At 37.0% G+C, this 107,815-nt stretch overlaps 1 protein-coding gene across 3 annotated transcripts; it reads left to right on the top strand.

The window, feature by feature from the left end:
• Nucleotides 1–7,335: 7,335 nt before the first annotated feature.
• On the top strand, nt 7,336–89,916 carry cpeb3 (cytoplasmic polyadenylation element binding protein 3). 3 transcript variants are annotated; one of them, XM_079560582.1, is made up of 11 exons: nt 7,336–7,516; nt 9,836–10,728; nt 27,730–27,814; nt 50,953–51,006; nt 60,733–60,756; nt 64,828–64,992; nt 68,275–68,364; nt 82,607–82,725; nt 84,111–84,225; nt 85,106–85,287; nt 89,601–89,916. In XM_079560582.1, the coding sequence occupies exons 2-11, from the start codon at nt 9,847–9,849 to the stop codon at nt 89,826–89,828; spliced, it is 1,944 nt and encodes a 647-aa protein (XP_079416708.1). In that variant the 5' UTR covers nt 7,336–7,516; nt 9,836–9,846; the 3' UTR covers nt 89,829–89,916. The 3 variants fall into 3 exon arrangements, with proteins under 3 accessions (XP_079416708.1, XP_079416706.1, XP_079416707.1); XM_079560580.1 differs by lacking the exon at nt 7,336–7,516 and having other exon boundaries at nt 9,661–10,728; XM_079560581.1 differs by lacking the exons at nt 7,336–7,516; nt 60,733–60,756 and having other exon boundaries at nt 9,661–10,728.
• The last annotated feature ends 17,899 nt before the right edge of the window (nt 89,917–107,815 follow it).

Raw genomic sequence — 107,815 nt, 5'->3', positions numbered from 1 at the left:
CCTGACCGCCTGGACAGAGTACTTGCCCTGCTCGAACGTGTACTTGCTCAACAATCACAGCAGCCCAGATATGTCAGTAAGTACAATGCACGCGGCCAGCCCTCCAAAGTCAAGCCCCTAGCACCCTGTGCCGTGTGCAGTGATAATGGCCACACTACTCAGTATCACTGCAGGTCCGAACGTCTGTGCTTCACCTGTTTTGCACCTGACCACACGCGCGCGGAGTGCCCAAATGCTGTCAGTAAGCCCAGTGTTGTTAAGTCCACAGCGCAGCAGCAGGAAAACTAGCTGGCCTGCATGTGGGAGGGGCAAGTGTTAGGCCTAAAAATGATTCCCCTAATGTTAATGTGAGTGATGAAGAGGAGTTTATCTATCAAAGTATTTGCAAAGAAAGAGAAATGGGACGCACACCCGTAGTTCAAAATGTTCAGAGACTTCAGCAGCATGATCAGCTATTCTATGAGAATGTAACACTGAGCGGGAAAGTAAAAGTCTCTGCTTTACTAGACAGCGGTTCGATGGCCTGTACTCTAAGTGCTAGTCTAGTCCCCCAGTTGCTGCAGCAAGGTGTCATAGACCCCACCCTTGGTGAAACGGACGCTGTATTAATTGGATGTGGCGGGTCCAGAACTCTACCTGTGGGTGTGTGTGATCTCACAATGGAAATGTATGGCTGCAGTGTAATTGTCCCGACTCTTGTTGTCAATGGCCAGAGCGAAGATCTGATTGTTGGCAGTAACCTGTTACGGTACGTGATCAGTAGACTAAAAAGGGATTTCCAGAGCCAATGCCCTTCAGTGCTCACCTGCGGGAGTGATGCAGAACGGAGACTGTTGAGTTTAATGGCAGGAGTGGAAACTGAGGATGTCTCGGATGTGATCGGAACTCTCAAACTCAGGAAAGCTGTTACTCTGGAGCCTATGACAGAGCACCTAGTGTGGGCAAAGCTGCAGTACGTGGACAAACAGTTGGCTGGTAGTGAAGTTATTGTTGAACCAACAAGTGCTAAATCCAGTCCGAGAACAGTCATAGTCGGTAGAGCTGTTGCACTTTTAAGAGCTGATGGCTGGCTGCCTCTCAAAGTAATAAACCCGTCCCACAAATATGTCACTCTCAAACGTAATGCTAAGATAGCTGACGTCTCTTTGTGTGAATCAGTGGAGAAGTTTGGTGCTCAGTCTGTTCAGCAACAGGTACAGATTCAAAGTGCTAGATCAAATGTGCCCAGTCTTGTTTCAGATACCTCCACTTTACCGGACTGTCCCCAATTTAAGTCGGCGTGTCCTGACTCTAGTTCTCTCCAGTCTAAGTTAAGTGAGCTGGGTCTGTCAGACATTGATGTTGAGTCATGTCAAGTTTCCCCTGAGTACAAAGCTAAGCTTGCTGAGCTCATTGTGGAGTACGAGTCAATTTTCTCCAGAGACAAACTAGACTGTGGCAAGGCTACTGGTTATCTGCACCGTATCAGAGTCCTAGATGAAAAGCCTTTTCGGCTCCCATGCAGGCGCATACCACCAACGCAGTATGAAAAACTAAGACAGGCCTTGGATGAAATGGAGGAGCGTGAGATTATAAGAAAGTCCAGCAGTGAATTCGCGTCACCCCTCGTGCTAGTCTCAAAGAGATCAGGAGACTTGAGAATATGCAATGATTTCCGCTGGCTCAATGCGCGCACAGTAAAGGATGCGCATCCGCTCCCTCACCCCGCCGACGCCCTAGCTGCTCTAGGTGGTAATGCCTTCTTCTCAACTATGGACTTGACCTCAGGATACTACAATGTGGAAGTGCATGAGGAGGACAAGAAATATACAGCTTTTTCATCACCATTCGGATTGTACGAGTACAATAGGATGCCGCAGGGCCTTTGCAATAGTCCGGCAACGTTCATGAGGATGATGTTGAGCATCTTTGGCGACCAGAACTTTATGAGTCTTTTATGCTATCTGGATGATGTTTTAGTGTTCGCCCCAAATGAAGATCTGGCCCTCGAACGTTTGCAAATGGTGTTTGATAGGCTCCAGTCCCACAACCTCAAACTCGCACCAAAGAAATGCAACTTCCTGCAACGCTCAGTTAAGTTCCTTGGTCATATCATTAGTGCCAATGGTATCCAGTCTGACCATGATAAAGTTGCTGCCATAACCTCCTTAAAAGAGTCAGACCTTATGGAGGATGGCACTTCAGTCCCCTCACAGCGTAAAGTCCGCTCCTTTCTCGGTATGGTTGTATATTACCAGCAGTTTATTGAGAATTGTTCAGCCATAGCCAAGCCGCTGTTCCGACTCACGTCAGGGTCCAAAGGTCCACGTGGAGCTGGTAGAAAACGCCACCAGACTCGTAAAAAGTTAAAAACTGACGACTGGACTGATGAATGTAAGCTGGCTTTTCACAAACTGAAACAGGCCTTATTAGACCAAGTCGTTCTGGCACATCCAAACTTTAACGACCACTTTTTGCTCTCAGTTGACGCCTCCACAGATGGTTTAGGTGCTGTCTTGTCGCAAGTTCCTCCTGGTGGCACAACAGCAAGGCCAATCGCATTCGCAAGTAAATCCCTCACTTACGCCCAGTCAAAGTATCCTGCGCACAGATTAGAGTGGGCAGTGTGCGATAAATTCCACCACTGGCTGAGAGGTCATAAGTTTACCGTGTGGACGGACAATAATCCATTGACATACATTTTGTCCAAAGCTCGTCTAGATGCGTGTGAGCAGCGGTGGATTGCTAAACTTGCGCCTTTCCAGTTCGATATAAAATACATCCCTGGTCCCCGAAATGTAGTAGCTGACGCCTTAAGCAGAGAGCCGTTCGTACAGTCCAGTGCATCCCACCGTTTAACAAGGGTACCGTATAATGAGTTACTTGCTGAGGCTGCTGCTGTCGGTGCTAATGGCGTTCAAGATGCTTTTCGGTGGTCTGCTAACCCACCTGACATGACATCCGAGTGTGGCCAACCTGTTGTTCAAGGTGTGGCAGTTGCTAGGTCTGGCTCGTTATCATCGCTAGAGGTCGCTGCTGTGCTTAATGAACTTAAAAGCCGCGATTCAGACTTGTGCCCACACGCGTTGCTCCTGCCCCAGTTCACGCAGTCAGTCCTGTTGCCCCCACAAATTGACTCTGAGGTTCTCTCCCACAATGAATTAAAGGACAAACAGAGAAATGATACAGATCTGAGCAAAGTCATTTTCTATGTGGAAAGAGGAAGGAGACCATCAAGGAGGGAACGTGCAAAGGAATCTGCTGGTGCAAACAAAATATTGCGGGACTGGGAGAAACTAACTATGAGAGATGGAGTACTCTACCGTGTGACAAAGGATCCAGTCAATAAAAGAAAAACATACCTGTTTGTTGTCCCCCTCTCATTACGCCACAAAGTGCTAAAAGGTGTTCATGATGAGGCTGGCCACCAGGGGCAGCAAAGGACTTTGTACTTAACAAGACAGAGGTTTCACTGGCTAGGGCTCTCTCGGGATGTTATGGACTATGTTAAACACTGCAGGCGCTGTGTAGTAAGCAAAACCCCTGAGCCTGAAGCCAGAGCGCCTTTAGAAAATATTAGAACCTCTGAGCCTCTTGAACTTGTCAGTATTGATTTCTGGACAGCTGAAGATTCTGCTAATAGGTCCCTTGATGTGCTTGTTGCAACAGACCATTTCACTAAAATGGCGCACGCCTTCTTGTGTCCTAACCAGTCAGCCAAAGCAGTCGCCCATCAGCTGTGGAACAACTACTTCAGTGTCTATGGATTTCCAAAACGTTTGCATTCTGATCAGGGAGCCAATTTCGAGAGTGCTCTGATAGCGGAATTACTACATGTTGCAGGCGTGCAAAAATCGCACACTACTCCCTATCACCCAATGGGTAACGGCTCGTGTGAAAGGATGAACCGTACTATTGGCAACATGATTCGAGCACTTCCACCAAGAGCAAAACATCGTTGGCCCCAAGCTCTAAAATCACTGACGTTTGCATACAACTGTACTATACACGAGACAACAGGCTATGCCCCATTCCTGCTCATGTTTGGGAGAGTTCCGCGCCTTCCAGTGGACGTTATGTTTGGCTCTGTGCTCAATGATCCGGAGGTTGTGGACTATGACCGCTATGTTGAATCCTTGCGTCAAAACATGAGAGAGGCTATGGCAGTAGCACAGTCGACAGCAACAAAACAACTTCAGCGCCACACTGAACTGTACAATAAGAAAGTGCGCGGTGCTCCTGTTGAGGTGGATGATCGTGTGTTATTGGCCAACAAAGGTGAACGTGGCAAAAGAAAGCTTGCTGATCGCTGGGAGAATAAAATCTATGTGGTGGTGGAGAAAAATGATGAGAGCCACACATTTAAGATTCAAAACCCGACAAATGGACAGATTAAAGTCGTACATCGCAATCTGATAATGCCAGTGAACTTTTTGCCCTTACCTGAAACCGAACTAAATAGCCAAGAGGAACAAATATTGTCCCCCGTATCGAGTTCAGTGGACCTCAGTAGGTCTACAGTCACTGATGCATCCTCAGAATCGGCAGAGTTTAGAACCAGAGCATGGGTGTCGGAGTTGCCATCAAATACGGGCAGTGTGACAAATGTGGAGGATGCTGTCCCGGACAATGTCCCTTTGAATGAGCCAGAGAGTGGTTCTGTGGACTCTAGCCTCGCACAAACCCCTGTCCCACACCCTGACCCAGAGACTACTGTGACCCCTGACTCTGACATGCCTATCGTCCCCACTGTGACTTCAGCTAACGCAGTAACTGACCATAGATCTAGAGCTGGACGTTTACTGAGACCAGTGACTCGACTTATTCAGATGATGCACCAAAAATCTGTTTCAGTCCTGTAATTTTTTTCGGGACTTTAGTAGTTTTCAGTACCCATTTTTTTGGGGAGAGTTTTGCAACATTTTGGTGATGTTGCCATTTTGAGTTTGTACTGTTTGTTGTACAAGCGTGATTTTTGTTTTATGTACTTTGAGGTGTACCTGCAGTTACATTTTACAGAATATGTAAGTGGGCATATTCTATTTACCCTATGTGTGTAGATGGGTTTTGGCCATTCCGGTCTCACACTGATCCCTCGGGGATAGTTATTTTGCTGGGTTTTGTAGCTGTGTCAGGTGCTCGACATAACCTCGCTAGTACGGTTGGGAACTAGAGTGCTTTATATGTTCCCTGTACACATAAGTATGGATTTTACACGCTGTATTTTTTTTTGTACCCTGTGCAGTGCTGGTCTATTTTGTTTTTTTTTGTTATGGGTCAAGTGGAATTCAGCAGAGGGGAATGTAACAGTAAAATTATTGTATTCCACTTGATACTGGTGTTAATCGTGGGGCAGCGCCCTCTAGTGGCGGCAAACTCTATAAATAGTGGGGGCGACGTGAGCTCGGCACCATTCTGTCAATGCGCAGCCGAGGTAAGGTCACGGTTGTTGGGGTGTCTGTTTAAGTTTTATTTCTACATTTAATTATCATTTGTATGAATGTCATATGATAGTAGAATTATTAAGGACATGTTTTAGTTATATAATTTCTACATTTTTATTTGATTATTTGTTAAACCACCACTAACGGTTTATAACGTGTACCCCCCCACTAGCTGCTATGAGTGTTCGTGTTCCAGGTTCAAGGCTGACCAGCCGTTTTTGTCTGTTGCACAGGTACATTTATTTATTTTTACATTTATTGTATTTATTTTAACCATTCTGTCAATGCGCAGCCGAGCTGCTATGAGTGTTCGTGTTCCAGGTTCAAGGCTGACCAGCCGTTTTTGTCTGTTGCACAGATAAAGAACCCTTGTGAAACAACCCCGTCTCCTGACCGTTACTAAATAACACAACGCAGAGTCATCCACGTTACAGTAGCAGTAGCAGCAGTAGCAGTAGTAGCAGTAGCAGTAGCAATAGTAGCAGTAGCAGTAGTAGCAGTAGCAGTAGTAGTAGCAGTAGTAGCAGTAGTAGTAGTAGTAGTAGCAGTAGCAGTAGTAGCAGTAGCAGTAGTAGCAGTAGTAGTAGCAGTAGTAGCAGTAGCAGTAGTAGCAGTAGCAGTAGTAGTAGTAGCAGTAGCAGCAGTAGCAGTAGCAGCAGTAGCAGTAGCAGTAGCAGTAGTAGTAGCAGTAGTAGCAGTAGTAGTAGTAGTAGTAGCAGTAGCAGTAGTAGCAGTAGCAGTAGTAGTAGTAGCAGTAGCAGCAGTAGCAGTAGCAGCAGTAGCAGTAGCAGTAGTAGCAGTAGCAGTAGTAGTAGTAGCAGTAGCAGCAGTAGCAGTAGCAGCAGTAGCAGTAGCAGTAGGCAGTGGCATCAGTGGGGAGGGGGTTCTGCTGAGGAGCAGTGGTTGGTTACTCGGCTGGTGACGAAAGCTCGGAGGCGTCTCCAGGAGGTGGGGGCGTTCCTAGGAGGACTCAGGCAAACCTATCCCTAAAATGGCCGCCATCAGAGTTTTTACAGATTACTCAGAAATACGTGAATGTGCCAAGGCAACACTTCAGCCATGTTTTTAATGAGGGAATGACATAATAGCTCCTCTATAGTCCCGTGCAGTTGGTGGGAGGTGTCTTATATGTTATGCATCATTACTATTTTTGAATTATGACATAGGCTACATAAACCCACAATTTTTGAAAAGTCATAAACCTCTGGGCAAGACCTGCACCACGAGACCTCCACCCACGGGTCTTAAATGTAATCTCTTATTACAGAAACGATTTAACCTCTTAACTCCCGCCTGAACCGAGAGGATCTTTTTCCTTACGTTATCAGATTTTTTTCCCACCATTTTTTTGTTGGGTATTCAACTCATTTTTGTAACTTTTTTGTCCTTTTTTTGGTCATTTTTTGTCCATTTTTTTATCACATTTTTGTCATTTTTTTGTCTTTTTTCTTCTTCATGTTTTTTGTCAAATTTTTTGTCATTTTTTTGTCATATTTTTGTCCTTTTTTGTCACATTTTTGTCATATTTTTTGTTATTTTTTTGTCACATTTTTGTAATTTTTTTGTAAATTTTTGGTCACATTTTTGTCTTTTTTTGTAATTTTTTGTCACATTTTTGTAATTTTTTTGGTCACATTTTTATCAAATATTTGTCATTTTTGTCACATTTTTGTCCTTTTTGGTCACATTTTTGTCACATTTTGTCACATTTCTGTCATTTTTTTGTCACAATTTTGTAATTTTTTCGTCACATTTTTGTAATTTTTTTGGTCAAATTTTTATCAATTTTTTGTCATTTTTTGTCACATTTTTGTCATTTTTGTCGCTGCATTTTTACACCACGAGCCGCTTAACATCTGCACATAAAACACATTGCAGCAAAAACGCTTCAGTTCTATCTCTCTCTGAGCAAACTACATCTCCCAGCATCCTCCTCGGCATCATCCATGCGCCGCAATCAGCTGTTGAGGCAACTGCTGACTCTCGGCACAGGGGCAGCTCGTTTGTCATATCAGCCCAGTCGTGGCAAACTGACTGTCTTTTTTTTTTATTCTTCTCCTTTACAGACTCCCCTAAAACGGTGAAGGATAAAGGTAATGTCCTCAACTTAAAGGAGGGGCGGCCACTGCGCGGTGCATGCGTGTGTCGTCTGTTTGAAAGGGGGGGGGGGGGGGGCATATGGATTATTATAACGGGGGGGCAAAGACAGCTCCGTGACATGTATCGGATGCCTCGGATCTGAGCGGGTGAAAAGGCGAGAGGGCAGCCGGGCTGGGGGGCGCGCGGTGCCGGCTTCGGTGCGCCGGTTTTGGTGACCTTGGAAGAAGCGCTTTGGAGGAGAAAACACGGGATTAAAGAGGCGGTTGGGGTGCGCGGTGTGCAATGCAGCTACAGTCATGTACGAGCGAGAGCTGTGAAGTTGTGCCAGTGCCATTAGTTCAGATTATAGGAGTGTGTGCAGGAGTATTTACTGAGTCAGTTCTGGTCCAAACGCTCATTAATCTACAGAATTACAGCCCATTTCACCGGCTATATTTGGAGATGGTAGTGATGACAGCGTGCCAAGATGTATTGTGGACGTTGCAATAAAAAGCCAGGCCATGAACTGAACGTACACGCTGCACGCAATATCATTTTAGAATTATTTTTTAGCCTTTTCCTGATAACAACGTGAAGGTGAGCGGCGTTTTTTTTTTTTTTTTTTTAGTCCAGGAACAGTTTGTTTCGTTTCCAGCGGTGTGACTCAATGCGGATCTAGGGCATTGTCTGCCAGTGTGCGCAACCGGGCTGTTAACCTCTTAACTTCCACCTGAACCGAGAGGATCTTTTTCCTCACGTCATCTGATTTTTTTTTCCATCATTTTTTTGTTGGGTATTCAACTCATTTTTTGTCACGTTTTTGTCATTTTTTCGTCAATTTTTTTTATCCAATTTTTGTCAAATTTTTTTTCAGTTTTTTGTCAAATTTTTATCAATTTTTTGTCACATTTTTGTCACATTTTATCCATTTTTTTGTCACATTTTTGTCATTTTTTTCTTCATTTTTTTTGTCATTTTTTGGTCACATTTTTATCACATTTTTGTCACATTTTTGTCATTTTTTCGTCAAATTTTTGTCACATTTTTGTCATTTTTTCGTCCATTTTTTGTCACATTTTTAAAAAAAATTTGTCACATTTTTGTCATTTTTTCTTCAATTTTTTGTCATTTTTTGTCACATTTTTTGTCACATTTTTGTCACATTTTTGTCATTATTTTTGTCAAATTTTAATCAAATTTTTTATCACATTTTTGTCATTTTTCGTCAATTTTTTGTCATTTTTTATCACATTTTTTATCACATTTGATAAACATTTGATTAAAAAAATTGTCAATTTGTTATCAAATTTTTTATCACATTTTTGTCATTTTTCGTCAATTTTTTGTCATTTTTTATCACATTTTTTATCACATTTGATAAACATTTGATTAAAAAAATTGTCAATTTGTTATCAAATTTTTGTCACATTTTTGTCATTTTTTCGTCCATTTTTTGTCATTTTTTTTGTCATTTTTGGTGAAATTTTTATCACATTTTTGTAATTTTTTCGTCATTTTTTCTTCCATTTTTTCGTCCATTTTTTCGTCCATTTCTTGTGACATCATTGTTTTCGTCTCAGTTTTGTCGCTATTTTCACCGCTTTTTCCCAGAAGCTTTTGGACTAGTAGTCGTAAAGCCAAACTCGTGCGCTCGGTTCAGGCGGGAGTCAAGGGGTTAAACCTTCACAAAACACCGCAGGCTCGTTCGACACAACACACACGTGAACCAGCCTCGGGATCTTCACAGAACTTGGCACGACTTCCCGCTTGTGCCATTACACCTTTACGCGTGCGCAAAAAACCGAAAAAAAAAGCCCGTGCGTAATCGCGATGTCGCCGCGTATATAGGAGTCCTGTCGTGAAGATAAATGTACCTTTAACCTTGTTTTGAAGGACAGCTGTATTTACTGACGTATGCAAATGAACTTACGGGGGGGGGGGGGGGAGGTCCTTGGTCCAGGAAAACGCACACAGTGGAATCAGTTTGCTGCTCGGCTCCTGCGTGGAAGGGAAGGGAAAAGCGAGACGTGGCGAAGTCCGCCGGAGAGCGCGCTTCCCTTTCGCGGATCATTTCGTATCGTGTCTATGCCTGGTTCATTCTGAAAGTTTGTAGCCTTTTTTTTTTTGCTCCGTCATAGATTTTTTTTTTCCTCCCTTAACTTCTGTCTTCTTCTAAATGGATGATCACGCGCTCGCTTTGCACTCGCCCGGTCCGTCCAACGTCATATCGCTGTCGGACTTGTCCCAGCTGATCAGATACTACAGCGGCCATAGGCACCCGGGGTACGACCTCGCGCACAACAACATTAACTCCTCGTGTCTTTCTCATTCAGCTCGACAAACCATGCAGGATGATTTATTGATGGACAGACATCATCATCAGCCGCAGCAAGACCAAGCGGACCCTCCTCCTCTTCTCCTTCTCCCCTCTGCCTCCACACCTTCCCTGGAGCCCACCTCGTCCTCCTCGTCCTCGTCCGACGCGGAGTCCAGCGGAGGAGGCAGCCGGGATAAAGCGCCCATGGAGTCGCCTCTGCTCCCCGGCTTGAGCTTCCCGCACCAGCCGCTCCAAACGCACGACACCGGCGGCTCCCTGCCCTCCCCGAACTCCTCATTCGGGAGCGCTTGGTCCACGGGGAGCGCGGCGGAGGACAGCGGCTACTTCCCGCCGATGCCCTCCGTGAACGGGACGATGCTGTTCCAGAATTTCCCCCACGTGAATCCCGTGTTCGGTGGGAATTTTACGCAGATAGGCTTAGCGCCACAGTCCCAGCAGTCCCAGCAGCAGCAGCAGCAGCAGCAGCAGCAGCAGCAGCAGCAGCAGCAGCAGAGGAGGTCCCCAGTCAGCCCCAATCAGATGAGTTTCCCACAGAGAAGCGCGTACCACGGCATGTCGAAGGGCTCGTGTCCCGCCACATCCTCGTCGGGTTCACACTGGAATAACCAAACCCAAAACTGGAGCTCCTCCGCGCCGTCCAACCCCTGGAGCGGAGGGATGCAGCAGCACGGCAGGGACCCGAGGAGGGCGGTGGGGGTCGGGGTGGGGGTCGGGGTGGGAGTGGGCGTCGGGGGGATGCCCTCTCAGCTGAACCCCATCTCCCCCATGAAGAAGCCCTACGGGAACGGGAGCGTCATCGCGCCCCCGAAGTTCCCCAGACCGCTCGGGCCCAAGACGTGCTGGATGGACGAGTTCAGGGCGGACGGGAGCGGCATGCTGCCCTTTCAGGTGAGTCCATGCTGAGGGTCTTCCTCATCATTGTGGATTTGGCACAAAACTGTCATTAAACAGTCACAAAACAGTCGCAATGTTTTTTACAAATTGAGGTAAACGTATCAATTATCCAACTATTTTTATTGATGGCAATGAAATAAAAAATGTTGATGAATTCACCTACTTAGGCGTAACCCTGGACCCAACTCTGACTTCAAATTTAACTTCTCCAACTTTAGATGCGGGGGTCCTTTGCCACAGAAGCGTCCCGTTTGTACCTGAACTCCATGATCTTGTCACACTTTATGTGTTGTATATTGAGTTGGTCACAAGGCTTTTAACCCCTTAGAATACCTGAGCCCGTATAGGACCTGCTGTCATGTTCCGGGCATTTGGATGCAAGGTGACACAAGGGGGCGCCCTTCCAACCTTCTCAGTGTAAATGTGAACTGACTCTTCAGAGTGAGACTTTAGGTCAGACACCATGAGTGACAGTAACATGACGCTAAATACAGTGAGCTCTTTGTTTCCAGTAAAAAGGCTGAGGCCTCATTGCTCTTCAGTCACAGACTGAGAAGTGAAGAAGGAAGTCACGGAGCTTCTGCTTTAGACAGAACTTCAGACTTCTGCTGGATATAAGAGTTATATCATATTCTGAAACTCAAATATGGTAAAAGCAACAAATATAGGAGAAATTATTACAAAAAACAAACATGTGATTGATGCTTCTAAAGGTTGAAGAAATATCCAAATCTATGATCTGCTGTAGGTCATGTGTGTCCCAGTTCCTCTGAGTCGTGGTGGGTCATGGTGGACCGTGACAGATGTGGACAGGACTGTGGTAGATCTACTTTTACTTTGGAGAAAATAGTTACTATAGTAACTGTTGAAGAAATGAACCTCATGAGCTTCTTCTGTAACATCTGTCCACATCAGTCCTGCTGCACCACGACTCAGAGGAACTGGGACAAACATGACCTACAGCAGATACAAACGATAAAGGTTTGTTTTTGTTCTAACGCAGAATCTCCATGACTTCTTTCTTCACTTCTCAGTTTGTGCCTGAAGAGCAATGAGGCCTCAGCCTTTCTACAGAAAATAAAGAGCTCACTATTTAGCGTCATGTTACTGTGACTCACGGTGTCTGACCTACAGTGTAACTCTGAAGCCAATCAGATCACAGAGACTCAGAGTGGGCGGAGCTCAAATGTGACCAAACGCCAAGATCTGAGACAAAAATAATATTTCAGCGCTTTAAGAGGTTAAACGGTTCTGGGGCCTCTTGAATCATTATATAAATATGACTTCAAGATCCATGATAAGAAACCCAGGCGCTCTCACCGCTGTCAGATACTAAATAAGTCTGGAATTCTGAATTTTAATAGTTAATATTCTACTCTAATGTTTGCAGACTTTTTAAAATGATCCATGGAGTCACGGCACCTCCTCTGAGAAAATGTGTAACTTTATGTACTGATAAAATGAACGACTCGATCCACTTCTAGAGGAGAATGCAGCGTCACAAAATGTAAATCTGCTTCTCTGTGATCGGGTCAGTGGAACTCTCGCCAACAGAGATTATTGCAAGTACGACAATCAAAAGATTTGCGCAGTTGTCCGGACCTTTGGAAAAAAATCTGTGTTGAATTTGGCTACAATTGGATGATCTTTTTTAGGCTCTCAGATACTTTACCAATTGAGATCTGGACACTTAACCTCGTAACTCCCACCTGAACCGAGCACATTTTCTCCAGCTTTACCCCAATCCAAAAGCTTCTGGCAACAAGGTGTGAAAATAGCGACGAAACTGAGACGAAAACAAGGATGAAAATGTGGAAAAAAGTGAGGAAAAATTGAGGAAAAAGTGACAAAAAATGTACAAAAATTGACAAAAATTAACACAATTTTGACAAAAAGTGAGAAAAATTTGGCGAAAAATTGAGAAAAAAATGACGTAAAAGTGACAAAAAATGACAAAAATTGACAAAATTTCGACGAAAACTTGAGAAAAATTGGACAAAAAAATGACGAAAAAGTGACAAAAAATTGACAAAAAAATCACAAAAATTGACGAAAAAGTGACAAAAAAATTACAAAAATTGACAAAAATGGACACAATTTTGACAAAAAAGTGAGAAAAATTTGACGAAAAATTGAGAAAAAATTAGGGCTGTCAACATTAATTGCGATTAATCAAATTAATCGCAAAAATAATTAAATTAATCGCGATTAACTTAATCATCCTATTTCAACACAAAAAAAAACATTTTGTCCTTATATTCTATTTCATGAACCTAAAAGTTTGCAGTTTCTGTCCTAAAGGTTCAGCACAAAAGAAAATGTCTAAAAAGTGAGTTATCAATCCCCGGATCTTCAGAAATGGCTGAAGATCCCGGTTATCAGCTGTTGGGCTTCTCACATAAATATGAAACTGTGGATTTGGTCAATGAAATGTGCAATCAGTAATCACATGCTTTAAATGTAAGTGTTTTATGTTGGATAAAACATAAAAAACATAAAAAATGAATATAATTATCAGAAAAAAAATAACTGCGATTAATCATGATTAATCGCATTTCACAAGTGCGATTAATCGCGATTAAAAAAATTAATCTATTGACAGCCTTAGAAAAAATGGACGTAAAAGTGACAAAATATGTACAAAAAAATTACAAAAAAATGACAAAAATTGACAAAATTTGGAAAAAAAAGTGAGAAAAATTTGACAAAAAATGGAGAAAAATTGACGAAAAAGTGACAAAAAATTGACAAAAAAGACAAAAAAAATAAAAAAAAATGACGAAAAAGTGACAAAATAATATACAAAAATTAACAAAAATAGACACAATTTTGACAAAAAAGTGAGAAAAATTTGACAAAAAATTGAGAGAAAATGGACGAAAAAGTGACAAAAAAATGGACAAAAAAAGACTAAAAAAATCTAAAAAATGGACGAAAAAGTGACAAAAATGAGATGACTGCCCAACAAAAAAAGTGATGAAAAAAAATCTGATGACGTGAGGAAAAAGATCAATTTAGTTTTGTAGATCTTAGCTTTCAAATGAGGCGTTACACTGGCCTACAGGATTTGGGTTAAGCTGAACTGGAGAAAATGCTCTCGGTTCAGGCGGGAGTTAAGAGGTTAAGGTTTCTGCTGCTCCCACTAACATTAGACAATAGAATAGAATAATATCCTAACCCGTGTTATTCTCCAGTGGTTCTCAAACTCCATATCGACTCCATTTAGGCCCAGTTTAGCTCTTCAGTTCTAGAGTTTACCCTGATTTCTGCCAGACGGTGCTTGGAAGGTCAAATATTGTCTGAATGTGGGGTGAAAAGTCGGCTCACAAATCCTACAAAACCAAAGCCAATGTTGATTTTGTGAGATGGGTTTCGTAAAACAGAAACAAGACACTTCACAACTTGTAATGAAAATAACGAAACCGCAAAGTGGCAACAAATCAAACCAGTAATCAACACGAGTCAAAGCCAAGCCTGTCGTGATAATATAATAGATACGCTCTGATCCGGGAGGTTTAGTTCCTGCTTTGAGTTTGTTATGTCGTCAGTCTTGTTTTTATTGTTATGTCATTTTCTGTCGTCCTACAAAGTTTAGTCATAATCTCCACAGTTGTGCCATTTTCCTGTGGTGTGCTTACTTACTTTTGTATTACTTATATCTGCTGTTGAAATGCTGTGGGTGTGATCTGTAGAATGTGTTATTAATAGGAAATGTAGGGCTGTGCAATGTATAATCATGGGGTTATTTAATAGTCAGGTGGCAGAAGCAGCACCTGAAGATGGAGGAGGGCAGTGGAAGATTACCTGAGAGTTCGATGATACTGGAAGGTTTTTTGTGTGTGTGCAAAACTAGAGCTTTTTACCATGTCATTCTTTCATCTAGAAGAGACCGTCAATCAACGTCATCCCATATGAGTTTTTTTTTTTTGCCGTACAACTTTTTATTTGTGCCTATTGAACTTACAGTGACCCAGAAGCTGCATGATCGTCCAGTGTGGTGCCTTTACTTTGCATCACTGTGGCCTTTGATGCTCCGGGGTCAGTTGGTTTTAGAGTTTCCGGCAGGTTTTCACTGCTGACGAAGCCTCTCGCCAGAAAACCTACAAAACAGTTGATCCTGGAGCGTTATGATGGACAGTAAAGGTGCCGTGCTTAACCACCCATACAGCCATGGTGCCACAAAATGTCAAGGCACCTTTAACCTCTTAACTCCCGCCTGAACCGAGAGGATCTTTGTCCTCACGTCATCAGATTTTGTTTTCCATAATTTTTTTGTTGGGTATTCAACTCATTTTTGTAACTCATTTTTTGTCACATTTTTGTCATTTTTTTGTCATTTTTTTGTCATTTTTTTGTCCAATTTTTGTCATTTTTTTGTCATTTTTTTGATCAAATTTTTGTCATTTTTTGTCATTTTTTGTCACATTTTTGTCATTTTTTTGTCACATTTTTGTCATTTTTTCGTCAATTTTTGATCAATTTTTTGTCATTTTTTGTCACATTTTTGTAATTTTTTGTCAATTTTTAATCAAATTTTTGTCATGTTTTGTCACATTTTTGACATTTTTTTGTCACATTTTTGTCACATTTTTGTCATTTTTTTGTCACATTTTTGTCATTTTTTTTGTCATTTTTTCGTCAATTTTTGATCAAATTTTTGTCATTTTTTGTCACATTTTTGTCATTTTTTTTGTCATTTTTTTGTCATTTTTTCGTCAATTTTTGATCAAATTTTTGTCATTTTTTGTCACATTTTTGTCACATTTTTGTCACATTTTTGTCATTTTTTTGTCCATTTTTAATCCAATTTTTGTCATTTTTTGTCACATTTTTGTCATTTTTTGTCACATTTTTGTCACATTTTTGACATTTTTTGTCACATTTTTGTCACATTTTTGACATTTTTTTGTCACATTTTTTTGTCACACTTTTGACATTTTTTTCGTCAATTTTTGATCAAATTTTTGTCATTTTTTGTCACATTTTTGTCATTTTTTTGTCTACCTTTAATCACATTTTTGTCACATTTCCGTCATTGTTTTCGTCTCAGTTTTGTTGCTATTTTCACTGCGTTTTTCCAGAAGCTTTTGGACTGGGGTAAAGCCAAACTGGAGAAAACGTGCTCGGTTCATGTGGGAGTTAAGAGGTTAATGGATTGCGTGACTGCTGCTGGAAAGTGCCACAGAGCTGCCATACATCATCATTTGTGACGAAATAGAAGATCGAGAGGCTTCAGACTAAAGTGCTTTTTTATTATGAACAGCCGACTCCACTGAACCTCCAGGGGGGGGGGGGGGGGTTAGTGACGCGCCCTTGAAATGTATCGATCGAAGCTATTTTTATTCATTCAAACAGTTCATGAGTCGGCAGCGTCTGAAAATAGACGTGTATAACAGGGACGTGACATGGGTGCATTACAGAGGCAGCTCGGTCAATACGCTGATTAACCTCTTAACTCCCGCCTGAACGGATCCTGTTTTCTCCAGTTCAGGTTTACCCTAATCAAAAAGCTTCTTGGAAAAAAAGCACCAAAATAGCCATAAAAATGAGAAGAAAACAAGGATGTAAACGCAACAAAAATGTGACAAAAATTCCACAAAAATGTGACAAAAATTCTACCAAAAAGTGACAAAAATAAAACAAAAATGTGAAAAAAATTAAACAAAAATGTGAAAGAAATTAAACAAAAATGTGACAAAAACTCCACAAAAATGTGAAAAAAATTCCACAAAAATGTGACAAAAATTCAACCAAAAAGTGACAAAAACTCAACCAAAAAGTGACAAAAATTAAACAAAAATGTGAAAATAATTAAAGAAAAATGTGACAAAAACTCAACAAAAATGTGACAAAAACTCAACCAAAAAGTGACAAAGATTAAACAAAAATGTGAAAAAAATAAAACAAAAATGTGACAAAAACTCCACAAAAATGTGACAAAAATTCTACAAAAATGTGACAAAAATTCAACCAAAAAGTGACAAAAATTAAAGAAAAATGTGAAAAAAATTAAAGAAAAATGTGAAAAAAATTAAACAAAAATGTGAAAGAAATTAAAGAAAAATGTGAAAAAAATTAAACAAAAATGTGACAAAAATTCAACCAAAAAGTGACAAAAACTCAACCAAAAAGTGACAAAGATTAAACAAAAATGTGAAAAAAATTAAACAAAAAAATGACAAAAATTCAACCAAAAAGTGACAAAAATTCAACAAAAATGTGAAAAAAATTCAACAAAAATGTGACAAAAATTCAACCAAAAAGTGACAAAAGCTCAACCAAAAAGTGACAAAGATTAAACAAAAATGTGAAAAAAATTAAACAAAAAAATGACAAAAATTCAACCAAAAAGTGACAAAGATTAAACAAAAATGTGAAAAAAAATTAAACAAAAATGTGACAAAAACTCCACAAAAATGTGACAAAAATTCTACAAAAATGTGACAAAAATTCAACAAAAATGTGACAAAAATTCAACAAAAATGCGACAAAAATTCAACAAAAATGTGACAAAAATTAAACAAAAAAGTGACAAAAATTAAACAAAAATGTGACAAAATTAAACAAAAATGTGAAAAAATTAAACAAAAAAATGACAAAAATTAAACAAAAAAATGACAAAAATTAAACAAAAATGTGAAAAAGATCAGTTTTGTGGGTCTTAGCTTTCAAATGAGGTGTTCCACAGGCCTATATAACAGCCAAAGAGGACAGAATGCATTTGGTTCAGGCGGGTGGTAAGAGGTTAAAACTACGCATCAAGGTAACGCACGATGACTTTATTTCCGTTCTTTTATTCGTTCTAAGTGAGAGCGTCATGGAAAGGAGTCATTCACTTATTTGGTGAAATCAAAGCCATACTGTGTGACTTTCACCCTGCAGTAAATTGTTTTTATTCTATTATTTTGGTTCCTCTGATGCTTTGTTTGATAAAAAAATAACCTTGTCTGTGTCCGGATGAGCTTCTGTTTGTTTATATTATTATGTTAAAGCGTCCTGTGACCCGGTTTGTTCCGCAGTGCGACTTTTATAAACAGAGAGAGAAGAAGATGCTCCTTTCAATGCTTTCGAGTTGTTTGCTGAGGATTTTCAGCTTATTTAACGCTCATCCAACAATAATTTGAGGGGCGATGCTGCAGTATGATGCATAATGAACTGTGTATTCGATCTCTATGGTAACACGGAACAGTCAGTGCTTTAGAAATAAAAAAAGGAGAAGCGTTGTTCAATCCTAATGTGTGACTTTTCAGAGTCTGTTCGCCTGCTCAAAGTATTTTCCGCTGTTATCGACAGTATTTAGGTGAGGTCAAAGGATAGTTAGAAATCATTAGAAATCCTAAATGTTTTAATGCATGTACAGGCCTTTTAACCCCTTAACTCCTGCCTGAACCGAGAGGATCTTTTTCCTCACGTCATCACATTTTTTTCCCATCATTTTTTTGTTGGGAATTCAACTCATTTTTGTAACTTTTTGTCATTTTTTTCGTCAATTTTTATCAAATTTTTGTCATTTTTTGGTCACATTTTTGTCATTTTTTTGTCAATATTTTGCAATTTTTTTTGTCAATTTTTTGTCATTTTTTTGTCATTTTTTTGTCACATTTTTGTTAATTTTTTGTCACATTTTTGTCCATTTTTTTGTCATTTTTTTGTCATTTTTTTGTCATTTTTTTGTCATTTTTTTGTCATTTTTTTGTCATTTTTTTGTCATTTTGTCAATTTCTCGTGACATTTTTGCCACTTTTTGGTGGGTGTCACTTTTGTCACGTGACTCACAAACTGCTCATCCTCACACTGTCACGGTGAGAGCAATAATGTACCTTTTATATCAGGGGTAGGCAACGTCAGGCCCGGTTGCCAAATCTGGCCCTCCAGCACTGAACCTCTGGCCCTCAAGATGATTTTAAGAAACATTATTACAATCAGATTTAATACCTCTTGATTGGTCTTGGTTAATACCTGTATACAATCGAATTATTTTACCTTTACATGTTTCAGCCGTGATCTGAAAGTCGCCCTCAGAAGTTTGCAAAGGTCACCTCTGAGGGCGACCTGCAGATTGCGGCTGAAACTAGAAGGTAAACGACTCGTAAAATAATTCAACATCTCTAATCCCAGTGTCTGACTCTGAACCTTCAAAGTCATACTAGTAACACAAGTCGACACAAAACATACTTGGTTATTACCTGTTTCAAAATGTCTGACTGATTAATAGACTAGATGCAAGTTGGTCATGTTATACTCACTACTGCCACCTCAGGTCTTACGTGTAACTGCAGCTCCTATATTAAGCTCGTGCACGACGGCAATTTGGACCAGAATTATCAACTTTCAGGGCCAGATCTTGTGGTTCATATAGCGCAGGCTGTAGAGCAGACGACTGCGCAGACGGGTGGCGCTCCTTGCAATCTTCAGTGTCATACCTGGCACAAAAAGTGGGCAGGACAGGAGGGTGGACAGACTCGCATTGTGATGTTGTGGTGCCGCCCCCTCCCCATGCTTTCCCCAGACCTGCGGAAGGCGGTGGGTTGCCGGGGGGGGGGGGGGGGGGGGGGGTTGTCCTGTAAACGCGTAACATGCTGATGCAACTTGCAATGTTTAGCAAAGATTAAAGAAATAAAAGTGTCCCTCCGCTACTGCAGATCCAAGCTGAGCGGGCGGGACAGAGAGGCAGCAGTTGGACGCTGTTCGAATGCGCAAAGTTACGAAATGTACAGGATTTAACTGATCAGAAACTGTCATATCGTCTGCGGAGGAGTTACAGAGTTATGCAGCAGTTGCAAGAAAACTGTAGCGTGTTGGAACATTTACGCTACAGCTGCAGGATTCCTCGAGCGGCTGAATTGAAAAGAAAAAAAAAGTTGCTCTGCGCCCTGTGAAATGCGCTTCTTTCTTTTGGACGGAGCTGTGGCTGCACAAGGAGCATCATCAGGAGGTAAAGACTGACACACGATGGAAAAGTCTCCTTAAAATTCAGATCAGACCTGGTGTTGTGGCAGTTGAGGCACGTGTGGTTTATTTATGGAAAACTGTTGTTGTTTTGGTGTTAGGCGTGTGTTTGGTGTTCGGGGTGAGCGCGTTGATCTACTGTATCAAAGTAAACCCGTGCGTAACCGACGCTCAAACAGACTTTTCAAGGCAATTTCGCTTTTGTTTTCAATTTGACGTCGATTCTAAGGAAGAAGACGAGGCAGCGCGATGTAAAGAGGAACATAATGTGAAGGTTGCCATAGAAGAGCGAGTGCTGAACCACGCCTCAGTCGCCTCTTTTTCTTAAATAACGCCCTCTCCTCAGCGGCGCAGCCTTTAGCTCAAAACCTGCGCCACATGCAAGATCGCGCGTGAACCACGTTGCCTTTAGAGTTGCGCACGGACTGCGCCAGTCACAAGATCTGGCCCTCTGAGTGACAGTGCAGGATTTTAGAGACAGTTGTGGTGAACAGGAGCTCATTCTACACATTAGGACCTTACTGGAACATGTAGCTGAGGGAAAATACACAATCTTAACATTTTTAAACTCCGTATAGTCCCTTTAAGGAGAGTTCTTTTTGAGTGACAAAGTAAATTCCGAAGGCATCCCATGTTTCCATATTTCTGATGGTTTATTGAGATAATATTACGCAGTATCACTTCCTCCTCGCTCCGTCTTCCTCCGAGGTTCTCCCCAGGACGCAGAGTTTGTTTATGCAGTCGGTCTGAGAGGCGTCTGGACGGGGCTGAGTGAGTCTGAAGTGGCTCTCAGAGAAAACCCGCTGCACCTCTTCTCTCGTGTTTACGTCAATAACCTCTTCGCAGTCGGTCCGAGGGGCTCCAGCGCCGGCAGACTGACGCACGGAGTCTGGAGCGGCTCAGAGCGCGACGTACTGGCTATTTTCCAGCTCGTCATGATAAATATTGTGGGACAGGAAAAGAAACATCAGCCATGTTTTTTGATTTTATTGTATTTTTGTTAAGCACTTGCGCTGATATCTGACAAAATCAATGACGTTTTCTGACTTACTTTTGTGGAGATTGTAGTAAATCCCTTAACTGTGATAATTGTACAGATTTGTAAATATCGCATGACCCTTAACGGGACTATACGGACTTTAAAAATGTTAAAATGATGTATTTTACTCCCTCTACATGTTCCAGTAAGGTCCTAATGTGTAGAATGAGCCATATTCATCACAACTGCCTCTAAAATCCTGCACTGTCACTCAGAAAGGTGTTTATTCGGGTCTGAAGTGCCGTCATGCACAAGCTTAATATAGAAGCTGCAGTTACACGTAAGACCTGATGGTGGCAGTAGTGAGTACAAAATGACCCCAACTTTTGGCGTCTAGTGGCTTTAAGAAACCAATTTGGCCCAAAGAATTGCCTGTAGTGCCTCCCCTTGAAACTGTTTAGTTTCCTTGTGATTTTTTTGCACAGAAGGGACTGAAAACATCGAAACCTCAGTGTTTGAAAGAGCCTCACATCATTTCACTTACAGATCCTTTAACCTCTTACTCCCGCCTGGACCGAGAGGATCTTTTTCCTCACGTCATCAGATTTTATTTACATCATTTTTTTTGTTGGGTATTCAACTCATTTTTCTTTAACTTTTTTGTCATTTTATTGTCCAATTTTTATCACATTTTTGTCATTTTTTGGTGATGTTTTTGACAAATTTTTGATTTTTTGGGGTCAAATTTTTATCACTTTTTTGTCATTTTATTGTCATTTTTTGTCACATTTTTGTAATATTTTCGTCAATTTTTTATCAATTTTTTGTAATTTTTTTGTCACATTTTTGTCATTTTTTTTGTCAATTTTTTTATCAATTTTTTGTCTTTTTTTTTAAATTTTGTCACATTTTTGTCATTTTTTCATCCATTGTTTGTCAATTTCTTGTGACATTTTTGCCACTCTTTCATAAATTTTTCATCACTTTTTTGTCTCAGTTTTCTCACTTTTTTGTCACATTTCCATCATTGTTTTCGTCTCAGTTTTTGTTGCTTTTTCACACCTTTTTTCCAGAAGCTTTTGGACTGGGGTAAAGCCAAACTGGAGAAAATGTGCTCGGTTCAGGTGGGAGTTAAGGCGTTAATGGCTTCAAAAAAAAAAAAAAAAAGGGGTGAAAGCTTTACCCAGGGGATTCTGAAGTCGGTGGGTTTGTATGTGGCACCAGTGGCGAACATGCTAATAATCATCAAAGAAAAAGAACACGGCGCAAAGTGAGCGATTACTTTGTGCTTGAAAAGACGTTTGTAAAATGTTCAAAAGCGGCTTCTTTTTTCTTAACAAATTCAGCATAAAGGAAGAAAAGCTGGTGGCAGTTTTACAGCAGAGAAACACCAGGGGAAGAAGATGGAAAAAGCTCCTAATGTTGGAATAAGATCCAAGTCATCCAAGTCAATCTAAAAGCTTCTGGAAAAAATGTGTGAAAATAGCAACAAAACTGAGACGAAAACAAGGAGAAAATGGAAAAAAGTGAGAAAAAAACAGCAGAAAAAGTGACAAAAAATTGACAAAAATTTGACAAAAAAGTGATAAGAATTTGACGAAAAAATGCGAATAATTTGACGAAAAAGTGACAAAAAATGGACAAAAAATGGACAAAAAAATGAGAAAAAATTGACAAAAAAGTGAGAAAAAATTGACGAAAAACTGAGACAAAATGGACAAAAAAGTGATAAGAATTTGACAAAAAAAGACAAAAATTTGACAAAAAATCTAGAAAAAATGGACAAAAAGTGATAACAATTTGACGAAAAAGTGACCAAAAAATGGACAAAAGAAAATCGAAAAATTGGACGAAAAAGTGACAAAAAATGGACAAAAATTTGACAAAAAAGTAACAATAATTTCACGAAAAAATGCTAAAAAATTGACGAAAAAGTGACAAAAAAGTCACGAAAATTTGACAAAAATGAGATGACTGCCCGACAAAAAAAGCGATGAAAAAAAATCTAATAATGTGAGGAAAAAGATCCATTTAGTTTTATAAATCTTAGCTTTCAAATGAGGCGTTACACTGGCCTACAGGATTTGGGTAAAGCCAAACTGGAGAAAATGCTCTTGGTTCAGGCGGGAGTTAAGGGGTTAAAGTGTAATAACAACTATAAATGTTTGAATACACTGTTAGAAATGTAAAGCTGACTGAGTGTTCTTGTTTTGTGGCATCAGTTTAGTCTAAAACCACTGAACCTCTCGCTTATTCTCGCTGCTAATGATCCGGTTGGAGATCGTCCCCCGGTCTTCGCAGATGCCGCTCCCGGTCAGCGGTCGCGGTGGTATAATTGTCACCCGCGTGTGGGGCAGTTAGCGGGCCGACGGCAGGGACGTTATCGCCGGGCCGAGAGGTCAGGCTGCCACATGTCACACCGCTGTTTACTCAGTGAGACCAGAGATTGCTGAGCTGTGCAGGACGTCCCGCACGCCGGAGCTCTGCTGAGGGGGCGGGGCACGGCACAAACGCTCTGATGTGGGGGTGGTGTGTGGGTTTGGACTTGAGCAGCCTTTTCTTTCTAGTGTTAATACAGTTAATACTTCCTGGGCGAATGAGAGCCTGCACAAACACAAAGACTGGGCCTCTCCAGTCTCTAAAGCAGGGGTGGGCAACGTCAGGCCCGGGTGCCAAATCGGGCCCTCCTGCAACAGAACCTCTGGCTATGATTTTGAGAAATATTATTATGCAAATAAGGGATCAAATACCTGTTAACCTCTTAACTCCAGCCTGAACCGAGAGCATTTTCTCCAGTTTGGCTTTACCCCAATCCAAAAGCTTCTGGAAAAAAGCTGTGAAAATAGCGACAAAACTGATGATGGAAATGTGACAAAGAAGTGAGAAAACATTGATAAAAAATTGACAAAAAAATGACAAAAAATTGACAAAAAAATGACAAAAATGTGACAAAAACGTGACCAAAAAATGACAAAAAATTGATAAAAATTTGACAAAAAAATGATACAAATGTGACGAAAATGTGACAAAAAAAATGACAAAAAAATGATAAAAAATTTATAAAAAAAGACAAAAATGTGACAATTTTTTTTTACAAAAATGTGATCAAAATGTGACAAAAAAGTACAAAAAAGTACAAAAAATGACCAAAAAAAAGACAAAAATTGACGAAAAAATGACAAAAAATTGACAAAAAAATGACAAAAAATCGATAAAAATTGGACCAAAAAAAAAGACAAAAACGTAGCAAAAAAAAATACAAAAAAATGACAAAAATTTGATAAAAAATTGACAAAAGAATGACAAAAATGTGACAATTTTTTTTACAAAAATGTGATCAAAATGTGACCAAAAAAAGTACAAAAAAATGACCAAAAAAAGGTCAAAAATTAGACACATTTCCATCATTGTTTTCGTCTTAGTTTTGTCTCTATTTTCACAGCTTTTTCCCAGAAGCTTTTGAACTGTGGTAAAGCCAAACTGGAGAAAATGTGCTTGGTTTAGGCGGGAGTTAAGGGGTTAAAGCAAAAATAATGAGTTTCCCTTCCCCTCCCCCCAACTTCATGTGCTAAAACTGACCATAAAGCTGACTTGGACATTTCCTTATAAGACATGGTTATAGACTTAAAGCTTGTTCGGATTCATCTGACCCACTGACACAGAAGCACTAATGACCCAGTGACCCCGACTGACCCTAAAGCAGTAAATGAAGAGGTGTGTTATTTGACAGAACGGCCTTGAACGCAGAGCGGGAATGTGAGGAATTCAGAATGACAGGTCGGGCGCGTAAACAAATCTATTTTCTAAGCTCGTCCTTGCTGAGCTTTTCCGTATATCAAATGTGGTAGCACTTTCCCCCGCAGACTGGATTCATCAGCGGCAGGTATTTGGCTCTTTTAAAAAAAATCCTCTGTCTGTTTCCAATCAAAGCGCTGACTTTTAAATGCACTCGTTTTTTTTATTGTTCTTTCACGGACGCGCAGAGATGAGCAGAAAGAAACTGTCGACTGTTCACTGTGGATGTTTTAAAGAGCAGCTTCCTCCAGGCTTCCAGAATAACTTCCAATGGAGACTAGTTTCACAGTTAAGTTACTCATGGGGTTTCCGACCTCCCACTTCAGGGGCTGGACTGGGACTGAAAACCAGCCCTGGACTCTGGTCAGCCCGGCCCAAATGAGCGTAAATGTGACACCTCCACAAATACATATGTGAACCTCTAGCCTTAACCCAGAGCATTTTCTCCAGTTCGGCTTTGCCCAAATCTAAAAGCTTCTTGACTGGAGAGCAACACTGTAACGTCTCATGCTTTTGTTGCTTTTTCATTACTTTTTTGTGGCTTTTTGGCGTGTTTTCGTCACTTTTTTGGCACTTTTTCGTTGTGTTTTCGTCTCTTGTTTTTCGGGGGTTTTTTCATGTTATTGTTTTTTCGTCGCTTTTTTCATCGCTTTGTCGTCACGTTTTCGTCACATTTTGTTGTGTTTTTGTCACTTTGTCGTCACGTTTTCGTCACATTTTGATGCTTTTCCAGCGCATTTTTGTTTTTGGATGCTTTTCTTTTAACCCCTTAACTCCCACCTGAACCGAGCACATTTTCTCCAGTTTGGCTTTACCCCAATTCAAAAGCTTCTGGAATAAAGCGAAAAATGTATGAAAAAGTGGCAAAAATGTCACAAAAATGTCACAAAAATGACAAAAAAAGACAAAAAAGTGACAAAAAATTGACCAAAAAATGACAAAAAATTGACGAAAAAATGACGAAAATATGACAAAAATGTAACAAAAATGTGATAAAAATTTGACAAAAAAATTCAAAAAATTGACAAAAAAACGACAGAAAAATGTGACAAAAAAAATGTGACGAAAAAAATACAAAAATGTGATAAAAATGACAAAAAAAAAATCAAAAAAATTACAAAAAAAATGTGACAAAAAAATGTGACGGAAAAAAAATACAAAAATGTGATAAAAATGACCAAAAAAAATAAAACAAAATCAAAAAAATGACAAAAAAATGACAAAAAATGTGATAAAAAAATTGACCAAAAAATGACAAAAAAATGACTAGAAAGTAACAAAAATGAGTTGAATACCCAACAAAAAAATGATGGGAAAAAAATCTGATGACGTGAGGAAAAAGATCCTCTCGGTTCAGGCGGGAGTTAAGAGGTTAAGCTTTTAGATTTGGGTAAAGCTCGGGGGTAAGGGTAAGGTAAAGTGAGAGGCCAGACCGGTGGCCCTGGAGCCGGTGGCCCTTCTGTGCTCTTCCAGAATGGACTTATGGCCAGTCCGCCCCTGTCCCACTTGGAGAAATGCCTTGAAGCGCTTGTGGAGGTGGATAAACACAGGACTCAGAGATGACCAGAGCGCTCCGAGTTCAGGTGCGAGATGAAGACTCCCCCAGTGGAGAAGTGAGCGTTACCTTCAGTTTGTTTTGAATTATATCTAAGGTGGAGAAACATTCTAAATTCCATCTCTGACATGTTAGAGCCTTATGAAACATCTCGGGTCTCCTGGTGGTTCCCAGAAACAAAACAAGACTTAAAAATAGTCAAAACATACCCGATGCTGGTGTAGGTATCGGTGCATCCCTACAAGAAGACTTTCTCTATGGGAGAGGCAGGCGCTAAAGAAGCTAAATGTATGTTGGGTCGGCCTCATGCTCTGTGTCTATTGTTGAGCCTTTACTAAAGTAACTGTACTGTGTGCCATCTTTGGTATAGTAAATGGGGTTAGGCACTATAAGCCCAAACCCCTTTGGTTCAGGCACCATTTAGCCCTTCCAGACTGAAAGTACATGTTTTCTTAATGTAATGTATAACATCTTCTACTACTACTACTACTACTCTTGTCTGCATCGTTGGGACTGACACACAGTGACACGCACGTTCTGAATTACCCTTGGGGATCAATAAAGTTTTCTGAATCTGAGTTTATTCAGCTGGAACGCTCAAAGGTCGTACGTGGGGATTTTGCCTTGAACGCACCATAAACTGTCAACTGATACGAGTCAATACAGGCCAGGCCATCTTGGGTATGGTCGTATTCAGCTTGTTCCAGAGGTTCCCATGGCTATTATGGGGTATTATGCAAAATCTGCCAAACTGGAGAAAATGTGCTCGGTTCAGGTGGGACTCAAGGGGTTAAAGGATCTATATCATGCTATTTTAGCCATTCCAAAGTTAAGTATAGGCATTTATATGATATATTGTACCTCTACCATTATGGAGCACTCATTTTTGTGATAAATATAAGTGTTTTCTGGAGGTATTTTTCAAACCCGGAAGACACAACGCTTCGATTCAGTTAATAGATAAATGGCTAACACACAAGCTAACCCGCGTTTGGACTGACTCACCGCTCTGGTCCATCGCTTATTACATTATGGGACTTGCGTTGGTTATAAAAGTTAATCCACTTTGATTCAGATGAAGGTTCCCCAAACATCCATCAGAGACAGTCACAGAAAAACAATATTTTGGTGAAAGTCGCTGAATCCCGGAGAAAAAAAACAGTTAGACGAGTGGCCTCTTCCTGAAAAGGGTTGAATAAACTCCTCGTCCTCGTAGCCAAACGCGCTTCTTTTTCTCCGTGACATGATCGTTAGGTAAGAATAAAGAACAGGTGTGTCCAGTTATAACGAGCTCCATCTTCAGCTGCAGCGCAAACACGACTGATCTGTTCAGACGCTCTTTGTTTCTCTTTTACAACAGAAATAATGAAAAAGCAGTTTTTCAAATTTAAAACACGCTGTAAGGCATTACATTACAGACGTCGAGCACTTCCGTTCCGCTGTTACGACACAACTGAACACTCAGTCGTTCACGAGGAGAGGGCGGAGCCTCAGAGAGCAGGATTCAGGAGGATTACTGAGAGCTGCGGGAATGAAGCCACAAACCACTCTGGGGGTGTTTTTGATAAGGAAATAGCAAAACAACATGGCTAAAAGCTCTAAAAAGTCGATTTTGCATGATATAGGACCTTTAAAGGAAACTGAGCAGGACATGACTGTGGTTGGATTTGTACAGGCTCAGGGTCGACAGCTTCCTTAATCCATGTTTGTTTTCCAGGATCGTAACCGGCCCCTGGATGCCTTCAGTTTGCACTCTCTGGGGAACTCTCTGATGGACATGATCAGGACAGACCATGAGAAAGGTAAAACTCATCCTGTAACATGTTTAACTACAGTAAAAGTTTCAAAAAGTCCTCCTCCATTCGCCTGCAGTGTCTCACCTTTAGCCAATTTAGTAAAATGCACATTTGCAACGATGAGATGACCTAATAATATTAATGATAAATGATGCAATGACTGACAAAGGGATCCTGAGGTTAAACCTCTTAACTCCCACCTGAACCGAGCACATTTTCTCCAGTTTGGCTTTACCCCAATACAAAAGCTTCTGGAAAAAAGCTGTGAAAATAGCAACAAAACTGAGATGGAATTAATGATGAAAATGTGACAAAAAAGTCAGAAAACATTGACAAAAAAGTGACGAAAAATTGATGAAAAAGTGGCAAAAATGTCACAAAAATGTCACAAGAACTTGACAAAAAATGGACGAAAAAATGACAAAAAAGTGACGAAAAATTGATGAAAAAGTGGCAAAAATGTCACAAAAATGTCACAAGAACTTGACAAAAAATGGACGAAAAAATGACAAAAAATGACAAAAAATGACAAAAATTTGACAAAAAAATGACCAAAAAAATGACAAATTGATAAAAAAAATGTACGAAAAAATTGACGAAAAAAATAACGAAAAAATTGACGAAAAAATTACAAAAAAATTACAAAATGTGACAAAAAATGACCAAAATTTGACAAAATTTGACAAAAAAACATTGACGAAAAAATGACAAAAAAGACAAAGAATGACCAAAAAAAGTGACAAAAATTTGACAAAAAAGACAAAAAAAATGACAAAAATGTGAGAAAAAAATAAATAAAAAAATGACAAAAATGTGACAAAAAATGACAAAACATTGACGAAAAAAAGACAAAAAAAAGACAAAAAAAGGACAAAAAACATGACAAAAAATTGCTAAAACATTGCCAAAAAATGACAAAAATTTGACACAAAAAAAATGACAAAAAAGTTACAAAAATGAGTTGAACACCCAACAAAAAAATGATGGAAAAAAATCTGATGACGTGAGGAAAAAGATCCTCTCGGTTCAGGCGGGAGTTAAGAGGTTCAGAACAGCAGATTATCACCATAAGAAACGCGTCTTTCTAATGAATGAGGGCAGTTTGTTGTGTCTTGCTCGTGTGCTCGTCGCTCTGCAGATCCTTATAAGGCATTGGATGTATGTTTAGGTCCCATGTGTGCTGTAAACCTGCCCCGGATCTGCTCCTTTAGCCCTGGTTTATGTCCAGGATCAGTCCGGGATCGTTCAGTCCAGCTCAGGGCTCCTCCTGTTTAACAATGGAAACACATGAGTGGGAGTGTGCGACGAGCCAGGCCTGCCGTCTTCTGTCGTCCATAAAAATCTGTTTTCTTAATCCTCGGCAGACACTTGCTCAACTCTGTCTCCGTTACTGTATGTTCAAGCATCAAGTGAGATATAACACAGACAGAAGCGTTTGGAGACGACTACACTCATCGCAATAGAGGGTTTTTTCTCCAGGCTCGATCGATGGGAAACTGTGGCACGTATTTCACTAAACACAGCTCACTTTTTGCTTCATTAAAACCAAATTCACGAGCCACTGCACCCGTAGATCTAAATCGCAGAACACTAAACTTTGTTCTTCTGAAACAGTGTGTGCTGTGAATGATAAACGCGCCCACAAGAATAAATCGGTCCCTAAAGGCTCTGGAAAAGAGAGAGTGGAGAATTTTGTGCAAACCATGAGTTGAGAGTTGCAGTGGGAGGATTAATGAGCACATTTCTGCCTAAAATGCTCGTTAAATGTGGTCTGATCTTTATTAAAATTGCAAGAAGGAATAAACAGTGTCTGTTTAACCTCTTAACTCCCGCCTGAACCAAGAGGATCTTTTTCCTCACGTCATCAGATTTTGTTTCCAGCATTTTTTTGTTGGGTGTTCAACTCATTTTTGTAACTTTATTTGTCACATTTCTGTCATTTTTTCGTCCATTTTTTATCACATTTTAGTCACATTTTTGTTCAATTTTTTTTGTTATTTTTTTTGACAATTTTTTATCAAATTTTGGTCATTTTTTGTCATTTTTTTCGGCAATTTTTATCACATTTCGTCACATTTTTGTCATTTTTTTCGGCAATTTTTATCACATTTTGTCAAATTTTTGTCATTTTTTTGTTACATTTTTATCACATTTTGGTCAATTTTTTGTTATTTTTTGACAAAATTTTATCACATTTTTGTTGCATTTTTGTCATTTTTTTGTCACATTTTTATCATTTTTTTGTCACATTTTTGTCATTTTTTCGTCAATTTTTTATCATTTTTTTGTCACATTTTTGTCATTTTTTCGTCAATTTTTTGTCAATTTCTTGTGACATTTTTGTGACATTTTTTCCACTTTTTTGCCAATGTTTTCTCACTTTTTTGTCACATTTCCATCATTGTTTTCGTCTCTTTCCAGAAGCTTTTGGACTGGGGTAAAGCCAAACTGGGGAAAATGTGCTCGGTTCAGGTGGGAGTTAAGGGGTTAAAGCCTTAATTCTTTTTGTTACATTTTTATCACATTTTGGTCAATTTTTTGTTATTTTTTGACAAAATTTTATCACATTTTTGTCACATTTTTCGGCAATTTTTCATCAAATTTTTGTCATTTCTTTGTTACATTTTTGTCATATTTTTGTCATTTTTTTGTCACATTTTTGTAATTTTTTTGTCACATTTTTGTAATTTTTTTGGTCATTTTTTGGCAATTTCTTGTGACATTTCTGTGACATTTTTGCCACTTTTTCATCCATTTTTCGTCACTTTTTTGTCAATGTTTTCTCACTTTTTTGTCACATTTCCATCATTGTTTTCGTCTCAGTTTTGTTGCTATTTTCACAGCTTTTTTCCAGAAGCTTTTGAACTGGGGTAAAGCCAAACTGGAGAAAATGTGCTCGGTTCAGGTGGGAGTTAAGGGGTTAAACTAACACCACCCAGACAATTGCATGTTATATTTTTTTATTGGCCATAACATGTAAACATTCACAGGACAGCGAGGAATAAGTGAGTGCACCGCCCGGCTAAGGATCCTCCAAGAGCGAGTTTTATGCAGACATTTAGAGTGAGGTGTGAGAACGACACGGAGGAAGCCATTGCTGCATGTTTGAAGTTTGCTCCACAGCACTAGTGGAAACATGTTCTGTGGACTGATGAATCCAAAGTTGAATTGTTTGGGAGGAACACACAAGACAAGGGGCAGATCTTGTGGTTCATGGCGCAGGCTGTAGAGCAGACGACTGCGCAGACGTGACAAAATGTGACAAAAAATGTCAAAAATGTGACAAAATGTGACAAAAAAAATGTGACTAAAATGTGACAAAAAAGACAAAAATGTGATAAAAATTTGACAAAAAAAAGGCAAAATGTGACAAAATGTGACAAAAAAAATGTGACTAAAATGTGACAAAAAAGACAAAAATGTGATAAAAATTTGACAAAAAAAAGGCAAAATGTGACAAAAAAAATGACAAAAATTTGATACAAAATTGACGAAGAAATGAAAAAAAAAATGTGACAAAATGTGACAAAAATGTGATAAAAATTTGACCAAAAATGACAAAAAAAACGACAAAAAATTGACAAAAATGTGATAAAAATTTGACAACAATTTTACAAAAATGTGACAAAAAAATTACAAAAAATTGATAAAAAATTGACAAAGAAATAAAAAAAAATGTGACAAAAATGTGATAAAAATTTGACCAACAAATTACACTAATTTGGCAAAAAATGACCAAAAAAATGACAAAAAATGTGACAAAAATGTGACAAAAAATTACAAAAAAATTACAAAAAAGTTACAACAATGAGTTGAACACCCAACAAAAAAATGATGAAAAAAAATCTGATGACGTGAGGAAAAAGATCCTCTCGGTTCAGGCGGGAGTTTAAGAGGTTAACAAAGATCAGACCACATTTTATACCCAATTCAGACAGAAATGTAAGACATTCCGAAGGGTGTCCTCACTTTTTCCTCCCACTGAACGTATTCGAAATGTGTTCAACAAGTTCATAACCTGGCAGATGCAACATGAGCTCTGTCTGTCACATCCATCTTTCTTTAGAAACTTGTGGAATATTTATAAGCCTTACTATTCACCTTCCTTTAGTGTCTTCTGTGTGTTTGGGTTCACCTCCTCCCTGTTGTCTGCAGACAGTAGTCAGAATGGACCACACTCTGCCCACCCACCCACTGTCTGTCTGAGCCCCTCTGACTCACACAGGGACCGGGGTCATTAAATGAAGACTGGTGTTGCAATGGACTTTTGTAGGAGGTGTTTTTTTCGGATCCCAGGCTGCTGTGTTGTTTCCCCTACCACTAAAAAAACATGTACATGCACTAGGGCTGGGTACCGTTTATCTTTTTTCCCCGATACCACTACTTTAACGGCATCAATGGTTCGGCCCTTGGTGATTTGGCGAGGATGAATATCGGCCTCCACGACACTTGGTTTACCTTAATCTCAACCTTACACGAATCCCAAGCATTTCATGGCATGTTGCAGATAAAAGTCCTTGTTTGGGGCAGATTGACTGAAGCGAGGCTGCCAATCCGCACCATTGGCACCTCCGATCACCACCAACCTCACACACACAATACCCAAACAGTCTCCTCTCCAAGAACCGACCAGGCCCTTCCCTGCTCATCGGGCAGTGCGGCAAATTGGGTCATGTCATTGTTTTAACTTTTGTATTTTTTAAATGATTTTTAACCTCTTAACTCCCGCCTGAACCGAGAGGATCTTTTTCCTCACGTCATCAGATTTTTTTTCCATCATTTTTTTGTTGGGTATTCAATTTATTATTGTAACTTTTTTGTCATTTTTTGTATGATTTTTTTCATTTTTTGGTCAAATTTTTTTTTTTCATTTTTTCGTTAATTTTTTATCAAAGTTTTGTAATTTTTTTGTTACATTTGTGTCATTTTTTGTCCATTTTTTGTAATTTTTTTGTCAAATTTTTATCCAATTTTTGTAACTTTTTTGTTTTTTTTTCCATTTTTCCGTCAATTTTTTATCAATTTTTTGTCATTTTTTTGTTAAAATTTTGTCATTTTCTTGTGACATTTTTTCCACTTTTTCATAATTTTTTCGTCACTTTTTTGTCATTTTTTCATCATTTTTTTGTCAATTTTTTGTAATTTTTTTGTCACATTTTTTTTTCATTTTTCTGTCAATTTTTTATCACATTTTTGTCATTTTTTTGTTACAGTTTTGTCATTTTTTCATCAATATTTTGTCAATTTCTTGTGACATTTTTGTGACATTTTTTCCACTTTTTTTGTCAATTTTTCGTCACTTTTTTGTCACTTTTTTGTCAATGTTTTCGTCTCAGTTTTGTTGCTATTTTCTCACCTTTTTTCCAGAAGCTTTAGGACTGGGGTAAAGCCAAACTGGAGAAAATGTGCCCGGTTCAGGTGGGAGTTAAGGGCTTAAGGCCTTAATTCTGACGCAATTCTCTCAATGGCTTTTACTGAAACCTGTACAAATACCTGGGTGTGATTCATCCATCCTGAACATTCGAAATGCAACAAGGCGAGTCGAACACTTCCCAGAAACTTAAAACTCATTCTCTTCCTTTAACCTAATTTCCGTCCTGTTCAGTGACAGCTCCATTGACACAAACCCAGAGGCAGCCGGCCCCGCCCACATTCACTCCATGGCTCGAATTTCTCACATACTTCTCGTTGTGCTTCTTTTTTCCGCGTTTGTCTTTGTGCCTTTGCCGTGGGGTTTGTGTGCGGCACGTGCAGGACGCCGCCCGGTGAGGCTCAGCGCTTTAGGAGGAGGGCGGGGCTTTTACTGCCAGAGCTGCAGACTCTGAGAGGAGAGGGGCAGGCATATCGGGGACAGTTAGAAGACAGTGATTAATATGTTGGAGTCGAATAAAAAAAATAGCTTGACACAGACATAATGCTTCGTATAACATCATTTTAATAAAAATCAAAAGTACTGTTTTGAAAGAAGTTTGTTTTAACTCAGCACAATATATTTAGTACTTCTGCGCATGCGTGTCTTACAGCCGCGAAGTTCGACCGGCTTTAAAATGTATTAATATTTTTATGATTGGTACAATTTATGTGTTTAAACCATATCTACTTATAATTTTAATTGTTTTTCCGCTTATTCCAGTCATATAGAGCGCAAACTACCCACGAGGATGTTTTCTTTTGCGTTTTTTCGCTGAAAAGAATGGCTTTATGAGGACCTAACCTATTTAAATCTTATATTTGGCTGCCTTGTGTGTATATATATATAGGCCTATAAATATTATCATAGATTGTACATTTTGTAAATAGCCAATTGTTGTGTTTTTGTTTAGTCAAATCTGATCGTTTATAATTATTATAATTTATATCATCATCAACATCATCATTATTTTGTTTATTTGTATTTTCTATAAATATACACAATTTACAACTTGTTGTTCTGTTGCTTTGTCAAGTCTTTCATAATCGTTATTATCATTTCTATCATCATCATTACAATTATTTATTTCAATGTATTTTACATAAATATGGCCGACATAATTTACACATTGCCTAATTAACACTTTCTCCATCTGTGAGATCAGTAAAGTATCAAAGAGCTGCCGTAAACATGCGAGGCGGCGCATGCGCTAAACACCGTAGCCCCGATTCTCCAGCGTTCGCTAACTCCGATTCTCTTCCTGTCCCCGATATGCCTGCCACAGGGACCAGGGGGGAAGTCAGAGCTCACGCCTGGTCTGCCTGATCTCGACCGTCATTCGAGCGACCTGCCTGGGCCGACTGTAGCTAATTTAGAGCTGTCACCACTGCACTGTTTTAGAGAATAGATATGGTTGCCTTGTATATAAAGTATTGCATGGACTTGCTCCACCTCCATTCAGGGCCGGACTGGGACTGAAAAACAGCCCTGGACTCTGGTCAGCCTGGCCCGAATTAGCGTAAATGTGACACTTCCACAAATACATATTTCAACCTCTTACCCCCCGCCTTAACCGAGTGCATTTTCCCCAGGTTTTTATTTTTATCATCAGCAAAAAGAGCGGGAAAGGCGGTCATAGAAACAGAAGCAAAATCGTTAATATAAATAATAATGGTCCCAAAATGGAACCTTGTGGTGCACCATACTCCACGGAATTCCATTTAGATTCATGTTTTTTTTATACTGGGCTTTACCCAAATCTAAAAGCTTCTCGACTGGAGATCAACAATGTAACGCCTCATTTCAAAGCTAAGACCTACAAAAGTGACGGTAACTTTTTGTCACGTCATTTTTGTCATATTTTTGTTGTTTTTTTTCATTATTATGTTTTGTTTTTCTCATGTTTTCGTTGCCTTTTCATCACATTTTTTGTCACTTTTTTGTCGCTTTTCCGGCACATTTTTGTTTTGTTTTCATCCTCTTTTTTTTCTCCGCTATTTTGATGCTTTTTTTTTTTTAGCTTTTAGATTTGGGTAAAGCTCGGTTGAGGCGGGACTGGTGGTCTCCCTTTATCAGTCAGAGAGACTCCAACTCTGGCCACTTTGAAAGCACGTTTTAAACTGTGGCTAAAGGAAAGCCAGGCCTGTGAACACTTTTAGTTGTTACTGCATTTATTGTCACATTTTTTGTCACATTTTTTGTCTTTTTTAATCATTTTTGTCACATTTTTGTGTCCCTTTTTGGTCTTTTTTAATCAATTTTTGTCATTTTTTGTCACATTTTTTGTCTTTTTTAATCTTTTTTTGTCACATTTTTTGTCCCTTTTTTAATCAATTTTTGTCATTTTTTGTCACATTTTTTGTCTTTTTTAATCATTTTTTGTCATTTTTTGTCACATTTTTTGTCTTTTTTAATCAATTTTTGTCACATTTTTTGTCACATTTTTTGTCACATTTTTTGTCCCTTTTTTGTCTTTTTTAATAATTTTTTGTCACATTTTTTGTCACATTTTTTGTCCCTTTTTGGTCTTTTTTAATCAATTTTTGTCATTTTTTCACATTTTTTGTCTTTTTTAATCATTTTTTGTCATTTTTTGTCACATTTTTTGTCTTTTTTAATCATTTTTTGTCACATTTTTTGTCCCTTTTTTAATCAATTTTTGTCACATTTTTTGTCACATTTTTTGTCTTTTTGTCACATTTTTTGTCACATTTTTTGTCCCTTTTTTGTCTTTTTTAATAAATTTTTGTCACATTTTTTGTCCTTTTTTTGTCTTTTTTAATAAATTTTTGCCACATTTTTTGTCACATTTTTTTGTCTTTTTTAATCATTTTTTGTCATTTTTTGTCACATTTTTTGTCTTTTTTAATCATTTTTTGTCCCTTTTTTAATCAATTTTTGTCACATTTTTTGTCACATTTTTTGTCTTTTTGTCACATTTTTTGTCACATTTTTTGTCTTTTTGTCACATTTTTTGTCACATTTTTTGTCCCTTTTTTGTCTTTTTTAATAAATTTTTGTCACATTTTTTGTCACATTTTTTTGTCTTTTTTAATAAATTTTTGTCATTTTTTGTCACATTTTTTGTGTTTTTTTGTCATTTTTTGTCCCTTTTTTGTCTTTTTTAATCAATTTTTCTCACTTTTTTGTCACATTTCCATCATTGTTTTCGTCTCAGTTCTGTCGCTATTTTCTCACCTTTTTTCCAGAAGCTTTTGGACTGGGGTAAAGCCAAACTGGGGAAAATGTGCTCGGTTCAGGTGGGAGTTAAGGGGTTAAAGGCACTATGTTCAACTTTTTTAGTATATTGTAAACTCAGACATTTGTGTCAAAAACACTGTGCATGTCATTATAAAGCCTCTGTTTACATTTCATGAACTTGCAGACTAGATTTCCAGCATTTGTGCTTATGAGCTCAGCCCTGCTCCAAATATGTGAAGGAAAGTTAGGAATGAGTTTGAACCACAACTAACTTAAGTCCAGGTAATAATCCCTCACCCACAATCTCCTTTGCCAGTTTTCATTTCTCTCCTATCCGTGTCCAAAGTTTATCCGACAACAGCTCGTTGGTTAATGTGTGTCAGAAGATCTAACCTCCCGAGGGGATGCCCTGCGGTTTTAAAGCCTATAATTACTTTGCGGGTCAGATGAGATACACGTGTGTTTTTAAAGGCCCAGAGTCACATAAACAACACGTCAGGGCGAGGGGAGCGACTGGGCCAGTCCCAAACAGGAGCAAAACAAGCCCAGGCAAGTTCCTCTATATGGAAACAATCGTCTGCCCACATGAGGTCATGAGGCACAATAGTGTTATGTTACATGAAGAGAATAACAGCCCTTCACAAAGATCAACAATACCAAATCATTCATTAACCTCTTAACTCCCGCCTGAACCGAGAGGATCTTTTTCCTCACGTCATCAGATTTTTTTTTCCATCATTTTTTTGTTGGGTATTCAACTCATTTTTGTCAATTTTTTCCGTCAATTTTTTAAACACATTTTTGTCAATTTTTTTTGTCATTTTTTGGTCCATTTTTTGTCAATTTTTTATCACATTTTTGTTATTTTTTAGTCCATTTTTAATCAAATTTTTGTCATTTTTTGTCATTTTTTGTCAATTTTTTGTCATTTTTTCGTCAATTTTTTGTCATTTTTTCGTCAAATTTTTATCACATTTTTGTCATTTTTTCGTCAATTTTGTATCAAATTTTTGTCACATTTTTGTCATTTTTTTTGTCACATTTTTGTCATTTTTTTGTTAAATTTTATCACAGTTTTGTCACATTTTTGTAATTTTTTTAAATCATATTTTTGTCAATTTTTTGTCAAATTTTTATCACATTTTTGTCACATTTTTGTTATTTTTTATTCAATTTTTTATCAAATTTTTGTCATTTTTTGTCACATTTCTGTCATTTTTTCGTCAATTTTTTGTCAAATTTTTATCACATTTTTGTCATTTTTTCGTCAATTTTGTATCAAATTTTTGTCATTTTTTTGTCAAATTTTATCACAGTTTTGTTGCATTTTTGTAATATTTTTAAATCATATTTTTGTCCATTTTTTGTCAAATTTTTATCACATTTTTGTCACATTTTGGTCATTTTTTTGTCATTTTTTTGTCAATGTTTTCTCACTTTTTTGTCACATTTCCATCATTGTTTTCGTCTCAGTTCTGTTGCTATTTTCACAGCTTTTTTCCAGAAGCTTTTGGATTAGGGTAAAGCCAAACTGGAGAAAATGTGCTCGGTTCAGGTGGGAGTTAAGGGGTTAAAAGTACTGGCAGCATTTATACTTGTTTGTGCTTTTCTACACTGCAAAAACAAATAAACAGGATCAATTTAAATTTCTCAATTTGAGCATAATAATACGAAATGTAGTTGTTTTGATTTGACCTTAGATTATTTCCCTCTGAATACATTTCGTGTTTATTTCAGGTACGTTTCTTTGGGGTAAGAAAACTGCTCTCATCCCATTGGCAGTTTTAGTTTCTTATTTCAAGTGAGATTTACCTTAAACCAGTCTGGAATGTCATCTAACTATTAAACTTGGTCAGAAAAAAAGTCTAAATGAGTGAAAACCGCTCAAAACATGATAAACGTCCTCAATTCAAGTCATTTCATCATCATCACTTTATTTTGCAGTTCGTTGATAAATTGTACCAAACTACATTTAGTACAATTATAATGTGCTCTGTAGCAATCTGTAGTTATACCTGTGGGTTAGATACACAATGGAATCACTTGTATTTGTATTAGTACTTTGTAGGTACATAATGTAAAAGGACACAAGACTCTTAGGGTTAGGGGTTAAAGGGGCTAGATGCAAGTTAGCCATTTTATACTCACTACTGCCACCTCAGGTCATACGTGTAACTGCAGCTTATATATTAAGCTCGTGCATGACGGCAATTCGGACCCGAAGTAACACCTTTCTGAGTGACAGTGAAGGATTTTAGAGGCAGTTGTGGTGAACAGGTCTGAGCTCATTCTACACCTTAGGACATGGCTGGAACATGTATCAGGAAAATACTTCATTTTAACACTTTTAAACTCCGCATAGTCCCTTTAAGGTTAGCGTTGTGTCTTATTACATTATGTACCTACACTTATCCACTCGTCATTTCGTAACAATCTATCAAGGCCTGATATTAACGTTTTGTCGTGTAGCCCGTGCAAACGTGGACAAAGCCTTTTCTGAAATTTCTCGACCCAAATGTCGTACTTATTTTCATAGTCTTTATGTTTTGCTACATTTTGGAAAAAAATGTTAAATTTGATCATGATTATGATCATTATAATTATAAGTAAGTGTTTATTGTCATGGCACAAGTGTACAACAAAAGAGTGTTCAGGTGTCGGTCCTGAGCTGCTCTGCCACTGTGTGTCCACCTGTGTAGCATCTCAGAACAGGCCGGCTCTGTCTCCTCTGATCCTCTGAAACGGTGCAGCACCTCCTGGGTTTGTCTCTGTTTCAGAGCGTGGTGTCCTGCACTGGTCAGCTCCTCCTTCCTCCTTCTCCTCCAGTGTTAATTTTGACAACATATTTTAATTTAGTTTTAGTCTTAGTCTTTTGACGAAAATGTAATTCAATTTTAGTCTAGTTTTAGTCGACTAAAATTGCAAGTAAATTTAGTCGACTAAATTTAAGACGAATTTAGTCGACTTTGCATTGATAATATTCATTATAATCATATTTAATCTTGTTCCTCTGCTTCATGGAGCTGCTCCACATGAACAAAGCTCAGAGCTGATCCTTTAGCAGAGGATTTACATGATCTGAGGCTCTTTCAGACGCTCAATAGAAGTTTGGATGATTTTAGTCTCTCCTTTTCACTTTTATTTAGTCTCATTTTAGTCGACTAAAATATCTGGACATTTTAGTCATAGTTTTAGTCTCATGAGAAACTTTTAATTTAGTTTAAGTCCAATTTTAGTCGTCAAAAATATCACTGACTAAAATTAAGACTAAATATTTTAGTCGATGAAATTAACACTGTCCTCCTGCAGCTCCCTCCGCTCCACAACAGTCAATCACCATCTCCTCATTTGTCCCTTTTTTGCTTCCCGTAGCTCCTCCTGTACCTGATTATTTTTTAATTATAATCGGAGCAGTCATGAATTGAGCGCACCACAGTTTTATTAGTGGAGCCTCCAGTTCTGATGTAAATCTACACATTTTCCCTGCAATGTCACACAGCTCTCCGGAAGATGTGGAAGGACCAGGGAGGACTTGCTAGAAAGCTCTAGTTTCCAACACAAAAGACACAATAATGACAGAAAAAGTCAAACGTACATGTTGTTGTGATACTTCCATCATTTGTCAACTCTAGCACATTCAAGTTCATACATAGTGAAAGAAACCATTTTTATTTCACTGTTCAGTTGTTTGTTTCACCTGTGCGAATCATTCATTAACCTCTTAACTCCCGCCTGAACCGAGAGGATCTTTTTCCTCACGTCATCAGATTTTTCTTCCATCATTTTTGTTGTTGTTGGGTATTCAACTCATTTTTGTAACTTTTTTGTCATTTTTTTGTCATTGTTTTGTCAAATTTTAGTAATTTTTTTTTTACAATTTTTTGTCACATTTTTGTCCTTTTTTTTTTACAATTTTTTGTCACATTTTTGTCATTTTTTGTCACATTTTGTCACATTTTTGTCATTTTTTTGTCATTGTTTTGTCAAATTTTAGTCATTTTTTTTACAATTTTTTGTCACATTTTTGTCACATTTTTGTCACATTTTTGTCATTTTTTTATCAAATTTTTGTCATTTTTTTTTTACAATTTTTTGTCACATTTTTGTCACATTTTAGTCATCTTTTTGTCAAATTTTTGTCATTTTTTAAAACTATTTTTTGTCACATTTTTGTCACATTTTTGTCACATTTTCTCACATTTTTGTCATTTTATGGTCATTTTTTTGTCAATTTCTTGTGACATTTTTGCCTCTTTTTCATCAATTTTTCGTCACTTTTCTGTCAATGTTTTCTCACTTTTTTGTCACATTTCCATCATTGTTTTCGCCTCAGTTTTGTCACTATTTTCACAGCTTTTTTCCAGAAGCTTTTGGATTGGGGTAAAGCCAAACTGGAGAAAATGTGCTCGGTTCAGGTGGGAGTTAAGGGGTAAAAACCGGTAAAAACCACCCGTGCGAACGTGAGGCGGTGAGAGGAAGAGTCAGTGAGTTTGTTAAAGACGTAATTACCTCAAATGGGTTTATTATGTGGATAATTGCTTCATAGCTTTGGGAACTTTGCTCCGGTGGTGATTGCGTTGGCCAGAGGTGTCCAGAGCTCTGAGGGGAAAGTGTTGGGGCAGGTGTTTTCATCATGGTCACAAGTTCTGTATCTTAAAACAATAAGACCTCCGGCAATTCAGGCCTAAGAGAGGGTGTTATGTTTGTATTTGGTGATAATGTAACCACATCTTTATCCCTATCTCACACTTTGTTGGTTGCTGGAGTGAGAAGGTCCTGGGTTTAATCTCCAGACGGGGCCGTTCTGTGTGAAGCAGTGTTGTTTTCACTGCTGTTAAACTCCTTAACTCCCACCTGAACGGATCCCATTTTCTCCAGTTTGGCTTTACCCGAATCAAAAAGATTCTTGGGGAAAAAGCAACAAAAATGTGACAAAAATGCAACAAAAATGTGACAAAAACTCAACAAAAATATGACATAAATTCAACAAAAATGTGACAAAAATTCAACAAAAAAATTACAAAAATGTGACAAAAATGTGACAAAAATGTGACAAAAATGTGACAAAAATTCAACAAAAATGTGACAAAAATTCAACAAAAATGTGACAAAAATGTGACAAAAATGTGAAAAAATGTGAAAAAAATGTGACAAAAATTCAACAAAAATGTGAAAAAAAATTGACAAAAAAGTGACAAAAATTCAACAAAAAAATTACAAAAATTCAACAAAAATGTGACAAAAATTCAACAAAAATGTGACAAAAATTCAACAAAAATGTGAAAAAAATGTGACAAAAATTCAACAAAAATTCAACAAAAATTCAACAAAAATTCAACAAAAATTCAACAAAAATTCAACAAAAATGTGACAAAAATGTGACAAAAATTCAACAAAAATTCAACAAAAATGTGAAAAAAAATGTGACAAAAATGTGACAAAAATTCAACAAAAATGTAACAAAAATTCAACAAAAATGTGACAAAAAATGACAAAAATTCAACAAAAATGTGACAAAAATGTGAAAAAAATGTGACAAAAATTCAACAAAAATGTAACAAAAACTCAACAAAAATGTGACAAAAATTCAACAAAAATGTGACAAAAACTCAACAAAAATGTCACAAAAAAAAAAAAAAAACATACAAAAGGTGACACAACACAGCAAAAACTGTGGAAAACAAGGAAAAGGGTCAGTTTTGTGGGTCTTAGCTTTCAAATGAGGTGTTACACAGCCAAAAGAGGACAGAATGCATTTGGTTTAGACGGGTGGTAAGAGGTTAAAGGGATATTTCAGGATTTTTGACATGCAGTTCTTATATTTGAAGAGTTTCTGTTTTTAATTCAGGCTAATGCGCTAGGCTAGTGCTAGGCTAGCGCATTAGCCTGAAGTAAAAACAGCGTGACCCGCTCCACAGTCCACCTGAGGCAAATCACTTATAACACCAGACTAACCATATAAATGTCTGTGTCCATAGAGTAATTTTAACCATTTTGCATTTAAAATAACTTATATTTGAGCAGCATCAGCTTCGGGTTGTATATAAGCTACGCAGCGGCGGAGTGATCTGCTAGAAAATAGTCCCTCAAAACGCGACGTGTGATATTTAAAAAATGATTCTTTCGACACAGACATTTATACGGTTAGTCTGGCGTCAGTCTTAGGGATTTGCCTCAGGTGCTCTGTGGAGCGGGTCAGATTTTGACACTGTTTTTAATGCAGGCTAGCTGAAACCGTAGAAATTCACTAGCCTAGCACCACGAAACTCTTCAAATATAAGAACTGCATGAATTACAAAAAAAAAATATATCTCCAGAAATCAGCAACACTCTGGAAAACGAGGAAATGAGGCCCTATGTCAAACATCCTGACATAAACAAATCCTGACAGTTGCATAATAACACCCTCTCTAGCTCGGGATGGGATGCTGTAAAGCTAACATTATCGTAGCTACACCAAACACGGCTAACTTTAGAGATAATAAACCTGGAGTGGAGCATGTGCAGTGACAGCTCCTCCTGCACGAGTCCCGACACATCATCCTCTAAACCGGGCCTGTCCCTGCAGCCCCGTCTCCCCGGGACGGCCGGGACTGTCTCAGCTTCACTCTCACTAAATGTCACCAGTGTTTGGCCCCCCAGGTTCAAACCAGGGCTGCACGATTCATCTGCAAAGAAGTCTCTCCGTCCGGTCTTTCACACATCGGTCTTTATCTGCAATGTTGAGGCACCACAGTCAGAAACGTCGCAAACTGGAGATACTTTTCCAAAGCCGTTCCTGACCCCGAGTAAACCGCACATGCAGGGAGTTATTTTAGGACCTCAAGAGACAACTGTGCCCCCCCCGTCATCCCGCTGACCTCATGCAGACCCGGGACAAGGATAGACCAGAGTCTGTGGCGGCTTCTTCCCTCCTGTTTTGAATAACATGCTTTATACCGTGGTCTGGGTGAATACTGGACTCTGATTGGCTGGTGCATTATTTTGGTGTAACCGCACACGTAGTCCGGTAGTTAAATCACTGGGATATCACTCCGCTGTGGCGTCGCCATAGCAACGCATGACACAGCTGAATCAGATAAAGGCGTAATTAGTGACTGACGGGAACGTATGAGATGGATTTTGTGTTAATTTCAAAACAAAGCGTTTGCTAAATGTTTGTAGAGGAGAGTGAGCAGCTAGGTTAGCTACTGTTAATAACATATGAGCTTTACATTTCTATTGGAAACGGTTAAGGCTATTCATCATTTTCATGACAAAAATTTCACAAAAAAATTGACAAAAAATGACAAAAAAATGACATAAAATTACAAAAAATGTGACAAAAATGTGATAAAAACTGACAAAAAAATGAAAAAAATGTGACAAAAAAAGACAAAAAATTACAAAAAATTGACACAAAAAATGTGACAACAAATTGACATAAAATTACAAAAAATACAAAAAAATTACAAAAAAATTGATAAAAAAAATGACAAAAATATGACAAAAATGTGACAAAATGTGATAAAAATTTGACAAAAAAATTACCAAAATGTAACAAAAAAATGACAAAAGATTGATATAAAATTGATGAAAAATGACAAAAATGTTTGTAGAGGAGAGTGAGCAGCTAGGTTAGCTACTGTTAATAACATATGAGCTTTACATTTCTATTGAAAACGGTTAAGGCTATTCATCATTTTCAGGCGTACATAAAATGATCCTGCATTGAAGCATATTTGTCTGGATTAGTAAAGTCAAACATAAAAGTTTGAGTTGGGGGGGCCCAGGTGTGAGCGACTCCACCGCAGCTGTTTCCATAAACAGGTGAGCTGGTTGAGCTAGCTAGCTTTAGCTTCAGGTTAAACCTTGTAAAAGGTAAATAACTCCTGCCCACGAGTGCCGCATATCGGTGTTTACTTCCAGGGAAAAGTGTTTCCGGGTTAGTCCTGTTGTGTTGTGATTCTGTGCTGATGTTGTGTCGTTGAGCCTGACTGAGATTGGAATTGCTTGTAACGGATGTCATTTCTATTGCTCAAAACATAATAAAGAATGAGCTCCTCCAACGGGCTCAAGAACCTCATTGGCTAATGCACTTTACAGCAGACGAACATCACCTACAAAATCAGCTGTTAGGGCGGCTGGTGCAGGTTTGTTGATGGGGAGGTCCTGCCCTCTTCAACTGGCCCGCTCCACACCCGGCTTTTTAACGCACCACTCGATGTAGGGGTCACATCATACACTGTACATAATAAAATATATATAAATAATAATAATACAATAAAAATGCACATAGATTAAAATTGTGTTGAGCCTGGTAATGACAACTGGAGCAACAAGAACACGGAGAATAATACGTGTATTAATGTGCCTTATGTCATGAAAACAAGTGAGTGTAGGGCTGTGCAATTAATCGAAATTCGATTACGATTTCGATTACAACAGTAAAATATTACAAAATTAGCATAATCGCAAAAAATCGATTATAATTTTTCCATTTTTTTTCTTCAAATTTTCTTTTTTTTCAAAAAACATTTTCACATTTTTTTTTCAAATTTTTAATTTTGGGTTTTGTCACTTTTTTGATGGATTTTTGTCTTTTTTTTAATGGATTTTTGTAATTTTTTTGCTGGATTTTTGTCACTTTTTTGATGGATTTTTGTCACTTTTTTGCTGGATTTTTGTCACTTTTTTACTGGATTTTTGTCACTTTTTTGCTGGATTTTTGTCACTTTTTTGCTGGATTTTTGTCACTTTTTTGCTGGATTTTTGTCACTTTTTTGATGGATTTTTGTCACTTTTTTGCTGGATTTTTGTCACTTTTTTGCTGGATTTTTGTCACTTTTTTGCTGGATTTTTGTCACTTTTTTGCTGGATTTTTGTCACTTTTTTGCTGGATTTTTGTCACTTTTTTGCTGGATTTTTGTCTTTTTTCTGCTGGATTTTTGTCACTTTTTTGCTGGATTTTTGTCACTTTTTTGCTGGATTTTTGTCATTTTTTTGCTGGATTTTTGTCACTTTTTTGCTGGATTTTTGTCACTTTTTTGCTGGATTTTTGTCACTTTTTTGATGGATTTTTGTCATTTTTTTGATGGATTTTTTTAAAGGCAACAAATAATCGTTTGAATAATCGTGATTTCAATTATGACAAAAATAATCGTGATTATTATTTTTTCAATAATCGAGCAGCCCTAAGTGAGTGTGTGTGATATTTGGCATTGGAAACTGAAAGAAACATATGAACGCTCGCTTTGTTACTTGCTTTGTAGCGATCTTGCAGGAAATAGTGATAGTGTAATAGTGTTTGGTTCTGTTATTATGTGAATAGTTCAAACAGTGGTTGTGAGTCAAAAAGCTGTTCTGAAAGGAAACGAGTTCTTCATTTTTTGTTTTGTTTTCTTTGCTATTGTTCCTTGTTGTTGTTTTGTTTACACTGATTATAGTGAGTTTAGTCAATGAAAAAAACATTTATTATGAATGTTACGTTTGTGGGACCCTGGTATAAGCGGATTAAACAACGAGGAGCCGCATTAGACGTTATAATGCAGGAGTAACTCCACTGTGTCGTGCGTTATAACCGTCTAATGCACGACACAGCGGAGTTGTTTATTTCTTACGTATTTGAGTCCGCCGGTGTCGCCGTCTTCCAGAACACGGCGACTAAACGGGCAGAATAAATGGGGTGAAAGGGCAGAGCTGTCACGGGAAGAATGTGTAAAGTCCACAACGGTAAAGTCCACTTTTACCACATGTTTGATGACCGGCCCTAAAGCACAATTTTTGTCATTTTTTGTCAAATCTTTATCACATTTCTGTCATTTTTTTGTCATTTTTTGTCACATTTTTGTCATTTTTTCATCCATTTTTTGTCATTTTTTGTCACATTTCTGTCATTTTTTCATCAATTTTTTGTCATTTTTTGTCACATTTTTGTCATTTTTTTTGTCATTTTTCGTCCATTTTTTTATCAAATTTTTGTCACATTTTTTGTCATTTTTTGGTCCAATTTTTATCACATTTTTGTCATTTTTTCATCAATTTTTTGTCATTTTTTTGGTCATTTTTTGTCACATTTCTGTCATTTTTTCGTCAATTTTTTATCAATTTTTTTTCATTTTTTGGTCAATTTTTTTCTAAATTTTTGGTAATTTTTTGGTCACATTTTGTCACATTTTTTGTCATTTTTTGGTCATTTTTTTGTGCATTTTTTGTCAATTTCTTGTGGCATTTTTGTGACATTTTTGCCACTTTTTCATGAATGGAGTCCGCCGGTGTCGCCGTCTTCCAGAACACGGCGACTAAACGGGCAGAATAAATGGGGTGAAAGGGCAGAGCTGTCACGGGAAGAATATGTAAAGTCCACAACGGTAAAGTCCACTTTTACCACATGTTTGATGACCGGCCCTAAAGCACAATTTTTGTCATTTTTTTGTCAAATCTTTATCACATTTCTGTCATTTTTTTGTCATTTTTTGTCATTTTTTGTCACATATTTGTCATTTTTTCATCCATTTTTTGTCATTTTTTGTCATTTTTTGTCACATTTCTGTCATTTTTTCATCAATTTTTTGTCATTTTTTGTCACATTTTTGTCATTTTTTTTGTCATTTTTCGTCAATTTTTTAATCAAATTTTTGTCACATTTTTTGTCATTTTTTGGTCCAATTTTTATCACATTTTTGTCATTTTTTCATCAATTTTTTGTCATTTTTTTGTCATTTTTTGTCACATTTCTGTCATTTTTTTGTCATTTTTTTATCAATTATTTTTTCATTTTTTTGTCAATTTTTTCTAAATTTTTTGTAATTTTTTGGTCACATTTTGTCACATTTTTGTCATTTTTTGGTCATTTTTTTGTGACATTTTTGCCACTTTTTCATGAATGGAGTCCGCCGGTGTCGCCGTCTTCCAGAACACGGCGACTAAACGGGCAGAATAAATGGGGTGAAAGGGCAGAGCTGTCACGGGAAGAATATGTAAAGTCCACGACGGTAAAGTCCACTTTTACCACATGTTTGATGACCGGCCCCTAAAGCACAGTTTTTGTCATTTTTTTGTCAAATCTTTATCACATTTCTGTCATTTTTTTGTCATTTTTTGTCATTTTTTGTCACATTTTTGTCATTTTTTCATCCATTTTTTGTTATTTTTTGTCACATTTTTGTCATTTTTTTTGTCATTTTTCGTCAATTTTTTTATCAAATTTTTGTCACATTTTTTGTCATTTTTTGGTCCAATTTTTATCACATTTTTGTCATTTTTTCATCAATTTTTTGTCATTTTTTTGGTCATTTTTTGTCACATTTCTGTCATTTTTTCGTCCATTTTTTATCAATTTTTTTTCATTTTTTTGTCAATTTTTTCTACATTTTTGGTAATTTTTTGGTCACATTTTGTCACATTTTTGGCATTTTTTGGTCATTTTTTTGGGCATTTTTTGTCAATTTCTTGTGGCATTTTTGTGACATTTTTGCCACTTTTTCATGAATGGAGTCCGCCGGTGTCGCCGTCTTCCAGAACACGGCGACTAAACGGGCAGAATAAATGGGGTGAAAGGGCAGAGCTGTCACGGGAAGAATATGTAAAGTCCCTGACGGTAAAGTCCACTTTTACCACATATTTGATGACCGGCCCTAAAGCACAGTTTGTTGAGGAACTGACAAACAGACGCCCACTCACTTAACATTTAGTCCCATTTCTGTGTCCCCTCTGTGGAAGTGAACGGCTTTTCCACTGATAAAATGGAAAGAAAATCCATTTTTTGGGGGCCGGATTTCTCAATATCCTTACCTTATGTAGTTAATGTTGTGGAGGCGGAGTCATCCCCCCCCCCCTCTTTATCCCGTTGTGACCCTGTTTATGAGAGAAGTGCGCTCTGGAACATCTGCTGGACCGAAGGGGGCTAAAACAACAAGGTCAAAGTCTGAAAATCATGTAAAAACAGGCCCCAGTGTCCCAGTTTGAGGACCGGTTTGTGGACTGCTCAGTCATAGCATGAGTTTTGTTTATATTAGTGAGAGTCAAACTTTCAAAAGTTCAGGCACTTTGATTGTTGTAGTTTTTGGGATGTTTTAGGGCCAGGGACATATCTTGTATTAACCCCTTAACTCCCACCTGAACCGGGCACTTTTTCTCCAGTTTGGCTTTACCCCAGTCCAAAAGCTTCTGGAAAAAAGGTGTGAAAATAGCGACAGAACTGAGACGAAAACAAGGATGGAAATGTGACAAAAAAGTGAGAAAACATTGACAAAAAAGTGACGAAAAATGGATGAAAAAGTGGCAAAAATGTCACAAGAAATTGACCAAAAATGTACGAAAAACGGACAAAAAATTGACAATTTTCTTTTTTTTTTAAAGTGACAAAAATGTGACAAAAAAATAAAAAAATTGGATAAAAATTTGACGAAAAAATGACAAAAATGTGACAAAAAATGGACAAAAAAATGACAAAAATTTGACAAAAATGTCACAAGAAATTGACAAAAAATTGACGAAAAACTGACCAAAAAATAATTAAAAATGTGACAATAATGTGTTAAAAATTTGAAGAAAAAATTACCAAAAAATTACAAAAATGTGATAAAAAAAATTGACGGAAAAATGACAAAAAGTTACAAAAATGAGTTGAATACCCAACAAAAAAATGATGAAAAAAAAATCTGATGACTTGAGGAAAAAGATCCTCTCGGTTCAGGCGGGAGTTAAGAGGTTAAAATGCTCACTTTGTAATAGAACCACATTTTGCAACATTGTTATTTTGTCATATGTAAATAAGACCTTCTTCTTCTTCTTCTTCTTCTTCTTCTTCTTCTTCTTCTTCTTCTTCTTCTTCTTCTTCTTCTTCTTCTTCTTCTTCTTCTTCTTCTTCTTCTTCTTCTTCTTCTTCTTCAAGTGATCGTCTGTAAGTTTAAATATTTCACAAATGTAATAGATTGTGTATAATTGACCGTCTGGGTCTGAATTTTAAAGGGATATTTCAGGATTTTTGACATAGGGCCTCATTTCCTAGTTGTTGATTTCTTGGAGATATTTTTTTTGTAATTTATGCAGTTCTTATATTTTGAGGAGTTGTTTAGTATTTGAGCAGGCTGGGCATGAGCGGGTGAAAATAAACACCGCTAACACGTGAGCTAAACACTCGCCTTCTGAAGTTGAAACTGCTACGATAAAACTGTGGTCGAAGCTACGATTGTCTCTTAGTTTGAACGAGCGCACAGCGGAGACGAGAGCAGCTCCTGATGTTTCCATCCCCACATCTGTAATGTGAATCTAAGAATCTTATTAGACAAAAAAAAATCTCACAGTGACACCAGGCATAAGGGAGAAAAGTGTGTACAGTGTGTGGTGAGGGGTTTTACTGCCTTAACCTCTTAACTCCCGCCTGAACCGAGAGGATCTTTTTCCAAACCTTTTTTTTCCATCTTTTTTTCCATCTTTTTTTCCATCATTTTTTTGTTGGGTATTCAACTCATTTTTGTAGCTTTTTTTGGTCATTTTTTGGTCAATTTCTTATCACATTTCTGTCACATATTTGTCATTTTTTTGGTAATTTTTTGGTTCAATTTTTGTCATTTTTTTGTCAAATCTTTATCACATTTCTGTCATTTTTTCGTCAATTTTTCGTCAATTTTTTGTCATTTTTCGTCATTTTTTTTTATCACATTTTTGTCACAATTTTTTTTCATTTTTTTGTCCATTTTTTATCAATTTTTTGTCATTTTTTTGTCACATTTTTGTAATTTTTTGGTCATTTTTTTGTCATTTTTTTGTCACATTTCTGTCATTTTTTCTGCATTTTTTTCATCAAATTTTTTGTCGTTTTTTTGTCACATTTTGTCACATTTTTGTCATTTTTTGGTCATTTTTTTGTGACATTTTTGCCACTTTTTCATGAATTTTTCGTCACATTTTTGTCACATTTCCATCATTGTTTTTGTCATTTTTTGGTCCAATTTTTATCACATTTCTGTCATTTTTTCTGCATTTTTTTAATTAATTTTTTGTAATTTTTTGTCACATTTTTGTCATTTTTTCGTCCATTTTTTATACATTTTTTGGTCATTTTTTTGTGCATTTTTGTCAATTTCTTGTGACATTTTTGTGACATTTTTGCCACTTTTTCATGAATTTTTCATCACTTTTTTGTCAATGTTTTCTCACTTTTTTGTCACATTTCCATCATTGTTTTCGTCTCAGTTCTGTCACTATTCTCACACCTTTTTCCCAGAAGCTTTTGGACTGGGGTAAAGCCAAACTGGAGAAAATGTGCTCAGTTCAGGTGGGAGTTAAGGGGTTAAAACATATATAATAATTGTAAAAAAATAAAGCTGGCTTCTTCGCGGATTTCATTTATTGCGGGTTATTTTTAGAACGTAACCCCCGCGATAAACAAGGGACCAACAATGACAGCAGTGCACTATGAGAAACACAGGCTTGTAAAAGTGTGAACCTTTATTATTATAGTCCCTTTTGACCAAATCAGCACCATTTTGAAATCACAGCTCAATATAATTAGTTATTATTTAGCTAATCTCCCCTTTCTCTCCAACAGGACGACTGGGTTTAAACTTCCACCATCCGGCAGAGCACATCATGCCTCTCAACAGTAAGTCCCTTTGCTTTTCCGCTCGTAACTTTGCCTCAGGACCCTGACAGGCTGCACTTGGCCCTCCACCTCCACTGCAACTTGGCTTCGGGCCCGGACGCCGTCACGCTCAGCCCAGGGCAGACCTTTCGGTAACGGGGGGGACGCACGCGACCCGCGAATAACTCCTCCAGAAATAACCCGGCCGTAAATCGAGTCCACAAACAGGTGACGGAAGGGGGGCAGGAAGAGAAAGTTCCTAATGGTGGTTCTGTGTGGTTTCATGGCACAACGAGAGGGGAAAGGTGATGAAGGGAGACGGTTTGTGAGGCGCCGTATCCCATAGATACAGACGGCAACGCGTCATACAAGGGGGCGTGGCCTAAAGAGGGAAGAAAAACACTCTTTTTAGTCGTTTTCTGGCAGACTATGAACATATTTATCTCACATAATTAAAGTCAAGCCAAAATCGGGTCACATTTTTCATCACATTTTTGCTTCTTTTTCATCATATTTTTGTCTTTTTTTCACCACATTTTTGACTATTTTTCATTATATTTTTCATCATATTTTTGTCTCTTTTTCATCATATTTTTGACTCTTTTTTTCATCACATTTTTGTCTCTTTTTCATCATATTTTTGTCTCTTTTTCATCATATTTTTGACTCTTTTTTCATCATTTTTTTGTCTCTTTTTCATCACATTTTTGCCTCTTTTTCATCACATTTTTGACTATTTTTCATCATTTTTTTGTCTCTTTTTCATCACATTTTTGACTCTTTTTCATCATATTTTTGTCTCTTTTTCATCACATTTTTGCCTCTTTTTCATCACATTTTTGACTATTTTTCATCATTTTTTTGTCTCTTTTTCATCACATTTTTGACTATTTTTCATCATATTTTTGTCTCTTTCATCACATTTTTTTGTCTTTTTTCATCATATTTTTGTCTCTTTTTCATCATATTTTTGTCTCTTTTTCATCACATTTTTGTCTCTTTTTCATCATATTTTTGTCTCTTTTTCATCACATTTTTGTCTCTTTTTCATCACATTTTTTGTCTTTTTTTCATCACATTTTTGTCTCTTTTTCATCACATTTTTGTCTCTTTTTCATCATATTTTTGTCTCTTTTTCATCACATTTTTGTCTCTCATCATATTTTTGTCTCTTTTTCATCATATTTTTGTCTCTTTTTCATCATATTTTTGTCTTTTTCATCACATTTTTGTCTCTTTTTCATCACATTTTTTGTCTTTTTTTCATCACATTTTTGTCTCTTTTTCATCACATTTTTGTCTCTTTTTCATCATATTTTTGTCTCTTTTTCATCACATTTTTGTCTCTTTTTCATCACATTTTTTGTCTTTTTTTCATCACATTTTTGTCTCTTTTTCATCACATTTTTGTCTCTTTTTCATCATATTTTTGACTCTTTTTTCATCACATTTTTGTCTCTTTCATCATATTTTTGTCTCTTTTTCATCACATTTTTGTCTCTTTTTTCATCACATTTTTGTCTTTGTTTCATCACATTTTTGTCTTTGTTTCATCACATTTTTTGTCTCTTTTTCATCACATTTTTGTCTTTTTTCATCATATTTTTGTCTCTTTTTCATCACATTTTTGTCTCTTTCATCACATTTTTGTCTCTTTTTCATCATATTTTTGACTCTTTTTTCATCACATTTTTGTCTCTTTCATCACATTTTTGTCTTTTTTTCATCACATTTTTGTCTTTGTTTCATCACATTTTTGTCTTTTTTTCATCACATTTTTGTCTTTGTTTCATCACATTTTTGCTTCTTTTTCATCATATTTTTGTCTTTTTTTCATCATATTTTTGTCTCTTTTTCATCACATTTTTGTCTTTTTTTCATCACATTTCTGTCTTTGTTTCATCGCATTTTTGCTTCTTTTTCATCATATTTTTGTCTCTTTTTCATCACATTTTTGTCTCTTTTTCATCACATTTTTGTCTTTTTTTCATCATATTTTTGTCTCTTTTTCATCACATTTTTGTCTTTTTTTCATCACATTTTTGTCTCTTTTTCATCACATTTTTGTCTCTTTTTCATCATATTTTTGTCTCTTTTTCATCACATTTTTGTCTCTTTTTCATCACATTTTTGTCTTTGTTTCATCACATTTTTGTCTTTTTTTCATCACATTTTTGTCTTTGTTTCATCACATTTTTGCTTCTTTTTCATCATATTTTTGTCTTTTTTTCATCATATTTTTGTCTCTTTTTCATCACATTTTTGTCTTTTTTTCATCACATTTTTGTCTTTGTTTCATCGCATTTTTGCTTCTTTTTCATCATATTTTTGTCTCTTTTTCATCACATTTTTGTCTCTTTTTCATCACATTTTTGTCTTTTTTTCATCATATTTTTGTCTCTTTTTCATCACATTTTTGTCTTTTTTTCATCACATTTTTGTCTCTTTTTCATCACATTTTTGTCTCTTTTTCATCATATTTTTGTCTCTTTTTCATCACATTTTTGTCTCTTTTTCATCACATTTTTTGTCTTTTTTTCATCACATTTTTGTCTCTTTTTCATCACATTTTTGTCTCTTTTTCATCATATTTTTGACTCTTTTTTCATCACATTTTTGTCTCTTTCATCATATTTTTGTCTCTTTTTCATCACATTTTTGTCTCTTTTTTCATCACATTTTTGTCTTTGTTTCATCACATTTTTGTCTTTGTTTCATCACATTTTTTGTCTCTTTTTCATCACATTTTTGTCTTTTTTCATCATATTTTTGTCTCTTTTTCATCACATTTTTGTCTCTTTCATCACATTTTTGTCTCTTTTTCATCATATTTTTGACTCTTTTTTCATCACATTTTTGTCTCTTTCATCACATTTTTGTCTTTTTTTCATCACATTTTTGTCTTTGTTTCATCACATTTTTGTCTTTTTTTCATCACATTTTTGTCTTTGTTTCATCACATTTTTGCTTCTTTTTCATCATATTTTTGTCTTTTTTTCATCATATTTTTGTCTCTTTTTCATCACATTTTTGTCTTTTTTTCATCACATTTCTGTCTTTTTTCATCGCATTTTTGCTTCTTTTTCATCATATTTTTGTCTTTTTTTCATCATATTTTTGTCTCTTTTTCATCACATTTTTGTCTTTTTTTCATCACATTTCTGTCTTTTTTCATCGCATTTTTGCTTCTTTTTCATCATATTTTTGTCTTTTTTTCATCATATTTTTGTCTCTTTTTCATCACATTTTTGTCTTTTTTTCATCACATTTCTGTCTTTTTTCATCGCATTTTTGCTTCTTTTTCATCATATTTTTGTCTCTTTTTCATCACATTTTTGTCTCTTTTTCATCACATTTTTGTCTTTTTTTCATCATATTTCTGTCTTTTTTCATCGCATTTTTGCTTCTTTTTCATCATATTTTTGTCTTTTTTTCATCATATTTTTGTCTCTTTTTCATCACATTTTTGTCTTTTTTTCATCACATTTCTGTCTTTTTTCATCGCATTTTTGCTTCTTTTTCATCATATTTTTGTCTCTTTTTCATCATATTTTTGTCTTTTTTCATCACATTTTTGTCTCTTTCATCACATTTTTGTCTTTTTTTCATCACATTTTTGTCTTTGTTTCATCACATTTTTGTCTTTTTTTCATCACATTTTTGTCTTTGTTTCATCACATTTTTGCTTCTTTTTCATCATATTTTTGTCTTTTTTTCATCATATTTTTGTCTCTTTTTCATCACATTTTTGTCTTTTTTTCATCACATTTCTGTCTTTTTTCATCGCATTTTTGCTTCTTTTTCATCATATTTTTGTCTTTTTTTCATCATATTTTTGTCTCTTTTTCATCACATTTTTGTCTTTTTTTCATCACATTTCTGTCTTTTTTCATCGCATTTTTGCTTCTTTTTCATCATATTTTTGTCTCTTTTTCATCACATTTTTGTCTCTTTTTCATCACATTTTTGTCTTTTTTTCATCATATTTCTGTCTTTTTTCATCGCATTTTTGCTTCTTTTTCATCATATTTTTGTCTTTTTTTCATCATATTTTTGTCTCTTTTTCATCACATTTTTGTCTTTTTTTCATCACATTTCTGTCTTTTTTCATCGCATTTTTGCTTCTTTTTCATCATATTTTTGTCTCTTTTTCATCACATTTTTGTCTCTTTTTCATCATATTTTTGTCTTTTTTTCATCATATTTTTGTCTCTTTTTCATCACATTTTTGTCTTTTTTTCATCACATTTCTGTCTTTTTTCATCATATTTTTGTCTCTTTTTCATCATATTTTTGTCTTTTTTTCATCATATTTTTGTCTCTTTTTCATCACATTTTTGTCTTTTTTTCATCACATTTCTGTCTTTTTTCATCATGTTTTTGTCTCTTTTTCATCACATTTTTGTCTTTTTTTCATCACATTTTTGTCTTTGTTTCATCACATTTTTGTCTCTTTTTCATCACATTTTTGTCTTTTTTTCATCATATTTCTGTCTTTTTTCATCGCATTTTTGCTTCTTTTTCATCATATTATTGTCTTTTTTTCATCATATTTTTGTCTCTTTTTCATCACATTTTTGTCTTTTTTTCATCACATTTCTGTCTTTTTTCATCGCATTTTTGCTTCTTTTTCATCATATTTTTGTCTCTTTTTCATCACATTTTTGTCTTTTTTTCATCACATTTTTGTCTCTTTTTCATCATATTTTTGTCTTTTTTTCATCATATTTTTGTCTCTTTTTCATCACATTTTTGTCTTTTTTTCATCACATTTCTGTCTTTTTTCATCGCATTTTTGCTTCTTTTTCATCATATTTTTGTCTCTTTTTCATCACATTTTTGTCTTTTTTTCATCACATTTTAGTCTCTTTTTCATCATATTTTTGTCTTTTTTTCATCACATTTTTGTCTTTTTTTCATCACATTTTTGTCTCTTTTTCATCATATTTTTGTCTTTTTTTCATCATATTTTTGTCTCTTTTTCATCACATTTTTGTCTTTTTTTCATCACATTTCTGTCTTTTTTCATCGCATTTTTGCTTCTTTTTCATCATATTTTTGCTTCTTTTTCATCATATTTTTGTCTCTTTTTCATCACATTTTTGTCTTAACATGATGAAAATGTGAGCCGTATATGGACAGGATAAAGGGAGAATGAGAGCAGTCGATTAAAATTCTTGTGAGTTCATCAAACTGCCGTCTCCTCTCGTTCCTCCCGCTCGTTGTTACCATGAAAAGCTCATTAATCCTGAGATAAGACGAAGGTTTCAGAGACGTTACAGATTTGCCTCCAGCGCACGACTCACCTGCTCGATTTATTCTCTGGGAACTTTCCACTCCGGCTCTCTCTCTAACTGTCCGCCTTTTCCCCGGGATGCTAAATATTTCCCTTGTGCTACAATGACTAACCCGCCGTATCCCATAGATACAGACGGCAACGCGTCACACAAGGGGGCGTGGCCTAAAGAGGGAAGAAAAACATGCTTTTTAGTCGTTTTCTTGCAGACTATGAACATATCTATCACACATAACTAAAGTCAAGCCAAAATCGGGTCCACGTGGATTATTTTTCACAGCAAATTGTTCAATAATAATGTGATGAAAAAGAGACAAAAATGTGATGAAAAAGAGACAAAAATGTGATGAAAAAGAAACAAAAATGTGATGAAAAAGAGACAAAAATGTGGTGAAAAAAAGACAAAAATGTGATGAAAAAGAGACAAAAATGTGGTGAAAAAAAGACAAAAATGTGATGAAAAAGAGACAAAAATATGATGAAAAAAAGACAAAAATGTGATGAAAAAAAGACAAAAATGTGGTGAAAAAAAGACAAAAATGTGGTGAAAAAAAGACAAAAATGTGGTGAAAAAAAGACAAAAATGTGATGAAAAAGAGACAAAAATATGATGAAAAAAAGACAAAAATGTGGTGAAAAAAAGACAAAAATGTGGTGAAAAAAAAGACAAAAATGTGGTGAAAAACAGACAAAAATATGATGAAAAAAAGACAAAAATGTGATGAAAAAGAGTCAAAAATATGATGGAAAAAAAGACAAAAATATGATGAAAAAGAGACAAAAATGTGATGAAAAAAAGACAAAAATGTGATGAAAAAGAGACAAAAATGTGATGAAAAAGAGTCAAAAATGTGATGAAAAAAAGACAAAAATATCATTAAAAAAAGACAAAAATGTGATGAAAAAGTGACAAAAAATGTGATGAAAAAGAGACAAAAAATGTGATGAAAAAAAGACAAAAATGTGATGAAAAAAAGACAAAAATGTGATGAAAAAATGACAAAAATATGATGAAAAAAAGACAAAAATGTGATAAAATAAAGACAAAAATGTGATGAAAAAGAGTCAAAAATATGATGAAAAAGAGACAAAAATATGATGGAAAAGAGACAAAAATATGATGAAAAAAGACAAAAATGTGGTGAAAAAAAGACAAAAATGTGGTGAAAAAAAGACAAAAATGTGGTGAAAAAAAGACAAAAATGTGATGAAAAACAGACAAAAATATGATGAAAAAAAGACAAAAATGTGATGAAAAAGAGTCAAAAATATGATGGAAAAAAAGACAAAAATATGATGAAAAAGAGACAAAAATGTGATGAAAAAAAGACAAAAATGTGATGAAAAAGAGACAAAAATGTGATGAAAAAGAGTCAAAAATGTGATGAAAAAAAGACAAAAATATCATTAAAAAAAGACAAAAATGTGATGAAAAAGTGACAAAAAATGTGATGAAAAAGAGACAAAAAATGTGATGAAAAAAAGACAAAAATGTGATGAAAAAAAGACAAAAATGTGATGAAAAACAGACAAAAATATGATGAAAAAAAGACAAAAATGTGATAAAATAAAGACAAAAATGTGATGAAAAAGAGTCAAAAATATGATGAAAAAGAGACAAAAATATGATGGAAAAGAGACAAAAATATGATGAAAAAAGACAAAAATGTGATGAAAAAGAGACAAAAATATGATGAAAAAAAGACAAAAATGTGATGAAAAAAAGACAAAAATGTGGTGAAAAAAAAGACAAAAATGTGGTGAAAAACAGACAAAAATATGATGAAAAAAAGACAAAAATGTGATGAAAAAGAGTCAAAAATGTGATGAAAAAAAGACAAAAATATCATTAAAAAAAGACAAAAATGTGATGAAAAAGTGACAAAAAATGTGATGAAAAAGAGACAAAAAATGTGATGAAAAAAAGACAAAAATGTGATGAAAAAGAGACAAAAATGTGATGAAAAAAAGACAAAAATGTGATGAAAAAGAGACAAAAATGTGATGAAAAAAAGACAAAAATGTGATGAAAAACAGACAAAAATATGATGAAAAAAAGACAAAAATGTGATAAAAAAAAGACAAAAATGTGATGAAAAAGAGTCAAAAATATGATGAAAAAGAGACAAAAATATGATGGAAAAGAGACAAAAATGTGATGAAAAAGAGACAAAAATATGATGAAAAAGAGACAAAAATATGATGAAAAAGAGTCAAAAATGTGATGAAAAAAAGACAAATATGTGCCAAAAAAGAGACAAAAATATGATGAAAAAGAGACAAAAATGTGATGAAAAAGAGACAAAAATATGATGAAAAAGAGACAAAAATATGATGAAAAAGAGACAAAAATATGATGAAAAAAGACAAAAATGTGATGAAAAAAAGACAAAAATATTTTTCAGTTTTCATTTCATTTTATTTATTTATTTCATTCAAAAGTGATGTTCACAATCACAATAAAACCGCCAACACAGTATGAATGAAACGGAGCAGAGGAGAAGAACAAGTCTTATAATATCTGCCCCTTTTGTTACTTCACACACTTCACATTGTTGTGGTATGTCTACATACATATATTTACAGTCTTATGTATATACATATGTATATTTACATATGTAAATATACATATGTGAAAAAAAAAAAATATATGATGAAAAAAAGACAAAAATATGATGAAAAAAAGACAAAAATATGATGAAAAAAAGACAAAAATATGATGAAAAAGAGTCAAAAATATGATGAAAAAGAGACAAAAATATGATGAAAAAAAGACAAAAATATGATGAAAAAAAGACAAAAATGTGATGAAAAAGAGACAAAAATGTGATGAAAAAGAGACAAAAATATGATGAAAAAGAGACAAAAATGTGATGAAAAAAGACAAAAATGTGATGAAAAAGAGACAAAAATATGATGAAAAAGAGACAAAAATGTGATGAAAAAGAGACAAAAATATGATGAAAAAGAGACAAAAATGTGATGAAAAAGAGACAAAAATGTGATGAAAAAGAGACAAAAATATGATGAAAAAGAGACAAAAATGTGATGAAAAAGAGACAAAAATGTGATGAAAAAGAGACAAAAATGTGATGAAAAAAGACAAAAATGTGATGAAAAAGAGACAAAAATATGATGAAAAAAAGACAAAAATGTGATGAAAAAGAAGCAAAAATGTGATGAAAAAGAGACAAAAAATGTGATGAAAAAGAGACAAAAATGTGATGAAAAAAAGACAAAAATGTGATGGAAAAAAGACAAAAATGTGATGAAAAAGAGACAAAAAATGTGATGAAAAAGAGACAAAAATATGATGAAAAAGAGACAAAAATGTGATGAAAAAAGACAAAAATGTGATGAAAAAGAGACAAAAATATGATGAAAAAGAGACAAAAATGTGATGAAAAAGAGACAAAAATATGATGAAAAAGAGACAAAAATGTGATGAAAAAGAGACAAAAATGTGATGAAAAAGAGACAAAAATATGATGAAAAAGAGACAAAAATGTGATGAAAAAGAGACAAAAATGTGATGAAAAAGAGACAAAAATGTGATGAAAAAAGACAAAAATGTGATGAAAAAGAGACAAAAATGTGATGAAAAAGAGACAAAAATATGATGAAAAAGAGACAAAAATGTGATGAAAAAGAGACAAAAATATGATGAAAAAGAGACAAAAATGTGATGAAAAAAGACAAAAATGTGATGAAAAAGAGACAAAAATGTGATGAAAAAGAGACAAAAATATGATGAAAAAGAGACAAAAATGTGATGAAAAAAGACAAAAATGTGATGAAAAAGAGACAAAAATATGATGAAAAAAAGACAAAAATGTGATGAAAAAGAGACAAAAATGTGATGAAAAAAATAAAAAAATATGATGAAAAAAAGATAAAAATATTATGAAAAAGAATAAAAAATGTGATGAAAAAGAGTCAAAAATATGATGAAAAAAGACATAAATGTGATGAAAAAAAGACAAAAATATGATGAAAAAAAGACAAAAATATGATGAAAAAAAGACAAAAATGTGATGAAAAAAGACAAAAATATGATGAAAAAAAGACAAAAATGTGATGAAAAAAAGACAAAAATGTGATGAAAAAGAGTCAAAAATATGATGAAAAAATGACAAAAATTCAACAAAAAATTACAAAAACTCACAAAAGGTGACACAACACAGCAACAACGCGAGGAAAAAGATCAGTTTTGTGGGTCTTAGCTTTCAAATGCGGTGCTACACAGGCCTATACAACAGCCAAAGAGGACAGAACACACTTGGTTCAGGCGGGCGGTAAGAGCTTAAACCAGATGTGGAGTGGAGGGTCTGCAGCCGTTCCGCTCTCGCTCCTCCAGCCGTGTTCTGCTTATTTTACCCACCTCTGTTTCTTCTTCTCTCCCCCTTCGCCTCGTCCCGCCTCATGTCTCTGTCTAACCTCCCCCCCCCCAGCTCGGAGCTACAGCCGCAGACGAGGTACAGCACCGGCCGCCTCCCTCTCCTCTGTGTCTGGAACGTTTCATTCTCAGCTTCTCACGGCTTCACGCACACGCTTCCATGTGATCGTGTCCGTTTTTCTAAATGTTTGTTCAGATAATGGTCAGCCGTGTCTGACTCAGAGGCGACTCGCAGAGAAAATTGGCAAAAGCGCTTTCATTTCTGACGTTTCCACTCCTCGCTTCGGCGAAAGTTGCACAGTCACCGTCGTAAAAAGAAAGAGCCAGGGCCGCCGCACGTAGTGGTTTTTTCCTTTTGCTTTTGCCAAACCCTTTGCCGAGGATTTGGCAAAGTGTCGGTGTGTGTGAGTGTCGTAATTGCGAAGGTGACTCTGCAGGATCTCGGAGACAGAACAGGGAATGTGGTTCATGTCATGTTAGCTGTTTAGTTTGATTGACTTTCCTACAAAACGTGTGAACAAACAGGTTGTTAAAAGCACCGTTCTACTAATAGCACGTGTTTAATTTACTCTCTCGATATGTTTTTTTGCTCATGAACCGCCGTGTTTTGCGAAGAATCCAAAAACCTCCACAAATAACGAAAGCCGCCATTTTCAAGCTGAAAAAAAACAAAAGAAAAAACAGATTTATCCCTGAGAACAACCTTTTTCCATTCATCAGTTTTCGCTCAGGCTTTTCCTGGTGTCTAGTCTGAGCCGTGATGCCCAGACTCCCCTGTCCAGCACGCCTCCTTTTGCCAATCCTGGTGTTGTTGATGCACTTCTGGACAATGCTGGGGCTTAGAGGGGTTTAATGGGACTGTCCCAGCTCCTGCTCCGGGGGCAGTACTTTCCTGTCAGACCAGGAGCTCTTTGGTGACGTGGTTACGGACAGTGATGTACCTGAACGCGTTCATTGAACGAAAGTTCATGAACGCGTTCATATTTTGGGCGAACGTGAACTGAACGCACAGTGTTACTGCCTGATGAACGACGCCATGAGCGCGTTCATTCTGGTGTCTGTGAACGGCATTTCCCGTTCTTTTTACGTTCGTTCATTATGGTGCCAGATTTCTTATATCGGTGAATATAAAACCTCGCCGCGCCGTCAGAGTTTACCAGCGGGTCTAAACTCTGGCGGGTCCACGGTGTAGCTCGCGCTAGCTCCGCTCCGCCCCCGCGCCCACGGCCCGACTGTGTCAAGTTCTGTGGCGCTGAACTCTGCTGTTTACGGCCCGGGCACAGGCCCTGGCACCGGTGACCCGCGGGTCCGCACGGTGCCCGCAGCAGCCACAGTGTGAGGTTACGAAGCGAGTCTCCCTTTCCCTCTGCTCCGCGGTGCGCACTCATTTGCATAAAGCCACAATGTGGAGTTTTTTAACTACAAATTAGCTCCTAAAACAATCTTATTCACATGATTAGTTTACCAAATGAACACACATGCAATTCAATATTTGTAGCCTCATTTTCCACTAAGAATTTTCCAATTAAACTAAAAAAAATAATAATAAAATAAAATATGATTAGCAAAGATATCCAAAATCCACTCTGAAAACAGTGACAGGCTGACATAAAGAGCTTTAACACTAAGTGATGAGGCCATAATATTTTTGACTCATGGCTGAAGTCAACTTTCTCCAGCTCTCCCAAGGTTGGCAAAAATGCATCTCAAAATTTAAGATCGTTGCTTTAAGGGGGAAATATACTTCTCACCTTTTTCACCCCGATCCGTTTTCATGCCTCAATAATAGCTCGCAGCAAAAAAAAAAAAAAAGGAAAAAAAAGAAGAACTATGAACTAGTTCATTTTTGGAACTATGAACGAACTATTTACTTTAAACAATTATGAACTATGAACGAACTAGTTCATTTTGAAACTTGTGAACTGAACTTTGAACTAGTTCATGTAGAAAATGAACTTTCCCAACACTGGTTACGGAGCAAATCCCTTTATAACACCTGCACATGTGCATCACTGCATTTGGCGATTATCTATATAAATGTTTATTTCAAATGCACAGTTGAGCTGATGCTTTAGTGTCAGTTAGATCCGTCCTTTGTGATCTTTGGTGTGGAGCTCCTCTTTGTTTTGTGCTTCATGAACTGAAGCAATAAAACTCTGTGTTTACCTTTCGTTTTAACACGTACAGACACGGTAGAGCAAGAAGCCCAGTCGCTAATTTTAAGTACCCATCCATCCATCCATCCATCCATCCATCCATCCATCCATCCATCCATCCATCCATCCATCCATCCATCCATCCATCCATCCATCCATCCATCCATCCATCCATCCATCCATCCATGGCCGTATCTACCATTGAGGTCACCGAGGTCCGGACCTCGGTGACCTCAATGGTAGATAGAATTTTAGCTTTTTAAAAAAAAAAAAAATTCCACATTGAATCCTGCGCAAATGAATGTTGTAAACACGCGCTTCTACAGGCGGAAGAGCCTCTAGTTCAGACGTGGATGAGCTTGTTATGAACCTAAATGTGTCCACTCTAAAACCGGACCTCATGAGCTGCTTTGGACCCGAGTGCGTAAAACTCTGCGGAGGCGCAGCTGAGGCTGTGCGTCCGCCTCACTACAACAGCAGCGCCTTTAGCATGAACCGCGCCAAAGTTTGATCCAGATGCAGTTTCTTTGCTCTCGGTCATAAAGAGGGAGGAGCCAGAGTCAGAGTGACGGTGACTCCGATTTATGAGTTTTCCTCATTCTGATCTGAGGAGCGAGAGGAGAAGGAGAAGCGTCTGCGAGTCATCATTGCTCTTCTCCTCTGCTGCTCACTTTGTTTCTGTCTCATGCAGAGAATGTCCTGCGTGTAAATGATCTTCGCTTTAATGAGAGCTTAAACCAGCGCATTCACCTTTGTAGCTCCAGTGGTTTGACAGTGAGGGCGACGCAGAGGGGGCGGGGCCAGAGCGCAGTGTCCGAACCAGAGTCTGATGTTCAGATTGAGCCAAAGCAAAACACTCAGCTTTACCCATTCACACCCACAGCCTCGTTTTCAAAACAATTTTAAAACGTACATTTTCAATTAACATTTTAGTGTTTATTTAGGACAAGACATTCTCAAGTAAAAATGTTTGGAAAACCTGCTTCACAGTAATAATGGATGAAATAGATGTTAAATATATATTTTATTTTGTGATATTCATCATGTCAAAGTAGGGGGTTCGTGACTCGTGCACGGCTGCACCCGCTGCCCTGGGGCAGACTGATGGAAGCGAGGCCAGTCTGCTCCATCTGCACGTCCGACCCAGTGTTCATTTCGTCGACTAAAATATTTAGTCTTAATTTTAGTCAAAGTGATATTTTTGACTAAAATTGGACTAAAACTAAATTAAAAGTTTCTCATGAGACTAAAACTATGACTAAAATGTCCAGATGTTTTAGTCGACTAAAATAAGACTAAAGAAAAATGAAAGGGAGAGACTAAAATCATCCAAACTTCTATTGAGCGTCTGAAAGAGCCTCAGATCATGTAAATTCTCTGCCAAAGGATCAGCTCTGAGCTTTGTTAATGTGGAGCAGCTCCATGAAGCAGAGGAACAACATTAAACATGATTATAATGAATATTATTAATGCAAAGTAATACATTTACCTGCAATTTTAGTCGACTAAAACTAGACTAAAATTGAAGATATTTTTTTTTGACTAAAACTAGACTAAAATCGAATTACGTTTTCGTCAAAAGACTAAAACTAAATAAAAATATGTTGTCAAAATTAACACTGGTTCGACCACCGACCACTCACTCACACATTCACTCAGGCTCCTGGTCCCAAACGGTGACACAAAAAGACATTTTTGAAAACAGCTCAAGGATGAGACAAAAGTGTTTTTTATCACAGGAAAATTACATCTGAATCTTTAAAAAATTCCTGGGGGAGAACCCTCCGGCCCCCCCAGGTTTAAAGAATGATCCGGACCTCACTGTTTTTTACATCCTGGCTCCGGCCCTGCTCGTATCCACAATCTCGTCATGACCCAGGTCTAATGTCCGCATGTGAAAGTCCACCGTGTGCCTGTAATAGTGAGAGCGTCACCGTCTCCGTCTCAGCAGCTGAAGTGTTAAACCTTTTAATTCTTCGTCCCGCTGTGCTCAGGTCGCTCCTGTCTGTTCCCCTTCGAGGACGGTTTCCTTGACGACGGCGGCGACCCCTCGTTGACCCCGGGGCTGGACTCGCCGGGCCGCGGTCTGAACGGAGAGCGAGTGGAGCGCTTCTCCAGGAAGGTGTTCGTGGGAGGGCTGCCGCCGGACATAGACGAAGGTAAAGCTCACAGCTCCCACTCCTGACGTTTGTGGAGGAAAAAAATGTAATTAAAACCCAGGTGAGGCCGTCGGCGTCGCACTGAGAGGCATTTTACCGATCTGTACCAGGCCCTTTTCTTCAGGCTCAACCCCTTAACTCCCACCTGAACCGAGCACATGTTCTCCAGTTTGGCTTTACCCCAATCCAAAAGCTTCTGGAAAAAAGGTGTGAAAATAGTGACAAAACTGAGACGAAAACTATGATGGAAATGGGACAAAAAAGTGAGAAAAGTTTGATGAAAAAGTGGCAAAAATGTCACAGAAATGACAAAAGAAATGACACAAAAAGGGACAAAAAAATTACAAAAATGTGACAAAATGTGACAAAAATGTGAAAAAAATGTGACAAAAATGTGACAAAAATGTGACAAAAATGTGACAAAAATGTGACAAAATGTGATTAAAATTTGACGAAAAAATAACAAAATTTGACCAAAAATTAGATTAAAAAAATGACAAAATGTGACAAAAATGTGACAAAAATGTGATAAAATTTGGATCAAAAAATAACAAAAATTAGACAAAAAAATTACAAAAATGTGACAAAAATGTGAAAAAAATTAAATGAAAAAATAACAAAAAAGTGACAAAATGTGACAATAATGTGAAAAAAATGTGACAAAATGTGACAACATTTTTATCAAAAAATGACAAAAATTAGACAAAAAAATGACAAAAATGTGACAAAAATGTGATTAAAATTTGACGAAAAAATGACAAAAATTTGACGAAAAAATAACAAAATTACAAAAAAATTACAAAAAAATGACCAAAAAATGACCAAAAATTAGATGAAAAAATGAAAAAAAAAGTGACAAAAAAATCCAAAAATGTGACAAAATGTGATAAAATTTGATAAAATTTTGATCAAAAAATGACAAAAATTAGACAAAAAAAATACAAAAATGTGACAAAAATGTGATTAAAATTTGACGAAAAAATGACAAAAAATGGACGCAAAAATTACAAAAAAAAATACAAAAATGTGACAAAAATGTGATAAAAAAATTACAAAAATGTGACAAAAATGTGATTAAAATTTGACAAAAAAAGGACAAAAATTTGACGAAAAAAATAACAACAAAATTACAAAAATGTGACAAAAAATGACCCAAAAAAATGAGTTACAAAATTGAGTTGAATACCCAACAAAAACAAATCTGATGACGTGAGGAAAAAGATCCTCTCGGTTCAGGCGGGAGTCAAGAGGTTAATCGCCCACTTATCCCTCAACAACATTTGGAAAGAGACTTACACAGTAACTAAGACGTGTCCACCAACACACAGTATCAAATTCCTTCATGATTTCAGTCGGGGCCGATCTCTGCCTCGCTTGTGTCGCCGCACTCGTCTCTAACGCATGAATTTGACATGAACACGGATCACTCTCTCCATCTCCCCCACTGACCCACGAGTCCGTGCCCTGGCGGAGCTGAAATATTCATGACTGTCCACATCCCCGCAGTAAAAACCCCCGACCCTCACCTTCTGTTTTATGCAGCGGCCGGTCCCCAAGCGCCGAATAGCACCGGTTCATGTCTGTGCATTTTCCAGATGTGTTGAGCATGAGCCGCAGGAACAAGGAGGGAGTCACGGATGCAGAATGTCAGCTCCGTCTCATGATCAAATGTTGGTTTTTGAGTCACAAAATGTTTAAGCGCACACATTTGTGACAAGTTATGGTTAACGTCAAACAATTAATGACTGTTTTTGAACATTTCCGGAGACTGGAAGCTCTGAGATTAGTGTAGAGCAGATTCATCAATGCCAAAACATCAAGGGCCGAACCTCACCATCGTAGCCTAAAGTTATTTTTTATTATTTTTTGCAAATGCCAATGTTATACATCTGTGGTTCTCAAGTGGTACGGCTTCGGGATCCACCATTAACCTCTTAAAGCGCTGAAATATTATTTTTGTCTCAGATCTTGGATCTTGGCGTTTGGTCACATTTGAGCTCCGCCCACTCTGAGTCTCTGTGATCTGATTGGCTTCAGAGTTACACTGTAGGTCAGACACCGTGAGTCACAGTAACATGACGCTAAATACTGAGCTCTTTATTTTCTGTAGAAAGGCTGAGGCCTCATTGCTCTTCAGGCACAAACTGAGACGTGAAGAAAGAAGTCATGGAGATTCTGCGTTAGAACATTACACTTCTGCTGATGTAACAATAAAAGATTGTAAAGTATTCCTTCATAATAAGTGTGAACAATCCTGTATATAATTAAAATATGAGTTAATTATTAATGACTCTCATTCTACAAAAACAAACCCTCATGTTTGTCCCAGTTCCTCAGAGTCGTGGTGCAGCAGGACTGATGTGGACAGATGTTACAGAAGAAGCTCATGAGGTTCATTTCTTCAACAGTTACTATAGTAACTATTTTCTCCAAAGTAAAAGTAGATCTACCACAGTCCTGTCCACATCTGTCACGGTCCACCATGACCCACCACGACTCAGAGGAACTGGGACACACATGACCTACAGCAGATCATAGATTTGGATATTTCTTCAACCTTTATAAGCATCAATCACGTGTTTGTTTTTTGTAATAATTTCTCCTGTATTTGTTGCTTTTACCATATTTGAGTTTCATATTTGATATAACTCTTATATCCAGCAGAAGTCTGAAGTTCTGTCTAAAGCAGAAGCTCCGTGACTTCCTTCTTCACTTCTCAGTCTGTGACTGAAGAGCAATGAGGCCTCAGCCTTTTTACTGGAAACAAAGAGCTCACTGTGTTTAGCCTCATGTTACTGTCACTCATGGTGTCTGACCTAAAGTCTCACTCTGAAGAAAGTCAACTCACATTTACACTGAGAAGGTTGGAAGGGCGCCCCCTTGTGTCACCTTGCATCCAAATGCCCGGAACATGACAGCGGGTCCTATACGGGCTCAGGTGTTCTAAGGGGTTAACCCAGGATGACAAGCCACAACCCATATGAAACTAATTTTCCCAGCTCTGAAGCCAATCAGATCACAGAGACTCAGAGTGGGCGGAGCTCAAATGTGAAACGCCAAGATCCAAGATCTGAGAGAAAAATAATATTTCAGCGCTTTAAGAGGTTAGAAGATTTATCTCCATCGGCTGCAGTGAAACGCTCTCGGAGAGGATCGTAAACAGCACAGAACGCTCTTTAATTGGATGTGTTGTACTTGAACAAGTCACATCAGCGGCTCGTAACACTTCACGTACTTCACTTCACACGGTGCAATAATAACCGCACACTCTGTCTCTTTCAGACGAGATCACCAACAGTTTCCGCCGCTTCGGGCACTTGGTGGTGGACTGGCCGCACAAGGCAGAGAGCAAGTCCTACTTCCCTCCTAAAGGTATTTCACTCACATCATCCTCCTCGCACTGGACTTTCCCACGCGCCGTCAAATCCACAGCAGCAAACAGCGGCTCAGGTGTCCCAGAATCCATCGCTCCTGCAGGGCCCGTGTTGATTTAAGCTGGCTCCCCTGTGCGGGTCTAGTGTGAAGGTTTCGGACGACATCACAACACAGTAAAGGCTTGTCAGGTTTTCTAGTTTTCTCCCTCAGCGCTTCAGTGTCAGAGAAAACCAAAGCTTTGTCTGAAATCACAGCCCACCCTCGTCACGGCAGCGGCAAAGATTCACTGAGAAACACAGGCGTAGCTTCAGGTCCTGTGTCTCAAAATGGGGTTTTCCTTAACAATATTCCGAAGGCTTTTTCAGAGGGACTTTTACTATATCTTATTCCTTGCTTTATTGTGGAGCTTTGAACCTCAAGAACCCCCAGTTGCCAATTGCCTTGAAAAGTCTGTTTGAGCATCGGTTACGCGCGGGTTTACTTTGATACAGTAGATCAACGCGCTCACACCTAACACCAAAACAACAACAGTTTTCCATAAATAAACCACACACGCCTCAAGTGCCACAACACCAGGTCTGATCTGAGTTTTAAGGAGACATTTCCATCGTGTGTCAGTCTTTACCTCCTGATGATGCTCCTTGTGGAGCCACAGCTCAGTCCAAAAGAAAGAAGCGCATTTCACAGGGTGCAGAGCAACTTTTTTTTCTTTTTAATTCAGCCGCTCCAAGAATCCTGCAGCTGTAGCGCAAATGTTCCAATACGCTACAGTTTTCTTGTTTTCTTGCAAATACTGCATAACTCTGTAACTCCTCCACAGATATGACAGTTTCGGATCAATTAAATCCTGTACATTTTATAACTTTGCGCATTTGAACGGTGTCCAGCGCGAGGCCTCTCTGTCCCGCCCGCTCATCCTGGATCTGCAGTGAGTTTAGGGACACTTTTATTTCTTTAATCTTTGTTAAACATTGCGCTGCATCAGCATGTTACGCGTGTACAGGAGAACCCTCCCTGCAAACCACCGTCTTCCGCAGGTCTGGGTAAAGCATGGGGAGGGGGCGGCACCACAACATCACAATGCGAGTCTGTCCCCAATCCTGTCCTGCCCACTTTTTACACCAGGTATGACACTGAAGATTACAAGGAGCTCCGCCCGTCTGCACAGTCGTCTGCTCTACAGCCGGCGCCATGAACCACAAGATCTGGCCCCATAAGTTCTCCCGCGAGGCTCCCGGTCCGTCATTTCTCGCGCTAAACTCCTGATTTTACAGTGAAGGAAACAAGTCTGGTGGTGGGGGATATATTTGCATGAACTGGCAACCCTGACCCTTTTAGTGTTTCTAGTATTAAAAGGAAGTGAGTTCCAGGCGTTCCCTCTGCAGAACAGTTCTTTTCATTGAGTCACTATAGGGTCTGGGAACATATTTGTGACAGTGGCTCTCTGTCCATCAGAACTTTGTGCGTGAACATGAGGAGACTTAATGTCAGTCTCTTGTGAATCTCACGGACATTTGTGCCCAAAGAATGAGATCAGCTGATGATCCGAACATCCTGAATGACCAGGTTGTTCTATCGATATGGGTATATTTAAATATGACTTTGCCCGGATTTAAAAACACTCACAGGTGGCAGAAAGTTGGGAGACTGATGCTCTTGGGACGAGGCTCCTCATTCTGAAATGCCCCCAGTGTCAGTGTAGCTGTGTTGGATGGGGATTTGATAAAAGCTTTAATTGGGCTCCACAATAATCCGTGAGAGCGGCAGAAGCGGAGACGGGAAGAGGAAGCTCTACTGTCTTCGCATGAATACAGACACTAACTTTAGCTTCAGCCTATAATAGCCCGACCGTTTCCTCATCTGGATCCTTAATTGGTCTTTTTCAGCGAGAAGCGGATCATTATCAGGTCTTTCTGTCTCCAAATGTGACCTTGTCTGTCCTCCAGGGAACGAGAATCGAGCTGTTAGTGTCAGGAAGCAGATTATATGGACTGAACACACTTTAGACAATCGTTTTCGCTTCCTTTTATTGAATTTATAACATTGCCTGTGTGGTTTGCGCTGATTTGTTTAAAGTTTTACATTTGCCGACGTTAACAAGCACTTTTCGAAACACATTTAACGGATTTTTCTCGTAGCTGTTTTGAGACTTGGCTTTGACTGGTTAGACTGACACACATTGTTATCCAATAAGCAACAACTTAAGCATGTTTTCTTTTCTCAATGTCAATGTCAATTTTATTTATAAAGCACATTTAAAAACAACCATTGTCGACTAAAGTGCTGTACAAGAACAGTAACAATATGTACAATAAACAATAAAAGTTAAACACAGGTAATATATAAAGGCACAAACTGTGTCTGGTCTACATGGAAACGAAGGCCAAAGCAAAAAGATGAGTTTTTATTTGGTTTTAAACTCCTCTACTCCTCTACAGACTGAGCCGAGCGCACATGTAGAGTAAGACTGTTCCATAGTTTAGGGGCCACTGAGAAGGCTCGGTCACCTCTAGACATACGCTTTTTTACAAAAGTTCCTTCAAGTTATAAATGACGAGATTAAAGTGTTGAGTCTCTGAGGCGTGAGCTTGAATTCAGCAGAAACAACATGGAACTATTGTCCTCGATTCGTAGCTTATACTGTTTTAGTTCAAGCCAAGGGCTCATTGTTTTGCTCATCACCTCGACTATTGCATTGAATATGACAGTTTTTTTTTTTTAGAGGGCCGGTCTTGATCCAAAAGTCCCGGGCCGATTTTTTCTGCCAGTCCAGCCCTGGTCCCGGTTTCCTCACGTTGTTGCTGTGTTGTGTCACCTTTTTTGTGTTTTTTTTAATTCTTTTTTTTTTAATTTTGTAGAATTTTTGTCACATTTTTGTTGAATTTTTGTCACATTTTTGTCACATTTTTGTTGAGTTTTTGTCACATTTTTGTTGAATTTTTGTCACATTTTTGTTGAATTTTTGTTGAGTTTTTGTCACATTTTTGTTGAATTTTTGTTGAGTTTTTGTCACATTTTTGTTGAATTTTTGTCATTTTTTTGTCACATTTTTGTCATTTTTTTGTTGAATTTTTGTTGAGTTTTTGTCACATTTTTGTTGAATTCTTGTCATTTTTTTGTTGAATTTTTGTCACATCTTTGTTGCGTTTACATCCTTGTTTTCTTCTCATTTTTTGTGGCTGTTTTGGTGCTTTTTTTCCCAAGAAGCTTTTTGATTAGGGTAAAGCCGAACTGGAGAAAATGGGATCCGTTCAGGTGGGAGTTAAGAGGTTAAAACGTCTCTGATTGGATAATGAAAGTCCACTGTGTTTTTTCACCAGTCGCTCGGCTAAATGCTACAGCTTAGCCGATAAATACAACAAGTCATTCAAAACATATCATCATTTCGTTTGACAAGAGATCTTTGCCTTGTTGAACGTTTGACTCCCCAAAAACTGTTTCAGCAGCGCCCCCTGCTGCCGGAGACGGGATGTTACGACCGCCGCGCGTCAGCCAAACAAACACATCACGCGTCGGTTCTTCCACTTAGACGAGTCATCGCTCTGACTCACCGCGTGGCGTTAAATAACGTTCGAATCGTGTCCAAGCGCCGTTTCCTGAGCGTAATGGTCGCTCGCCGGATTTTCCACTTTGCATCTGTTCCTGATTTAGCTCCTCTCAAGCCCAGGCTGGTAATGCGTTTCCAGTGAGCCGAGGCCTTTGTTGTAAAGTGGAGCTCGTACGGAAAACTTTATTATGATTTTTTTTTTGTGTTTTGTTTTGAGCGAAGCCGTTGGCGACGTCAAGAGGAAAAGCTGAGTCTCCCGCCGGGCGTAAACAAGGCTCCGGCGGCAGAAAGAGCCTGGGAATCAAAAGAATTAATCTGAATGTGAATGTGAAAATGTCTTTGGAGTGGTTTGGCTGCACTTATTCATCCACTTATATCAATTATGAAGCACAGTTTGCACACAAGTACTCGTATAAAAGCAATACGGATGTTCTATACACTGAAAAAAGTGCCCTGCCAATCAGCATTTTTTTCTTGCTAAGAATTCTTATTTGTAGAATATTTTTCTCATCATAAAACAAGAAAGAAACATTAAATTTAAGCAAATAAAAAGCTAGGATTAAGCAAAATGTCCTCAGAAAATGGAATCATTTAAGGAAAACATTCTTATTTAGTGAAAAATTGTGGGATATTTTTCTTAAATGTTGCTTGATTTAAGCAAAATGTTCTAAATTACACACATTTTTTAGCAAAATGTTCTTAATAAATACTACTATTTAAGGAAAAAATACTGCCCGCGCCCGGGGACCCATCTCCATGATGTGGAGCCAGGCTGATGGTCAGAATCACCTGCTGGAGGATTCACCTATTGTGCATGTTTTTAGTGGTAGACACGGGGAGAACATGCTCCACACAGAAAGACCCCGTCCTGGTGGGAATCAAACCCGGGACCTCCAAGCTGTGAAGCTGAGGCTCTAACCGCTGTGCCACCGAGCCGCCCACTTTAAGGAATGGAATGTATTATCTCTCTGTGAGTTGTTGTGATCTTATTTTTTCTTGAAATAAGAAAAATATTCTTTGTCTAAAGCTGAAGAAGATTCAAAAAGTTTTTCTTTCAAGAAATGGCTAGATTTTATTTCCTAAAATAAGATTTTTTTTCTCAAGAAAACTTTGCTCGGCAAAACGTTATTACTTTTTAGGGAAAAAATAAGAACTTATTTCTTAAAGTAAGACATTTTTTACTTGCTTAGAATCCACTTTTTGCAGTGCATAAATGACAAAAGAAGGCCTTAGGAATTATCCACAAAGTCGGATATAGGGAGCTCACCCACCCACTATTTGTACAGTCGCAGATTCTCAAATTTACAGAATTGGTGCAATTAAAAACTGCCCTCGTTGTCTGCGAAGCCAACAACAGTTCACTCCCTGCAAACATTCAAATCATGTTTTCCGACCGTGATGGGGGTTAAAACCTAAGAAGGAAAATTAATGTTAAGAAAAAATATTCCCGCACAACACAAAAAAGTCTGTCTGTTACACGAAGTGGAGTCGACCTCTGGAACTCATTAGAAGAGGATTTAACCTCTTAACTCCCGCCTTAACCCAGCATATTTAGTTAGGAATTACCTGAATGCTTCTGGACGACAATTTACAGACTATAGGCCATGGTAACGCCTCATTTGAAAGCTAAGACCTACAAAACGCTTAAGCTTCTTTCTCGTCACGGTTTTCTTGCTTTTTTGACATATTTTGGTCACATTTCTGTGGCCATTTCTGTGGCTTGTTCACAGTTACATTACACTAGCAAAGCAATGAAAATGTGACAAAAATGTGACAAAAATGTGACAAAAATATGGCAAAAATGTGACAAAAATGTGATAAAAAAATTACAAAAATGTGACAAAAATATGGCAAAAATGTGACAAAAATGTGACAAAAATATAGCCAAAATGTGACAAAAATGTGACAAAAATATGGCAAAAATGTGACAAAAATGTGACAAAAATATGGCAAAAATGTGACAAAAATGTGGTAAAAATGTGACAAAAATGTGGTAAAAATGTGACAAAAATGTGGTAAAAATGTGACAAAAATGTGACAAAAATGTGACAAAAATGTGACAAAAATGTGACAAAAATGTGGCAAAAATGTGACAAAAATGTGACAAAAATGTGGTAAAAATATGGCAAAAAAAATTACAAAAATGTGACAGAAATGTGACAAAAATATGGCAAAAATGTGACAAAAATGTGATAAAAAAATTACAAAAATGTGACAAAAATATGGCAAAAATGTGACAAAAATGTGACAAAAATATGGCAAAAATGTGACAAAAATGTGGTAAAAATGTGACAAAAATGTGGTAAAAATGTGACAAAAATGTGACAAAAATGTGACAAAAATGTGACAAAAATGTGACAAAAATGTGGCAAAAATGTGACAAAAATGTGACAAAAATGTGGTAAAAATGTGACAAAAATGTGACAAAAATGTGGTAAAAATGTGACAAAAATATGGCAAAAATATGACAAAAATGTGACAAAAATGTGACAAAAATGTGACAAAAATATGGCAAAAATGTGATAAAATTGTGACAAAAATGTGGTAAAAATGTGACAAAAATGTGACAAAAATATGGCAAAAATGTGACAAAAATGTGACAAAAATGTGACAAAAATATGGCAAAAAAGCAATGGAAACATGATAAAAACAAACACAGCAAAAACTAAAACCTGATAACAAACAAGGCAGAGAAGCTTAGATGAGTTTTGTAGGTCTTAGCTTTCAAATGAGGCGTTACACTGGCCAATAGGATGTAAGATCTCCAGTCGAGAAGCTTTTAGATTTGGGCAAAACTGGAGAAAATGTGCCCGATAATAAATCTCCGATGGGCGCTTGACCATGCAATTCAATGTCATGAAATAGAAAAAAAAACATTGTGTTGAAATCACCATGCGACCCCCACTTTGGGAACCACTGGCCAAGATCAAAATGGCATCAGGATAAGTCAGACCTAAATGGGACTAAACCATGTCTGGATGTGAACATTGTTTAAAAACAAAAGCCTGAAGTGGAGCTCCGCAGTTCCGGAGCCGCTGATGTGTGGGATGCCGTCGTCTGGCTATTCTAAGATGCAGTGACTTTGCAGAAAATCCAAGGAGTCAGAACTTTTTTCTGTCACACTCTGCAAAGCCGGTCACCTGCAGCTCATTGAGATCCCTGTCAGCAGCCGCTTCATCATTTCACTCGCTGATGTTCGGAGGCGTCGCCTGTCGAGCCTCAGAGGGAGACTCATAAATCCTCACCGCTTATCGACGCTTCCTTTTTATTATGTTTGTAGTTACAGAACGCACAGATGCTACGGCGAGTAAATGTGGCGCAGGATTTTAACCTCTTAACTCCCACCTGGACATGTTTTCTCCAGATTTAAATCCAAATCTAAAAGCAAAACAGAGGCAGAAAACGAGAAGAAAATGAGGATGTAAACGCAACAAAAAAAGCTAAAAAGTGACCGAAAAAAGGGACAAAAATGACAAAAGCTCAACAAAAAAGTGACAAAAATCCAGCAAAAAATTGACAAAAAAGTGGGGAAAAAATGTACAAAAAAGTGAAAAAAATGGACAAAAAAGTGGCATAAAGTGACAAAAAAAGTTTTTAAAAAAAGTGGAAAAAATGGACAAAAAAGTAAAAAAATAATTGACAAAAAAGTGAAAAAAGTGACAAAAAAATTACAAAAAAATGGACAAAAAATTTACAAAAAAGGAAGTTTAAAATAAAGTGGAAAAAAATTGACAAAAAAAGTGAAAAAAATTGACAAAAAAGCGACAAAAATGACCAAAAACTGAACAAAAAAGTGACAAAAATCCAGCAAAAAAAAAAACAAACAAAAAAAACTAAAAAAACAATTGACAAAAAAGTGAAAAAAGTGACCAAAAAATGACAAAAAATGGACAAAAAAGTGAAAAAAATGGACAAAAAATGACAAAAAATGGACAAAAAAGTGGGAAAAAATGGACAAAAAATTTACAAAAATTTACAAAAAAGGAAAAAAAAAGTTTAAAATAAAGTGGAAAAAATTTGACAAAAAAAGCGACAAAAATGACAAAAACTGAACAAAAAAGTGACAAAACTCCAGCAAAAAATTGACAAAAAAGTGAAAAAAAAAAAATTGACAAAAAAGTGACAAAAAAAATTACAAAAAATGTACAAAAAAAAGACCAAAAAATTGACAAAAAAGTAAAAAAAAAAAGTGAAAAAAAATTGACAAAAAAGTTAAAAAAATTGTCAAAAAAGTGACATAAAGTGACGAAAATTTGACATAAATGCGACAAAAAGATAAAGAGTTGAAAATCCACCAAAAAATCCACAAAAGAGCAACAAAAGTGACAACGCAGCAACAATGCAAGGAAAAAAAGATTTCTTCAGATGAGTTTTGTAGGTCAAATGAGGCATGGGCATTTGTGTAAGGCTGAACTGGTTAAGAGCTTAAATACATCCAGATGAATGTTTCACTGTGTTGACCACAGGTTTGTGACCGGTACAAACTTCAAAATGCGGCCCTCGATGAAAAAGGTGTTGCATGAAGTTCTAAACAGTGAGAGCCAAAACAGGTATCGGATATTTGAAACCAATATCCAGCATCGGCTCTTGTGTCTGATGCCAGTAATGCCTAAAGGAACAGGCCTGTGCTTTGTCCATGTGCAGACGAAACATGAAGCAGAGGATTAAACATGATCATATCGAATATTATAAATGTGAAATAAAACACTGGAATGAACATATGGGATTATGTAGGAAGCAAAAAAAAGCTTCTTCAAAATGGTCTCCCTCACAAGATTTTTATTTGCATTTTAGCGCCATTTTCTTGCACAAAAGGGGAGAAAAAACAACCCTCTTTTCTCTCATGACCCCGTGTTCTTAAAAGGGCGATTGTCACAGTGACTCATGTGTTTCAGGCCCGACACGTCTAAAAACTGGGACGTAGCGGTGGCGATAAAAAGGCTGCGGCGTCCTGACAGGGGGAACACGGCGTTCTCTCCACACGGCCGTAAAGGAAACGCTGTGGGGTCAAAATCATGTCTAATAAATCCTTTTCTTATATTAATGGGACGTGGTGACATCTCTGCACTGGGCTGATGTCGTTTAGATGAAAGAAACCCCAAAGTTAGGGCGAAGGTTGTTATAAATCATGAGCAGAAAATGGTTTTAATTGACCTTGTTTTTTGCAGAGGACTTTTAAAGTGAGCATTTGTCAGTTCATTTTTCCTCCCCCTTGAGCCATGTCCTGATGTGTAGAATGAGCTCAGACCTGTTCACCACAACCGCCTCTAAAATCCGGCACTGTCGCTCAGAAAGGTGTTGCTATGAAGTGCCGTCATGCGTGAGTTTGATATAGAAGCTGCAGTTATGTGTAAGACCTGAGGTGGCAGTAGAGAGTATAAAGTGAGCAACTTGTATCTAGTCTCTTTAACCCATGGATCTATTATATTAAACGCTTTAACCTCTTAACTCCCGCCTGAACCGAGAGGATCTTTTTCCTCACGTCATCAGATTATTTTTTCATCTTTTTTGGGGGTATTCAAATCATTTTTTGTCACATTTTTGTCACATTTTCGTCAATTTTTGGTCATTTTTTGTCACATTTTTGTCAATTTTTGTCACATTTTTGTCATTTTTTTCCTCACATTTTTGTCATTTTTTTGTCACATTTTTGTCATATTTTTTGTCACATTTTTGTCATTTTTTTGTCACATTTTTGTCACATTTTTGTCACATTTTTGTCATTTTTTTGTCACATCTTTGTCACATTTTTGTCACATTTGTGTCACATTTTTGTCACATTTTTGTCATTTTTTTGTCACATTTTTGTCATTTTTTTGTCATTTTTTTGTCATATTTTTCTCATTTTTTTTGTCACATTTTTATCACATTTTTGTCATTTTTTTGTCACATTTTTGTCACATTTTTGTCGTTTTTTTGTCACATTTTTCTCACATTTTTGTCATTTTTTTGGTCATATTTTTAGTAATTTTTTCGTCCATTTTTGGTCATTTTTTCTCACATTTTTGTCACATTTTTGTCATTTTTTTGTCACATTTTTGTCACATTTTTGTCATTTTTTTTCTCACATTTTTGTCATTTTTTTGTCACATTTTTGTCACATTTTTGTCATATTTTTCTCACATTTTTGTCATTTTTTGTCACATTTTTGTCATTTTTTTCTCACATTTTTGTCATTCTTTGTCACATTTTTGTCATTTTTTTGTCACATTTTTGTCATATTTTGTCACATTTTTGTCATTTTTTTGTCAAATTTTGTCACATTTTTGTCACATTTTTGTAAATTTGGAGAAGGTTGACAGGCTGAAGCTGTTACGCTGTCATTATTATTAAAAAGTTTCGTCAATGAAATGATTTTGTTACAGTCTAACACTGAAGTGCAGACTCACGGAACAGTGTCCGTGTTGTGTTAAAAGAAAACTGGATGGGTAAAATTAGGACAAAACAACGTGTCTATGTGAAATCTGCTGTGACACGGGAGCTGAAAACGTCTGGTCAAACTGTGCCAGTTTAGATCCATCTAATCTACATCTCCCTGGGACATTTGTGCTGTTTTGTGCATCCCCTGAATAATCCTGTTTGCAAACCGTGAAAGTCCGAGGTCGTTGAGTCAAATCTCTACGGAGGCAAATGACATTTCATCAGCTTTAATGATCCTATTTCATCCTAGAGCTAGACGACTGACAAACACATTCAACCCCTTAACTCCCACCTGAACCGAGCACATTTTCTCCAGTTTGGCTTTACCCCAATCCAAAAGCTTCTGGAAAAAAGCTGTGAAAATAGCAACAAAACTGAGACGAAAACAATGATGGAAATGTGACAAAAAAGTGAGAAAACATTGATAAAAAAGTGATGAAAAATTGATGAAAAAGTGGCAAAAATGTCACAAGAAAATTGACAAAAAATTAGACAAAAAAATGACAAAAATTTGACAAATATTTGACAAAAAAAAATACAAAATTTTGACAAAAAAAGACAAAAAAAGTGACAAAAATGTGATAAAAAATGGACAAAAAAGTTACAAAAATGATACCCAACAAAAAAAAAATTCGAAAAAAAATCTGATGACGTGAGGAAAAAGATCCTCTCGGTTCAGGCAGTGAGTCAGTGTTTAAGCTGCTCAAGACGTTAGCTTGCTACCGGTTAGCATTTAGCTTCAACAGCTGAGTTCTGACCTCTCCAAGAGAAAGCCCTGAACCACAAACATCTGGCCTTGGTTACAACATGTGACAGAGGTCAGAGCTGTTACTGTAGTATTTCCTCAGTGTCATAGATGTGAGACACACGTGTGTTTATCCTGTAGAAGCCACTGACAGTTGATTGATGACAGTTGCTAACCGGTAGCATGCTAACGTCTTGAGCAGTTAACCTCTTACTCCCGCCTGAACCGAGAGGATCTTTTTCCTCATGTCATCAATTTTTTTTTCCATCATTTTTTTGTTGGGTATTCAACTCATTTGTGTAACTTTTTTGTGTCATTTTTAGTCACATTTTTCGTAAATTTTTTCGTAAATTTTTTATCACATTTTTTGTAATTTTTTTGTAATTTTTTGTCACTTTTTTCATTTTTTATCACATTTTTTATCAAATTTTTGTCATTTTTTTGCTACATTTATGTAAAATATTTTGTGAAATTTTTTGTCATATTTTTGGCATTTTTCGTCAATTTTGATCATATTTTTTTTCATTTTTTTGTAATTTTTTTTTTTCCCGTCAATTTTTTATCAAATTTTTGTCATTTTTTTGTTACATATTGGTAAATTTTTTTGACATTTTTTTTGTAATTTTTATGTAATTTTTAATGTAATTTTTTAGTCAATTTTTTGTAATTTTTTTGAATTTTTTTTGTAATTTTTATGTAATTTTTAGTCAATTTTTTTTCATTTTTTTGTCAATTTTTTCTCAATTTCTTGTGACATTTTTGTGACATTTCTGCCACTTTTTCATCAATTTCTCGTCACTTTTTTCTCACATTTCCATCATTGTTTTCGTCTCAGTTTTGTTGCCATTTTCTCACCTTTTTTCCCCGAAGCTTTTGGATTGGGGTAAAGCCAAACTGGAGAAAATATGCTCGGTTCAGGTGGGAGTCAAGGGGTTAAACACTGACTCAGACTCGATGTCGACATGACAAAACGGTTAAAATCACAGACAAAGGTTTTCTGTTCCCTCTTTGATGAGCAATGATTACATACTATTAACCACTTTGAAACCAATTGGACGGATAACCTTAAAGGGTCCTCTCTGGGTTAGGGATGCGAATCATGTCCGGACAGTGACTTCAACAATAATGAAATCCTAAATAAAGGCGCCATGTTGCCTTCTTCCTATAACAGCTCTGACTCCGAACAAGCCCCGCGCTCCCCGTGCTCAATAATTGAAGCGCCGCGGAGTGAATTGCTTTCTCCCCAAACTTCTTCACCTGCCTCTTTCCGCCGTGTGTTCCAGTGATCAATTTTGCATGGCCCGCTTCAGGAGAGGAGCACTTCTGAGGCCATTTAATCTGAGCCCGTGCAGAGTGAAGTGGGACTTAAAGGGAGAAATGAGGACGAGAAAGATACAGGAACAAAAAAATACAAGGTTTAGTCGGAGGATCGTTATTTGTTGCGAGAGCAGGGACCTGTCTTTAATATTGTAGGAGTGCGGCAGGTTTTTGTAAGAATGGATGTGTCTGTAAAGCTTTGAGTGGTCTGTGAATGTGAATCATTTACGAGTGTCGTCTTAGGACATGGATGTTTTCTTCATGTCTTTGTCGGACCTCGTCGTGACCTGATCTGGAAGGCTGTGCTCGAGTTGGATACGGCTCAAACTCTGCTCGCTGGAGGCCAAAGGGGTGAATCATTGAAGTGAATCTTACTTTGTCGAGCCGCGATGACGTGTTCTTAAGGTTATTCTTAGAAACAGAAGCATGAAGTATTTTCGTGGATGTGATTACGATGAAGCTGAACTGAAACTCGGACGCGGTGTTTCGAATCGATCTGCTTCAGGAAGAGCGATACAAGCTCCGGAGCGCCGAGGTTTTTGGTTATCACGAGATGCCAGCAAAACAAAACGTGATCCTATTGACCAGCTAGACATAAATAATGAGGACCTATTTAACCTCTTAACTCCCGCCTGAACCGAGAGGATCTTTTTCCTCACGTCAACAGATTTTTTTTCCATCATTTTTTTTGTTGGGCGTTCAACTCATTTATGTAACTTTTTTAGTAATTTTTTTTGTAATTTTTTGTCACATTTTGGTCAATTTTTTTGGGTCATTTTTTCTTCCATTTTTTAAAAATAATTTTTTATCAAATTTTTGTCTTATTTTTTTTAATTTTTTGTCACATTTTTGTCACTTTTTCTTCCATTTTTTGGTAATTTTTTTGTCACATTTTTGTCATTTTTTCTTCAATTTTTTTTAAATAATTTTCGGCATCAAATCATTTTTTTGTCAAATTTTGTTGTCAAATTTTTATCAATTTTTGGTCATTTTTGTGTCAATTTTTTGTCACATTTTTGTCATTTGTTTGTCACATTTTTGTCATTTTTTCGTCAATTTTTTGTCAATGTTTTCTCACTTTTTTGTCACATTTCCATCATTGTTTTCGTCTCAGTTTTGTTGCTATTTTCACACCTTTTTTCCAGAAGCTTTTGGACTGGGGTAAAGCCAAACTGGAGAAAATGTGCTCGGTTCAGGTGGGAGTTAAGGGGTTAAACCACACATTTGACTGTCTTTAATCAACATCTCCATGGAGACGTCCACCCTAAAGTGAAGTTACCGTCATGTCTTAGGAAACGTGAGCTGCGAAGAGCAAAAACTATTCTTTTATCATATTTTAAGCATTTTTCAATGATTAAAGGGACTATCCATCCATCCATCCTCCCCCGACATGTTCGAGCAATGTCCTGATCTGACCTGTTCACCATAACTGCCTCTAAAATCCTGCGCTGTCACTCAGAAAGGTGTTACTTCAGGTCTGAAGTGCCGTCATGCACGAGCTTTACAATGTGCAGCTACATGGAAAACCTGAGGTGGCAGTAGTGAGTATAAAATGGCCAACTTGCATCTAGCTCCTTACAATAACAAATAAAATAGTAGATGTATTTTTTTCAGCTTATTTTCTGCAATTTTTTATCAATTTTTTGTCATTTTTTGTCAAATTTTTTGTCAATTTTTTGGTCACTTTTTATCACATTTTTGTCACATTTTTTTAATTTTTTCATCAATTTTTTCATCAAATTTTTGTCATTTTTTTTGTTACATTTTTGTCATTTTTTTGTTATTTTTTGTCATATTTTATCACATTTTTGCCACTTTTTCATCAATTTTTCGTCACTTTTTCATCAATGTTTTCTCACTTTTTTGTCACATTTCCATCATTGTTTTCGCCTCAGTTTTGTTGCTTTTCTCCAGAAGCTTTTGGACTGGGGTAAAGCCAAACTGGAGAAAATGTGCTCGGTTCAGGTGGGAGTTAAGGGGTTAAAGGGCACAGGGCAAAGGGGCAGATGTTGGATGCTAATCAGCTATGTGCTAACTGAGGGTATTGTTCTGCGTTGCTATAAAACAGGGCTATCATGAAAAGGACTCTCCTAAACTCAATGGGCCTTTCCTGTGTAAATAAAGATAAAAAATACTGACCATAGCGTGGATATTTACAAGTAATACAATTCCAAACATGGATATTGTGTTTCCTCTGGTGTGTTTGGCAGGTTACGCGTTCCTGCTGTTCCAGGAGGAGAGCTCTGTGCAGGCGCTCATCGACTCCTGCATCGAGGAGGACCACAAGCTTTACCTGTGCGTGTCCAGCCCCACCATCAAGGACAAGCCGGTCAGTAACTCACTCTCTCACTCTGATGGGTCTGACGGGTCTGACGGGACTCCTGTAAAACATTAACACAGGTGGAGGGGGGGGGGGGTGAAATGAGGGAGAAAGAGACCGAGAAACTTTCCATTCGCTGACATAAGTCTGTTCACTGTAGCCCGATATACACACAGGAGATTAAACAGCCGGAGAGACTGCAGTGTGTGCCTCCTCCAGCTCTGTGCGTCGCATGTTTTTACCCTAACCCTAACTTTCTACCTTCAGTGAAAGGGAAAGACCATAGAAATGATAGAAATGCCTTTAGCTAACTGAGCCCGGACCTGGCCACAATTGAACATTCCATCCCCATAACCTCTTAACTCCCGCCTGAACCGAGAGGATCTTTTTCCTCACGTCAGATTTTTTTTCCATCATTTTTTTGTTGGGTGTTCAACTCATATTTGTAACTTTTTTGTCATTTTTTCGTCAATTTTTTTTATAACATTTTTGTCATTTTTTTGTCACATTTTTGTCATTTTTTTGTCACATTTTTGTCATTTTTTTGTCATTTTTTTGTCACATTTTTGTCACATTTTTGTCCTTTTTTTGTCATTTTTTGGTCATATTTTTTTCAAATTTTTGTCACATTTTTAGTCATTTTTTTTGTCATTTTTTGTCATTTTTTTGTCACATTTTGTTCAAATTTCTGTCACATTTTTGTCATTTTTTCGTCATTTTTTTGTCACATTTTTGTCATATTTTTTTCAATTTTTTTTCAATTTTTTGTCACATTTTTTGTCACATTTTTGTCATTTTTTGGTCACATTTTTTGTCATTTTTTCGATTTTTTTTGTCAATTTCTTGTGACATTTTTCCACTTTTTCACCAATTTTTCATCACTTTTTTGTCACAATTCCATCATTGTTTTCGTCTCAGTTTTGTTGCTATTTTCTCACCTTTTTTCCAGAAGCTTTTGGATTGGGGTAAAGCCAAACTGGAGAAAATGTGCTCGGTTCAGGTGGGAGTTAAGAGGTTAAAGGGGCTAGACGCAAGTTAGCCATTTTGTACTCACTACTGCCACCTCAGGTCATACATGTAACTGGCACTTCAGACCCGAATTAACACCTTTCTGAGTGACAGTGCAGGATTTTAGAGGCAGCTGTGGTGAACAGGAGCTCATTCTACACCTTAGGACATGGAGGAACATGTAGGGGGAGGAAAAACAAAGTGCCCTTGATTCACTCAGCAGCAAATATCCGAGTAAAAGTCCATCTTCTTCCCGAACGGCCCAAACCAGAGCCTTCCCAGACATTGATATCACCGTGCTAATGTTATTTACTGTATCGCCGACTCCATTTTCTTCCTGTGTTTTCCGCACTGTGTAAAGACTTGTTGGCTGTGCTCGACCGCAGGTGCAGATCCGTCCGTGGAACCTGAGCGACAGTGACTTTGTGATGGACGGCTCTCAGCCTCTGGACCCCAGGAAAACCATCTTTGTGGGAGGAGTCCCGCGGCCGCTCAGGGCAGGTCAGACACGTAGGATTTAGTTCACTCCAATATTTCTCAGCACAAGTACATTTGTTATTATGTCATTCCCCCATTAAAAACATGCCTGAAGTGTTGCCTTGGCACATTCACGTATTTTTGAGTCATCTGTAAAAACTCTGATGGCGGCCATTTTAGGGACAGCGTATGGAGGGGCGTGTCGGAAAGGCTCAGAGGTTCTTAAAGAGACAGAGGCCTATTTCAAGACATTCACTACAGCCATTTTGAGAGAGACATTTTATACAAGGCAGTTATTCTAATTTACTGCATTTACAGACCAACAGAAGGTTTGGTCATCATTGTAGTGTGATATAGACTGGTGCTATGTGATTGAAAAAAGCATATTACCCCCTCTCTAACCTGAACCGAGAGGATCTTTTTCCTCACGTCATCAGATTTTTTTTCCTGATTTTTTTTCTTGGGTATTCAACTAATTTTTGTAACTTTTTTGTCATTTTTTGTCACATTTTTTGTCACATTTTTGTCATTTTTGTCACATTTTTTGTCAATTTTTGTCACATTTTTTGTCCCATTTTTTGTCCCATTTCTGTCATTTTTTGTCATTTTTTTGTCATTTTTTTTGTCATTTTTTGTCCCATTTTTGTCATTTTTTGTCACATTTTTGTCATTTTTTTGTCAATATTTGTCACATTTTTTGGTCACAATTTTGTCATTTTTTCTGGCATATTTTTTTCACATTTTTGTAATTTTTTCGACTATTTTTTGTCAATTTCTTGTGACATTTTTGTGACATTTTTGCCACTTTCTCGTCACTTTTTTGTCAATGTTCTCAGCATAAGTACGACTCGAGTGAAGTCCATATCGTAGACCATTCACCTCTGTCCCTCTCGGTTTCTCTCAGTGGAGCTGGCGATGATCATGGACCGCCTGTACGGAGGCGTCTGCTACGCGGGAATCGACACAGACCCGGAGCTGAAGTACCCGAAGGGGGCGGGACGTGTGGCCTTTTCAAACCAACAGAGCTACATCGCCGCCATCAGCGCTCGCTTCGTCCAGCTGCAGCACAACGACATCGACAAGAGGGTGAGCAGCACGTCCGTTTGAGCTCTGGACACAGGAAGGCGGGATTCTGATGTCGCCAACAAGGCTGTGGGAACCCAGGGTGCTGAGGGCGCTGCAGCACCCCCTGGTGGATAGTTTGTGAACTGCAGGCAATATTAACCCCTTAAAGGATCTATATCATGTTATTTTAGCCATTCCAAAGTTAAGTATAGGCATTTATATGATATATTGTACCTCTACCACTATGGAGCACTCATTTTTGTGATAAATATAAGTGTTTTCTGGAGATATTTTTCGAACCCGGAAGACACAACGCTTTGATTCAGTTAACTCCGCCCCCTCTCTCCGCACATACTTTACCGTAATATAAATAAACAACAATAAGTGAAGTTACTTCACGATGCAGTTATACGGAGTTGACATCTGCAACACAGCTTCATAAATGGCTAACACACACAAGCTAATATGCTAACCCGCGTTTGGACTGACTCACCGCTCTGCTCCATCGCTGTTTACATTGTGGGACTCGCGTTGGTTATAAAAGTTAATCCACTTTGATTCAGGTGAAGGTTCACCAAACATCCATCAGAGACAGTCACAGAAAAACACTATTTTGGTGAGAGTCGCTGAATCCAGGAGATAAAAACAGCTTCTGAGAGAGTGGCCTCTGCTTGAAAAAGGTTGAATAAACTCCTCGTCCTCGTAGCCAAACGCGCTTCTTTTTCTCCGTGACGTTATCGTTAGGTAAGAATAAAGAACAGGTGTGTCCAGTTATAACGAGCTCCATCTTCAGCTGCAGCGCAAACATGACTGATCTGTTCAGACGCTCAGGGGATGTGTTTGTTTTGGCCTCAGCTGACCTGGAAGCACCTCGGGCACATCCTTTCTTTATTTTTTTTATTTATTTATTTTTAAATTTTTGTTTCTCACTTACGACAGAAATAATGAAAAAGCTGTTTTACAAATTAAAATCCGGCCGTAAGCATAGAATTAAGACATTGCTTTACAGACGTCGAGCACTTTCGTTCCGCTGTGACGACACAACTGAACACTCAGCCGTTCACCAGGAGAGGGCGGAGCCTCAGAGAGCAGGATTCAGGAGGATTACTGAGAGCTGCGTGAATGAAGCCACAAACCACTCTGGGGGTGTTTTTGATAAGGAAATAGCATAACAACATGGCTAAAAGCTCCAAAAAGTCGATTTTGCAGGATATAGGACCTTTAACTCCCACCTGAACCGAGCACATTTTCTCCAGCTTTACCCCAGTCCAAAAGCTTCTGGAAAAATGGTGTGAAAATAGCAACAAAACTGAGACGAAAACAAGGATGAAAATGTGAAGAAAGTGAGAAAACATTGATGAGAAAGTGACAAAAAATTTACTAAAAATTACAAAAATTGACAAAAATGTGACAAAAAAGTGACAAAAAAGTGAGAAAAATTTGACGAAAAAGTGGCAAAAAAGTCACGAAAATTTGACAAAAATGAGATGACTGCCCAACAAAAAAAGTGATGAAAAAAATCTGATCAATTTAGTTTTGTAGGTCTTTCAAATGCGGCGTTACACTGGCCTTCAGGATTTGGGTAAAGCTGAACTGGAGAAAATGCTCTCGGTTCAGGCGGGAGTTAAGAGGTTAATAAATAGGATTTATGCACAGAAAAAGTATTTTGGGGGTAAATTTTGTCCCTCAGCGCCCCCGAACTAAAACATCTTCCCACGGCTCTGGTCGCCAAATATAAACTTGGTCTGTTTTTACTGATGTTGTTACTGAGAAGCATTTGATTTAGAGCAGTGTTGTTTTTTGCAGCCCTCTAGCGACACAAATCCAAATCTGGCCCTTCAGCACAGAACCTCTGGCCCTCAAGAAGATTTTGAGAAACCTTATTACACAAATCAGAGAGAACTTTTAACATTATTAGAGTTAAATGGGAGAAATAAAGGTAGAAATACTGTCAATACACCCAATGAGGTCATATATTATGCACAACACTGGCATTTGAAGGAAGTGCACTGGAAAAAGACAAAATACTGTAATTTTAAGGAACAAATGACATGAATCTATTTGAATTAAGAGATTAAATCTAAGGTTTGGTCTGGTCTTAGATGAGATAAAACCTCTAGTAGTCGTTATTCTCTTACTTCAGATAATTTTCTGTCACTTCACATGATTTCACGTGGGTTTTATTCTTGTTCCATCGGCGCTATAGGATTGGTATCTTGGGTTAGTTCAAACCGACTCAAATTCAATATAGAAGAAGAAGATGCACTCACTTTTTTCTGTTTTTCAACATAGAAGAACTTTAATTCAAGCAATTTTAAGTCATTTATCTCCTTTAAGATGGTCAGTTTTCCAGTGTTTTACTTTGGGCGAATAATCAGCGGCTTTGGCCCTCGGTCTGTTTAGAATAAAGCTTTTAGATTTGGGTAAAACCGAACTGGAGGAAATGCACTTGGTTAAGACGGGAGGTAAGAGGTTCCCATATGTCTTTGTGGAAGTGCTGCATTTACGCTCATTTGGGCCAGGCCGGTCAGAGTCCAGGGCCCTTTTTCAGTCCCAGTCCGTCCCTGGAACTATGAACGAACTATTTACTACAAACAATTACGAACTATGAATGAACTAGATCGAAGCCCCGGCATGTGTGGGCAACAGTCTGTCCTGTCGCGCTTCTTCCTCACATCATCTCGTATTATTGGCTAACGACGGGCTGCGTCCCTCCGTCCCAGTCATAACACAGACAGTGACTCCTCTCTTTAATTTAATACAGCGCCGAGTCCGGCCCCGCCCACAGCTCTGGGTCTGGCCGCCGCCCAGTCTGTGTCTGCGCTCGACCCGGTTTGAGGCGGGCAGCTGCGCGGGGCCCGGGACGATGAGACGGTGTCATTACGTCTGACCACGGTGATTACAGACAGACTTCCTCACGTGTAGGACCAGACGGTAATGAGCGATATGACACCGGACCTGAGTCTCACTGCACAGAAGAAACAAACAAGGAGGACGAGAGTATTATTTAGGCCAGGGGTGGGCAGGTTTTCTTTGCGGAGGGACGATTCTCTTTATTGTAAATAGACCGAGGGCCGAGGGCGCTGATTATTCTGATTATTAGCCCAAAGTGAAGCACAACACTGGAAACATGACCATCTTAAATGAGATAAATGACTTGAATTCATCAAATTCTATGTTGAATTTGAAATGCTACAGCGCCAATGGAACAAGAATAAAACCCACTTGAAATCAGACAAATAATTGTTTTTCCCTTGAAATGACAACAAAATTATCTGAATTAAGAGAATAATGACTACTAGAGGTTTTATTTAATCTGAGACGAGACCAAATCTACTTAAACCTTAGATTTAATCTCTTTAAAGGAATAGGCCACCGTTTTTACACACTGAGATTTGTTCTTACCTGAGCTTTGACGAGTTCTTTAGGACCTGTCTGATCTTCCCCCGTGCCTTCAGTCACGTAAACACAGCGCAGACGGCGTTAGCATTTAGCCTCTCCCTCTCTCCTCTATAGCTCCAAAACAGGTCAAGATAGAAGCTACCAAGCTCTTCCACGTTTTCCCTATTTAAATATGGTTACGTGAAGTGTTCCACTACAAAGTATAATTACACAAAATTAAACAATGTGGATTTTCTGTAAGGGATAATGTATAGAACGCTGGTCATTATCGGGAAAATAAGTACCGACAGGGCGAACCGGACCCCGACGCGAAGCGGACTTGTCTTGTTTCGCCCTGAAGGTGCTTATTTCCCGATAATGACCGTCGTTCTATACATTATCCCGCTTATTATACGGCCATTTGCCAACTGAACACACACAACACAAACTTCGTACACTTTTATGAAGGTCGAAAGGTCTATTTAATGACTTCCGTGACAAATAGTTCCCAATAGTTTGCGCGTTGCTCGGCAACGTTTTGCTCGGCTAGAAGCAGCAAGGCTAGCAGCTAGCCTAGCTACTTAGCTGAAGGCGCAGTTGGAGGAATGGTGGCGAATCTCTGGGTAAGTTGAAAGTCAGACTCACGCTAACTTCACGAGCGATTCCCCGACTTCTCTCTCAGTGACGGGACAGATAGTGTCGCTGCTACGTACGCGCGGAGTGATATGAAAGCACCAACTCCGTTGCCATTGGCAGCGTCATTATTTTTCTCAGACGTCCTTTATCAGAAAATAATGACCGGTAGAACGTTGGGAAATCCCATTCAAATCAACGGAGCTTCTACTTACGTTGTGAAGAGCCGGATAATAAAAACGGTTAAAAGGGGGGACTATATTGTAACTCTCTCCCCTCTCTCTCTCCTCTCTCCTCTCTCCCTCCCCCCCCCCCCTCAGGTGGAGGTGAAGCCGTACGTCCTGGATGACCAGATGTGTGACGAGTGCCAGGGCGCGCGCTGCGGGGGGAAGTTCGCCCCGTTCTTCTGCGCCAACGTCACCTGCCTCCAGTACTACTGCGAGTTCTGCTGGGCCTCCATCCACTCCAGGGCCGGACGCGAGTTCCACAAGCCCCTGGTCAAAGAGGGGGGGGACCGGCCCAGACACGTGTCGTTCCGCTGGAGCTGAGGAGCAGAACGACACCCCCCCTCCCACCCCGAGAGTCTACAGTCCTGCCCTGAACCATCCCAGACCAGAGCATCGCAATCGCACTGAACAGGAACATCTACTTCAAAGATTACGCTTATTTATGGGATTATTTCTTATTTTAGTTTCAAATCGAAAGGAAAAAAAAAATCACAGGAATATTTTTGTGATTTTCTTAATGGATTGATGTTATTTTCCAAAAACTACACAGCGCACTGAAAAAAACAAACGTCTCTCTCTAAATAAGAAAATCTGTCCACAAGGCTTTTTTTTTACACTCAAATTAAAAAGTAAATTAAGATGTTTCTTTTTTGAGTGCGAGAAGATGTTTTTTCTTAAGGCGAGACACTGCAGGTGAACAGGGGAAAAATGTATATTTACAGAAACTGTTGCTGTCGATCACTGGCATAAATGTGAGAAAAAAATACATTGCAAGTTTTCTGTCATTTTATCTTTTCATATAAGAACAAGGTGTTTTATGCCTAAAAATGCCACAAATTTCCCATCTTTTCGGCGACGAAATCTGAATATTGGATAGAGCTACATTCAAATTTATGGTTTCATTTTATTGATGAATGAGTTACCAAGACTTTCTCAGAGGGGATTTTGGATTTCTTGTTTAGTTTTAAAATAAGCTGTTTTTTAGTGGAAAAATTTGTAAAAATGTAATTTTCGCCTTATTTTTTGACATTCAAAACTCAATAAATGGGGCTTAAAGGATTAAATTAAAAAAAATCCCTCTGAAAAAATCTTCCAAATATTGTTCAGTCCAAGGCTGGAAAATGTGAAGTCTTTAGGTCCGACTGACGTGGACATAGTGTCGCCACAATGACAGAAAAATGTGTTTTGAGAAAAAGGCCCTTGAAATTGCATTGTCCCATATAAGTCTATGGGGGAACATTGAATCAGAGCAATATTTAAACATGTTTTTGTGAAGATTAGGCATATTTTCTGTTTCCAGGTGAAAGCTTGTATGTTCAGAGACCAATTTGGCCCAAAACCTGAAAACTGAAAAAATTGAGTTTTGCCTGGAGTGTCTCCGCTTAAGGCGAGACACTGCAGGTGAACAGGGAAAAAAAAAAAAATGTAGAGAGATGTCAACTTGAAACTTTTGCTGAACATCACAGATATAAATATGAGAAAAAAATGTATTGCATTTTTTCTGTTATTTTATGTTTTCACATAAAAATAAGGCATTTTGAGCATTAAAATGGCCAAAATTGCCTATATTTTGGGCAAAAAATATCAAAAAATCAAGATAATGAATTGAGCCAGATTAAATGTATGGTTTTATTTTATTGACATATTAGTAACTAAGATTTTTTTCAGAGGGGATTTGGGATATTTTGTGTTGAAAAAATCTGTAAAAACTCAAATTCCGCCTGTTTTTTTTGGTTTCAAAGCTGAATAAATCAGGCTAGGAATTAGATATTAAAAAATCCCTCTGAAAAAACCTTCAAAATCTTGTTGTGTCTCAGCCTGTAAAGTTTGGAGTCTGTGGGAGCTTCTATAAGGGCTCAGGCTCTGCCCGAGTGCGGCTTCTCTCATTCAGAGAAAACCAGCCCTGAAGTTTTGTAGCGAGTGCTCATGCTCGGCCCGTTCTCCGACTTTTCCGCACCAGCGTCTCGTAGGAGGAAAAACACCATATTTGGGTGAAAGCGTCATCACGGGGCCCCTTAGCAGGACACGTGGATGTCAAATCTGTCAATATTTATGAATGAAAACCCGCGGGAAAGACGGCCTTTCTACTTCCGGGTTACCTCCACCTCGCAGACAAAACATCATAAAATAAACATCATCATTTTTATATCTGACATGAAAACTAAGATGTAAAGGGAGGAAAATAGATACAAATCTCCACTTCCACCACTGCGTGAAAAATCAATACTTTCACCTGCCGTGTCTCGCCTTAATTTAACTTAAAAAAAAAAAAAAAAAGCCTTATGGACAGATTTCTTGACATCTTTCAGTCAAATCAGTGGCAATTTTTCTTTTTCCTGGATGACTTTGTGCAAAAACATAAATATTCATTAGTTACAACAACGTGAAAAGTTGAGTGGTTTTGACAAGATTAGATGTGGAATTGGATTGAAATCTGACCCCATTACCGGATATTTTTTGCTAGATCTAAGAAAAAAGACAGAGAAACCAGCCAGAAAGTGTACAGAGAAGTCTTAACCCCTTAACTCCCACCTGAACCGAGCACATTTTTCTCCAGTTTGGCTTTACCCCAGTCCAAAAGCTTCTGGGAAAAAAGGTGTGAAAATAGCAACAAAACTGAGACGAAAACAATGATGGAAATGTGACAAAAAAGTGACGAAAAATTGATGAAAAAGAGGCAAAAATGTCACAAAAATGTCCCAAGAAATTAACAAAGAAAATTCAATAATATGACAAATATGTGATAAAAACTTGACAAAAAAAATCCAAAAATGTGACCAAAAAATGACCAAAATGTAACACAAAATGACAAAAATTTGATGAAAAATTTACGAAAAAATGACAAAAAACTTTGACAAAAATGTGACGAAAAATTGATGAAAAAGAGGCAAAAATGTCACAAAAATGTCCCAAGAAATTAACAAAGAAAATTCAATAATATGACAAATATGTGATAAAAACTTGACAAAAAAATTCCAAAAATGTGACCAAAAAATGATCAAAATGTAACACAAAATGACAAAAATTTGATGAAAAATTTACGAAAAAATGACAAAAAACTTTGACAAAAATGTGACGAAAAATTGATGAAAAAGAGGCAAAAATGTCACAAAAATGTCTCTAGAAATTGGCAAAAAAAATCAAAAATATGAAAAAAAAACGTGATAAAAATTTGACAAAAAAATTCAAAAATGTGACAAAAAAAGGACAAAAATTTGATGAAAAATGGACGAAAAAATTACAAAAATGTGATAAAAAATTGACAAAAAATGACAAAAAATGTGACAAAAAAGTGATGAAAAATTGATGAAAAAGAGGCAAAAATGTCACAAAAATGTCAAGAAATTGGCAAAAAAAAAAAATCTAAAATATGACAAAAATGTGATAAAAATTTGACAAAAAAATGACCAAAATTTGATGAAAAATTGATGAAAAAATGACAAAAATGTGATAAAAAATTTGACAAAAAATTACAAAAATGTGATAAAAAATTTGACAAAAAATTACAAAAAATTGACAAAAAAATCTACGAAAATGATTACAAATAAAATAACAAAAATGAGCTGAATACCCAACAAAAAAAATGGAGAAAAAAATGTGATGACGTGAGGAAAAAGATCCTCTTGGTTCAGGCGGGAGTTAAGAGGTTAAAAATGAAAACAACTTGTAAAAACTAGTCAGAATTACTTAAAAATTCAGATAAACGCAATGGGTTGAAAATAACTTATATCAATTTTCCCCACCCAAACCTTGCATTCAGAACTCACTTTCTCTTGTTCAAACACTTGTCAAAACTACTCAAAATCTTCAGTTTTTACAAGCTACCACAGCTGCTCCATCACTAATCCCGAATCCTCTCGTTCTACTCACGACTTTAAGCCGCAGAGACAGTTTGCAGCTCGACTCGAATCGCGTAAAGTTTCCCCCTCGGAGAAGTAAAAACAAAACAAAAACAAAAAAAAAGGCATAGAATTTGCACACGAACCCGCCGCTCTGTCCTGTCGCCTGGATTTGACGTCCTGCTTAACCCGACTGTGGGGGTAAAAAAAAAAAAAAAGAGGATTTTAAAAAAAAGTATCTATTTTTGTTTTTTTCTATACTAGATGAATAATTTAAAATTTTATGTGTAAAAAAGAAAAAAAAAAAAGAAAAAAAGATGCATGCACTTATTCGAGGAGCTGTCGTAGCGTAAGTGAAATCGGCTACGGACGGCGACGCTAACGTAGCAAGCTAACAGTATAACAGTAGTCGTAGTGGGCCTGAAGTCGGCCGTATTTTGATTTTTTTTTTTAAATATTAATACCTCATTGTGGCAATCGGAATAGTTTGCTTCGAATTTCTAGGTCTTTATTTTTGTAATAACGTTATTTTCTAGCTGTTTTGTCGACTTAGCCGTGCTGCTACGCCCGTGGTATGAGCGGATACCAGGAGAAGCTCGTGCGGCGGCCATGACGAGCCGTCGGAACGGAGGAGGGGGGGAGGAAAGGAAGGGCGCCCCCCGGGACAAAGATGGCTACCTTTAAAAAAAACATTGGGGAGGAGGGAAAGGGAGGGGGAGGGGCCTGAACTGCATGTTTTTCTTTTTTTAAATCAGTCAGGTTTTGCATGCAACAGACTTTTTCAGTATCACTAATAGAGGATTCTTGCCCACGTTTTTGCACACGCTAAAAAAAACAAAAACAAAATGGCGGACACGCGGAGCAGGAAGTGGCTCCGTCGGACGAGGCTTCGGGGGCCGTGGACGGTAGAGGAAGAGTGGACTCGTATGAAGAAGAAAAAAACTGCTACAAAAGGTTTTTCAATGGTTTTCTGTAGTATCGGGTGTGCTTATTAACATACTAAAAGTCTACCAAAATCTGACCACTGGAAAGGTCTCATTTTCAAGATGGCGTCCAAGAGGGTGGCGAGATCCTCCTTTATTATTCATCATTTTGGTGTCTAACCCCATGTTTTGGGTGTCTAGGAATCCAATGGGCTTGTTCAAATTGTTGTCACATAATTGTATAAAAGAAATCATGGACAAATACTCTATATATTAACATTAGTTTGTCATGGCAACGGTGCACATTTTCAACGCAACCTTACGTCGCTTCCCAGAGGCTTAGCTGGACCTGGATGGGCTCGTTTTAAACATTTATAGACTATCACTTTAACCCCTTAACTCTCACCTGAACCGAGCACATTTTCTCCAGCTTTACCCCAATCCAAAAGCTTCTGGAAAAAAGGCGTGGAAATAGAAGCGAAACTGAGACGAAAACAAGGATGAAAATGTGAAAAAAGTGAGAAAAAATGGACGAAAAAGTGACAAAAAATGGACAAAAAAAATTCAAAAATGGACAAAAAAGTGATACGAATTTGACCAAAAAATGAGAATAATTTGACGAAAAAGTGACAAAAAATTTACAAAAAATGGACAAAAAAGTGATACGAATTTGACCAAAAAATGAGAATAATTTGACGAAACATTTACCTAAAATTAAAAAAATTGACAAAAAATTGACAAAAAAGTGAGGAAAAAATGGACGAAAAAGTGATAATAATTTGACAAAAAAATGAGAATAATTTGACGAAAAAGTGACAAAAAAGTGACAAAAAAATGACAAAAATGGACAAAAAAGTCATACGAATTTGACCAAAAAATGAGAATAATTTGACGAAAAAGTGACAAAAAATTTGACGAAAAATTGAGAGAAAAAACGGACGAAAAAGTGACAAAAATTAACAAAAATGGACAAAAAAGTGACAAAAAACTCACGAAAATTTGACAAAAATGAGACGACTGCCCGACAATAAAAGTGATGAAAAAAATCTGATGATGTGAGGAAAAATATCAATTTAGTTTTGTAGATCTTAGCTTTCAAATGAGGCGTTACACTGGCCTACAGGATTTGGGTAAAGCTGAACTGGAGAAAATGCTCTCAGTTCAGGCGGGAGTTAAGATGTGCCTGAAAAAGGAGCTAAAATAGGCCTAAACTTTGTCAAAACTGAGTGGAAACCAGACCCAGACCCGGAGGATCTCGCCACCCTCTTGGACGCCATCTTGAAAATGAGACCTTTCCAGTGGTCAGATTTTGCTAGACTTTCAGTGTGTTAATAAGCACACCTGATACTACAGAAAACCATTCAAAGTGTTTTCCCAATAAGGGTCAGCGACGTCTTGCACAAACCAGCGAATAGTTGAAGAAAAGCTCACGGACGGTGGGGGCTGATGGGAGGTCACTGGCTACTATGGGCGGATCGATACCAAACGGCTACTTTTTAACCCTTTTAATCCCCGCCTTAACCCGGCGCATTTTCCTCCAGTTCGGCTGCACCCAAATCTATAGGTTTCTTGAAAAAATAGCGACAAAAATGAGAAGAAAACAAGGATGAAGACGCAACAAAAAAGTATCAACAGGTGAGCAACTCTCTCACCTTCATGAGGATCAGGAAGTTTCCTCCGGTGAATTCTTTGCTCCTGACGTGATGTTTTTAACACAAAGTTCCGCCTGTAACTCACCGCCTGCCATTATAATCGAATTGACAAAAAATTGACAAAAAAGTTAGGAAAAAGTGATAAGAATTTGACCAAAAAATGAGAATAATTTGTCGAAAAAGTGACAAAAAAGTGACAAAAAAGTGACAAAAAATGGACAAAAAATTGACAAAAAAGTGATGCAAATCTGACCAAAAGATGACAAAAATTGACAAAAATTTAACAAAAAAGTGAGGAAAAAATGGACGAAAAAGTGATAAGAATTTGACAAAAAAGTGAGAATAATTTGACGAAAAAGTGACAAAAAAGTGACCAAAAATTGACAAAAAATGGACAAAAAAGTGATACAAATCTGACCAAAAAATGAGAATAATTTGACGAAAAAATTTACGAAACATTTACAAAAAAATGACAAAAAAATGACAAAAATTGACAAAAAAGTGAGGAAAAAGTGATAAGAATTTGACCAAAAAATGAGAATAATTTGACGAAAAAGTGACAAAAAATTGACAAAAAATTGACAAAAAAGTGACAAAAAAGTGATACAAATCTGACCAAAAAATGAGAATAATTTGACGAAAAAATTTACGAAAAATTTACAAAAAAATGACAAAAAAAATGACCAAAAGATGACAAAAATTGACAAAAATTTAACAAAAAAGTGAGGAAAAAATGGACGAAAAAGTGATAAGAATTTGACAAAAAAAATGACAAAAATTGACAAAAAATTGACAAAAAAGTGAGGAAAAAGTGATAAGAATTTGACCAAAAAATGAGAATAATTTGACGAAAAAGTGACAAAAAAGTGACAAAAAAGTGACAAAAAATTGACAAAAAAGTGATACAAATCTGACCAAAAAATGAGAATAATTTGACGAAAAATTTACAAAAAAATTACAAAAAAATGACACAAAAATGACCAAAAGATGACAAAAATTTACATCTTTTGTCAATTTTAAACAAAAAAGTGAGGAAAAAATGGACGAAAAAGTGATAAGAATTTGACAAAAAAATGAGAAGAATTTGACGAAAAAGTGACGAAAAAGTGACAAAAAATTGACAAAAAATTTACAAAAAAGTGATACAAATCTGACCAAGAAATGAGAATAATTCGACGAAAAATTTACGAAAAATTTACAAAAAAATGACAAAAAAATGACCAAAAGATGACAAAAATTGACAAAAATTTAACAAAAAAGTGAGGAAAAAATGGACAAAAAAGTGATAAGAATTTGCCAAAAAAAATGAGAATAATTTGACGAAAAAGTGACAAAAAATAGACCAAAAAGTTCCGTCTGTAACTCACCGCCTGCCATTATAATCCCCAGCTATTTATAGTTTTTGGACAAGACATCGCTACAAACTCAAGAGACGGCTCCACCTGTCCACGCCCCTAAACCTGCCGACGGGCGCCACGAAAACAAAAAATAATCAAATGTAGGATTTATACACCTGTCTTTGGTTAGGTGAAGTACTTTTTTTTGCAGTGATTGTCGATATAATTGTTTGTTTTTGTTCCCGCTCTGCCTAGAACTGTGACCTGCTTTTACCCGTCGTCCTGTGAATCCTCATGCGTAAAGCTCTATGTTCCGAAAACCTCGCGCCGAGTTTAGCCTCTCGATATCGGACGACCTAAGACGCACAAAAACAAAACGTGGAAGTGTGAAAATGGAGGACCCTCGTGTTGTAAAAGCGACACAGCCTGGATGGATAATTACTGCGTGTTCGGTCAGAAAAGGGGACTTTAACACTTGTATTACTCCCAAAGGGACGACGGAAAGGATTTATTAAGGTAAACACGTTACTTAGCGCTGCTTTAAAAACAAAACACTTAAATAAACATGATATTTTTTGCATTTTTCCATTGAATAAACAATTAGTGAAGTGTTATCTACGAAATTCACATGTCTTTAACTCTGGGTGGGGAACAGCAAAAGATGGAAGACGCCTGTGTCTGACGTAAAGCTGCTTTAACCGCTTAACTCCCACCTGAACCGAGCACATTTTCTCCAGCTTTACCCCAATCCAAAAGCTTCTGGAAAAAAAGGTGTGAAAATAGCGAATAAACTGAAACGACAACAATGATGGAAATGTGAAAAAAGTGAGAAAAAAGTGGACGAAAAAGTGACAAAAATTTTACAAAAAATGGACAAAAAAGTGAGGAAAAAATTGACAAAAAGTGATACGAATTTGACCAAAAAATGAGAATAATTTGACGAAAAAATGACAAAAATTGACAAAAATTGACAAAAAATTGACAAAAAGGTGATAATAATTTGACCAAAAAATGAGAAGAATTTGACGAAAAATTTACAAAAATTTACAAAAAAATGACAAAAATCGACAAAAAATTGACGAAAAAGTGACAAAAAATTTACAAAAAATTGACAAAAAAGTGATAAGAATTTGACCAAAAAATGAGAATAATTTGATGAAACATTTACAAAAATTAACAAAAAAGTGAGGAAAAATTTGACAAAAAAGTGATAATAATTTGACAAAAAAATGAGAAGAATTTGACGAAAAAGTGACAAAAAATTTACAAAAAATGGACAAAAAATTTACAAAAAAGTGATACGAATTTGACCAAAAAATTAGAATAATTTGACGAAAAATTTACAAAAAATTTACCAAAAAATGACAAAAATGGACAAAAAATTGACAAAAAAGTGAGGAAAAAATGGATGAAAAAGTGATAAGAATTTGACCAAAAAATGAGAATAATTTGACGAAAAAGTGACAAAAAAAAAATCGAAAAAGTGATGGAAAAAAATCTGCTGATGTGAGGAAAAAGATCAATTTAGTTTTGCAGGTCTTAGCTTTCAAATGAGGCGTTACACTGGCCTACAGGATTTGGGTAATGCTGAACTGGAGAAGATGCTCGGGAGTTAAGAGGTTAAACAGAACAGATCAAAATGAAAGACTTTTAAAACAATATAATACTGTAATACTGCACACAGACGATGAATACATGAAGATACAAACATGAGTCCGTTCCACTTCCAAACTCTCATCTTTTTATCGGCCACAACCTATGCAGCAGTATATATATCTGTCTGTATATTCCCGTTTATTCCCTTAAATTCCCATTAAGACACGTGGCTGAACCTGCAGTAATTATCCAGGCGACCTTTGACCCCGTGAAGTCGCAGACAGAAGAGCTCATAAGGTAAACAGAATAAAACTCGACAGAACGATAAGAAAACAGAACCGCGAGGAAGCTGTACTGGAAGAACTTCGAGGTTAGAATATTTATCCAGATTTTTCTTTTTTTATTTCCTGCAAAGCTTGAAGTAACTACCTGCGGAAAACGAAAACTTTTATACTTTGAACGAAGGCAAACGGGAGACCAGTGTTTTACAAGTGACTGCTGACTTTTGTCTGGAATTAGAGACACGTGACACTGGCTGATTATTGTTTTTTTTACATAATCTTTTGTTGTTGATATGTACCACTTTAAAATGAGCCGATGTTGTGGAGTGAGTGAACGCGTCTCATTTAGTTCAGAGAGAATTACTTTGGTTTGTTTAGTGACCCCTTGTGGTCGGATTTAATATCTACGGCCCCGTCTCACAATATGTTAGAAAGTCATAAACTCGATCGCACATTTGTTTAACCCCTTAACTCCCGCCTGAACCGAGCACGTTTTCTCTTTGGCTTTACCCTAATCAAAAAGCTTCTTGGGACAAAAGCCACAAAAAATGAGAAGAAAACAAGGATGTAAACGCAACAAAAATGTGACAAAAATGTGACAAAAATGTGACAAAAATGTGACAAAAATTCGACAAAAATTCGACAAAAATTCGACAAAAATGTGACTAAAATTCAACAAAAATGTGACAAAAATTCAACAAAAATGTGACAAAAATTCAACAAAAAAGTGACAAAAATTCAACAAAAAGTAACAAAAATTCAACAAAAAAGTGACAAAAATTCAACAAAAATTCAATAAAAAGTGACAAAAATGTCACAAAAATGTCACAAAAATGTCACAAAAATTCAACAAAAATGTGACAAAAATTCAGCAAAAATGTGACAAAAATTCAACCAAAATTCAACAAAAATTCAACAAAAATTCAACAAAAAAGTGACAAAAATGTGACAAAAAAGTGACAAAAATTCAACAAAAATGTCACAAAAATTCAACAAAAATGTCACAAAAATTCAACAAAAATGTGACAAAAATTCGACAAAAATGTGACAACAATTCAACAAAAATGTGACAAAAATTCAACAAAAAGTAACAAAAATTCAACAAAAAAGTGACAAAAATTCAATAAAAAGTGACAAAAATGTCACAAAAATGTCACAAAAATGTCATAAAAATGTCACAAAAATGTGACAAAAATTCAACAAAAATGTGACAAAAATTCAACAAAAATTCAACAAAAAGTGAAACAATTTAACCAAAAAATGACAAAAATTCAACAAAAATTCAACAAAAATGTGACAAAAATTCAACAAAAAAGTGACAAAAATGTGACAAAAATGTGACAAAAAAGTGACAAAAATTCAACAAAAATTCAACAAAAATGTCACAAAAATTCAACAAAAAGTGACAAGTTTTTACTCAACCAAAAATGTGACAAAAAAGAAAAAAAAAAGAAAAAAAGGTGACACAACACAGCAACAATGCGAGGAAAAAAAAACAGTTTTGTGGGTCTTAGCTTTCAAATGAGGTGCCACACAGGCCTATATAACAGCCAAAGAGGATAGTATGCATTTGGTTTAGGCGGGTGGTAAGAGGTTAAACCTTGTTTTCTGTTTTATAACGCGTCATTCCCACTACTGCCTGCAGACGGCGCCACAGGCCAATTCTAAATCCTGTCACTCCTTACAGCCTTTTCTTTACGTAGACGTTAGTTGGAAATGTACATCGTAAAATATGTTTTAAAGCTATTTTAAAGTGGTACCTATTCATTCTCACCCTGTTGTTTTTGACGGATCACTCTTTTCTCTCATAAACTCTATAAAAACAAAAACCACGACGTACAAAGCGGAGGATGTAAACTTTTCAAAGTAAAATCGGACTTTTGTGACTTATTTTGACATTCGTTGCTTCCGATTCATTTCCGGGAAGCGTCTGCGATTCATTTTGTTGGAAAAAACGACAGAAGCAAAAGTGTTTTCTGACGGAGCTGAAACCTTTAGCAAATACCTCAAAGCGTATCAAGAAAGAAACTGCTATTTTCTACGATATTCAAACGATGAGTATATATTAATTTAAGTCTCGGAGAGAAATTATTCATTTACAGATAGATTTTTTTATTTTTTATTACGTTTTTATTTTGAAATGTGTTTTTTTTTTTTACAAACTGAAGGAAATAGAGCTTTATGACTAATATATTGTTGTCTATTATCAACTGGAAGAGCCAAGACTCAGGCCCTGTTGTTAAATATTAGGGGTGAAAATATGGAAGTCCAGAAAGTTTTTTTTAAACACGGCACAATCGGAATAACGTGTGGTTCAGTTTTTGTATCGTGATTAGACTGGAGCTTCAGTTTCATGAACTTTTGGCGGTCGTGGGGACGTCAGCCGAAGATCTTTAATAAAGCTCCAGATGTTGCCATAGAAACACGTTGGAACAAATTCTGGCGGCCATCTTGTGACTGGCCCTTCTGAACCAGTGCAATGTAAACGAATGGAAATAGGGATGTCAGCCAAAGATCTTTAACCTCTTAACTCCCGCCTGAACCGAGAGGATCTTTTTCCTCACGTCGTCAGATTTTTTTTTCCATCATTTTTTTGCTGGGTATTCAACTCATTTTTGTAACTTTTTTGTCATTTTTTTGGTCACTTTTTGTCACATTTTTGTCATTTTTTCGTCATTTTTTGGTCATTTTTTGTCAATTTTGTATCACATTTTTTTCATTTTTTTTGTCACATTTTTGTAATTTTTTTTGTCATTTTTTGTCATTTGTCATTTTTTGTCACTTTTTAATCAATTTTTTTTATCATATTTGTCATTTTTTGTCTTTTTTTGTCATTTTTTGTCATTTTTTAATCAATTTTTTATCATATTTTTGTCACATTGTTGTCATTTTTTTGGTAATTTTTTGGTCAATTTTTAATCCATTTTTTATCATATTTTTGTGATTTTTGTGGAAATGTGACAAAAAAAGTGAGAAACCATTGACAACAAAGTGACGAAAAATTGATGAAAAAATGGCAAAAATGTCACAAAAATGTCACAAAAAATTGACAAAAAATTGACAAAAAAAATGACAAAAATGTGATAAAAATTCGACAAAAAAATTCCAAAAAAATGACGAAAAAAATGACAAAAATTTGATGAAAAAATGACGGAAAAATTACTAAAATGTGACAAAAAAAATGACAAAAATGTGATTAAAATTTGACAAAAAAGTTACAAAAATGAGTTGAATACCCAACAAAAAAATGATGGAAAAAAAATCTGATAACATGAAGAAAAAGATCCTCTCAGTTCAGGCGGGAGTTAAGAGGTTAAAAATAACCATTACTTTATTATTGTTGCAAATCCCACGATGCTTAGCGATCGCAGTAACTCTACAGGGTTTAGCCTCGCTGGCCAGTCACAAAATGGCCGCCACGTCAACGAGCGTCATGTCCGATCGAGAGTTTTATTAAACATGTGAGACGGAGCTTCTTAGGACGAGAGTAAAAAAAAACACTGAACGACATAAAACCTGGACGACTGAGAGCTTAACACACTCTCGATCGGCCACACAGCGTAAAACATGAGCCGTGTTTTGATCTTTCCGGGCTTCCGTACAACAACTCTATTTAAACCCCCCATTGTGTGTACACGTCTATAACCGGAGATCATCTTCAGCTGATTATTTTTTATACACATTATTATTTACATTTTTTATTTGAATCTAAAAAACGGCGGGAGAGAGAAACGACGAGCTGTAACGTTTTATCACAAAAGAAAAAAAAAACAAAACGAACGGTGGCCTTTTTAAAACTCACGCAACACTTGAATTTCCCCCATTTTTAAGGCTAAAGATCCTGGATTTTTCGTCGTAATGTGCAATAGCGTTTGTACCGTTTGTAGAAAAAATATGAAGAAAAAAAAAGCAGAAAAAAGGCATTGAAATGAATATTATTATTTTCAGCATTGTGATTCACGAAGATCATTTTCTACTGTGTATTCTCTACCTGCTCGTACCTTCCAGTCGTAATGTAGCCTTTGTACTGAGGAATTTTCATTATTTTTTGCTATGAAAAACAAGATAAATCTACACATATTGCTTTTTTTTTATTATTTTATTTTCACCCATTAATACTTTTTCATACCTGGTCAATGTCATGATATTATTTTGTATTTTTTTACGTGGAATAAAGAGATTTTTTTAAAGACGACGCAAATTCTTTTTATTTTTCATTCTTTTTTTTGTTATTTTTGGTGGGGGAAAAAAAAAAAAAAAAGAGTTTGTATCATTGTTACTAAAGTGTCTTGATTCTTGGGGGGGGGGGGGGGGGGAAATGAATATTGCAAAGCTTTACGTGTTGCTTAGTGTGAAAACGACGGTGAAATTATATTATTCAGAATCGCGGCGGGCGGTCGGTGACGTGCCGGTGATTTGCAATGTAAACAAATGAATGGGCAATAAATAAAATGTCAGAATGGAGCGGAAAAAAAAGGCGTCTGTGTGAGTGACTTTTCTGTGTCCAACATACACTGTGTCCGGATCAATGATGTAAGAGGTCGACACTAACCGACCATTGATTAACACAGCAACATAAAATGTCCAACTATGTGGACCTGATAGTAAACTACATAGACTTTAAAAGGACAATGTAGGACTATCACAAGGCTCTGCACTTAAAGGCACACTGCGTAACATTTGGCACTATATTGTTGTGGCAAAACAAAACATGCTCCTAATGACCAGCTCGAACACAGAAAATGCTGTGTGTAGTAAAAGAATGGATTTGGATGAGAAACTAACCCGTTTGAATCTCAAATTCTACTGCCTTTAGTCACATCTCCATGGAGACGAGCTGGAGACGTACCCACTCCCAGTAAAGTTAGGCGGGGTGAGCCTCATAGATGTTTGTACAATTCTGAGGTATTTTTCAATGATGAAAATAATGGTCATAAAATAAATGCTTGTATTTCAATTTTATTTATTGGGTAAAATTCTACACGGTGTGGCTTTAAGTCTAGCACAAATAAATGATGCAAAGGTGCTGTAGCCTTAAAACAGTATAACAACTATACTTAAAACATCTGGTTTGTCAATATCAATAGCAGAGGAAGAATGAAGCGCGATTTGAAGTTGCTGAACATTAAAACTGTATTTTCAGCACAAAATATATAAAAAAATAAAAACTGGTCTTGAGAAGGGCACTTAAAGGGCACATGGCAAAGGGGCAGGTGCTTGAGCACCACCTGGGCTCTACCTGTGCACGTCCCTGCATGAGGCCGATATACAGTATATGGGTATTTTACTTTATTGGCTGATATGACGCCAAGTAAGTAAGTAACTTACTTACTTACAATTAAAGGCCAATATCTCTGGAAACTAGGGCTGCTCGATTATAGAAAAAATAATAATCACGATTATTTTAGTAATAATTGAAATCACGATTATTCAAACGATTATTTGTTCCCTTTAAAAAACAACAATTTTATTTTATTTATTCATTTTTATTATTATTTTAAAAAACAACTATGGACTACATTTTCTTTGGACAATAAAAACCTTTTTTTATTTAAAAAAAAAAGAAGTTCAGTTTCTAAACTAATTCTATAGGGACACTTGCCCCCTGCTGGCCGCCCTCACACCTGTCCAACAGAGCGGCGCGGCCTGATGACATCATCACTCAGCGCTAATGTTTTTATGTCAGACCAAAGCCTCAGCCTTTAGCTCGTGAAATGTGAAGGGAACAGAAACAATCATCTCAGCAGCGTGAAATAATAAGAGTTTGTTTGAGCTCCGTTGATCTGCTCCTGAAGAAGAGTTTAGACTTTTCTACTAAACAAAACCAGTGTCTGAGCAAAGTCATCGAGGCTTCTGAACAGCGGTTCTTTCAGCACGAGGTGAGCCTTAACAGTGGCGTTATCTAAGAGTTAGTTATAAAACATACGAGTACGATATTATTCACAGTTGTCAGGCTGCGCTGGTGTTTCAGCTGATCAGACGCGTCACAACATACTTTCTACTTTGGAGTAAACATTAGACTAAGCCATGTTTACTTGTCTTGGAGTAATATTTGTTCAAAGCTGCAAAAGATCGTAGGACACTGGCATCGAACATGAATAAGCTGAGGTTAAAAAATGGGTTAATGCCTCGTTCTATAATCATAAAGTGTGAAGTGTTTTATTAAGACAAAAATGTGTTTCTCTGTTTGCACCGGAGCTGACCGTGGTGCTGAAGCCACATCAGCAAGAGGTTGGTGTCAAAAAAGTGACAAGCGGTGAAAAAGATAAGTTTTGTAGGTCTAAACTTTCAAATGAAGGCGTCACATTGGTCTTTTAGATCTGGGTGAATCGGAGCTGGAGAAAACACATTTGTTTAAAAGGGACTACAAGGAGCTTAAAAATGTTAAAATGAAGTATTTTCCTCCCCGACACTGAGCCTTCACCAGGGAAGTCTGGGTGGACCAAAAACCAAGTTTCCATCTTCATCATTTCATTTTTTAGGAATTTTTTGTTCCCAAATTCCTAATTTTCCAGTAATTTTGGAGCATTTTCACATGGTCCCCTCATGATGCTTTTATTTTATTTTATTAAACAAAAAAAATCTCAAAAACAATAACGGCACAAACTAAATCTTTCACAGCACGACCTGTAATTGGCTTGTTGCACAATGTGGCTACGCTAGTTCCTCTGAGCTGAAGCTGTGGGCACTAGTACTTCCTGTCCGTATTAATTTCCATTAAGATGAGCTTAGACTCGTTCGAATCATCAGATTTCCTAAAGATTCTGTGGTGGACAGTGAGTTTCTGGTAGATGATCACTTCCTGCAGGTTAACGAGTTGCTGCACAGTGTAAATATTTCCGTAGAGGAGACTGTGTTTATAAGGATCAGTGAGTTTGTCTTGAAGCTAAAGGCTAACATTCATGTCATGCATTATACAATTTGAAATAGTGCCTCAAATATAAATTAATACTTACATTTTTTTAGCGCTATATATTTTTAATCCATTTTTTACAGCATGTTAGCCTTTAGCTTCAAGACAAGCTATCAATCCTTTATGATCACAGGTGTCTCCTCGGAACTCGTTACATCCTACATTAAGATTTGAACACACAGTAAATGATCATCTACCAGAAACTCACCAACTCGCCCACCGAGCTCATCTCTATAGGAAAAGAATACAGACAGGAAGTACTGGCGCTCACAACTACAGGTCAGAGGAACTAGCATTGCACATCGCCCAACAACCGAATGCCCATCTCGGGTCGCCCGTTGCATCATAGGTAATGGAATTTATTTATTTTGACAATATCGACAGTTAGCGTAAAGCCACAAAGAAAGCTCTGATTTGGACCGTTTGACTTTTTATTTCTATGGTTTTAACCGCTGGAAAGTTGATGATTTAAAGTGCTTTTGTCGTCACCGTGGAGCTTGTTACAATATTTGCATAAAATCTATTTTTACAACCAGGGCTGAGTACGGAGATAGACAGAAACTGAAAGAACTGAACGACCGTTCATGTGTAGAGATGCTTCAAAAGTGACGACCAGCTTAGTCCTTGTTCATATAGTTGGAATAACTATGTGAGAAAAACTATTTTGACAAAGTCCAGGGTCTGAAACTGTGGCCTCATGTCGCCAATATTCCATCCATCCATTTTCTTCCACTTGTCCGTCCCCGGGTCGTGGGGGCAGCTGTTGGAGCTGCCCAAATCACATTGCTCCAGCCCCTCATGGCTCCTCCTGCAGGTGGTGGGTCCACAGAAGGACGGCCTCATGGTTCTGACCGGGCCTGTTGGTCTCATAAGGAGCTTCTGACCCGCTCTTTGTCTGACCCGTCACCTATAGGACCGGTTTGCCCTGGGAGACCCTACCAGGGGTACGAAGCCCTCGAAAACAGAGCTCCAGGGTCATTCGGGCGCTCAAACCCCTCCACCACGTTAAGGTGACGGCTCATTACATTTAAACTGAATGAGAAGTAAAAACATAGAATCCTTGTTTTGTTTTGTCAATAACGAGGTGGACAGTAAACAAAATCTGTGTTTTAATTGTGACAGATCCACGTACACATATAGGCTCTGCCAAATGTACCTTATTTGTATATTATTTTACGAGTGATCTGGTGAACAACATGGCTAATCCATCACCAATTTGACAGACAGAAATCTACCCACTATATTTAACTTTCCCCCGTGATTTCAAGACAAATTTAAATGATTTAAAAAGTGGCGGCACAGACAGGCGGTGTCAAATGCCCGCAAGTCTTATAATTCACGGTTATGGCTCAATACACTTCAGCGTTCAGGCTCCGCTACCTGGACTCGCTCACACATTTCAATGGCGGAGCGGTTTGTTTGGGCCGAAATCAGGAGCCTGATTGACCCACGCATGCGCAGTCGAGACGGGCATTCGGGCTTGTTCCCAGCTCATTTCACGCGCTCCACGACTCCCCCTACTGGCCGCCCCCGAACACACACACACCACCACAGACACGCGAGTCGGTGTAGTTCAAAGTTCCGCAGAATTTATTACAATCCCACAAAAAGCAGCAGCTACAGAAATATGTACAATAAGAAGTCCGTTTTTTTTGTTGTTTTTTTTTAATTCCTCTTTTCTTTTTTTTTTAAAAACACTTTCAGTCTGTAACGCCGCGGGTCCGCTCGGTCCTTGGTTTCTATCGTCACAGCTCGACAATATCTCCC

The sequence above is a fragment of the Gobius niger genome, assembly GCF_951799975.1.
Source record: "Gobius niger genome assembly, chromosome: 7".
Lineage (NCBI taxonomy): Eukaryota > Metazoa > Chordata > Actinopteri > Gobiiformes > Gobiidae > Gobius > Gobius niger.
Note: the sequence above shows the minus strand (reverse complement) of the source record. Positions and strands in the feature narration are given on the sequence as shown.

Excerpts from the sequence above, each read along its gene's own strand:
- cpeb3 (XM_079560580.1), top strand. The coding sequence starts at position 9,679 with ATGGATGATCACGCGCTCGCTTTGCACTCGCCCGGTCCGTCCAACGTC. Across the intron at positions 51,007-60,732 it reads GCACATCATGCCTCTCAACA|CTCGGAGCTACAGCCGCAGA; the intron begins GTAAGTCCCTTT and ends CCCCCCCCCCAG. Across the intron at positions 84,226-85,105 it reads CCCGCGGCCGCTCAGGGCAG|TGGAGCTGGCGATGATCATG; the intron begins GTCAGACACGTA and ends GGTTTCTCTCAG.